The sequence below is a fragment of the Scomber japonicus genome, chromosome 19 (assembly GCF_027409825.1).
Source record: "Scomber japonicus isolate fScoJap1 chromosome 19, fScoJap1.pri, whole genome shotgun sequence".
Taxonomy (NCBI): Eukaryota; Metazoa; Chordata; class Actinopteri; order Scombriformes; family Scombridae; genus Scomber; species Scomber japonicus.
This window is the reverse complement of record NC_070596.1, coordinates 13858900-13980795: the sequence shown is the minus strand read 5'-3', so window position 1 is coordinate 13980795 and position 121896 is coordinate 13858900. Positions and strand designations below refer to the sequence as shown.

The 121896-nt window shown below is 39.5% G+C and overlaps 3 protein-coding genes across 3 annotated transcripts in view; 2 read left to right on the top strand and 1 right to left on the bottom strand.

The window, feature by feature from the left end:
* Positions 1-387: 387 nt before the first annotated feature.
* strbp (spermatid perinuclear RNA binding protein) lies at positions 388-47096 on the bottom strand. The gene is made up of 18 exons (XM_053340211.1): positions 47026-47096; positions 30178-30354; positions 21048-21310; positions 20168-20336; positions 18193-18475; positions 15353-15465; positions 14431-14526; positions 14157-14268; positions 13337-13434; positions 12041-12146; positions 11171-11254; positions 10296-10504; positions 9057-9209; positions 8669-8803; positions 7969-8109; positions 7363-7492; positions 6615-6668; positions 388-613 (listed from the first exon to the last, which is right to left on the bottom strand). Exons 2-18 carry the CDS (start codon positions 30178-30180, stop codon positions 519-521), a joined length of 2244 nt encoding a protein of 747 aa, XP_053196186.1. The 5' UTR covers positions 30181-30354; positions 47026-47096; the 3' UTR covers positions 388-518.
* A 41551-nt stretch (positions 47097-88647) lies between these two features.
* LOC128379822 (ankyrin repeat and SOCS box protein 17-like) lies at positions 88648-90286 on the top strand. Its single transcript, XM_053339465.1, has 3 exons — positions 88648-89015; positions 89203-89380; positions 90032-90286. The coding sequence occupies exons 1-3, from the start codon at positions 88648-88650 to the stop codon at positions 90284-90286; spliced, it is 801 nt and encodes a 266-aa protein (XP_053195440.1).
* A 17417-nt stretch (positions 90287-107703) lies between these two features.
* Positions 107704-121896, top strand: part of LOC128379821 (papilin-like) — a 14970-nt gene continuing 777 nt past the window's right edge. The window contains exons 1-3 of the mRNA XM_053339464.1: positions 107704-107827; positions 118790-119059; positions 119178-119625. Of these exons, the coding sequence (XP_053195439.1) occupies positions 107704-107827; positions 118790-119059; positions 119178-119625 (842 nt within the window). The remainder of the gene's footprint in view (positions 107828-118789; positions 119060-119177; positions 119626-121896) is intronic.

The following is a 121896-nucleotide window of genomic DNA, read 5'->3' as shown; positions in this document are numbered from 1 at the left end:
ATACATATATGTGTATATAGTCATGTTATAGCCACACGTACACACATATAATGAATATACAATCAAAATGAGCTATTGCAATGCTGTGTTGGGTTAAAACTCCATCGGACATTCACATCTTCTCAAGTAAGTAAGCTTGGAGAGAGGAGTTCAGGTGTATTGCTATAAGAAAGACCAAAGTTCAGCACAGCCACGCACAGTCGCAGTCGTACGTTTCTCGTATAATCCGAGTATTGCTTGGTGTAAAGTTGCTCTACTCTGATGTGATAATCTAGACGGAGAGTAGAGAACACACAGAGAGGAGCTTCAAGCCTCTCTGTCAGTAAATCAGACGGTTTCTGCCGCTTTGTTGGGTGGAAGGTTTTTTTTCCAGCAAAGCAGTTTTGAATCTGTGAGTCCGTCAGCTGGGATAGAAAGGCAGCCTGCTTACACAGACAGAAAAAACAGGTGGGCAAGTGAGCAGCCAGGTGTCCTGCGTATACAGGCGGGTGAGAGCATATCTGACAAATCTGCTGCCTCTAGAAGTCAGAGAAGAGATCCTGGGGACCCAGATGGATGATAAAAGGAGCGATGGTCCGCGGCTGGTAGAAGGGATTGTCAATGAAAAGACCTCCTGCAGGGAGATGAAGAACAGAGACAGAGAAAGCAGGAGTAATTACAATATGAGTAGGGCGAGACATCCATAAACACAATATGAGGCTGCTGAACATAAAGCTCTCTTCATAAAGGTTTTATATGTAAGAATCAGAAACTTCTCATTAGTGACACCAGTGGTCGTTAAGTGAGCAGCAGTCAGCATCACAATATTTTTTTCCTCGATTACATTTCTCATAATAACATAAAAGATCTCTAACATTGTGTTTTGCATCGTGCTTCAACAAAATATCTCTGTCCCCGTCAGTCAGTACACATATTCGCTCACACACAAACACACACACAGAGGCACCACCCAACCCGAACAAAATATGCATTAATCAACAATCCGAACCCGACCTGCAAACCGCCAACTTTATTTACCAACTTTATTTACTAAACACCTGTAGACTCAGAGCAGCGAGCAGTGACTGGGGTGCAGTGAGCTGTGGCCAGGGAGCAACACACTGTGGTGATAGCTGGCATGATTAGGCAGCTAGCCACCAGCCAACCTTGTGGGTAATAGAGCTGGAGAGCTAATATCTGCAGGATGTTTCAATAAGTTAGCATCGTTTTTGTTGTGGTAGCTGCCGGTAATTTGTTGGCGTTGGCAAGAGAAAGCGAGGCACTCAGGAGCGCGTAAAAAATGTTACATCTGTCGGACTATCACGAAAAAAACAGCCCGAGTCCAAATCAGTCCAGAGGCTGAAAAAGGCAACCAAGAAAGTTGGGGAAGATCTAATTTTTTAACATTACAACCTGTTAACTCACTGGCGATAAATAATTATTAATATATGTAAATTGATTCACAATTCTTACATATAGCCCCTTTAATGTCGTTGACAACATTATAGGTTTGACTCAGATTTAATGTCTACATTAAATCTGTCTTACAGCAGCATTTCAGACAAGACAAAGAAAAAATCCTCTACAGTGAAAAAAGATCATTACCTGTGGGGCATTAATAACATCTAAATCAAAAATTGCCTGTATGGGATTAAATTCAAGGAGTAGTTCAGCATTTTAAGAATTAAACGTATTTGCTTTCTTGCTAAGAGTTAGATGAGATAATTATGAAGCTGAAACTATGAAACAATTAGCCATCATAAAGCAAGTCTAGCTCTGTCTAAAAGTACAGATTAAATAAACTCGATTCTAACTGTTGCTAGGCAGATTTTATGACCATCAGACAGATCCAGGCTAGCTGTTTGCAGTCTGGTTGCTAGGCTAACTAGCTGCTTGCTGTAGTTTCATAAAGCACAGATTGAATAAGCATATTTCCCCAAATGTTCAGCTATTCCTTTAATATTTCACAGATACTGCAGTCATGAACACACAGTAGGAACTGATATCAAAACCTGATTATAATTGTATCACAGATTTGTGCAGTGGTGGTTTTAGGATGCTAGTAACAAAGAAAAGTAAAGACTGAAAATGAGATCAGATAATAGTTAAAGTAAATATTGCTTCTGGTACTTCGGCACTGTGTGTACTTAAAATTAATTCAACATTCAACAAAAACATGAAATAAAATTAAAACACAAATGCAGAGCGGAGAATGAATTTCCAGTTATTTGAAATTGAAGTAAAGCTGGTGAATGGAGACAAATAATAGCTTTTATGGATTAAAAATGTAACTCAATGGAGCTCAACCAACCATTGGACAAGATATTGGGTCCTCTCATCCAATGGCTGCGCCTCATAGCTGTAACCATGGAGACGTCATCAGGGGGGGTTATCTCTCGCTGGTTGGATGACCAAGACGTGGTGCAGGGTCATTTTAACTCTGTTGTGACATTGAGTTTCACTAATGTGGATCCTCTATTACTCTGACTATTTCTGATTAACATGTAGTATAAATAACATGTTTTGTCTTTATTATTTTTGGGCCATTTTATACTGATTAAATTCAGCTTGAACAATGTACTGAGCTCCAGAATTACTGCTGCCAAAAGTCTGCAGTTGGTTTATATGACGACAAATACAAGCTCACCGTTTGTACTGTACTGTAGGTGACAGCTGTGTGATAGCAGTGGGAAACCTGCCAAACATTAATCCACGTAAAGTAATGAGATCGTGCTGCTGAATGCAAGATGCAGGATCTAACAGAAGCTTTCTGAATTCATTCTTTGTCTTCTAGCCTTTCTCTCTGAATATCTATAAGCTAGGGGTCAATAGGATGTAAGAGGAAGTGCTGAGGTACGTGGAAATATTGAAATTCAATAGGTGTACGTGAAAGTTGGCATATAAAAGCTTAACGTCCATAATGTAAGATTGTCATGTGTAGGTTAAAAGAACAGCAGCAACTAGTCCTACAGTTTTGACTAGAAGCTGAACAAAAAGGTACAACTACATCAAATCTACACCAGCTGAAAGCCTTTAAATCAGATATATACACCAGGCAGTGTCCAGCTTTTATAGGAGATAAAACCTTTTTATTTTTCAACATTATTTACTTTTTACAGAGAATGTGTGTGTTGTGTGTATCATATTTCAAAGGCTGTCCACTTCCTAGCACAGAATAAACACAATAACAAAAGTCTGATATATATATGAATATAATTTAGACTCAAAGAATGAGGTAAAATTCACAGTACAAATCCTTCAAGTTTTTGTTGATCTATTAAGAACTTCAACCTGCAGTATGTCTTTCAAATTCATAACAGTTTTTGGACACAGTAAGAAAACAATAAACAAACCAAAAAAAAAGAAAAATAAAAGAAGAAAAAACAAAACAAAAATAAAGCTTTAACAAATCTTCAGATCAAGTCCATAATCCTCTCCCCATCATTGATATGGTAGAAAAAAACAACAAAAACAAAAACAAAACAGAGTTTCCCTTCTAAAAAAAGGCTAGGTGCGTTTGGTTTGTATGTCTTCTGTGCTAAAAGAAGTAGTGGGGGACGGGGTAGGCGGGCACTTTCATGACAGGCAACAGAACCATTCTCTTGGGCAAACCTAGAGGGGAGACATGAGAAGAGCACAGCTCTGCATGAGTCCAGGGCAACAAATAACCAAGTGTTTCTACTGCTCACTACACTAAACACTACTCTACATGTACATGTCCAGCAAAAAAAACAAAAACACCCTCGCACTGAACAACAGGACTCCCAGAAGGGGGAGTGTAAGTGCGTGAGAACAGGCAGGAATGTGTTTACATGAGGCGTCAGCCTTTATCTGTGGTTAGAAGAAGTCAGAGTTAAAAAAGAATAAAACTAATGGAAAAATGTAAAGATTAATTTAGTTTATTTACAACGTTGGTCTTAATTGATCCTATTTTTAAAAATTAGTTAAGAAAATATTTTACCCATTAAAGTCAGTGTATAGATGGGAGCGTGGTGAGATTGCTACAAAAATAGAGCAAGCAGTCAGACAATCAGACAAGTTGGATATAAGCCAACAGCCAGACTATGAGCCACTGTTTTAGAGACAAAACATAAAGTAAACATCTTAAAAATCAGTAATAATCCCACAGTAACACAGCATGGATGCACAACTACTGCAGGTAGAGTAGGTCAAAGTTGTAACTTTCAAATAAATCTGGCTAATCTGGGATTTTGTCAAAATCCTGCCTGATTGTCAGACTGCTTCTGTGTTTTATGCCCTTTCTGATTTATTGTGAGTGATGACGCCACATTTCCAAATCTCCACTATCAACCTGGTGAGTAAAATGTGATAGGAATAAGTTGTTGTTTGCATAGACCTTTATAAAAATGTTCTGTGTGTGTTCCACAAATTGTTTTAATATTCAAGTAACGTCGGGAGTTAAAATGTGTTTTCAGGCAGGAAATCCCAAAGCAGCAATGGGAGTCAGGGCACAGAAAAAGCAGGAAATAAGATGAAAGCTTTGTATCAAAAAGAAAAAGGAGTAGTTAACAATGTTTTCATGTACCCTTTTTTTTTTTGCTCTCTGGCTTAAATTTAAAATCCTATGCTGCTGATGATCTGTCTAGTGAAATTCAAAGTGGGTTTAATATTTACAATAGGGGCAGCTGAGCCTTAGGATCGGGTCGTCCACTAATCACTGACACCTTCTGTCCACATGTCAAAGAGTCCTTGGGGAAGACACTGAGCCCCAAATTGGTCTGGATGGCCTTGCATGATACAGTAGCATGTTTGTGTGTATATGAGGTGCTTTGGATATCAGTGGTATAAATAAATCCAGTCCATTAACCATTTGGTGTATCTAATATCTAGTAACTCTCTTTCTGCTTTTTGCCACACAGATTTTCCACAGTGTCCTGCGTCACATGTTGGGACCATTTGTTAAACACACACTGTGCCGACACACACTGGGAGCATGAAACATCTAAGTTCAGAAAAAGTTTCTGAGCATCATTCCAGTTTTCACTTCACATCTTTTCCTTTTCAACAAACATGAAATGAGTTTGACTTCCTGCCCACTTGTGGGTTACAGCTCAGGTTATAGCTCAGGGTCAGCTCATTTCGCAATGATCACCCACCAGGATACGTGGCATGTACTGATGAGTAATAGGGCACAGATGCACACAGTGTGCAACGATTTATACTGCATCACCACCACAGAAGCATCCAGATATTTGTCTCTTTATTTACCGAGTCTTTTTATTTGCCAGTCAGAATCAACATACTGAAAGCCTTTTTTTAGTTTCTTTTGGATGCCACTGCCACTGAAATAAACAGTGACATTGTTTTCTAGGTAGATGTAATCAGCAGCTACCTGGATATTCAAATCTTTTTTTTTCACCAAGCATGGAAGTCACAAAAACATTTGAAAAGAGGGGTGCAGTGTGCTGGCCAGAGACTGAAACTAAACCCACCAGTTCCAGCTCCACCGTAAACAGAGAAACTAAGGCGCACTTCATATTGGGGGCTGCTGGGATCTCAGGGGGGTACTAAATGTCTACCTGGGACCCTGGACCAGTTTCTCCCAGCACATAAGACCCATTCAAAACTCAAGCTGTAAGATGGACAGAGAGGCCTCCCAAAGCTACATGTGCACACACACTACACAAGGCTCAGTCTGTTCAGGTAAATACAACTGTGTGTGTGTGACAGAGGGATGTATGGAGTGAATTCTGCACTAATACTTGTGTTTTGTTGTTAAAGGTCAAGCACTAGTATAGATTTTAGCTTTTAATTCCTGTGCGTGCGACAGATCCCAGTGTCCACTATCAGCAGTGAAGACATGGAAACCCTTTAGCAGCATAAACATGACAGGAGCAGCGCTGCAGTGCAAACCTGCCCTCCTACCCCGTCTTAAATAACAGCGGGTGAATTGAGGAATTCACACTATGCGTTCTGCTAATCTGACCAGAAATGATGATGACAGCAGCACAGGCAGAGTGTCTGGGTTAAAGTAAGGCCAAGGAAAGCTGGTTCAGTTAGGTACAGGACAGCTATTCTGTGGAGTAGTTTTATACTTGTTTCTTTCATTCAGGATATGCAGAGGCAAAGTACTGCATGCACAGGTATGCTTGTTTCTTTGTGATTAGTTTTTGAGAGTTTTGGGATCAGAGCTCAAGATGGGCAACAGTGCTTTCCTGACAGAGGAGTGATCCAACCATAAGAGAGAGGGGAGTTAGTGGCAACAACAAGATTAAGAAACAAGTGGTGAGCGGACACTTAGCCAAAGCACAGACAGATTTGTTCGAAGCACAACACAAAGAGCCAACAGTTAAAGCTTTGTTTAATTACGACTGAAAGTCAGAGCCAAACCCTAAAACTTGGATTAGAATGGAGTTAAGTTCTGATGAAAATTTGAGAAAAGGGAACAAATAAAAGCCAAAGGATGTGAGAAAGAAGTATGATCAATTTGCTCTACAACACAAGATTTTAGGACAGTTTTGACTTTATTATTAGTTATAGTTTAGTTATGGTTTGTTAAGTTCGAGGGACTGTACGGTTAGAAAAAGGGAGAAGGTGGAAGAAGGGAGGGAGGAAGGTTTTTGGACAGGAGAAAGAGGGTGAAATGATGAAGACTGGACGGGGAAAGCACGTACCGTATGCAGGAGCAGCTGCTGCAGCAGGGCTGTAGCCATACGGCGTCCCGAAGCCTGTTGGGGAAGAAGTTAAAGTGTCTAATTGAAATGTGCACTTGTTTAATTCCAAGCATCCCCTTTTCAACATTTGAACAAGTTCTTATGAATTTGTGGCCATCTTGCATTCTAGCAGACAGCTGTGGGTTCAGAGTAAGTGAAAGCTAAACTAATCAACATGAACCTGAATACAGAAACACTTCAGCTAAACATTCAGAAAATTCTTCTCCTAAAAAATCAAAATGAAAGGCAAAAAATGTCCTAGATAGTCAATGTATCCAGGCTGCATGATTGTACCCTATACTGTAGGGTATTTCTGAAAGTCTGTGATATTTCCAATACAACTGGAGGGAAATAATGGATGCTAAAGTAGAACACAGAGAAACCAGCCTAAAGCTGAAGAAAATGTCGGTGCTGTGCCGCCAACAGTAAAAGAAAATGCCAACCCTGCACAAACCACTGTGTCAAATGTGAAAATGAAATACCGTATAGAATAAAAATGAATTGGAAGGATTAGCAGGGAAAGGAGACGGTGAGCAAGAATTCTTTAAAATTACATCTGTGTTTATTTGCCCATATGTAAAGCAAACGTATATTTTCGTAGGCTGATAAAATTGCCTGTAAAAAAGACCAAAAACCTCCAAAGTTGACCACCGTCCCATCCATATATGGAGAACAAAAACAACAATATACACAACTATCATCTTACTACCTGGCGTAACGTATCCTGGTGCGGCAGCGCTGACGAAGGCTCCTCTCGCAAGGGCTGCTCTTCCTCTTCCTCTGGCTACCTGAGCTGCTACTGCTGAGGCTGCTGCTGCTGCGGCCAAAGCTCCTTTAGTCTAAACATAGAGAGAACTTATTATATCAAAGTGAGTTTCAGACATTCATTATGCAAAGACACATACGGTATATAAAGACATGTGTGCCTGCATAATGCATAACACACACATGCTTTTTGGGCCTCTATGTTGTTAGCACACAGGCTCATTGAACAAACAGGTGGGAGAGTGGTGATCTGATAACTGTCAAGCATTGATCTGATTAGACACTTGTTAAACACAGTGCCATTGATTAGTGACTGGCTACATGGTGAACAAAGTGGACAAATTGTCCCCCTGCTCTACAGAGGTGATACTGATCAGAAAAGAGGTTTAAATGTAATAATTTTGAAATGGCTGTCAAAGATAGCAGTTACAGAACACAGGGCTTTGATTATTTGTTGCCAACATTGTCTCTGAATAATGCATGTGACCCAGACAGAAGCAGGGCCCTCTCTCTGTCTGGTATGTGCTGTACTCTATGCGTGTCTCCTTACCTGGGGCAATATCTTCTTTTTCTTGTTTGCAGCTGCGTTGGGACCAGAGAAGAGTTTTTCCAGAGCCGCTAGAGCAGCACTGGCCTTTGCTACCTTTTTGTTCGGGCCTGCACCACGAAACTTCTGCCCATCGACCTCCACCTGACATGCACACACACAAAATTTGAAATATTAATCAAAATCCTGATAAGAGTTCGACTTAAAAACAGCACTCAGAATTGTGCATCCAATGAAATGTTTGGGAGCCATGCTATAATTTCTGTCTAATTATTATTGTCCTCCTTTCTATTAGTGTGTCACTCTTAATGTTACAGTTCTGTCAAAACCAACAAATTAGACAATAATGTTGCCCAAAACCTGTGTGTTCATCAGCCGTCAGTAACTCAGCCAGTGGGTCTAGCTGAACAGGACAGCTTGTTTAGCGATGCCCTGCTGTCAAGCAGGCCTGCTAATCAATCAGCAGAGTGACGGAGCAGCCAGGCATGTCGGAAAACAGCACACCCCACAGAGAACAGACTTGCTCCAGGAACCAAGTTGACTGATTGACTCCACCAGTGATCAGCCAGTTTCTGAGTGTGTAGTTTAGCTTCTGTGTAAGTCACCCCCTTTTCTTATGAAATTTGAGCATTTTTATATGTACATATGTTTGTGTTCTATAATCTTTTACCAGCATCAGTCTGTGTGTATATAAAGCTCTCACCTCCATAACAAAGCGTTTGTCGTGGCTGCCTCCACTTTCAGAGATGAGCTCGTATTTGAGGCCTCGTCTCTTCTCGTTCAGCTCCATGACGGGGTTCTTCCCACTTGCCGTCAGTATGGGACCCTGAGTTCGTACCTGCGGAGCAAAAAGGTAAAAAGTAATATAATTTGAAAGCATTGCTTTATGAGAAAGCATACACACACAGCAAACCTGAGAGAGGGAGCATGATATGTAATAAATGTCACAGGCGTGGGATTACCTGTCATGTCCTTAAAACACCGGGACATCCATTTTAATTACTTACAATCAAATGTTCCCAGATTCAGACTGAAAAAATTATTTGAACTGAATATATGCAGTTTTTTAATCAGCACATCTCAATACCAACCTCCAGTGTGTTGGAGCTGTCCGAAGAGTGTGTTGGATTATTGCTAGTGTGCGTGGACGTCTCACTCTTCCCCTCGCCATCCGACTTCTCATCTGAACTCATGGGGTCAAGGTCTGAGTCGAAACCTGTCGGGTAGCCCATTGCCTGGAGCACCTGAAGATGGAGGATGATAAAGTAACGAGAAGTTGGGAAGATGCAGCAAATAACAAACAAAAAAACACTAAAGCCAAAAATCTGGATTTTCAAGAAAGAATCATTAATGGTTTTAACAGTCACAGTTTCCAGCCCTTATAATGTCTAAATCCATAGTGTGTAACCAGGTATCTAAATATCGGAATTAAAATGTGGTCAGTCAACTAGATAACGAAACTGCAAACTAAATAGCATGTGTGATATCTCTGTTTTGAGCAGACTTTATTCAGAACTAGAGTAGGGCAATACGACTGAAAAGCAGCACATAGACAGGAAATTGAACCACAGCGGTAAAAGTGCCAGTCTGAGCCTTGACTGTGACAACACTCTGACACAAATTACTACATATTAAAACAAAATAACTTCCAGAACGAGCAATACTGCATGACAATGTCAGTACATGCAGTGTAATCTCCTACAAAATGGTTACAATAAAGTCATTATAATAAACTGGCTGTACAGAATCACAAAAGTCACTAAGTCTTCGTAGGCACACAGAGCAGCAAAATGACTCAGAACAATACGCTGGCAGAAGCGGAAAAGGAGAATGACACATTTTTGACCCAAATAGATGATTGTGTTACAGCTGCTGAACCAGCCGCTGTTTGAGTGTGAGAGAGAGTACAGAAGATAGAGCAAAAGCCAGGGAGAGGAAGAGAGAGATCAAAAGGTGAGTGCATGAGAGAAAGAAAGTGAGTGAGGACGAGAATGAAAAAAGGGGGAGAGATGGGGAGAAAAAGCCTTTTATGGGAATGGAGCAGATAGCGGATTATCCCAGCTCCGTGCTCTGGAGAGCCTCTTTGTTCACAACCACTTTGGGATTACATGGATTTTGCCCACCTCACAAACACGCACACACATTGCATGGACTAACACTCTAATGGGCATACACAGAAAAATACACATTAATAGACACAGACAGTTGGAGCTTGAGGTAACCAAAAATGTCTCTGTTATGCCAGAATCAAACGCTGATGTCAGATGAACTAATTTGTTGCACATACTGTCTCATAAAGTCCACTCTCTTTCCTTCACTTGGTTTCTTACCTTGACGGCGACATGGAGCTTGGCAGTCTTCTTGGAGGATCCAGATGCTTCGTAAATGGTTCCATCTAAGTCCACAGACATGGTGAAGACCGGAGCGTGAACTGGGCCCGACTGGGACAGCAGGCGGTACTGCAGCCCCGGCCGGATCTGGTTCAACCGCATCAGGGCATTCATTGGCTGGTTGGAGTCTATGGCTTTACTGTCCAGGACTAATGAAAAAAAGAAAATGGAGACGGTATGGTTACAGCAGAAAGTAGAGCAGATTGGGGTCGATTTAATAAAAGGTTTGTAGGGCGTGTAACAAGTATCCAGCTAAAATTGGACAGACTGGGCCAATTCAGAAATGCTGTATGTAATAAATCATATTTTCTAAAGGTTTTCAGCACACAGGCTGGTTATTTTTATGATAAATACAGGTGCCGCTCTATTTTCTCATCACTTTCAATCACTTTCCCCCCGTTTGCCAAGAAAATGTCTCTCTGCCTCCATTAGTCGTGGTTCATCTTCTCCTTGTATGAAGAAAGAGCTGGGGATGGTTGGGTGGCCTACTAAAACGTTCGCAATCAATACTATTGATCTGCATTCAAGGGATGGAGGGAGGGTGGAATGGAGAGAAGCAGGCAGGGAAAGAGACAGAAAAAATAGAGACAAGGGGAAGAGAAGAGGGCTCCTCTGCAGACAACCCAATATAACTACTTCATTTGTAAGAGCGGTGCCACTTGGTTTAGTGGTTTGACGAAAAATATAAACTCAAGGCAACATTGGAAAGAAACTTTTTCCAACACTAAATGAAGGGAAAAAGCAAAAGCTAAAACATAAAGAACAATCAGGATATGATACTCTGCCATTGTTCTTCATTTCCTTCCTTCTTGTACCTTTTCTCAGATTCCTCTTCATCTTCTTGATGAGGTCCTTGTCATCCATTGCTCCATCCTCATATGGCCTCTTCAGACCTAAGCCTGGAGAGAGTTCTGAATTAATCACTAACTCACATGTTTATAGAGACACATACAAAGGCACTTGTGTGACAGGAAGAAAGGGACGCAAAGTTGCAGAAAACAAATGACGAGTGAGAACAAGCATAAAGAAGGATAAAGTCAGAGACAAAGTAAACAAGGGAGACAGGCAGACCGGCAAACAATGAGGAAGATATACAGTATAATCTCCTTCCCTACATGCACCTTAATCTGTAAATGCTCTGGCAATTTTCCATGTCAGTGTCATGAGCCCAAGTCGATTTTCCATGAAAGTCACTTTGGAGTTTTGCCAATTGAAGGTCTTATGAGATTTCTGTGAGTGTTTCTCTAAGTGGGAATGAAAGAAACAGCACGCACAAGGCACTGTATCAAGGCCACCCTGTCTGCGGTGTAACACTTGAGATAGGGTCACAAATAAATCCAAGAGGAAAAAACAAATATCAGGCAACATATCTCATCTATATTTTTGTGATCTGGTGTGTAATAAAACCACCTCATATATCCAGAAAGGTCACATCGTGTGTGAAGCTTCAACATAGAATTTTTTTAGTGGCAAGTCTGACTTATGTCAAGGAGCCCAAACCCTAACCCAGATAACTGAAGCCAGGAATGTTGCAGCTTCCATGTGAGGAAAGGAGCAGGCTAACAAATGTTCAGATAGACAGATACATGTACACATTCGTAGACAGACAGAGGTGTGGGGAGTGTATTGGACAGAGGACACACTGAGTGAGAGTGAGCAGACAGGCAGGTAGACAGATACACTACCTTCTTTATCAGACCAAGGATATTTCTGCGACGGTTTATTTGAGGGAAGAGGTTCCATCTCCAACACCTTGTAGATCTGTCCAAACGCCATGAGTCTGAGAGCATGCTGTTGTCGCACACAGGGAAATAAATAAATTTGAGAGAAGAAAATGAAATAGAAAATGTTATAATGCAATATGTCACTCTCAAACTAATAAGCAGGAAATACTGCATTCTGTCATTTATAGTGAATTCTCTGTGGTTTGCTATCCATATCCAAGATTGAAGATTTGCAGACAAGCAGTCATATATTCAGTTTTTTCATCCTTTGTGAATTAAAATTTTAAATTCTGTTGTAGAGTTGTTATTAAATTTAAAGTGAAGCTGCTGTGCCAGTGCAGGCCGAGGATGAGCTTGTAAATTCCAATTGAGAAACAGAGAGAAACGAAGTTCAGCAACAATATTTGAGCTGATGTATCTCTTATACATACGAGAGATCTCCTTACAACATAGGTGTGCACAACTTGATTTAGGGTTCATCTGATCATATTCACAAATGTTAGGAGGCCTTATCCAAACATAAGCCAACTTATGCATATATGAATAAACACTAATGACTATCCACATATCAATAATATCAGCAGACATTACGATGAGCATCTCTGTGTTACTTTATTATTCTCGATCTACTGTACACACCCTCAATCTACACAAACAATGAGATAGATAACCCGAATGGCACAGAGTGGGTCTGCTAATATAAATCCATTAGAGAGGTAGAGTGTCTCAGATATTCATGAGGCTCGGTGTAGCTCATTGACAGAACAGCTTCCTCTCTCCTATCTGCTCTTGTATCTGCTCCAATACAATTATCCCCATTGACATTCCAGCCTCGTTCAGGCTGCCTTCAAAGGAAATGGACGGCAGCATTCACTAAGCCGTGTGGCTCAGAGGCTGTCCTGCTCAGTCGAGTGTGTGCGCGAAGAAGGACATGACAGCGCACACACACACAGGCCGCATGCACACAAATACTGTCCTCAGGGTGTCAGAGATGGATATATGGCTTGCGATGGCAATAGTTTCAATCATTAAAATGCAGCACCACAATGCTCTTCCTGGATACGCACATGCATGCTTACACAAGTGTGTCTGTGTGTGTGCGCGTGCATGTAAGTTGTGTGGTTGGGGTGGAGATGGGGTCTTTCTGTCTGGTAACAGGCATGTTGTTTACTGATTCCCACACACTGACAGCTCAGGGCGAGTACAGCTGGGTGATAACAACAGTGTCTTGAAACTGCAGTGTGTGTGTGTGTGTACCTGTGCGCCGTAGGTAATGGCCTCAGCCTGCTGGTCGGTCATGTTGGCTAGTGTGTTTGTTGGCTCTTTCTCACATGGGTCGTGTAAACCTGGACCACCTGGGGGAAGCGACAGAAGATGACACACACACACACACAAAGTCATTTGTTGTCACTGCACTGACACGATCGCTCAGCAACATTTAATTAGGCTTCACGACCATGACATGAGTGGCAATGAAAATTAAATGACACAATCATGACAATTAAAATGGACAACAGCAGCAACAGGACTGCATAATGAGAAAAATCTAACTGCTCAACCTGGCTGTGAGAGATTCAAACTAGTAACCAACAAGCTGAAATTGTGCATCATCTGAGTTAAATTTGAATACTTGGCAGGAAGGTGGTACAAGTGTTCCCTGTAAATTAAACTGGAACTTTTTTTTTTTTTTTTAAATTGGATTTTGGAATGCAACATGATTTGAAAAAAAAATGAATAAAATGAACTGAGGTTTTCCAATAATATAATTTTTCCCCAAGGACAATCAACATTTTGAAAGGACATCCTTCAGCTGCTCCTAATTAAGATGCTCTTGTTATGATGACCTGCCTCAGGCAGCTGAGCTCTGCTTGGTCACTAATAATGTCTCAAGCTCTCTTAAAGAAAGAGATCAAGCAGAGCCTCAATGTATTTGCTCATCTACCCTAATTGAGAATGTTCACCCCCTCCATTCACCAGCAACTGAGGTAAGAGTTTGCACGAATACACACATTCTCCTCTGTTGATACTCAAATATTTCCAGCTGTAAAATTCATGCAACCATCAATGGCTTTCATACCTGGTAGCAGTATGCCTGAGGCTAAACACTCCATGACTCGACGCAGGGCTTCTCCTGCCCCAAGAGGTCTGTTACAGGTGGCGATGGCCTTCTCACAGATAAGCTCTAAGGGCTGTAAGAGTACACACACACACATGCAGCACAGGTCAACATGTGAAAATTAAACAGAGACATCAAACTTCTGCAAGACGGAACTGATACAAGCAAATAATTATGTCATAGGGTTAACTCAACTCTCAACGGTAGGTAAATACAGTGAAAGGGAAAGACTCACCCATCCCTTAAGAGGCTCCCAGATGGGATGTCTATTGCACATGTCTCTAAGTATCCTGAGAATGATCACGCAGGACTTGAGCCCATTCACTCGAGCCTGGGAGAGAAAGAGGGACAGAGAAAGGAAAGAGGAAAAGATGGAAGGAGGCAAGACGGAAGATTAAACAAAGAGGGAAGAAGGGAAAAAATTGAGCGCAGGAGCAGTGGTATTTGTGCCAACATGTACAGATAACAGCCTACAGTTATAATGAGGTGATTGTAAGTATCTGTCTAAAACTCTGCCTGTTTAATACACTAAAAATGTAGAATTTCTGAAAGTATTTTTCTTGATTTTTTCTTTGAGTTTTGTCTCTGTCTTCAGAAAATACATACATCCTGAGCTTGCACATTTTTTTTGTCAGTAAGGTAAGTGAGTCGGGAGATAGATGGGGAAGGGTATGGGACGGGAATCAAAGGGAAGCATTGACATACTGTACAGAGCAGGCAGGTTAACATAATAGCCAAAAAGAAAAACAAGTATCAACCATTGCTTTTGTAGCCTTACGATACTTCTTACATTCATCTGTTTTTTTTTTGTTTTTTTTTAGTTCAACATCATTCTGTATAAGGAAAAGGCTAACTTTTTGTAGAATTAACCCTCATTTGATGAGGGAAGATGAAAGCATAAAAACTTAAGTTCATCAGCAGTATTGAATTTCATTATCAGAGAATTGTTTAATAATTCCAATGTACAAATTCGTAAATTTACATCAATAAAAGTGACTATTTTTCCACAAGTTCATCTGTTCTTAATTAGTCTAAAATGAGTGGCCATAATAAGCACCACAGTATTATTATTCTGACAGTGAGTGTATTCCCTCTGGGTGAATCGTCAGGCTACAATAAGCATCGGGCAGGAAGACAGGAAGTGAGTGGGTGCCGACCTGGAACCACTTGGCGTGTCGCAGCGCTGCCAGGGCCAACAGACATCTGTGTCTATCCAGCACCTCCCCCTCCTCCTCCTCAGCCTCCACTCTCTGCGCAGCAGCACCCAACACTGCCACAAAACAATAACAACCCAATATAGAGAACGTAAAACACACACACGTCATGTCTGAGTGTGTGTGTTTAAATCTTGCGTGTGTGAATGTGCGCAGACGCATCTGAATTTCCATGCGAATGCACACATACACACACATATGCATGAATATTTGGTACATACAAGGTGCTTTTCATGCCATAAAGTTGTTCCTCTCCTTGTAGAAAGTGCTCACTCTCTACAATCCACAGATCTGTGATGAATGTTCATAAAATCCTCCTTACTCAATTAAAATGGTGTGTCATTTTCAACACTGTGATCAGTCGGACATGTGTTAACTGCATCACATGTTGACATCCTTAGCACAGAGTAATACAAGATGCACTGACCCTCCTACACATGGATGTGTTGAAATTACACACACTATTAAACAATGATTTAGTAGTTTACATCCATCCAGTCACTGACAAATCAGTGAAAGGGAGAGCAACCAGGGTCAGAAAGAAAGAGACAACTTTGTGGGATGGAGAGCCCCCCACAGACATACACCATACAAATACCTAAGGAGTGTTTGATTTACTGTGTGTGGGCATTATTGAGACATATCCACTCATTTCTTTGTCCCCAGCCAGGTAAATCAATCTCTCCTTCATGTATTTGAGGAGGAATTTATTTATTTTGATCCAGTCTGCACCAGGCAGGAGTCAAAATAGGTGTTTGTTTTTCCTTCTTGATTACTTAAGGTGCACTTGATTTCACAAGCTCATACAGAAATGGTGCTGAGAAAGCAATTCAACAACCTGTCTGGGCAAACACAGAATCAAGCGCTCCTAAAGTAGAACTGGAAAGAAATAAAATCTACAATAGTTTGACCCAGTCTGAGACAAACACAACACAGGAGGGATCAAGGCAGGGTTTAGTTAGAGCATTGTGGTTGGTAAAAGAGGAGCATTCCTATGCTTTTAAGTGTAAGCATTTGATTCATGCTGCCCAACACACCAGGCTGGTTGAGTTACTCCATTCTCGAGAAAGAGCATCAGGTCTAAATAATGATATGCAAGGCAAGCTGAATCAAACGCAGCTATATATGAATGAGTGCGGTTACATGGGGTTTCCAAAGAGGGTTTATTATGTGCGGAACCAACTGGAAGTGAAATAAAACAAACTAAAGAGCCCCTTTGCGTGTCTATGAAAACACATCTAAGTACATCATTTCCTCATCACTCTCCCGTAAAGAGAAAACCTTCCCTCAAGAGGCATTTAGTTGAAATGTCAAATGTGTCTAAAGTGTATCTTCATAGCAGCAGCACGACAACATCTATCTCACATGATCTCTGAACTCATCTGGCCATTATATTAGCGTAGCTCTTCCTCTGTCTAAGTGTGCTTTTGTGTGACGTATAATGCAGTATCTCAAGGTTTGTCAGAGGGGTCCCAGTTGCGTGTGGGACCACTCTGCTGATAGTGGATCGTCTTTCTCCTCTCGCTTGTCCTCCCACTGTCTCTTATGCTCTGCTGGCTGCTCTCTCACTCAGCAGTCTTCTTTTATCATTATCTCCGTCTGTGTTACAGACGCCGTCTTCTCCCTCAGTCTCATTTTTAAAAATTCCCTTTGCTATCGTGTCTCCTCTAATTTATTGTCACAGCACCCTTCCTCCCTCTGTGACCACACGAAGAAGCCAGCCATATCTGAGCTTAAAGAGCACCCATTCATGCAATGTACTGTATGTGATACATGTACAAATTTTATAAAATATTTGAAATGTATAACATCCTAATGCACATAGTGACTGATTAAAGTGGCAGATGAAATTACCAAGCACCATTTTAAATCAATATATCAACTGCCCGATCAAACCAAGAGGTTGTATTGATCCATGTAATAGCACTAAAATAGCCAGAGCTTACTGAAACACACATGAGAATCCGAAAGCAATAATTGACTTGCATGTCTTTAGATTTATGAACATGTCAGAGATATGAACTCTCTAATATGTTGAGAATGAAGTTCTGACCAGGCAATAGCAGCCATAGTTTTAATGCACAGATGGTACTTGTGCCTGTGTGTGTGTGTGTGTGTTAATGTTTAAGGTTATTAAAGTCTGCCTTTTTACGATGTGATCCTATTAGACACGCTGGCTCTCATCCCTCAACCTCCCTTGGTGACTGATGAAATCTGAGCAATTAGGCACCCAGTGTGACAGGTATCTTTAGCTGTCAGGTACAAAATATGACTGTGTGTACATGTCTCCTCTTTGTGGTTGGGTGAACGTGTGTGCATGCCTGCATGGTCTTCTTGGTGTGTGTGAGAGAGAAAATACGAGCGGCCCTGTCTGTCTTGCTGCGGCACTTGGCATGATGTACGGCTGACCTCCGTGCTATCTCTCATCTCTCTCTGAGACCTGAGTGTCTAGTTGGACAGGAGCCACAGGATGGATGGGCAGCTTGCTACTACTCGGTTATTGATTTCGCTGGCGTGCTGGCCTTGCTTCCCTGTCCCACCTCCCACAACCAATTATAACCAGTTCCTGTTATCCATGAAGACTGGGGGGTGGGATGGGGAGGGAAGGTTGCTATTACACTAGATGTTTTGACTGTGTTGACTGTTAAAAAACTGATAAAAAATTCACAAAATCCATCAATCATAAATGTGTGATATGGGTTACAAACATTAGCTGAGTATCTGTGTTGAGAAAGAGGAAAAAACTGCAACTTGTTTGTTTTCCTATATGTCTGTGTTCCTACCTTGCCCATTCTTCTTCTCCTGTTCCTCCTCGTCTTCCTCCACTTCCTCCTCCTGCTCCTCCACTTCCTCCTCCTTGTCCTCCTCTCCTTCCTCCCCATCGACCACCTCTTCCTCCTCCTCCTCCTCTTCCTCCTCCTCCTCCTCTTCTTCTTCCTCATCTTCCCTCATGGCCGGTGAGGTGAGGGTAATCTTCAGTGTGAGTTGGGGCTCTGTTGTAGTTCGTACCAAGATGGCCGCCTCGGGCAAGGAGCTTGTGACCTCATATTTCTCTTCCGTCAGCTTCTGTCATGTGTCAAGCAGATATAACTAGATGGTCAGAGGTTAAGGTCACAACATGACTTGGTATAAATGAAAAAGCAGAGTAAAATATAGTTCAGCTTGCTGCTTATTCCAGATGCTGTATAACATCACCAGGTTGACAAGAGAAATATGAAGCGAGTAATGTGCATGAAAAACACAGAATAGCCCTGCAGATACCTCAGTTTCAGGAGTGTTTTGGTCCACAGTACGTTACTGAAATCCTCAATTAGAATAAAACTTTGAAATGTGAAAAGTATCTCTACCTTGCTTGTCCACTCTTCTTAATATCTTAAAACAAGCAACAGTAATTAGGTACAATAACCAAACCTAACAAAGAAAACATCTGTCATATCATCAAATAAACAAAATGCATTACATAAACAATTTATGAGGAGCTGTGAGATGCGTGCAATGAAGAGAGGGGGGAAAAAATCATTTGATGTGAAAGATGAAAGCTGGTACAAACTCTAATCCCCCATGTGAATTTTAGACACATTGTAATGATCTTGTGTGATTGTTTTTATGCGTCTACCTCTAATGTTTCTCGGTGTCGCACATCCATTTGTGAAATTGTCTATCTGTGTGTATCCACTACTTCATTCAGCGCCCGTTCTGAAGGAATCTATTACTGCTGACCTCTGTGGTCAGGACTAAGAGGCGCTGATGATGATAATTAATTCATGTCACTATACACAGCAACTACAACTGCTCCTAGACACACATAAAAATGTATGTGATAATAACCCTCACATAACAGAAATGACATTGACACAAATGAACACACATCAATGCATATATTGACCCACAAGCAAAACAGGTACACACGCACACACACAAATGGATGACTATAAATATTTAATTAACAGAGGAAGTGAACTAAAACATAGAAAGCATTTGATGTATTTCAAGGGTATGTACTGTACAGTATATGCATGGTTGTTTCTCTTGTACCTATATTAGCATATGCTGCTTGTGCTTTATAAGAAAGTGGATTGTGTTTGTGTATGTGTGTGCACAAAAAAGATGGTCTTCTCAAGTTTCATTACTTATATTAGGGCTTGGACTTGATTTTGGGTTAAAGTTAGGTTTAGGTTGAGATTGGGGTAAAGTGTGTAGCTATTACAGTTAGGGGTAGAGTAAGCATGCAGGAAATTAATCCAAGTCAGTGCGATGTCCTCCTAAGTACCAAAAACAAGTGAGTGTGTGTGTGTGTGGGTTTCCGACACGGCTTAAGTGAGCAGTGAGTCGCTGAGGGCCCATCTACATTCCATTTGGCTCTGAAGAGAAAATCAGAATCTCTAGTCACTGGGCCGAGACATGAGATTACCTCTCTGCCCCCACACACAAACACACACACACATGCGCGTATATACACAGCAATGAGAGTTGGCAAACTCAGGAAGAAACAGTCGTAAAATGTGGGAGCTTATCCAAAATGCTTACTTTCTGACATTGGAGAGGATTGTGATATAAAAAGGGTACTTTCTTGGATTAAATTTAGCAAACATCATGTAACTGAAGATTTAATGCGAGGCTAAAATGCAAATGCGAGTTAATGTCATTGCCATGATTGTTGTTGCTGAATATGTACAGTATGAGAAAAAAACACAGGACAGAGACCAAGAAGCAGCTTTATATATGTTTGTGTGTGGTCTCTGTGTGTGTGTCTCTAACCTCAATCTGTGTGGGTAAATTGTGACAGACAGTGTCCAGCAGTGTCTGTGTGGGTTTGTCTCTGCACATCAGCACCAGCTCCAGGTCCATGTCGCCTTTGATCAGGAGGCCTTTGGCCACCAAGCCGATTCTCATCACTCCACACAGCACTCCACCACTGCTGGGCTCCCTATTTATAAAGAAAAATACATTTCTATCATGTTTTCTGTGGACATTCTGTGAACGTTTCAATTTACAACAAAAAGTGTTACTACATTGCTTTCTTCAATATAAGTTTGTATACATTGGGAATTAATTAAATATTGTGGAAAGTCAAAAGTCTAATAAATAACTCTGCAAGCAAAAGTTGATTTCAAGTTGATTTTGTCAAATGTGTCCAATCAAAAATAGTTTCCTACTTCTTTTGGCAAACACAATAGCAGAACATAAAATAAACAATAATTCATTATTCATCAATATTTTATGTAGTCTTTGGCAAGTAGCTGTGAGATTTAACTGAATAAAGTCCAAGATGCCACTTAGCATTGCAAAATAAGATCCGACAGGGCAATTAAAAGTCCTAATGAGAAGTAGTGAACCCTTAATAAAAGGATTTATGAAGATCGTCAACCATGGAAACTGTGCCCAGAGGTTGTCAAGCGGTTAAGTCATTTCCTCTGGAGCTATACATGCGTCTGAGGCCCAGGAATGACTCCTTACTGGCTAAAGCTTCTCAAATGAGAATATTAGTTACTTTCCCTTGCTTTATATGATTGTAACAGGATGTTGTGTTTTATAGACTAAATAATAAATCCAATTATTGAAATGACAAACTATTGGGAGATTAATTAATGTAAACACACATTTATTGTTTATGCAGTACGTGTCACGCCCATCCCACCTGTAGCTGTCACTGCATTCCTCCGTTTCATCGCTGGGCTCATCTCCGGGATCATCCTCCTCTGTGCTATCTGCTGGTTTGCTGTCGACCTGGGTGTGGACATCGCCACTGCTTTTATCCAGCCAATCAGAAACGTGTTTGAGTGCGCCCTCGACATTGGACACCAGCGTCTGAACGGCCTCCAGGTCGTGAGAAGAGGGGTAGATGGTGGAGTGTTTCGCCATGACGTGGCGGTCATCGTTACTAAAGGAGCGGAAGGACCTCTGAAAGGTAAAAGAGTATGAGAAATAAACAAGTTATAAATAATATTTTTTTCAGCTTTAAACTAACTGGAAACACTCATGGGGATGCACTCATACACAAACACGCTCACCTACTCTATTCCTACAGGAACGGCACCAGTGGAGAGAGGCATTCAACAACAGATTGATGTTTAATCCATCAAATTGAGCACTGGTCTCCCTGTTGGGGGACTAACTTCTCCCTAACACACACGCAAAATTTTATCATGAAACACCCACATTCGCTTGCAACACTATGTATCTCTTTTACAGGAGAGGAATCAATTCTTTACTCTGTGACAGCTCCCATTTAACAGCTCTGACCCTGTCACACAGCAGCCAGGAATTCATCTGACCATCATCCTCATATTCTCTCCACCTGTCTAAATTCAATCAGACATTCTAGCCTTGGGAATTCATATCAGCTCTTCGGTCTCCCTCATTTTTCCCCCCCTTCTTTCTCTTTGGCATGTATCAGGAGGAAAACCATGAGAGGAGGCGATCAGGTGGGAGACATCAAACATAGGTAGCACAGAGGAGAGAAAACAACAGAATAACTGAAAAGGAAGGCTATAGAAGAGCGCAGCAAAGTTGGGCTGTGGGAATAGTACAGAATCTTCAAAAAGGGAAAAAAGGATGAAACATTGTTGTTGGAGGGGAGGTTGAATTCAAAGATGAATTCTTCCATTCATTAAGAAATGAAGGAGAGGAGCAGCTGTAGCTTAGGCTTTTGTGATTCCCACCCTGCAATTAATACCACCCAGATGGGTCCCTGTATTTATGTGCACTTATATGACAAAGCCTTGTAAATTGCACGTCAACTGCCTGCATCTTTTCATGTGTCACAGCATTTCAGTGGGTGGTTGTTTATGTGGCTAAATGTTAAACCTTTTGTAATGGAAAACCAAAGTAATTATTTAAACATTTGATCATTAGGTATTAACTAATCTCATTTAAATGTAACACTAAGACAGCAGGGAACTTACTCTGAATGGCAATGTAGGGAACAGATGATGATGTAACCCTTTGAAAGTATAATTACATTTAGAATGCATTACAATTTATTATCATAGCATTTGCTGCAATACACATAACGTAAATTCTCTGGAGCAACTATATAATTAATAACAGAAATACCCTACAACAGATAATGAATAAATTACAATGGCTTTCATAACACGTGGGTTCATATTAATTTCTCTGTGCTTTTAATGGCTTGCAGCAAGACCGCTTCTATGGTGCTTCTAATTTTCTTTCACCTCATTTTCCTTCACTATTGGACTTAACTTTTGAGTTATTCTTTAAGACGCTGCTGCCTTTATTGCTGTAGTTCAGTTATGGACTTTTTTATTCCTTTCCTCACTTTCTCTCTTTGTCACGTTTTCTTCTTTGCTGTCTTTCTTTCTTCCTTTCCCCCCCCCCAGAAATATAATGAGAGACAATTAAGATTACAAGTTGCACTGTTGTTTACTGTATATTGTCACTTGGCGACCTGATTCTGAAGGAAAAGGGTTCATTTTTAATCATTAGAGGTTATCACGCTACACTGGGGAGCCTGAGGTGCATAACCCAGTTCAACATGAGGAGGCTGCTCTCAACAAGCTGCAAAGTAGACCTGCTTATCTCACGGACACACATTTCCTTTTATTCACTACACACACACATCTACTCAAAGAGAAACACACCCCCCCACTCTACACACACACACACACACACAAACACACACACACACACACAGCAAAGATGACCTTTTCGGAGTGCTATGGATAGTGTAGCTTGAGCGCTACTATCAATCCACTCAAATTCCAAGGACCACCTGCGTATACACACATGCGCCCACACACACACACACACACACACACACACACACAAACACACACAAACACACACACACACACACACACACACACACACACACACACACACACACACACACACACACACACTTCATCCCATTTCTAATTGAACTGGTGACATTCTCTTTCACCAGAGTGAAAGAGATAAAGCCATTAACAGAACGGAGGACAAGCACTGCACAATAACTGCAGCCTCACAGCCTGTTAGCTCAAACATTTGGCAGGGGTACATGCTGCATTCCCACTGGAACCAAAAACTGCAACTCTCCAACACAAAGCAAACTGCAGAGGCACAAAGTGAAATTAGGTACCTTGAAAGAGTATTAAAACTTCTATGAAATCTAGTTTCTTCTTTCTTCTCCGTGACATGCATGGCTTCATTTGACATTTTCAGGCAATAAATACTTTGGTGTGCCTTGAAATGCTGTTTTCAATAGATCTTCTTTAGTGTAATGAGGCATCTGCCAAAAATATTAAGCCTCCTCGTTTTTTAGCCTGAGGTGACAGCTGCAGCATTCACCAGGACTGAAAAAAAATCAGTCAATACAGCTTGTGTTGTACTTTTAATGCAAAGCTCAAATGTAAAAATTGATTGAGTGACAGAAAATGAATCAACAACAATTTTGATGGATTGATAAAGAACTAAAGTATGAGCATTTCCTGCTTTTCTTTGTCTTATATAAGTGGACTGTTAGTCAAACAAAATGAAAGCAATTTGATCATGTGTTTTTCACAAATGTATGACTGTTTAGAAAAAAAAGGTCAGATAAATAAAAAAAATTAATAGTAAATCAACATTAGGAAAAATCCCAGTATTATCACCAAACTGAGCATAAGAGAAAATGTTATATTTTGTCTTAATAATCCCCTGCAGTTACATTTTAAGCCATAAAAAAATGTTTGCTCTGAATAATGATATGGTTATTACCCACAAACAAACAAAAAAGTCAATTCAGTTTGATCATCTCTTGACAAAAAATGTCTCCTACTTCACGATGAAGTCCAAGTTCAAGTTTCGTCTTCACACTAAACAGGAAATGGCTTCAGAACTAGTTGTGATATCACAACCACAACAGCCTGGTGTCAAACTCTGTACAGTGACACTTCAACATTCATTTGAAGAAACAAGAAAAACTGTAGTAGAGGGGGACTTGAATATATCATATGTGTATTTGTGTATCATTGTATCAAGCAGTGTTTAACACACCAACAGTCGCAACTTTTATGAGCCGTTGCTAATGGGAGCTACTGCAGCTATAAACCACACTGAGAGGAGACTGTCTGTATCACACGTGTGTGTCGGTATTACTCGACCATGGGGGAGTTGCTGCCTGGTCACTCTGATCTCCATGTAAATCAGACCAGTTAAGGAGGACTCACTGACAGGAATCGACTCCCGAGGCTAGCGTGTGACCAGATAATGTTGCAGACATTTAGACAAGACCCAGGATAGGAGAATAGAAAAAGGCTGAAAATAAAATTAATGGTTACCGTAAAAAAAAAATCAAACCCCTCTTGAAATGAAATGAAAACAATCAATACTTCTTGCTGCAAATTAATTAAGGAGAAAACATAAAAATATTCTTCAGTGGGATTCCCTACTCAGTCCAGGTTCACAGGTTGGTTAAAGTAGTCTTTAAAAACAGCTCAATAAATTACTGACAATGAAAAATACATCACTATGTGTGTATTAGTGCTACCCATTTGATGCTGTAAGTGCTCCGTGTTGAAGCACCTTAAGTCACTCTCGTACCCTCTTCACATCCTGATTACTGTTATCTTCTAGCAAAATAATGGCACAGTGGTCTGGCACACCATCAATGAAAAACTCCCACACACACACACACTCAATCTGTTGGAGACTAATGTGGTCATCCTTGAGTTCACCCTGACGGACACACAACCCGCAGGTCGTTCACACAATATGTTCTCACTGTCCAAGGGGGCATTTGTGAGTGTAACTGATGGTTAAGTCATAAAGGATCTCTATTAAGATGTCTGCAACAACCCCCGGTGTCACCAACACAGTACAATACTGTTTCAAAAATCTGACCTAAAGTTGATGCTTAGAAGTGTTATGGCTGTTATGACCAAAGTTATGGCTCTGAATTTAATAAAGAACACAAAGATCTAGTTTTTAAATACCCCAGCATCGACACTGCTAAGTTTGCCAAGGCAGGAAACGCGATCGATCAGAGAAGTTGTAAACAAGCCAACAGTTTAGTCAGATCACCTAAAGCAATTTATTCAGTGGTGAATGTTAAAGTAAGCACAAATGTCATTAATAATCTCCCAAATAAATCTGGCTAACCTGAGGGTTTGTTTAAAACCTCTATGATCGTCTGATGTTTTTAAGCCTGTCAGGCTACTTTACAGCTGGGTGCCAAGATAGCATCAATTAACTTGGTGAGTGTAATACTCATTCATTGAACACTAAAATAACAACAGAATTATCCTTTAATATGTGGGCAAAAATAGACATAATTGCTTTAAAGCAAGATAAATAAAACATTTTTAACATCAACCTCCTACTAGGCTGTTTTATCTCTACTTTTTCCTTCCTAAGTTCATTCCAGGTCAGATGGTAAACTTAGCATAAATTTAACAGGAGACATACAAAATCTAATAAGAGGGGGAAAAAAGCATTCTTGTCTGACATTCTTCAAACCTAGAAAGGAATCAGAAAAAAACGCAGCAGCACACATACAACGAACATGCGCTCTGCATATGTATGTGAATATACCTTCATATGCCTTTGTTGCATAGTGCTTTTAGACCACACACTACCCAATTACACTCCATTTCACGCTCCAGTGAGGCCAACTGGCTGGCAGGTCTATGTTACATAACCACATTAAACAGCTTTTACAACTCGCTGTGTACTAAACTACTGTGCACATGCACACCAGCAAAAGAAAACGCTGCACATGTACGCATGCAAAAATCCTACAAATATGTTAATACAAGCTCTAAACATGAAAATGCTCAATGACATGTGCACGTAAAACCCAATACAATCAATTACACACACAATCTTGCACAAACACACACATCCATTACTTCCATCACTTCCACCCATCACACCCCATTCTGTCCTTAATGCCCTGCAGGAAAACCATTTCAGTTCAAGGTGCTGTGGTTTAGACACGCAGCCTGTCAGTAGCGGCTACTTCACTTTAGAAGCAGCAGAATCAAATGTCTTTCCTCTCTGTTGCCGCCTGTCTCTTTCAGGCTCTTCCTGTCTCATCCTGTCTCTCTGTAACCATCTACTATAAATTACACGACCCGATGCCAAGGACAAGCCTCACTGGAACAATATAAGCTGTGATTGGAGAGACACTTGATATGTGTATCTTTGTTAAAATCTCTCTATTACCTTTTATTTTTAGAGCAGCATTTAAGACCATTGTACTGTGTGTGTGTGTGCCTGCATGTGTAGGCAGTGTGACGAGGTGTTTGTGTGCTCTTATTCTTAATAAGTCATGTGCCCAAAGTGCATGCTGACAGAACACACTCCTGGATATTGGCAAGAAAGAACAAGAGATGAGATGGAGGAGTGGGAAAAGCCTTTGAAAGTAAGCAAACAAGCGTGACGAAAGCTGAGAGATCGACAGCTGAGGAGATGCAGGGAGGTAAAGACAAACTGAATTTTTATATTTTCAGCCAGCTACAGTAAAAACAGAGACCTGTTTACACTGAGGGTGACAACACAAGCCAATATAACCTCATAGTAAAATCCAGAAAAACAAATCGCTACCCATGCATACCGCAGACAAACTCTTTCTCTCAGCGGTGTTTGAAAAAAACGTCACATCTCTTTAGACCAACATAAAACCGAGAGGAGTTGAAGGAGAAAAGAACGTTTCAAAAACATCAAAAATTGGTTGGGAGTGAAGGGATGAGCAACGCTGAAAAAAAAACAAAAAATAACCCAGTGTCTTCTCTGTAACATCCAGCAGCCTCAGGGAGATTGCATTAAAAATTCATCCTGTGATTTATCTGCGCTCTGCTTGGCAGGCTGGCCTGCCATACTCCACCATCCAGTTTTATTGTGCTCTCTCGCTCTCACTGTCTTTCAAATTACCACATGTGCACAGTCACACACACATGGACAGGATAGCAGGGTCCACATACATTAAATATGTGAGCTAAATCGCTTTCATGACAGAGATCTGGCAGCAAAACAACACAGGACTTCTTAACTGTCCTGATAAAGACGGGATAAAAATGTGATACATGGAAAACTAAAAGAATATAATACCAGGCAATAGAAAACAGCTCATCAATATCACTATCTACTACCCTTCTGTGTTATTTCATTAAACATCTGCTGTAATCAATTAAGCTTAAAAGATGGCCTCCCAAAAAACATTACCCAGCGTACTTTGCACTAAAGATTGAGATTTCATTTATCTGCTTCCTGTGCTTCCAGTAATGTGTCAGCGTAGTTTAAAAGGTTTATGGTGTGCCTATAAAATATTACGATTGGACTGCTAAAAGCAGATGAGCTGACTTCGCACTGTCACTGTGCATACTATTACAGTATTGAACAGGGCATGTGTACATGAGGGAAATACCAGAATACACTCAAATAAACATATAATGGTGTATATGGAAGAAAATGAAAATGTTCTAATAAAAGTGTTTTACTGTTTCAACAAAATGCTTTCTTTTACAGGTTTTTTAATTTTATACAAATTTCCAAGGACATTTCTGTATAATTTCCAGGTATTTAAAAGCTAGCTTGCTGGAAATTTTGCAAAACATTTGGTACAAATTATGAGAAAAAAGTGTTAAACTGTCCACTTAGTTTATTTGTTATTGAATTATTGATCATTTAAATTCAATACTTAATTTTCAGTGTTTTGCTCTCTGTGTCACATATCAACATATCTGTAAAGTGCTACTGATATAGTTTTTCATTAAGAAACAATACAATATGCTAATATAACATTTGTCATACAAAACTACAAACTGGAAACTGAGAATTCTTTTGTCAGTCAAAAAGTATTTAACAATGTAATTTACGTTAATTAATAAAATAATTAATTAATTAATAATTTCATTTATTTTACAAATGTACAACTATGCGTCAATCTGAATATATTGAATAGCCAACTAAACACTTTCCCTCCCTAATTTTCTAATTCCTAAACATTATTTGTTAAATATCTGCAAATTACACAAATTAGTATCAAATTAAAAGGACCTGTAATGAAAAGCTTTAGTTTTTTAAGGCAATTAATTAAGTCTTTTAATAACTGTAGAATAAAGACAGTGTAAAGATGAGTGTTTCACATTCAGTCTAAGAAGTAGAGCTGAAACCACAAAAAATGCTAAAAGTTTCCGCTTAGCAAGTCCCGCAAAGCCTCCTCCAGAAATTGAGGAGTGAACTAATGATGACATGCACAAGGACCAAGCTATACAACACACTAGACAGATACAATATAATCAACCAAGAGTGCGTGTATGTGTGTGCGTGAAAAAAGAGGGAATGAGGATGTAGACAAATACTGCGGTGCATGTGTATTCATTAAATTCAGAAAGCTCAGAGAAAAGTCGATAAAGAAGCTGTTTGGTGTATTGTGCGGTTTACGTGGTGACACCCTCACCAAGGTCACCCACAGGATTTGCTGCATCACCATAACTCAAGACTAATCACAGCACTGTGTTTGCAACCTATAGACACACACACACACAAACACAAACACACAAACACACACACACGCATGCACTAGTCTCATTACCCTTGGTTATTTATGAGCTCAAACCATGTGCCCTCTTCTGCAATGTCCAACCTCAGCACCTTCAGCAACATCTCTTTCTCTTTCAATTCATCTCAAACATTGAATTTCCTCTTCCCATCCCCCCTTTTCTTTCTCCTCTCCTCTCCTTCACCCATCCCCTACCAACCACTCTTATCCCATTCCCCTCCTTTTTTTACTCATTTTTCCTCTTTCATCCTCTTGTTCTAGTTTTTAATAATTCATCTTCTGCACTGCTCCCCCCTTGGGGAAAAGCTCCCACTGTCACAGGCCAAGACCATTAATCAATCCCTCGTTTCTTTTCCTCACTCTCTCTCTCTCTCTCTCTCTTCCTCTCTCTGCTCTCAACCTCTCTTCTCTCCTTCATTTCTCCGCTCTAAACTTCTCTTTTTGCTTTCCGTATCCTTTCTGCTTTTCGTCTCTCATGTTTCTGTCCATCATTTATGTTTTTACGGTCTTATCTGCCCCCACTTCTCAGTCTCTCCTTCCACTGCTCTCTTTGATCTTTTCAGCCGTCCTCTCCTCCTCCTAAACACAGTAGTTCTTTTCACCCCATCATCTTCCAACCGTGACACGCCTCTTGCGCTGTTACGTAAGGAGCGAACCTCATTTCTACACTCATTTAGCATTAGTGATTATTCAACAGTGACCACTGAAAATTAATCACCTGTCCTTATTTAACATCAACAAATAAATACAGGATGGATATAACTAGTCAGTCCATTACTAGTTCTCCAACTATGGGTAGAAAACCTCATGAGCAACCAGTAGTAATCACACTAATTTTCCATTTTTTCCTTTATCACTCTCTTACTTACACCATCACCCTCAATGTTATAGTCTTCCTTTGTTACCTATCAATTGTTCATCATATTCTTAAGCTCCTCTGTCTCCTTCATTCTTCTGTCTTTTCCTTCTCTTTTTTTCCAATGACCATGTATATTGCTTATACAGTAGCACTCATCACCCTCTCTACTCCCCAAAACACAAAGGCATACACTCCTGCATGCAACAGATATTTGTCGCTCATATCTTGCACAAGCACTCTGTTGCTATGTCTAGAAATAGTTATCAGATTGAACTCTTACACCCTCCAGTCTGGATACTGTTTCCTTTGCTCTGATGTGGATAATCCACTGGCATTCACCTGCACAACTAAACACAAGCACACGCACACACACACAGAACAGAACCCACAGTGCAGAGTGTATATATGAGTGTATCTTACCATGCCTGCAGGAGGAGTGGTTGCACTTTTCCTTCCTTCTGACACCCGCCTCTTGATTCGCTGGGCGTGTGGTGTGGTGCAGAAGCAAGGTTACCGGTCAGGATGTTGCTGTCACACCTTTTCTGCTCCTCATGTGCTTCTGTCACTCTGGCCACCGCTCTACGAGAGGTTGTATTTCTAAGAGATGGAGAAACGCAGGGAGTCACAAATAAGAAGAGATTAGTGTCTCATCAATAATGGAGAGAGGTGTCATGGGAAAAAACGAAATTGTTGCTTCTTCTTTACCAAATAAAAAACACAAAAGTGAAGAAATGTACAATTAAAAAAAATACACTCAACCTTTATCTGTTTAACCTTGTAGAAGTCAATTCAATCCATTCCTTCATTTGCCCTTGTAACACTCAACTTTGACACACACACAATTTTTCTCAGCAGGGGTGCAGTACCCGTCCTTGAGCAAAAGATCTAACAGAATGGCTTATCAACCCATGTGGAGATAGACATGTGGGGACACACACATACAGACACACAAACACAGACACACACACAGACACACACACACACACAGGCCTTCATTCATTTTTCATGAGCTGGCAGGGATCTGAGCGAGGGGGATGTAATACAAACATGTACTTGTTTTCATACACTGGGTTACACACCCAAGCCTAACACACCTTCCTCTGCTCTCTCTCTCTCACACAAACACACACACACACACACACACATGGATGCAAACTAGTTGGCAGACTACATGTGAACTGCATTTCATTTGTTTAAAGGAGAACGCTGTCATAGTAAGCCTCAAAGTGAATCCATATCTGTAGAATCTCGAATGTGCAGTGACATTTCCAATCCCCCTCTGCAGAGAAAATAATGATGAAATTGTGTGGAAAATAAATACTATGGGATTTTTGTGTTACTCTAAAACACAGTGTTTTTCTGTAAAGCACTTCCAATTCACCCCATGATGATCACTCGAGAGGGGGACAGACAGGAAACAAATGACAATGTTTAGTGACAAGTGAGCAAAGGACCACTGGGCTACAAAGTGCTCCCTCCAACACAATGTGAGACCTTATCATTTCCTGTCTTTTATTCCTTTCAGTGGAAAAAAAAACCGGAGATAACAGTGATTAAATGTTTTTTGAATACTTAAAAAAAGATGTAGAGGCTCTATAAAAACAGAACATAACCCTATGAAACCCTAATCACCTAATAAACCATATATCTTATGATGATTTTACAAAAAAAAAGTTTTAGTCCATTGTGACTTTTATCTTTGGCTCTCAGGACTCTGCGATGTAAATCAAACACATGGTGTTGCTATGAAAACATAGGCTAGTTTTATCAGTGCGGAGTATGTTGAGGTGAACAGATACACAACGTTCCTATTCACAACATGAAATGTCAACAGTATCCCCACTGACAGTACACAGACACATCTGGTCACACTCAAACCAGAGCAAAGACATTTATAGAGCTGTGTATATCTGTGTGTGTGTGTGTGTGTGTGTGTGTGTGTGTGTGTGTGTGTGTGTATGTGTGTGTGTGTGTGTGTGTGTATGTGTGTGTGTGTGTGTGTGTGTGTATGTGTGTGTGTATGTGTATGTACAAGTATGTCTGTTAGTTCCATTGACAAGGACAAAAATATATTATTTCACAAGCCTTTTTCCATGATGAACGAAACATAATGACAAAAATAAAACACAAAACTGATTGACTTTCTATTACAGTTGGAAAAAAAAAATCAAGACAAAATGTGATCTACGTAAAACTGAAATATAATGATGACAAGAATGGGCCATGGTAAGAAAAATATACTGATATTTCATTTTTTTGTTTTTGTGTATTAAAAAATGACTTCAGCAAGATAGAACATATCAAATGTTTTTAATGACTAGATTTGACTAAAATTATGAGTAAATCTGACTTTTGATGCCAGTCTAATGACTGGATTTCACTGTAATTTGCAAACCAAATACTGACATTAATCGGGCACAATCCAGGTGAGTACACATTAATCTATTGAAGTCCACCACAGACACCAGATTTTATCTCTGTGATGTTACTTATTGCCTTCCCACACAGAACTATCACTGGTAAATGTCTATTTTATGTACTCTATAATGTGCAGACTATCTCCTTGTCTTGACATTATATCCATGGCTCTATCTGGATGCTGTCAGAGGACAAAGAAGATAAACACACATGTGATTGTTAGTCTTTCCAGGAGTAGACCTGCTGGTGGATTAAACTGTGATGATGCTCCAGCCTCTCAGTTAAAGCTTACTGGGATCCGGGGGAGAACGAGAATAAGAGACGGAGAGCGGAGAGAAGGAGAGAAGTAGCGAGCAGTTGGAGAGAAGAGAGAAAAATGGAGAGAATTGGAAATGAACATGAACGAGAGCAAGTAGGACAAGGGGAGCGGGGCGAAAGAGGCAAAGGGTGAAGTTATAAGAAGAATACAAAGTGGTGCGAGGGGGCAGAGGGGAATCGGATAAACAACAACGCCAGATATTGAGCTGGCCCCTCAGGCAAACAAACTCCACCAGAGGCTGCTCCTCATTTTCTCTCAAGCTCTCCCTCTCTAAGCCCCTAGCCGCTGGCCTGCAACACTGACAATTACCTCCTCTACACACCTGGCAGCGACAGCGTCTGTGTCGGTGCACTTGTGTTTTGCCAGTTACATTATAGCCAACACTCCTTGCGGGAAGGGAAGGGGGGCGGGGGGGGTAAGCTCTCTTCCAACATGGCTTGGCCACTTAGGATTGTATGCACATGATTAGAGTGCATGCGCGTAGACACAAACACCCTGCCAAGAAGGATAATACCAACGTGCCAGCCTCCATTCGATTCTCATTATCAGAGCAATTCAGTGACAAACAACAACACCCATTCTCCCCCTTTGTTTCTCTCACATGCCACTCTCCTTTTCATCTTTAATCTAAATCAAATGTAGAAAAATACAGTCATATATTATGGTTTCAAAATATAAAAAGACAAAAACAGAGGGAGCGTGCTGTTTGAGTCAAAGTTTAAATGAAGCCCTGAATCTTCAAAACAACAATATGTGGCCTACAGTGAACCCACCTTCACTGTCTCCACTGAGACTGAGGGTGTTTGAGGGGACTTTGTTTTCACATGCGTTGCTGTGTGTTGACTGTTCATACTGTATCTGTCTGTTTATTCATAAATCCTCCAGAGGCTTTCTCTTCTGTGGGCTCATCCTGACCAATTATTACATTTCTCTCTGCATCCACGCTCATCCATCGCCTTTTCGTATACCTCCCACCACTATCCAGAATCCATTTTCCTTCTTCTGTCTAATTCACACCATCCTGGTGAGTCATTAATATGTGATTGTGTGTTTTTCTCCAGAGAAAGAGAGAAGAAAATAGGGGAAAAGCTGGCAGAGCCCTTCCTCATTAACGCTGGTGGTGGCTCATGGACATTAGCATGTGCACACACACATGCACAGATTTTGCACATGGCACACACACAGGCATGCGCAGAGGCCCCGTCTTCTTCACCTCAATTTGGTGTCGTAGTTATTGAATATATTTCTGCAAGAAGTTTATGCATAAGAGAAAACACACACACACCTGTGCTGTGTCCTCACAGCGCCAAGAGTTGGTGATTACATCCTGTTTTCCCTACAGAGATGAAAGGAATCAGGCAGAGGATAATAAACGAGGGATGGGAACTGATTGAAAGATGAAGGAGAGATACCAGCGTTGGAGAATTTGCTGAGATGGCTCTGAGCAGCAATTTACACCTTTCTCATCTGATAACCATCAAATAAGATGAGCAGTGCAAGAGACAGAGCGAAGGGAGACAGAGGATTGACAAAAGCCAGAGAAAAAGAGAGAGTGCTAATTAGTGTTGGCGGAGCTGCTTTTCACAATGTATTCCCTTTTAGAATTTAGATTATCTGCTTAATACTGAAATCAGATTATCAGACTTTTTGGATAATTCTGCTTTTGAACTCCACAAAATGCTGTTGACTCAATAATGTCAAATCACAGCGGCGCAGTTAGAGGTGAAATATTTCATCTATCAAGTGCCAGCAGGATTCCAAAATTCAAGATGGGCTGTCATTATTTAAGCACTGAAAGGACCTCTAGTTAGCAGGTTACATGCCAGAATCTCTGGAGGAGAAACCCCAACTTTACAGCCACAACCAAAATTTACTGGCATTTTATAAAATTATAAATTATAAAACAAAAAAATGAGTATCGTTTTTTATTCTAGGGAGTTTAAGAGAACTGGAAAACTAATGATCTGTTATAAAATGTTTTTGTAATGGAGAAAGCTTTGGGCCCTGTTTCAGGAAAAAGCCTTTTGACACTGTTTTGGAATACTGTCTCCAGACACAATACTGATTTACTTTATACAAGCTCTCATCAATCTGTTTATTTTATATCTACTCTAAATAGCTATGGCTGTAATAGGCTTAAAAGACGTGTAATTTACTTACACATTTGTGTATTACTGTAGTTCCAGCTCTTGCTCTGCTGTCATCCTCCTTTTTCCTCTGAACCGACAACTGTAGAGGCATTTCTGTGTGCTCGAGTGGAGAAATGAATCTAATCTTTTGCAAAGAAGCGAGCAGGTGTATATATGGGTGATATTTCTGGTGGTTAAACCTGGTGTGTTATTCTGAGGTTAGAGCAGGACTGTTGATTTTTCTCTCACCTGGCTATTCCTAGTAAAATTATTTTTGGCCTTATGAATGCTTAGCTTACCAACGCTATTTCTGACCCATCATGTTCAAACATTCATTATATACCTGAAAGGCTATTTCAGTGTGTAGGCAGACTGTATGTTATATCAATATGGACTTGTGTGACTATTTGTGTGTGTGTGCGTGTGTGTGTGTGTGTGTCAGTGTCTGTGGCTCCAGGGTTATTGGTGCCATAATGTTTGCATCTGGGAAAACATCTGCAAAAGTGTGCAGTAATGAGTTGGACAAACATGCACACACAGACAATGAAACTCTTAGGAACCAGGTGGCGCACGATAAACAGAATGGATGCAGAATCACGCTCTCATTCACTTCTCTATAACCACCTCTGTAGTGAAGACCCATGCATTGTGTAAACAGATGTTAGCTGACTGTGATGTCTGTTTACTCTGCTGTTTCTTTACCGGAAGAGGAAGCAAGAGAGACACAAACTGACGGGGAGACGAGTAGTCTGAAAGATACAGTGATGGGAATAGACAGTGTTACAGGAAGAGAGAGGCAGCAGCTGGGGACAGATATAGAGGGAGAAAGATGGAAATGTTAATTTTTTTTTGACCGATTTACTGCAGAGGAAATAGCAGAGAGAAGCTCAACTGTTCAAAGGGGACATTAAAAGAAGAGCAGCAACTGTTCCTCTTGATAATATAAAAATGCATGTCTGAATTTTGATAAAAATCAAGATTTGCTGCAAATTCTCATATATTTCTCCCCCATGTCCCTGTTTCTCTGGCAAACTTCCCTCTTTGCTATTCATGTCCCGTCTCCCCTCCAAACTAACATCATCTCATTTCCTCATCTGTCTTCCATTTCCACGTCTCTCTCTCTTTCCTTTGATCCTTTTTTTTCTTGCAGCCAAGAGAACAATTGTAATACCCCCGTGTCCAGTATAATAGACTGATTAGACAGTAAACACGGCTAACTAAAACAGAAGTAGGAATAATGTGTGTCTGATATGAGCTGAATGAAGTTCAGTTGAGGGTCTTCTTAATTGCCACAAGAGTCACTGTGTGAAGAGAATCGCTCACAGTTTTGCTGACAATAATTATGACCTTTGACCTTTACAAAATATAAAAAAATGTCACATGGAGATTAGCAAAGGCACCCACCAACTGTAGGGCTTTTTCTGATGATTTATATGTTATACTTCTTTATGTTGTGAAGGCTTTTCCTTTCCATAAGAACTTATTTCCTCTCCTGAGATAAACAAACATTTCTTTCTCAGATAAGAACCTACATGTCTTTCTAGATAAGAAAGAGATTAACATGCTGTTGTGTTTTGCTCACATACCTTTTCTAAAATTAAGGAAACGAAGACTGATGCAGACAAGAGAAAAGTTAAAGATATAATAAGATGATAAAAGTAACAAGGGTGTGAAAATAGCCAGACCATCAGGATTGGATGAATTGGATGCTTAAGTCTACCAAAACTCTTGAGTTAGGAAGACATGAGAGACAAACAGAGGAAGAGAGTCACTTCTAAGGGAAAATGTTGGGTATATGCACTGCCCTCATTGTTTCAAGGCCCCCGAGGCAAAGGGTAGACATCCTGACCCTCCTGTTCCTGTGCCATTTGGTATCCATGTGGAGACCATTTATCCAGATCTGAAAAAAGGTTGAATGGCACCCCTGTGGAGGCTGCAGTCAGCATGGCCTGCAGCAGAATGAAGAACCTGTATTTCAATTCGAAGAGTGGAGAGACATGCTGGAGAGAGCCACTTGCTGACTGAGTGTATTGTTGTTTTTTTTTCTGTAGCTCACTGTGAAGTTACTGACCCAAATGACAGAGGAGACCATGTATTCTGATCGCCTCCCGATTTGTGGAAATTACGCTTATGGGAGGAATATCTAGATAGTAGCAGTGACAGGGGCTCTATCTGACACACCTCCTTAATATTAGAGGGGCTAGATCTCAAATTGATACTTCTGGCCACAAGTGCGAAGTGCACAGTATGTACTGTATCCATAAACCCTTTAGGTCTATAAAAATACATCAATACCTGTGAGCAAAAAACAACTTTTTGAGTAGCATCAGGAAATACAAGACTTTAAAAACCAGATTAGCCGTTTTGTAAACATGGAACTACATCAATTGTGGAACCTGTTGTGCCACTTAGATGAGATATGAGGAACCAATCCTTAGTTTATGAAACTACCAGCAGTTTCCATGAACAAACCAACAACATGTCAGTATAGGTTTAAAGAATAGGAAGGTCAGATGATATCAGGCTAGTGAGATGCCCCTTTGGCAGTTAGAGAAGAAAAAGCAAGTTCATAACTGTCTTACAGATTTTGGGACTGGATTTTAATAACAGGTTTCTTTTGTACAAATAACAAAAGCAACCTGTTATTCAAGTACAAGAAACAGCAGCTGCACAATAGTAAACCCACACATCAGTGTTCATGCATTTTCACATGATCAGGAGGAAGTGGCATGTGTAGATATTATCTGCATTATGTCTCATTAGTGCAGTAGGCTCAACACATCCTGAGGAGACATCGGAACAAAGGACACGAGGGAAATGATGTCAGGTATTGTATGTGTGTCACAGTGGGGATAGTAGGTATGTTGTTGACGGTCTCATTTCCTTTCCTTCTTAGATGCATCATTTTCTCAAAGCTAAAAGAGGTGTATGTGCACACTGTATATAATTTACACCCATCTCTAGATATTTTTGTCTCCCTCTAATTTTCTCCATGACAGATTTATGTATTTTGTTTTCTATTCCTCTACAACACTGCTAATATTGAGCTCTTGGCATAGAGAATAATGAACAGGTGTGACAACAGGCAGGACAATTGCGAATCATAAGCCTGAAAATACTGTGAGGAATTGGCCCATTAAAACTTTACGGATTAATTTAAAACTATGGCTCTCTATTCCAGTCCTTGGAACAAGAAGTCCTGCTGGTTTTGGTTCCAGCCATTTAATCAGGAACTGTTTTACACCTGGGAGTCGAGGTGAATGCAATTCAGAGCCTAATAGGATAGAAAACCAAAAATACTATTCAACTCTAATGAAATATTTATGTGACTGTGGTTCTTCTACTTCCAGTATAGTTAACTTTTAATATATTCTGCTCAGATGCAGTTGAAGTGAAAGTTTCTAAATATATAATATTAAATCAATATCCACTATTGTTTGTACATTTTGCTTAGGATGACTTTGTGCAAAATATTTCCATAACTATTTTTTTTGTGTATGGAAATATTACACCAGCTGTAATGTTGACATGTAGTATTACCTTACAGTTGACATAACATTCAATAGTAGTAATTTTAAGCACTTAGTGATACATTTAATTTACTAACTGAGGATGTTTTAGGGCCACAAAACATACAAGAATCTAAAGACAAATGTCAAATATAGAAATAGATAGATAGATAATCATAATTAGTAAGTCAACAAAAATATCTCAATATCACAATGGACACATTTGACTCCACTGCACTGCACAAAAGCAATTATTTCATCCACATTAACACACTGATTTCCCAACTGAAATCACCTTATACACCTGGGCTGTTCCAAATTTATCTTCGCTCCTTTACTTCTCTTATGTTTTGCTGGTATTATATTAAATCCTTGTTCAGGCTGTCTACTCTCTTCTCATATCACATTTGATTTTGTTTGTCACATTCAATTTTGTTTGTCGTCCTCATTAGTTTATCATTTAGCCCTTGAGGTTTTTATTGTATGTATAGAATCTTAAAAGAAATATTTTAGTAATTACACACACACACCTTTCTGGTGACCAAATTAGATTTGTGCTATTTTCTCTGGTCTGCTCTCTTTCAGTCCTCAGTTTATCGTCCACATCACCAAATTATTGGGGACCATGATATAAATATAATTGGTGATCCCCAGACATTTTGTGTTAACTCCACCATCATTCAAAATCTCAATATTGCCTGTTGCCCTACTTTTCTTCTTTTAAGAATATCCATACCCTTGGGTGGATGAACTATTACATTTTAATGACCATTTTAATCTGCTTTACACCTAACCATGAAAATTGACAATATGAAGGAGTTTTTTCTACATTCATATTTTCTTTTAAAATAAAGAAAGACGGCTGGTGTGATGACTAAACCCTACAGGTCCACTCATGCTGCAATAATAGAGATCTACAGTCAAAGGCTATTACCTTTAATTACATAATTTCTTCTTTTCAGAACCTGCAATAAAGAAGTGTGCCAGTAACACCCACAATAAGAAAAAGTACCAAACACACCTTTTATATATACACTGTGTACTACACGGACTGATGTCTTGGAAACAAGATTGGAAAAATTAAGATAAATGACCCTGCTTTGTTTTATTGATTACAATTGGTATTCTGATTTATATTATCAGCATGACAAGGTAAGGTCAAGTTCTGCTAACCCAGTTCATTTTTCTATATATTCACTCCTAACTTTGAGGAATGATACTCTGGTAACCTGTGTATGTGTTTAACTAGCACACTGTAGTCCTGTCTTGACTGGGTCCTGGTGTGGGCTAGTGGAGGTCAGAGGACAGAGTACTGATGAGATGGCAGAAAGCAGAGAAATCGCTGATGTTGCTTCTGTGAGGGAAATAGATACCATTGACAAGAGAGTGTAACTCCCCTCGGTCGATTATTAAAATGGAGAAAGCTGTATGTGTGTGCAGTTCTTGCTGACAGAGGATCAGGCTAGAGAGACTTGGGGTCACAGACTAACAAGGATAGATGAATGTATTTGTGACTGAGTGCATGTGTGCATCTATCTATCTATCTATCTATCTATCTATCTATCTATCTATCTATCTATCTATCTATCTATCATTCCAGTTATAATTAGCACAATTAGCATTAATCATCTCAGGTAGAGTACATCTCCATGGGCTACCTTACTTTTACTGTAACTGAAAACTTAACTGCTACACACACACACACACACACACACACACACACACACACACACACAGTTGAGTACTGTCCTGCGTCAGTGTGGAGGAATAAATAGACTATCACTATGCCAGAACTGAAGCATGCTGCTGTGTGTGCTTGTGTGTGTATGTGTGTGTGTACGTGTTTGTGTGTGTGTGTGTGCACTGGTAGGCTCCTGCTGTGCTGATTTCAGCAGGAACAGATGGTCCTGCCAGGGCTCTGCCGAGGCTCCACAGTCCGGAGTCTGTGAGAAGACTTGTGAATGTGTGTACAGTATATATGTGTGTGTGTGTGTGTGTGTGTGTGTGTGTGTGCACTCCTGCTGATTTCCTCCTTTGTCATTCCATAAAATAACCAACCGCACACTTCCTTGTATCTATTTTACATAGTACATAGACACTAATTGTCGTGGTGTAGTGATATCCTAGTGGTCTTTGGCCTTCTTGTCTGTTCATTTGACACTTAGTAGTTTAATCCTGCTTGAAAGGCTCTTCACTGCTAAGCTCATGTTTGCCAACACACAAAGCTGTAACACTTCCACCTTGTTGTGTGTGTGTGTCCGGTGTGTAGTTGCTTATGAACACATTCACATAAATGTCAGCTGCCAAAATCAAAGTTTAAAAAACGTATGGTACATTGCTGCTTCCTATTGAAACTATAAATTCAAATGAAATAAATGGATTAAATTATAACAAATAAATAACAATGACTGTTACCAACACAAAGCAAAGCATGGTTATATGAGAGTATTTCTCATATTGCTTAAAATTCTAGGAGCTGCAGAGATGAACTTGCTGTGGGGATAAATAGATCTGTGTTGAGTAGAGAAGGTAGATAAGATTGGAAGATGGATTTTATGTACAGCATCCTTCCCCTTTAACCTAAATCTGAATTGAGGTGTATTGATGGTCAGTATGTGAAGGTTTTCCACTAGGACATTGGAAAAAACAATCTTGATATGCTGAAAAGCTGTTATTGAGCAGTAAGCTGTCCTTGGTTGGTTATTAGCAAGGTGATATTATCTGCTATTGGTGATATATCTCCATGACTTGAAATACCAATCAATATTTTATATTCCTAGATGTGTCACAACATTTTATCATGCATTTAAGAGCAGCTGTCTGTCCATGTTCAAAATTCACCTGTTTCAAAGATGGGGGGTGATGTCACTGTCCAAAAAGAAAGATTGAAATAGGACCCTAAATTTATTTGGAGAAAAAAAATGAGGTCAGAAGTTGGTGCTTATGCAGCATATACAGTATGTAGTGGGAGTTGTGAGAGCATGAGCACAGCTAGGGTTGTCCAGATGTGGACTAATTCCCTAATGGGTTTTACTCCACAACACACAAAAGCTAGGCTAGAAAGCGCACACATGTGCTGTTTGGTATCCCGGTGATGCTGCTCATTCTCTCTCTATATCTCTGTCCATTTTCATTAATAACAGTAGTGGTGTAGCTGCTGGTGGCAGATGAGCAGATTAGTGTGATGTGTTACAAAGCCAGATCACAGCAATGGATAGAGTATTTTTAAGAAATTAATTTTACTCGATGGACTCAATGTTATGATCTTACATTTCGGGCATTTGTAGACATTGAACGGCTTCAGCGACTTTCTGTCTCTTCGTGTTTGCCGGTGTTTTTCTAATATTCACTCTCTTTACTCTTTAGCTGTTGCCCGTCTGCCTCTCTCTTCTCTGTTCAAACGGCAAAGAAAATCTCTTGAATGCAGATAGCTTCCTCTTTAAGCTGAAATGACTAAATTCATGGAGTTTGCCAACTATTGATTTCAGGGAAAATATGCTGGAAGAGCTTTCCTCTACTGTAACTACATTGTTTCAAATGAAGCACGTAGGTAATGAATTACCACACTGTCATGGTTGTGGTTGTGTATTCATTCTGTTGGATAGCATTCATAAAAATGTGTGCTACATCAGTCGGCTCAGTTTCTCTCCCGAACCCACTACTTCTTCATCTGCAGGAGCTGATCAGAGACTCCATTCATTCCAGGTCAATTTGGGCAGTGTGCTCGATATGGCCGTTTCATTACACACTTCCTTCCTGTCTGTCTCTGCGACTCTGGGGAGAAGACGGAGGGACCGAGACGGAGAAAGGAAGGAACAGGAGGAGAGAGAGTGGGAGAGAGAGAGAGACAGAGAGAGAGGGAGGAGGGGGCGGGATTGACGTTTTTTTTTCTTGTGTGGTAGAGTGGGGGAGAGGGAGGAAAAGCAGAAGGGAGGTTAGAAACAAGGGAGTAGAAGAACAGAATAATTTGCAGTATGTGAGGAGGAGAGGGACAGAGGTGTAATATTATATGTGTGTGTGTGTGTGTGAGTGTGAGAGTATGGAGGATGTGAGATAAGAGAGAAAATAGGATGACAAGGAATGAGATAGTAAAACGGGTTGAATGACAGGCTGTGACTGATTTAGAGAGGAATAATGGAGCCATAAGGTAGGATGTGAAAGGCTAAAAAGGAGGGAGAGTGAGGGAGGAAAAGATTAAAGGGGAATTACAGTGATTTTAGACTTACTCTCCTGTTTGCCATCATACAAATTAGGAAGGCCTAATTACAAGATGTAGTAAAACAATAAAGACCACGAGGTCAGATTAAAAGTGAGGTTAGACAGATGACACCCTTTTATGATTGAGGTCTGATAGGTCATTGTGTCTATCAGTACAAGGCTCCCTTCTTCAATTTCACAACTCCCTCTGTAATCACATTATGCTTTCTTTTTCAAATAGTCTGTCTCTATCAGCCTCTTTTGTATTTTGGCGGTTTAATGTCCAGTGGTCCATTTGCCACAGTCACCGTCATTAACAAGCTAGAAAGCAAGCAAAGAACAAACCACGTAAAATAAGAACGAAAGAAAGAAAACTGTACAGTAGAAGGACAAAAGCAAAACAAAATATTCCTTAACTGTCTGTAGGTGTGATTCTTCTCAGCAAAATACTGTTTCGGTTCTTCTGTCACTTTTGACTGAGGAACCAAAACGATGTTGTGGCACAAAAACACTACTCTGCTTTTAGATTTTGACATGCTAGTGTCATGCTTGTGTGTGTGTATGTGTGTGTGTGTGTGCAGTATGTTTATGTTTGTGCTGGTGTGCAAAGGAAGCATTAGATTGCAACAAAGCATGAGACAAAGGAGGAAAAGGACAGTCAGAAATCAGCCTCAACTTTTCCCCATGGGATTGGTCGCCATGACTACTGAAGCATTTTCAGCTGAATGTAGGACAAACATAAGGAAGAGTGTATGTGAGAGAGAGAGAGAGAGAGAGAGAGAGAGAGAGAGAGAGAGAGAGAGAGAGAGAGAGAGAGAGAGAGAGAGAGAGAGAGAGACAGGGATAACATGGCACCATTGATACTGTCATGAAGAGCACAAGTGTTTTAATGTAGACAAATGGATATAGATGTAATGTAGATAATACAATTAAAAGATTGAAGGTCAATGATTGTATTGCACCATCATATCAGTGTACTATATCATCTCACCCTTATTGTCATCTAAGATAAACATCCAGGATGCAATTAGAAAAACACATCTGCCAAAAATGGCACAGTGGCAAACCAGAAGACACTTGATCTTCAATAGAAAACATGCCAGGCGGCAGGAAAAGGCAGCGACCCAGTACGTACTCTATGAACTCCAATGGAAAACAGAGACCAATGAGAACAAACAACATCAAGAGACTATAACATCTCATCTTACAACCAGACAATCAGACTCCATCTATATTTCAAAAGCCATGGAAAACTGCAACAATAGGGTGTCATGATCCAAGATTAGTGGAGGTCACCTTTAATGAGGAACACTGGTATCTCGTTTCCATGTTGACAGGCTAACCACAATATCACCTCAGGGTAATTTGTCAGAATTCGGTAACAAACCTTGAGAGGAAGTAATTTAATTTGTGTATAAAATCCGGTTTTCTTTATCTAAACAAGAGAACGGAAGTGAATTTAACTGAAACCCTGAATTATTGCTTTTCTTTCTAGTTGACACATCTTTTATGTTAGCTCAGCATGTCATTATGGGATTTGAATGCCAAGCAGCCGCAAGCATCAATAAAGGAAAACATGTAACTAATAACTACAATAACTCGATTTTACTTATTCTTAACCAACTGAGTTAGAGACTGTTGTTATTGTGTTTGTATCAGCAGCTTGGTGATGATTTGCTATATGTTTTTTAAAGTTGTGTTTGCTCAACACAGGAAACAACTCTCAATTTTTCTCTGTTTGACTTGGTTTGTCAATATTTGCATAAAGGACCTCCAATGTTACTGGTGATGAATTATTTATGGAAACTAAAGGAAAGAGACTTGTAAGGGTTGGTTCTGCTTGACAGTGTTGTCATGGACCTGCCGTGTGTGTGTGTGTGTGTGTGTGTGTGTGTGTGTGTGTGTGTGTGTGTGTGTGTGTGTTAAGGGGGTTGAGTGAGTGTCAGTGTGAGAGAGAGAGAGAGAGAGAGAGAGAGAGAGAGAGAGAGAGAGAGAGAGAGCGAGAGAGAGAGTGATGCGCTCTGCTGAGCTCACCGGCAAAGTCACTGCTTTCTCAAGGACACTGCGGCTAAGGGGCAAGAAAGAAAGAAGGAATGACACACAGGAAGAAGAGGCAAGAATAGAGCAGAGAGCTATGAAGACATTAAGTGATAGAAGGGCACAGGAGATAAAGAAATAAGCACAAAACAAGCAGACAAAATGAGAGTGGAGGAGGCAGCAGATGAAAAAAGTGAAAAAGAGCGGTACTGTACGAGCATGGGAACACAATGAATCATCTCCACAGCTAATGTGTGTGTATGTGTGTTTGAATGTGTGCACATGTCACTTTCTGTGGTTCTGTGTGAAAGCGAAAATGTTTCTTGCTGGAAAAACATAAAAGCTATGCAGTATGAGTAACTGTAAAACACTGGTGAACTATTTCCCTGAACCTGTTAAACACAAAACAGTGCAAATACAGATGAGTGTCATTGTTAATTAAGTTGATTGATTTATTTCAATTAATAACTTTAATTGTGAAAAATGCATCACAATTTATCAGAGCTCAAGATGATGTCTTCAAATTGCTTATTTTGTCCAGAAAACCCAGTTTATGGTGATATAGCAGCAATCCTCACATTTTAGAAGTTGGAGTGTGTGGTATTTTGTCTTGATAAATTATTTGAATGATTAACAGCTTTTCACATGTGTCATCAATTAGTGGCCACACATTCAAATTGATTTTCTCTGGATTTAATTTCAATCATAAATTGTAACAGCATTTATACAAACCAAAATTCACTGACTCGACACCAACAAACCACCAAGACAACATACTGCAGGGGGACTCACTGGGCTCACTGTGGAGCCGAGCAGTGAAGCAGCTCTTTCTGCCTGGTTCTGCCTCACCAGTGATCCACTAAAACCTCTACAGCAATCAATTATTTACACATAAACACACGCACGCAGACCCCAAAACACTCCCACTGAGATGATAGTGGGAAGACCGCCGGGTGAACTGCATAAAAGCCACTTTGCATACATAAGTAAGCAGTTTACCAACCACTAAGACCACGGCCGATGACCAGTTGTAATCACCAAAATGTGAAGCAACCTCAGAGCACAGTTTTAAAACTGAGGACCAGACCATGAGGTGAAGAAATACTAAATGGTTAAAGAATATGATTTTGTGAGCAGATATGTAGACAGAGACAGACACACAGACATAGGAGAGGTATGGAGATACACAAGTAGGCTGAATAGAGAGAATGTAAACAGACATTTGAACGGTTACCAAGAAGGAGGCATAGATGGGCAGACTGAAAAAAGAGAGCAACATGGATAGGAGGGCTGCAAATGGTAATTACTTCCACTATTAATTCACGTGTGATAATTGTTTGAAAAATGCATCATTTAGTCTATAAACTGCTGTTTAGGCAACAGTCCACAAATCATTCAATTTACATTATGAAAAGAGGTTGGCAGTAAAGCCTTATCAAAGTTGTTGTCCAGTCATTTTTTGTAGATCAACTAATTAGTCAAATCAGTTTATAATGTCAGCCTTAATGAAGAAGTAAATGTACAAATACATTGGTGAATATACGGAACAGTAGACAGGGAGCAGGAGGAAGGACTTTAGGTATACACACATTAGGTATATATATATATATATATATACATATACATATATATAGGCTAGGTGGGCATATACATGCATGAGCTGGTAGATAGACCACAATATCCTGTCAACAAGTGAAACTCGATGGTATGTTGTTTACATTTATGAAAGGCAATCTGCATTGCATTCTTGTTTCTGAGTAGGTAAAGACAAGCTTCCAGTACTTGCAACAACCCGTGTGTGTGAAAACAGCTCTTGACATTTGACTTCTCTCCCATCTGTCACACTCCAAATAGTTTACCATGAAAAGTTACCCCTGCTTGATGACTTTCTTGGGAAAACCTAGCAATAATATGGAAGAGTTCCTAACACTGCACAGTGAAAAAACCTTTGACTTCGATAAACATCCTCAAAGTGATAATCGTGACTCCTTTCACATGTAACAGAAACCATAACATGCACACTGCCAAACACGCTAGCTGTGTTTCTATCAGCAAACTTTTGAAATGTTGCAAAAAAGAAAACACAAATTAGGTGTATTTCCATCATCTGGTTTGCAACAAATAAACTAGGCTACACAAAGAAGCTGGCAGTATAGGCTACGTTACACAGGGCTGTAATAAACAGAGTAGAAGAACTAGAAATAACACCAGTCACCTTGGCCATCAATAAGAAAAAAAAGGAAAGAGCCATGATTGTGCATGTAATGGGAACATCCAGGAAGACACAGACAGCAGAAACAGCTGATCAGTCGTAAGCTGAATGTTCACTATGTCAGAGGTTATTCAACACAGGTGTTTAGTGCATAAACGTTCTATGTGAAACTAAAAGAAACTCTTTTGAATGTTGCAGTTTCCATCAATCATTTCTGTTGCAATACTTCAAAATGCGCGTTAATATATGTTGGGTGGCAGGGGTGTGAACTAACCTCGGTGCTACAGGGTTTCTCTCGTTTTTCTGGCTGATTGGGCTGCTCTGTAAACAATAAACCACCAAGTCTGCAGCAGCACTTCATGTGCAGAGCGAGACAGTGCACGCGATACACTCCACAGAGATATGTAGATAGAGATAAAAATGGCTTCCACTATTCATTTCACTCACCTCCCTCTGTCCTCCTATCTGAGTATCTGCCCGCTACTTTTTCAGTGTCTTTCAGCCAGTCTGCTGGCCTGTAGTCAGCGCAGTTCAGGGCAGGCAGGGTCCAACACCTGAGAAGACACAAGTTCAAAGGTCGGTCAACATCGGTAGGAAAGTGCTTAAGGATCACATTCGGCTTAAGTCACAAGCTGACTAGCTGACATCAAACAGAGAGAAAAAGAACAAGGCGCAAAAACTGTGTATACAGTTATCATGCATTTCCACATGCACAAAATACAGAAATAAATATGCATGTACACGCTGCACTAAGATGTATAAGGAAACTGTTTTTAGGGAAACAGAGAGAGAGAGAGAGAGAGAGAGAGAGAGAGAGAGAGAGAGAGAGAGAGAGAGAGAGAGAGAGAGAGAGAGAGAGAGAGAGACATTGGAAGACTAAACCTCCATTGGGTACTCTGGCAAGTAAATCTTTAATCTCTGTGCGATAAGAGTAATTATTTTGCTTTGAAGTATGAATGTCTGAATTATGACACAGCAGACCAACACTGTTATATTACTTCCTCCTCTCCTTCCTGTAAACATCACTAGAAGGACATTGGAAAAGTAGTGAGGGGAAATGGGGAAACTAGGGCTAGAAAAAAAGAAAGGAAACAAAGGAAAGAAATACAAAAAGACAACATCAAGACATAAAAAAACTATTTTTTAAAAACACTGACTAGAAAATTGAAACCCTGCCTTTCCCTTCTCCATTTGCATATATGGGTCGCTACATAAATATGTGCATCCAACAGCATCTCTGTTTCCATACTTGCTTTGCATGCAAACATAATACAAGGAACAGGATGAACCATGTTACACTGCATCACATCATTTAAATCAAAGTTCTGTCATTTATTCCTCTGAGACAAGTCTGACTTTGAGAATATGAGAAGCTGCCTATTAGCTTTTTCAATCTACATTTACCACTTTAAAAAGCTTATAACACAATTGGGAACATGGCACTAAAAACCTTTAAGAGCTACTGGCTGCCTGGTGACACACAATTTGTCCTTTTAACATTAGTGTGAATAGGTTGTGGCTTTTATAGCTAAGCCACTGTCTTCTTTCAGTTATTAGCTTGAACACCTTAAAGCACCATCAATTGATGAACCAGCTAGAGTCATTAGTTAAGCTTACTGGATTTAATTTGTACTATTGTAAATCAATACGAACAAGCCTGATTACTTGACTATTGGGAAATATTACATTATCTGCTTTGTTTCTAATTTATAAGTGAAGTTAGGAGATGTGACTCGGTGAAACAGCAGCAGTCCTGCCAGAGCTTATACTGCACGATGTGTTACAACGCATAAAATACAACCCTCTGTAATCACATGTTCCTCGTGGTGAAGAGAGGATTGTCTGTGAAAATCCAGACAAACCAGTCACAACAAAGAGATGGCGTTGCTCCCTCCCACAAATATGAGACACAGTTACACAGCCAAGAAAATCAAAGCAGAACAAATGTACAGAATTCACTGTTTGTTTGCAGAAAAGGTCACACCTAGGATAATGGAGCATAACTGAGGTGGGTGTTGGTTATGATAATGGGTGTTAAGTCATGGTCCTGACAAGACAAACAGGTTCTCAGTCACATCATGAAAGTAAATCTATTCAGGACTCTTGACATACAGATACTCACACAAATAGAAACATCACACCTACAAGCACACTGCGGTCTGTGCAAACATGCACAATAAGTCGCAAAATGTTCCTGTAGAGTACGTAACCTCACACACACCTCACAGTCTTCTTGTAGGGTGAGCAGTGTAAAACATGGCACCTTTATCACCTTATCAAGATAAAATAAACGTTATTCCTTAAAATAAACCCTTTCACTTTGTATTCATGCTAATATATTTAAGTAAAATATTATTCTGTGTGTTTTAATTCAAGAAAACTCTTTCAGTTCAAATCTTTCATACAGAAGGTTGATTAAGGTTGACCATTAAAACATGTGAATGTTAATTACAGTTTCATACTACAAATATGACAACCTGTGTGGCATATTGAATAGGTAATTGAAATATGAATCAGATAAAAGAAAAAACAACAATTTATAATGACATGAATTTAGAGACATGCATATTAAGTAAAGAGAATCTATTTATCTGGTGATTTTTCACAGAAGATCTGGCAGATGTTCAGCAGAGGTAAATTATGATGTGTAGATAGGCTTGTAAAGCAATTTTTCACACTTGTAATGGGCGTGGTGTATCAGTTTAAGATGGAGAAAACATCAAGTCGCAGATTTGTGTTTTTTCCCCTGCTGTTGCAGAACTCTGACTCTGTTAGATGACAGTCTCCAGTGACTGACACACGCTCTTGGTAGCGTGCTGAAACCAAAGAAAATAAACCCTCGGTCGACGGCATTATTCAATTTGCCGATCCTTCACATCTCATTTGGAAACCATTACTGATAGTGAGAAATAAGAAACTAAGAGTCAAACTGTGAAGCAACGGTGCAATGAGGCATAAACAAAGACATCATTTTATGCTACAATAGAAGTCATCAAAACCTGACTCAGAGCATGAAAGACAACCTGTAAGAAATTGAGCTTGTTAGTCACAGACTGCCAACGCCAGTGATTGTCATTTTTCAATCAGAGAGGCTAAGAGACACGTTACAAAAAAAAACAAAAAAACACACACATCTGTGAACACACATTTGCACATGCCACATGGAAATCTGCATGAAAACACATTCACCAGTCAGTCTGCTTTCTTGTCTATCCATCTGTACACCTCCCATAGGCAGGGTTGAGCTCCCTGGTCCATATGCTGCATGAGACCCCCCCCTCCCCCTCCCCCTCCTCCTCCCCGAGCCCACGTTATGATGAAAACAGGGCAGAGCACTTTCTGTCTTTCTCCATGAATGACACTAACCAGTCTCTAGCTCTGACTCTACCCCGACTATTATTCATTTCCACACAAATTAACAGCAACAGTCTCACCCAGTGCCTTTGAGGACAGTGCAGCCCTTAAATTTGTGGGGTACATTTTTACGACCTTTACAGTTTCAGATTTTTACGTGTGGGTTTTCATGACTGCAGGTGCCTTTACTAAGCCTGAGAACAGTGTGCAGCACAGTAATATCAATACTTTCCCAGGTAACGAGTAGTTTTAGGTAATTATATTACAATTACTAATCCAAGTAACGCTGCATTATCATGATGACGTGTAAGCGCAGTCACCGCTGGCTACTAGACAAAAGGCTAAATGAGGCTCTCTACCGCAAAAAAATACATCATTTAATTTATTGAAGCATTTGATGTGGTGACAGAGCAATGTGAAAAAAAACACTGGTGCTGACAGGGAGGCCTCTAATATCCAGTCTGGATAAAAGCAACAGACACTGGACTGTGAGGGAGCTTTTTGACAGCGGAGTGTCCCACAAAAGCTCCTGCAGACGACCCTGCATCTGTGTCCACAACGTCAGCCAGCCATGATGAAATTGACTCTTTTTTGCATTTCAGACAGAGCCCAAGGACAGATACTCAGCAGAAACAGACTCTTTGAGGCAGGCTGAGTCTCTGAACCAGTTCTCAAATGCCAAAAAACAACTACATGAAGTACAACACTGATCCCATCTACTAAACCTGTAGAGTGGCTTTTTAGTTTAGTAGGTTTGGTGCTCATCCCTAGAAGGAGCACACTAAGTCTGATAAGAGGTCTGAGAAGCTTCTGCTGATGAGATACAATGATTGTTTCACTTCTGAACATGAGGAGCTTGCGTCAGGGAAGAGATAACAGAACAAGAAGCTGGACACCACATCAGCCTACATGTCGTGTTATGCAACATTTCCTGTTTTGCTAAACAAAAATTAAATACTCCTTGCTGCTCTTATGACACATAATGCAGAAAAAAAAACATAAAAGTCAGTCTTTTTTTAATATAATGTATCCCATCAGGTTTGAGAGGGTGCAGTGTTTAGTTATGTAGTCTGGCAGGTTATTGACTCATCCTGTGGTTACAGTAATTATCCTTCCAATAAAGTTGATCCAGATCTAAAAGGAGTGGCCTAAACAGGCAGTACGTCGCTTTTTTGGAAGGCGGGGAGCGCTAAAGTAATATAGTTATGACTTTTGATACCAAGTAAAGTAATATTAGCTAGCTGACATCAAAGAGAGAGAGAGAGAGAGAGACATTGGAAGACTAAACCTCTATTGGGTACTCTGGCAAGTAAATCTTTAATCTCTGTGCGATAAGAGTAAAGGCGGGGAGCGCTAAAGTAATATAGTTATGACTTTTGATACCAAGTAAAGTAATATTACTACTTTTTAAAGGAGTAATTAAAAAAACAAATTATAACACTTCCTGAGTAACATGGCCAACACTGCCGGAGAGTTCCTGATCAAAGGGGATGTTTCATCAGTTTGAGCCTTCACAAAGTAATGTGATGTAGTCATTTGGGACCTTCCTAAGTGCTCATTTGTGTTACCTTAGAATGAGCCCTTTATATCTACATAAGGAACAGATCCTCTTCCCCAGAGCCCACCATATTGCACCACCATATTCCTACAGTAGCCCAGAATGGACAAACCAAACACTGGCTCTAGAGAGGACCTTTGATGTTTTTCATAAGTTTTGCAGGCACACAGATTCTGCTACACGTTTGGAGGGGAAGTATATATGGAGCAGAATAGTAAAGTTTTAAGTCGAGGGATTTAAGAAAGACCAAGTGAGAGTTTACATTGACAACAAGTCCCAAAAGTTATGACCCTTAACATCAATGCCACTACCGGCTCCACAATGGGAGATACTAAATAAATCCAATTACACTCGACTTTACTTCCAACATCCAATTTATGTCCAAGTAGCACAGTAGTAGTAGTAGTACAGTTTAAAGCCATTTAAATAACTAAAGTTGCCCCTATCTTTTTTATTAAGTATCTCACTAGTCTGTTTCCCCTGCTGTCCCTAACACTGTGCCATTATCTAGTTTTATCTTCTATACAGGGATACATGGCACTGACGTTACATTTTGATGCAGTTATACCACATTAAAAAAGGTTCAGCATGTTTCTGGCCAAACTCAAAACTGCTGTCATACTTTAGCTCTGCTGCTAACATTTGGTTTTGTGTTTTAAAAAGCCTAAATGGAGCTGCAGTCATTGAGATTTTCTTCAGCTTTTATCCAAAATGAGACATGTTATGAGAAACGCATTAGTTGATCCCGCTGTGAAACACCAGAGTGCTTTCATAAAAAAATGATTAAATGAAGAACTATTCCAGTTAATTCTAAATTTGTTTCACTATTCAATTTGTGAAATAAAATTAAAATGACAATCCCTTTTTAATATTCATACACTTTAATAGTAATTATGATGTGACAGAGTATCCCTAACCTCATTCTTAATTTAAAAAAATCACATGTAATCCTAATCCAGATAATCTCCATTATAAATCACTTTCATTACAGTGATGCTCCTGCATACACGCATTCAATTTGTATGCGTTGTAAAGCATATATGATAATTTTTGGAATTAATTCATTTCTTGGGCTTTTGAGGCCGGTGGGGTGTGCAGAAGTGTGTGTAGGTGCAGTGAGTCTGGTGCATTTTCTACTGCAAGGTGCTGCTAACCAGACAAGTAAAAAAAAGTCTAATTTATAAAACATACACAGATGTACAACAACAAACATTTGCCTAAGAGGAACAAAGCCCTCTCTAACACACACACACACACACACATATTCATGCATGGCACACACAACAACACCAGTGGAGGCAGCCCTGGAATTGGTTCTTTGTTTCTCTGTTTCCTCGGTGTAAGAGATGAGATGGGTTATAGATCTCCAGCAACTCCACCTTGCATTTGGGATTCCAATCAGGGAATAACTGGAGGGTGAAGGGAGACACGGGTTGTAGCTAGGTGGAGTGAGTGAGGATACGAGGATAAGAAGGAGATATAGGGATTAGGAGTAGCTGAAGAGGTGATGTGGAGACAAAAAGACCTGTTTTGTACAGAAAACGTAGCAATAAAATCCATTTGCATACGTTACAGTCAGAACCACCACAGGATACAGTCAGGAACCTGGATGATATAAGGATGCTGAATCAAGCCTAACGCGCAGTGAAAAACATAGAGTGAGAGGTTGGAAGAAGACACATAATAAGCAAGTGAGAAAAGAAGAGGAGACCGAGTGGGAGGTGGCAGGGAGTTTCCAGGTTCAGCCTATTGTTCTTCATTCTTGTGGATCAGGAAGCTTTGCTCTGCCTCCTTTCACTCAACAATAAGCTTATGCAGATTAATGTATTAAAGAGCAGTTTATTGCTGACTGTATTTCTTTATTCGTTATTCCCTCATATACATTCAAATGAATCACACACCCTGAGTGAGAATAAACCACTTATTTTATTCTACTACACATAAAAGTTAATGGGCTTTAAATGATTAAGCTATACTGCAGGTGTGTTGTAAGAGGCATTGCATTAAGATACCACTGTTAACACACACACACACACACACACAAGGACACTGTCAGCTCTTTATCTCAGCTTTGGAATAAAAACCCCAAATTCTCTAAAGGCCCCGAGTCCAATTAGAAAAGGAACACCTTTTATTGAAAAAGGAAGACAATGTAATGTTTTGTCAGCATTGTATCTTTCCACTTTTCGATCAAAGGGTTCCTCTCCTCTCTGTTCTGCAGGGTTGCAAGCAGGTTAAAGAATAGTGGCATCTGTATTTGAGCATGGTGCAGAAACATTTTGGTTTGCTAAAATTTGTCTGACAGTACATGGTCGGCCATCTCAATTTTCTCAAAGTTATTCAATTTATTCAAGCAAAGCTGCTGAGTGTGACGCTGAACTGGGACTCTAAAAGCAACTGAATACAGAACACGCACGCACGCACGCACACGCGCACACACACACACACACAGCAAGACCCAGTCATTGGTTGTGAACGGGCATATAAAGACACCACTGTTTCCAACATCACTTAAGACCCCCTCTACAACTACAGCAATTGGTGCTAGTTTGCACACACACTTGTGTGTCTAGGCGTGGGTCCCTTGAATCAGCGCTCTTAAATGAGCCGACAGTGAAGCTGAACGGGATGTTAAATGTTGAACACTGACCCGTTCTGCAGCTGAACACATTCACACATACACGTACACACAGGACCCTACAGACAGTGCACTGTGGCTTTGACACTAATGTGGTGTAACTACGACATCCTGTATGGACACGCCAATAAAAGTTGACACCACAGAAAGAACATGTGAAACACCTCCAAAATAGATTTTGATAAGGTCAATTAAATTTTCATTTTCATTTTGTGTTATGATGTATGAAGGATCAAAAATGACATAACAATAAATAAATAAATACACATATAAATATATAAATGCATAAATAAATTATTTTTTATGTAAAATTAGCCTTTTTCATGACTAAAAAATATGTATTTATTTATGCATTTACATATTTATATGTGTATTTATTTATTTATTGTTATGTCATTTTTTTGTCCTTCATAATGATGTTACAGCACAAGCTAATTTTATCATCGTTTGACTTTTGTACTGTAAAGTTGGGAAAATTATATGAAATGTGTAACAATATGACAGCTTGTTTTGAATCAGCAGAAGTGACACTAATGAAATTCTCTTGCAGGTCATTCATGTGATAAAACTGCTGGTGATCCACTTTTCAAGTACAGTGTATCATTCAGTTATCAAAGCATACATCATTTATTATTGCCTCAATGTATAACTTTATATATACAAAAATGCAACAGTACTGCAGAATTGCTAGCTAGCTATAATATCCGGACTAATTGTGAAGCAGTTGCAGTCAGTGTGTTTAGATTTGCTACAAAATTATAACTTTTACAATTACAATTTAAAATTAAATTTGTACAATTTTCTTCTGCTTCTTTTTCTTGCTTTATCAGTTTGAGCCTTTGCATAGACAATACATAATTCATTATATCAGACTCAAACAAAAGCACAAAAACAGAGGTTCCTATCTAATGCATGAATAAAGGACACAGGTATCTACTATCTTAACAACAGCAACACAAGATCTATTAATAGGCCTCAATAAAGGCTAAATATGAACATATGCTGCCTTTTAGTGAGACAGTGGGCTATTATATGGTCTAGTTGATGTCACAGCTCCTCTGACTGCTCTGTTTCTCCCCTGTGAAGCGTTTGATTTAATTCAATTAGCGATGCAAGTGTATGCAAACCAATGCAATTCACAGTGTTTTTCCAGGTTTATAGACCATGTTGCAATGAGGAAATGCTGTGCTCACCCAAATCACATCACATCAACCTGACAGCTGACAGAGCACTCACACGGAAGATGAAAAAGATGGACAGAAAGGAAAAGGGACTGAGAAAGAGATGTCTTGACTCTGTGTTCCTCTCACCCACACTCATATCAACACACTCAAGCACAAACGCTAAATGAGATAGAGTGACTAAGTCTCGCCCTAGGCTTCATACAGTAGCTCTTAACAAATCCAAGCCTAGCCCAATCATTTTCCTTCTCTCGAGGTTGCCATAGCTACAGCCTGCCTCCTTGCCTGTACTTTGGGAAGGGTGAGACTTTACCACTGTGTGTGTGTGTGTGTGTGTGTGTGTATTTGTGGTAACCCCGGCAGATGGGGTCTAAACACTTCCTATCTGTCAACCTTACATTCTCACTCCTCTTGGACGTCTGAGATGGGAGGATGTGAGATAGCGGAGAGGTGAGCTGTGCTGAGAGAAGAAGGACTGCGAGAAAATTACTATAGCGCTGGATGATGAGATTGCTCGTGACCCCAACACGTGTCATCCTGTTCACTTCCAACACCACGATAAAAGAGCGACAACCTGGCTTCTATTGTAGGGGCAAATGTGGTCTCTCCTTTTACTACACACACACATATTTGAACACTTCCTTTAGTATTAGCAGCTATAGAACACTTACTGTAGGTGGTAAAGTCATAATTCAAGCATAGTAGACCTACAACTGGCATTTAAACAGTAACAGAAAATTTTACTCGTAAGTTAGCTACAGCTCCTCAAACATTAAGATTTGTTGCTTCTCTCTTTTTTTTATACAATTGTAAATGTAGAAGATTTAGTTACAGAAAAGACTTTAGAATGGCTCTGTGATAAATAAATACATAAAAATACCCGTTATGGACTAAATTAATCATTAATCTATTATAAAATAATAATTAGCAGCAGCCTTACTCCTAGCAGCATCTCATAAGATCTCAATTGTGTGTGTGTGTGTGTGTGTGTGTGTGTGTGTGTGTGTGTGTGTGTGTGTGTGTGTGTGTGTGTGTGTGTGTGAGTGTGTGAGAGAGGACCCAAATATTGCCCTCGCCTTCTCCTATTTCTGTAAACAGGACAGAAAAGTAAGGGCTGACAGAAGTGGAACTGTGTGTGTGTGTGTGTGTGTTCCCACATGCTCAAGGTGCATGCACTACACCAGATGTCACCTTGCAAGTAGATTACATGAGTGTGTGTGTGTGTGTCTGTGTGTGTGTGTGTGTGTCTGGCTGTGTGTGTGGCTGCTATCAGGTAGATAACAACAGTGATATAAACACTTGGGGATCAACATATCACTAAAACTCCCACCATCTGCCTGCCAGCAGACAAATATAAACACAGTCTTCTCTTACTCGGCTATTTCTTTATCACCGTGCTGCATCGCTCCACTTTTCTCTCCGTTCTTGCTCTTATGCGGTCCTGCCATCCATCATCATTAGGAGGCGAATAGATGACCTGTCTACACCTGCAACCACTTTCTGTCCCTTAAATCTCTGGTGGAGAGAACACGAAGAGAAAAGGAGGAGGAGAGAGGAGGAAAGGATAGGAGACGGGGCATATTTAAGAGAAGTTAAAATGATATACTAGGACAAAGATATGAATGAAGACATGAGGTCAAGGTCAATTTATTTGACGTTAAATACCTAAATCGTACAGTACATGTTCTATCTCCCCTCTCTGAATTAGGAGGTACAATAATCGATAGAGCGGTACACACTGTGATACACCAGGTGTAACATCTCGGCATGTCTATTCTGATACTGAACTACAGGTATTCATTATAGGCAATTCTCCTCTCTTTTCAGGCAATTTCAACTGTTTAACCAGATCTGATGAGGCTGTATTATCGTGATCATAACCAACAAAAATAAATGCCTGTGTGTATTTCGCTCAATCGTCTGCAATCTTGCTCCACTTCCAACAATAATATTGAACCACCCAGCCGGTGTGATATACCAAACAAAGCAGGGAGCTGATGAATCTTTACAAGGAGAGCAGGATGAAGCATGAAAAGAAAAAAAAACAGAGGTGGTGGGGGCGGGGGGGGGGGGGGGGAGAACAGGCTGGCGAGAGAGGAAAGGATGGGAACAGCTAAGATGGAAGAGGAGAAGAGCGGAAGGAAGGGAGAAAGGAAGGGGGGAAACCTACAGATGAGGGGAGGACGAGCAGAGGACAAAGTATTGTCTCCTGTTAATATGTAAAAATAACTCTGCTGCTGCCTGGTGGAGGAGCTAACTGGGTCAGAGAATTCCCACAGAGAGAGAGAGAGAGAGAGAGAAAGAGAGAGAGGAAATGGTATCACATTGATTCAGTCTGTGGTATCAGTGTGAAGCAGAAGTCAGTCTCCCTCTCCTCCTTATACTGTTCGGGCTGGGAGGCATCTCTGTGCATATCCACTCCCTTCATCTATCTATCTAACCATCTATCTCTCTGTCTGCCTCTCCAGCCTCCCCCATACACATCTTTTCATCACCCCTTTTTCCTCCATCTCTGGTTCCTTTGTTTACACCCCCCTCCCTTCCTTCGCCCGCTAATAAACATAGCCTTGACTTAATCGCGTACAGTGTGCTTGCTAGCCTCTCTCTCTCACTCTGCTCCTCTCTTGCAATTAACCCCGGACTCCGTCTCCTTTTCTCCTTTGTCGTCTTTCTTTCTTCTCACTGTAAACACACATTTCTGACACGCAACCCACAAAATGGGTAATACTACACGGGTAGTTAATCTAATAACATTGCAATATTTAATTAAAGGTCTAGTGCATGGAATTTAGTGGCATCTAGCAGAACGGACTGAAGCTATTACACCGCCTGTATTATTAGCAGTGGTATTTTTGTTTTTTCTTTACTGCTTAAATCCTCTGGAGGGTTGCAGAGTGGGGGGCTGGAGCCAATCAAAGCTGAAATAGGCCGAGAGGTGGGGTACACCCTGGGCAGGTCGCCAGTCAATCACAGAGCTAATATATATAGCAATTTAGAGTGACCAGTTAACCTAACCTGCATGTTTTTGGTCTGTGGGAGGAAGCCGGAGTACCCGCAGAGAACTGCCACAGGCATGGGGGGGAACATGTGAACCCCACAGAGAAGGGTCTCAGCCGGGCAGTGGATTAAAACCCAGAAGCCTCTTGCTGTGAGGCTAACCACTGCATTTACTGGACCTCCAAAAAACACATTTTAATATGTTGTTTAAAAGCTGTTAGATTTAGCTGATTCACAACTATTTATTTCATATATTTGTTTCCTTTTGGATTACTTTTTCCTGATGTTTTATTTCTATTCATCCTCTCTTTCCATTTTAAGCCTCTGCTCTGCTGCTGCCTCTCTGTGGAGCAGCTGGAAACAGTTTAGTCAAATGTGAGCGTAAATACCATCTTTAAACTTTTTCCTAAAACTTTTCTTCCTCTCTTCTTAACCCGCTTGTATCGGCTCAGCTACTGTACTGCTTTCTCTCTGATGTTCACCCAGCCACTCCGGGTTAAAGACTTGAGGATTAAGGATTATTTGTTTACATAACCAGACAAAACCAACTATTTGAAACGCTTTTTGTTTTTGAATATTTAATCTATTTATATGGAATTTCAAAGAAAATGTAAAGCTTTCTCATAGTTTATCGCTCTCTGCTTTTTAATCTATCAAATGTAAACCCATGTTTCAAATATCTCATGGTCTGCTTTGTGTCTGAGGTTTAACTGTAGTCCCAGCCAACACAGCAGCTATAAGACTAACCCATAAACCATACAATGTGCACTCGTCAGCAATTCTAAGCAGTAATTAAAATCTTTATTGATGAAGTTTGCTGTAAGCGTACTAAATATTTTGCAAGCTATTTGTCATGCTACTGTCTGTTCTGCACTAACTGTATATGTTAGACAGAGCCATACATTATACAAGAAGACAAATTAATGTAGGAGCGATTTCCTACCTGTATATTCTCTCTTGAATTCAAATAGAGCATTAAAAAAATACAAGCAATAATATGAAACTCTTTTGTAAAAGGTCAATCTGCTGCAGAGTAATTAAGCTAACCTTTACCTCTTTGTTTCTTTTATGTCATGCTTCTGCTAATTTATGATGCTTGTTGTAGATTAGCTGATCCACCTGAATCCATAAATGTACTAAGGATGTTTTATTGTACCCAAGCTCCAACATAGAGTTACATTTACTTAAAATGAGTCCAGGGCTTAAAATGATTAAGAACTCATGGCCTAAATGGATTAACCTGCAGGGCTGGTCCGAAATGGGCAGAGCTGCTTCTTGGCTGGTTGACGAGGGGCAACAGAAATAGCCTGAGCTGACTACGGCATATGTAATGCACTGCAGCAGTCCACCCGGGGTTCCATGTTTTCACACTCAAACCACTAGCTGTACTTGTGTTTGTGCGGCTACATGTGTTTGTGCAATGGCGTGCACGTGTCATGGTAGCGAGGCTGGCACAGAGCGTTTATATGTTTGTATGAAAGAGTAGAGGAGAGGAGAAATACTTAATGGGTCCAATACTGTAACTCTCACATAAAGTCCTGCACACCCATGATTTAACTAACAGAAGTGATTTCACTTATTTTGCATAATTAATTCATGATGATGATTAGAGCTCCTCTCAGGAGTGATCAGACTGTGTGAATGACAGCTTCCTTACGCTCATGTTAGCTTTGTTACACCTGACAGGGTGGGACAAATTACAAAAATTGAAACTGGTGACCTCACATAATGGTCAACATTGCTCTGCCCACTTTCAGCCTGAGCAGAGCTCTAATCAGCCTGGATAAGTGAAAACACCTGTGAGGGTGGGCAGGGCCTTTAATGGTGGAGGGCTACACTGCAATCTTTTTGACTAAGGATGCAATGAGTACATTTAGTCTGTCCTCATCTGCATAAAAATAATATTGTCCTTGTTATTTGGGCGCCTTCAGTTGGAGAGACACTACAGAGCTGTTACAGTAGATATTTGACAGCAGATAGCCACTGAAGTTAACTGCTACTTTCTTTGAGCCATTCTGGACTTCAATATCTTCTTATTCAAAGAAGAAAAAGTAACAGTAGTTAATCAATAGTCATTTAAAGCATTCGAGTACAATAATATATATAGCCTACAAAAATACAAAATATATTATTTCCTTTAAACTACTGGAATTTTTATAAAATCTGCCCTTTATGTCTCTTTCTTACAATTTTACAATTATCTGCACTGCTACATTTCAACTGTATGAGTGCATTTGTGATATTTCTGTCAACTCTGCAGCAACCACAGCTGCAGAACCCACAACTGCTGCACGTGTTTCCTTGTGTATTTCTTTCCTTTCATTTCATTTCAACACCTGTGTGACTACCAGTCAGTTTAAAGAAACATCAGTCTAGCAAAGTGATTTGCAAAATATTTGTTGACAAACTGTAAAACAATGCTATACTGTGTTCTCAAACTTCAAAGTTTGAAGTCCACTAGCATTAAAACAATAAAGCCATTTAATAAGTTACTAAATCTAATAAATCTAAAATCTTCCTTATTCACTGAGACTTTGCTAGTCAGGACAAAAATGTATTAGAGAATTGAACAGACCTCTATGAAACCACCTTTATTCACAAACATATTGTATCATGCTTATCGTGTGTGTGTGTGTGTGTGTGTGTGTGTGTGTGTGTGTGTGTCTGTGTGTGTTGCATTATATGATCCATACCTACACACACACACAAACACACACACACACACACGGCCTACTAAAGAGTCACAGATAACGGTACAGTAAACTGTACAGATAAAGTCTGAAGTCTGAACTACACACAGGAAGTAAATGCAATGAAGTCCTTGATGTTAACAGCACTCTTCATTCAGCAGCACTGAGATAACCGCAAAGTTTGCCCCACCACTACATTATAGAGCAGGTGGTTTGGTTAACCCTATGAGATAACTAACTTCCTGTTTAGTTTGATTTACAGTGACGGTGAAGTTTTTATGTCAGCTGCAGAGAGCTAACCTGCAGTAAAGTTACTGAACAAACTAGAAACAAACAGCACGCACACACTGATGCATCTATGTGTATTGTGTCTGCTTTAACTTCATAATAAATGCACACAACACAAACAAACAGTTATTTAACTGCTGCCAGCTGTGCAACTGCAGTCTGTAGGAGGTAATCAGTGGACATCACGCTGTGTCATGAAAGAGCTGCACTTCTCCGCACGCTTGCACGCCAACAAACCATTCAATCATCAATGTAATGATCGGCACGCAAAGTATTTCACACGACATGAACATGGCTATCCTGACATAAAGCTGCTAGTAAAGTCGGAAGCACACAGAAGACGCTCCCTCGAAGGCTTCAGTAGATTTGGCAGGCTGTCACTGATTTTCTGCCAATTGAGACCACTGAACTGCAAATATCACTGCAAAACACACAGCAAAGTTGGCTGGAGGTAGTGCCGCTCATTAAACGGTGCACCTTAACCCTTCTGTGTATGCTCAGAACTATTTCGCTAATAAGCAAAAACCTATTAATAGACAGACCAGCAGGTTTCCTTCCTGGGTAAATATTGCAGCTAGAAGTAGGTTGGATGCATATAAATTAATCACTAGAGTGAAGTCACAGGTTAATACTCCAGTGTCTTGATTTTTGAGCAGCATCAACAATAATACTCTACTGTAAAAGACCCCGCCCCCTACAGAGGATGCTCTGTTCAACCCCTTCAACAGAGTGCTGCTTTCTCTTCCCCTCCCTCTCTAATGACTGCAGGGTGCTGGACTGTACATTTATCTGATAAAATTCTTCACTCTGATTCACTAACACTGAGTAAGACTGTCGTCTGTGTCTCCACATCAAGAACCTGATCCTGAAAAAGAGCTCCAGGAAACACATTGAGTCCTCACTCGGAGAGGCAGGCTGGATGTGGTATTAGTCTCTTAATTCAATTTGACTGAGCTCATCTCTTTTTCATGCATCTTTAATTTAATTTGGGAAATAACTCGCCTCTCAAGTTTTTGCTGGTTGTTTGGTTACAGAGTTAGCGGTACAGTCCAGCACAGTTAGCGGTAGCACAGCATGCCTCGCTCTTTGGCATCCTGAAGTAGACAGGTCTCAAAGGAGATGTTTCAGTCTGATGGGTGCACAGCTCTGCCAGTGAGGAGAAACTGTTCAGACAACCCATTTCAACACTTGATATTCTGCTTTTTCCACTTGACATCTATAACCTTCACTGCTTCTCTCTACATCCCCTCGTCATCATTAAGCAACCAATAGCGGACAGCGGTGCATTCCAGCGGAAATAAAATGGATTCCCAACTAACCAGCTTCTATATCTATATATATCAACCCCTCTGATCAAAATGCATCTTTTTACACTTTGTAGTTGTTGCAGTAGGGGAGCTGTAGCAATGATGCTGGTGCAAAAATCCCAAAACAGCAAACGTTCACATTCACAAATCCCCACTGATGCTGTCAGATTAAACTTTCTGTACTAAAAGCCTCATAGATAACAGCATGATGTGGTGGATGTTACACACATATTATCAACATAATAAAACAGTAGACCTTCAATCTACAAAATCAATATCAAGAGTGACCACTTAACGCAGTGCAGACCAACCTGCCTCACTGAACATACTGACAGCTCACAAACTGTAGTGATAAACAGTCTCTAATCACCAGATATATTATTGATAGACTATCGGATACAATATAGTCAGCTATTTCTGTCATTACTGCTGCAAAGATCTGGGCAGCAGGTGCGACCATCTTAGCCATTTATGTTTTTAATAATGCAAGGTGTGAAGTGGAAATGTGTCATGTTGTATGTCCTAAGCTGTCTTTATCATACGTTGTTTTTTCTTTTTTTCTTTTTTGGAAATGCCTGTGATAATGCTGCAAACCAATTTCTCCACGGGGACAAATAAAGTACTACTACTAAAGATACAGAGAAAAAACTGTACAAAACTTGTGGATAATGATGGTGGATTAACTCATAATACATGTCAGCAACATGATAAACCATTCCTATACAGGACATTCAGGTAAGGTGTCGGGATTAGGTAGCACCAACAGAAAAAAACATGCAGTGGAGCAGTGGCACAACAGACCACGTAGAAGCAGTCCTAAATAGGATGGAAATATATGAAGCCAAAAAAATCATGACTTTTACTAAGAGCACAACAGATTGATTTAGAGATCAACCAGTTACTGTACCAGCTAATGAAACTGTAACTGTTATAAAGCTCAAATGATCCAATATTTGAGGTAGAGATACAGTAGATGTCTTGATATTAAGCAGCTGGTACAGAAGTGAGGACAATTATTACTTACTTATCATTATGAAACTAAGAATTTCAGCACCATGGAGAGCAAACATCCCCCGCAAAATATGAGTGGTTAGGAAAGTTCTCAAAGTAAATCAGAAAGACAAAAAGGTGTATCAAAAAACCCTCATTTTATATAGACTCACTGACAGCTACTACAGTCACAGGTGTTGGTCTCAGCACTCATTAAATGCACATTTTGATCAAATGTTTTGAGTTGCATCATATATTACAACTCACCGTATGTGATTACATCATTCTTAACAAAAAGGCTGTCGTCTCTCAAGATATGAGGACCACAGGGAGAGATCATTTTCTCTGCTTTGGAAGAAGCTGACTGAACCACACAGTCTCGATATTAATGTTCACACACAAAATTCATTTATAGACAACTCTAAGGTAATTTACTAGTTTTTGAGCTCTTTCAATGATTTCCTTTCACTTTAAATTACTTTATAAAAACTTTTTGTTGTAAACTCAGTACTAACTTTTAATGAGTGATTTTTTTTCTTTGATTAAAGGGCATGCTTTCCACATCCCATAAATTACATCCCACAGTGGCCTGATTATGGTTTACACAACAAAGTTTAGTAGAGCACAGTGAAAGCTTCACAGCCTTCTTTACAAAGTGTACTTTTTTAGTTAATATTTGCTAATTATTAAGGTACAGACACACACACAATATAGGACATGACTGAAAGTTGATCTAGAAAAAAGAGGGAAAACACTTAATAACACAAACAAAAATAGACCGTTATGGCAATACAAGAAGACTATAAATATACACTCAATTACAACATAAACACTTTCTGAAATACGTTTAATGAGTTGATGACAAATAGAAATGTAAAATCATCTGAAGGAGGTTTTTTTTTAACCCCAGTTCTTGAATTAAAAAATAGATTTACATGTAATAGGAAGTTTGTACTGATTTCACATTTCATCCAGTCTACTGTGGAGCAGCACTGGTTTTTGGTACATGACATATGTTGATCGTCCTCACTAACAAACAGATGAAATAAACAATTATAGGATACATGAACTGGAGAAATATTTTAATAAACATCAAACGGAGGATATTCACTCTTTGATTCAGTTTGGCATCCTCTGCCTGTGTGTGTTTAATACCACAACACGCGACATGAGTACGAGCTGTATGCCATAAAGAAGCAAAAATGAAAAATCTTTTCGTTTTGTTTTTGGCAGTAAGCAATTTGTAGGACAAACAGGCAGTGAGATGACTTATTGATTCAAGCAAAACATACAGTTCCACACAAGAAAACATTTTTTGCACATATCTCTTGCTCTACAGTCTCTGCTTTTCTTTTCACAGACACACACAAACACACATCCACAGAGGCAGCTGACAGAGTGAGTGGTGGCTCTGCTTATGCAAGACAGCCTGACAATGATGTGTGTGCTAGGGTGACACCACGATGTGGCTCCAAAAGGTCTCGGGAGAAATATGGTGAAGCTTCACTGCAGGCCCTGTCTGTCTGCTCACAGGCATATATGTGTCTGTGTGTGTGTGTGTGTGTGTGTGTGTGTGTGTGTGTGTGTGTGTTTTTTTTTTCTTTTTGCATCCTGTGCTTTTTATCCCATCCTCCCAGCAAGCACAACAAGCACGGGTGGCTACAGCTCAGCAGCTTCAAGGCATATGACACAAATATGTGTGATTGTGTCTTTGATATGTGTGTCCATGAAGCTGCACACACACACACGCACACACACGCATACACGTCCTACTTGTATTTTATCAGTTAACTGGATAGATGGATAGACAGATCAGATAGATAGATAGACAGATAAACAGATAGATAGATAGATAGATAGATAGATAGATAGATAGATAGATAGATAGATAGATAGATATTTGAGAAGCTTGGTTTGGTGTTTTTAAAAATCATTTTAATCACTGTTAATAATTTTACAGTGTGTCTAATCAACAGTAACTCATCTCAGCACTAAAATCAATTACAGGTTTCAGTTTTAAGCCTCGAAGAAAGAAGCCATGTAGAGGTAGCTGTGTCCTGATGTGTTGTATTCTGCTGCTTTGCAATATTCTGTATGATTTTGTCAACAATTTGCTGCTCTATAGAGACGCGTATGTTGTTTCAGTAGCGATCCTCTTCCTCCGCTAGTGTGAATGTTACCTCGGACTGGTGGGTGTGCAGCAGAGAGAGAGAGAGAGAAAGTGAGAGTGAGTGTGAGAGAGAGAAAGGGAGAGCAGAGTCCCATGAATCCTACTTTATTAGATAAATGTCCTAATCAGATAAAGAAATCTTGCACACACCCCACGCACACACACATGCAGAGACCCACATAGCATCTCACTGATAATCTCCATTACCAATTACGGGGTGATACGCCACAGCTTAACATGAAAGCAGCAATTAATCTGCTAATACCGGTCAATGGGTCATTGTAGTAGAGAGAGAAAAATTGCTGTCGGGCGAACATGTGTGCGCGCACGTACACACACACACACACACACACACACACACACACACACACACACACACAAAGCAAAAATATCATACATTTAATTGTTTTTAAGTGAGGTATAATTTTGCCTAATTTCTCCAGAGATGCAATTTAATTGTAGTTCAATTGTGTGTGTGTGTGTGTGTGAGATGAGAGTGTGTGAATGCGAGTGTCTGTATGCGTGTGTGTTTTTAAACTCTGGTGCAGAACTCAAAATTGGTCCCAAGACTTTATCTTATGGGTTGGTATCAAATCAGCACACATACTTGCTTCAGGCCTAATGGAGATGGATTTGCCTGCAGTTATTTTTGACGAGGTTTAAGGACTCCTCTGCTAGAGTGTAACATACTACTGCTGCTGGAGAGGCTGAGTGAGGGACCACACATGCTTTATTTTTATTCACTACTTCACACGTATAGAGACAAATGTATTAGCTGTGTGTCAGTCAAAAGAAGAATTTCTTATTTTAATACTTAAATAATCTTCAGCTCTGCCTCTCTTTCTGCTTTTCTTTTTGTGACGTTAAGGAGAGCGAGAAAGACAGAGCTAATATTGTGCCAGGTTGGCTACTCAATACCTACATGATGAAAACAAACCTTCTTTGGACCATAGTAACGAATAAATCCATGAAACGTTTCGCCCTGCTAGTTGTTGATTAAGGCAGAGCTGGATAGTGTTTTTGAAGCCGCTGACAACTAACAGATATTAGAGACCTTCAAGAGTTGGCAGTGTTTGTCCTTGGTATCAAAACAACTCTTCATCTGCTCTATCTAATGTGCTGTATTAATAAGGGAGACGAATAGACAGACTTAGCATTCACACATGAAGCTCATAATCACAGCATATCACATCATGGTGCACCAAGAGCCCGTCACTCTGTATACAGTAAACTATAAACTATTTACTGTGCTTCCACCTATTCCTGCTTAGAGCTGAGTGCCTTGCTCTGTGGCACACCGACAGTAGTTAGGTTCAACCATATTTGTTGAACTATACTGGTCTTCACACTGGCAACCTTCCAGTAACAGTCCCAACATGGTCTGCTTGGTTTAAATGAGTAGCACGATCTTCCAGGAAGTCAGAAAGAGGGCAAGCTATGGTTTCCCTGATCTAAGCTCTTTTTAACACAGTAAGCAGAGCTGGGACATGAGAGGAGGGGACAGGGGAGTGCTGTGTGTGTAAAACCAAGAGAGAGAGAGACAGAGACAGAGAGAGAGAGCGAGAGAGAGCGAGAGAGAGAGAGAGAGAGAGAGAGAGAGAGAGAGAGAGAGAGAGAGAGAGAGAGAGAGAGAGAGAGAGAGAGAGAGAGAGAGAGAGCGTGGCTGAGGTCTATGTAAATGGGTTGTCAACATGTGTACACTGTATGTGTTATATTGCTGTCAGTGTGTTTGTGTGTGTGTGTGCGTGAGAAAGAAACAAAGAGAGAGAGCGTGTGTGAAAGGCACTCTGAGAGGTGACATTCGGTGAGCCACAGCAGTAGAGTGATAGAGCAGATGGGCCTCCTATATCTAAGTGTCACACAACACAGCCACCCACATGTTAGGTGCCTGTACTGTACATGTATAGTACAGGCACTGTATTACATGTATTATACGTATTATACATGTACAGTACATTTGGGACATTAGATATTTATATTCTTATCTAGGCTGCAACAAACAATTATATTTGTGATAGATTTATCTGTCAGTTCGTTGTTTGGTCCATAAAATAATGAAAAACGTCAATCACTGTTCCCCAAAGCTTCAGGTGAACTTTTTTTGGTATGACCAAAAGTCTCCAACCAAAAGATAATTAGTTAAGGGTCATAGACGACTACACAAACCAGAAAATTGTACTTTTGAGAAGCTGGAATTGGAGAAATTTAACTTTTTTTCAAATAACTCAACGATTAATTATCAAAATGGATTAATTTACTAGCTTTAGTTTGAACTAATCGATTAATTGACTAATCATTGCAGCTCTCTTCTTGGCGATTAGGCAGCACTGTCAGAGAAGTGTCTGATCGGTCCCAGATTTATTGACTAGCATGACAACAATCCCAACCATACAGCAAAGTCATAAAGAACTATCTTAAGCAACCAGAAGAACAAGGAGTCCTGCAGCAGCTGGTTGGGCTTCCACAGAGACCTCCTCTCAACAAGCCTGTCTGGGGTTACACGAGGAGACAGAAACAGTGAAAACGTTAAACTTCTCCGAGGTGCAGGAACAATTTACCTGCCAATTACCTTGAAAAACTATTTTCACTTACTCTATATTCAGCGATCTTTCCCTCTTTTAGTAACTCATCAATAATGTTAAAGAATGAACATGTTAAAATCATAATCAACAAACAAACCCACCTCCCAATGTAATAAAAAGGTACTTTGTTAACACTTCTTGCCCACACGTCCATCACTACAATCTCGTACTGGTAAACGTATCATCACATCAACAAGCAAGTGAAATGGAATATGCAGAGTGGAGGTCTAAAAGCTTCGCTCTATAAATACACCTGGGGACACTGACTGTGCTCTAAAACTGCAAGGCTCATATTTGATCAAAATACTGACAAAAATGATGATCAGATCTACTTTAAGTTTACTTAAAAATACACTTTATGTTTAAACTTATGAGGTGTTTCATGTGTATGCTCTTGGATATCTTTATGTCACATTCATCAGGTCATTTATAGTTTGTTTTTTTTAGCACTGATGAAAAGATAGAGTCTGTAGAGTCAGTCACTCTGAAGAAAGGTTGTTGATATTTGGACTTAACACCCAATCAAATACATCCCTCTCTTCGTACTCCTTCAGATGCTCAACCCCCCAAATTCATAGCACAACACTCAACACAACACTCCTGTCACTTCTGTTCCTCTCACATATTAGCATGTACATATCCACCTCTCTGTGGATTCCACACTCCGTCCACAGCCGCAGCCATCTGCAGAGCTGAGAGGACAGTGGCCGGACAAACCGCCTTCACCAGCAGAAACTTACTGAACAGAAATAGTTTGCTTGTCAGCTCCACGGGAAGAAATCATCTGTGTTTGTATTTATTGATTCAGTGATACTGTTATTAAGTTGAGAGCACACCTACAGCGAGATATTTGTGTGATTTAAACAGCTGCATGTTCAGATTACGCTTCACTAGACGCAACAGAAACAGACCCTGAGTGTAAAAAAAGCGAGGGAGGGGGGGGGCTGTCTCAGATTGATGAAGTAAATGGAGGCGTATCTGTTCTGTGAGACCAGGTCACGACCTCTCTCTTCCCCCACCATTCACCTGGTGCTGAGGATGGGACATCCTCATGTCTTCATGTCTTCACACAGACAGCTGGTCCAATGACTTCCCCCTGACCTGTGCATGGGCACGAACGCCCCCTATAGCTGATTGGCTGGAGTCTTGTTATGTGTGTTGTTTAAATGCCTATTTACAGAGCCAGAGCCATTGTTTGGACACCAGAACTGAGAGTGAGCAGAATGTTAGGAGATATTTTCTGAATTTGATTTTTTTTAAAGTGTGCTGGATTAGAATCACTGATTTTTACCTTCAATGCTTTTTTTGTTTTGTTCAGTCAGTTTGTGCACAGTAAAAAATCAAATACAATCTTTGAGGTTCAATTAGATTTGTATAGCAGAGATTCTGTGTAAACCCACATTAAGTGGTTTACAATGCCATCTGGATCCTTTTTCCCCTTGTAATAAAAAATGTCAATATTTGATTTTTAATTCTGTGTACAGAGCAAAGACGATAAACAAACTAGTGCATGTGATTTGTTCTTCACTGCCTAGTTGAGAGAAATACTCTACTCAATTTATGAAAAAAAAAACATTAAACTTGTATTAACCCTGCTTCTACAGTAATTTCACCTTTTATAAACAAAATTCATTCAGATTCTACCATGAAAATTATTTAAAGATTACATAAAGAAACTCATTTTCATTAAATAAATGGTACCTAAAAATTTCAAAGTCTTCACGGGAAATGAATTCATCATATACAGTACATTAAGCAACAATACTGTGTTTGAATAAACTGGCGATGCAAACAAAACAAACCATTCCTCAGGAAGTCACACTTTTATTTCTGTAGGTTCGCTAATGCGTCTTATGTTGAAGGCTGCCTTTGTTTCATTGTAAGCCAAGCACACAAAGCCAATGTTCAACTTAACTGTGACTTGGGAAGCTAAACCCTGAATAGTTCATTTCAGGTTAGTGGCGGGGGCTGTGGTGCAGGAAACCTTACATGGCCATCTCTCACACTCTGTCTCACTGTCTCTCTCATTGTCTCTCTCTCTCTCTCTCATCTCTTGTCTGTGTCTCTCTAAGTTATTCCTGGATTCAACACCGAGGTGAAGGGAAACAGGAGTGGCTGCTGGCATTTTTTTTCTCTGCTAAGAATCACTCTTCCTCTTGTTACACACAAACACACACACACACACACACACACACACACACACACACACACACACGGAATATTCTTGTGTTGATTGCTTTGTTCCTAAACCAGTTGGAAAGATGTTTCCTCTACCATGTTTGTTTGACGAAAGCCATCCTCGTCCCTGCAGAAGGAATGCAGGCGCCGTGCGGGTTTGCATGTGTGTGTGTATTTGCATGTGTGCATGGCGACACAGCTGATGATGAGATATGGTCAGCTGGATGGATCTGAGTCAGCAGGGTGCAGATGGGCCTGTCATTATTGTCATGTTGATGAATATTAAAAACAGTAGCGCACTCTTGCTCTCTGCTCTTTGTGTAGTCTCTCCTGCACCACAGCACCACTGGGACGCTCCCCAATTCCCTGTTGTGCTTACTGGAGCCTTGGCAGCCAGCTGCCATATCGGCCAATTAGGAAAGCTTTTACTAAAGCTCCAGCCAATTGGATTAGTGCTACATTTCCTTGCCAGATGAGACTCTAAATGTGCTGCTGTATGCTAGAGAACTGGTAGACAGACTCCTGTTTCACTGATAGGCACGGGCAATCAAATACAAACTGTAAGGCAATGGCAGTAGAGAGACGCCCCGTGTGTGCGTCTATGTGTGTGTGTCCTCTGCTACTGTGAGTGTGTTACTGAGACTCTAAACTGTTTAAACCAAGAACATAACATAAAGCAAACCAGAACCCAAGCAGCCGAGGGACCGTGACACTGCTCCCAAGAGTACACACAAACATACTTAGATACTTAGATGGGTTTGCAGAAAAAAGAGCTATATATAACTATAAAGAGGCAACAGCAGAAAGAGATGGGAAAGAGGACAAACTTAAGTGTGAAAAAAATGCAGACATATTATTCTTTAGAATATAATTGTTGCTCTGTCTGAGGTTTCTTCCCTATTTTTGTCATGTTTTCAGGATTTTTTTTGGGGGGGGGGGTTTCCCTTATCCACTCTTTATCAAGATCTAAGGGTCCAAGGTGCTGTACAAATGATAAAGCTCTGTGAGGCCAATTGGTGATTAGTGACTTTGTGCTATAAACATGAGTTAACAGGAAAAGTAATTCAATGTTTGTTTTACTATATACTGTAGAGTATGTGTACAGTAAATGCTGTATATATGTGTTGAGTATATCAGAATAATTTACCAGATGAAACCATGATTTTCTGTTTTATGTTAGTCTTATATCACTCGATTGTGTCTGCGTGTGAATTACGTCCATGTTTGGTTCTTATGTGTTGCAAGTTCTCTGTGTCTTTAATCTAGATATCGTTGCTCAAGTAACTTCCATTAGAAGAAATTAAATCCAATAAATCAATGATCCATAAATCAGTCAGTAACCTGTTAAACACCAGGAAAATCACCACACAGCAAATGCAAGATTTAAAAAAAAGGTATTAAGTCTTAGGTTACAGGTTTATGTGAGTTTCAAGAAATGTCGTCATTTTTAAGACACGTGACTGATTAAATGCATTGAGATTCACTTCAGCCTCTCACTAGTGAATCTGATGGATCACCAACTACAGTGTAACACCGGTACTCAGAAAAAATGTCAGTGAAAGAAACATACGAGGCAGCAAAAAGAAAAGAAATGAGGGGCTTTCTACTTTAATGAAAAAGATCCTGGGCGAAAAACAGCTACTGTGGCATATGTTGTACAATTTGCTAACAGGCTAACTGGCTAAGTGGCTAGCTGGTTGGCATCCTCACTGTGTTAGTTATGAGCATGTCTTCTGTGTTCTTTGACAGTAACAGCAGCCTCTGTAGGAGACACACAGCTCTCTGTTATAGTGTTAATTAAAAAGTCTTATTACAACAACACAGTTTAGTTAAAACCAACGAAACTCTCGCTGCTGATCGCCAGGAATGTTTTTTATGACATTATTCAGGTTTAGCCCTCAACTGTGTGGCTCCTGCCGGCTTTGTCGACATCTACTGTTTGTTTAACTACGATTAACACAGGCTGACCCTTTCTCTCACTGTTTGTACATTTCTGCAGATCTCTCAGCATTTATTAAATTGTCAATGTTGACGTCAATGTTAATTGTGTTTAATATCAAGGTCATCTACTGAAATGTGATCATAAAGTGTTTTCTCTTCCCCTGATGTGCTCTATACAGCTGGATTTACAGAAAATATAGAGAAAAATAAATGTATACACCACTGGTTTACTGATACAACATGTGCCTGATTTTATCATTTGCATATTTGTGTAATTTATCAACATTAAATATTCATAATAAAAGGTAAACATCCAAATCTTTAAGGGAACCGTTGTATGTAATATGTATACAATGAATAAATAACCAAAATTATTACCACATAGTGGAATGTTTGATTTAACAAAGTCAATAGAAATAAGTCTGGATTTTACTTTGTGGTCCTTTTCATTCTCAAAAAAAAAAGGATGTAAGAGAGTTTACCAAAAGAAATAACAAAACACAGATGAGCCAAATGTCAATAAAAAGGAATGAAGAGACAAATCAAAAGCAAAATACCAGGAGAAAACAATGCTCAAAGGCAGAAATGCTGAACGAGACAAAGACAGATTGCACATCCTGAGCGCACAATACTAGCCCGCTCTCTCCCTCCTCCTCCTCCCTCTTCATGCGTCTTATTTTTTCGATACTGATAGAGAGTTCACTGCCAAGTCAGTGCTTACGAGAGAGCGTCTGTGGAAGTGCTCACAGCAGCCTGGAGCACTCACACTTGAGTATACAGGTACATACACACACACTCTCTCAATCTGCTTTAGTCATGGTACTCTGCTGACTTTGCTGGATGTTTGTCCGTCACACTCCCCCTCCAAAAAAATGAGACATGAATACACACATGTAAAGATGCAAAAATGCTAAATTAAACACACACACCCGCAACAGCATAACTCTTTATCTGCCTTTCTGCTACATGTTCACAAAGGGCACTGTATGCAGCACAAGAGGAACATTATATGACTGAACTAAAGAAGTCTGTTTCCAGTCTATAAATCAACTCTCTCTTTGCATGTGAAGCAAAGGGCGTTACAACAAAGACACCCCACATGTCTACTTGAGCGGGGCAGGTGTGGCTGGGTGTATTAGCAGGGACAGCTCCTGCACATGAAACTGGGTGGTGGTGGCGGGTGGAGCAAACAAAAATAACCCGAAGGCAACAGGCCATTAGTCAAGCCCGGAGACCACCAGGCACAAAGAACTGATAAACTACTTAAACTAGCACAGCCCACAGCTGGACCACAGAGCAAACAGCTGAGTCCATCAAATCTGAGGTGAAACCATAGACTGTATGGGTGAAACACACACAAATAATAATGAAAAGGTGCAATATTACTGTTTTTGCAGCGAGAAGTTTGGAAAGCACTGCATGATAGTTAGATTTGAGGACCTTTGTACACTTGATTTGATCTTTCCAGTTGTTGCAAGACCAAGAAATAACAAGGTGTTAATTTACTATTCCTGTACAGGTTTAAGTATGCCAACAAGCTGGTTCAGCAAGAATAGAGGGCAGATCAGCATTTTTTCTCTCTCTCTTTCTCTCTCTATCATTTCAATCACACGCTCATACACACAAAACAAAAGCAACTTGTAAGAGGAAATAACAAGAGTGCTTTCAATAACTTGGTTTAGGTTCCCTTAAACAGTGCCCCCGAGAACATTCAAAAAGAGGAAATAAAAAACAATGATACAATAAAAATTGGCAGCTCACAGTATAAGCAAACCATTAGGACACCTTAACTAGCACATGCGACACTGAGCTGGAGATATGATTAAGGCTAGAAAGACCTCAATGGTTTTACAATGCCATGATATCGCAGCACAGTGCGGAAGTGGGTTATTAGACACCTGCTACAAAAGATGAGCTATACAGTCAAAAACACCACTTCTGCTTTGGCCATCTTACTCAACATCTTATCTTCTGCGTTAACACCATTACACCTTTACGAAAGCACAAGGGGAAACCCCTGTAAAACAACATGAGGAAAGTTAACGTTTCTTACATGTTAAGTTCCTCTTTTTAGTTCATACGACGGAAACAAGCGAAAGCAAGGTCGGGTAAACAAATAACGAAACAATTACCCCTAAAAAAAAGAAGAAAAGAAAGAGGAAATAATATAGTTTAACCTCCATACCTCTATACCGAAGCAAGACCAAGCGAAAGAAAAATAAAAACACTCGCTGCTGAAACACGCGTGTAAAGCCGAAACAAAAAAAAAACTAGAAAGAAAAGAGAAACACAGCTAGCTATAAAAGGAAATATCAACCGACTTACGGTGTTATGAGTTAGCTGTTCAGGGTCCGTCACTGCCAGCAAAACATTAGAAATCCAAACGGGGCAAAAGTCAGAAATTGAAAGAGCCGATCTGAGCTGTCAGCGTCCAGCCGCAGCGAGGAGAAGTCACACACTGCTGCTGCCTTGACAACCGGGCCAGCGAGCGCGAGCCCGGAGCCGCCTGCTGGTTTCTCGCACGAGACGAGCAAGCGAGAGAGAGCGAGAGAGCGAGGGAGAGAGAGAGCGAGAGATCCCTGGAGATGAATGGTGCCGAGTGTGCGCATGCGTGAGCCGAGGTTGATTCATTCCGGTGGAGTAAAGGCTGTAAAAAAAACCTGCACAAACAGTAAGGGCAAGAAGCGCTGTATTTATGTATCTATTTAACCGATTATTACATTTCTGAGAAGGTGTTTTTTGGGGATGAATAGAAAAGTATCAGTGGCGTAAACAACCGTAGATATGTTTGTCAATTAGCTAAACTTGTCTATAAACTATGTTTTCCGATTAATTGATTTACCAAATAAACATAGTTCAGATGAGATACCATTCCCAAGTCTCTGTTTTTTTTAAACAATCCAAGCCTGGAAGATAGGCTGTATAAACTAACTAAGCTTCTCGGGATCCTAAAATAGCAAAAAGCAACAAACCCTTACAATTTGGAATCGGAAACATTTTGGAAATGTTTTGCTTGACGAATAACCTAATGATTAATCGTTCATGAAAAGTGTGAAATGTATGAAATGTATTTATTTGGATAAACCCCTTGACATGCATCATCTTGTTTTCGAGGGGGTCCAGACATATAAACAGACATTGATTCAACATACAAACATAGACTAGACAACACAAAAGACAATACAACAATATTAAGAATAAAAATAAAAATATAGAAACCAAAAAACAAACAGAAAGAAAATTTTAAAAAAAGGCTATTCTGTGGATATAAACTAAATAAAATACATGCCTTGTTTTTGTTTTTAGGGCAACATAGGAAATTTATAATTGACTACCATGTTGGAAATGTACTTAATATAGCCTACGTAATATCTTCAAAACAATCAAATTCAGGCCAGTCAAATAAAAACACACACTAGACGCAGATATGTATAACTAGTTATTTCGACTAAAAAAAAATACTTTTTTTCTCAAATGATAAGAAACACAACGCCTAAGTGTAGTTTGAACTGCACAAAGTGGGGAAAATAATGCGAAATCCACACAAAAATGAGGAGAAATCACAATAAGAAAGAGCCAGAGAAGTAGGCTGTAGCTTTGCCATCATTCGCTTTCTCCATCCAAGAGCAGCATACCATCTTACAGACAGTCTTATAAATAATTCAGCAATATAAGCTTGCCTCCGCTTGCACCAGCGCACCCCCACCCCTATCCCACCCCCCGCGTGCACGGCGTCAATCTATGCAGGCGTTACCAATTAAAACAAATCTCGAAGCGAAATTAAGTTCAATCAATATTCTACTTTTGCAAACGGCCGTGACCGGTCAGCCAGATCAGTCAGGGATTACAAGGCTTCTGTCAACTATCAATAGCCTCACGTGCCTGCTAGAGACGGAGGGAAGGGAGGGGGTGAGGAGGGGGGGGGGGGGGTGAAGACAGTGCAGTGCAAGCAGCAGATGATGCCGTTTGTCCTGTTGGCGAACCGGAGAAGAGCACAGAGGATCACCCGCAACCGATGATAGCAACATTTAATCCAAGACATCCTGTCCCAGAGCCCCGCATCCTGTCCTGACAGAGCTGCAGTGAGAGGGGACGAAACCAGTAAAAGTGTATAGCCAGGAGGGAAAAAGCAATTTACCTGCACACCGATCCCGTCTCAAGCCTGCCGTTATTACTTCCCTTTTCAATGTGGCTTTTTTCAGCGCTGCCACTCACTCCGAGCTGCTCGCCTCTGAACGGGAATTTAGACAACGGGATTTGTTCACGTGGTCACGCTCGGTGATCCTAATTGGCGGAGTGGCCCGAGCCTCTGCTGGCTCGCACCTGTATACGGTGAACAGTACTATACAGCGGTGTGTGTGTGTGTGTGTGTGTGTGTGTGTGTGTGTGTGCAGTGAGATAGACAGGTGCAGGGAGGAGAGGAGGACACAAGAAAACAGATTGGCGCAGACTATTTTCTTTTTTTATGGGACTGTCTCTTTTTGTCCTCCTCTTTCTTTCTTACTGTGTGTGTGTGTGTGTGTATGTGTGTGTGTGTGTGTGTTTGTGCCTGCACTAAAAATAGCCTATCATCATTTATGGCAATTGGGGGACTTTCGAAATGTTTGCAAACCGAAAAGGTAAATGAATAGGTTTATAACAATCTAATAAATGCGGATTTATGACACATAATAGTCTAGTGGTAAAATATGACATGGATATAGTTTATATTATGAGCTAATCAGATCAGAGCATCATTGAACTATTTGACTAAAGCTCTATGTCAAAAGTGTGTCAGGCTATTGGCAGTTTCCTTCTGTGCAGCATATTTAACAGCTCAATAAGATAATGCTGTAAATATATATTACAGTAAGTACAGAAATTGAAGGGAACTGTTTCTCAGGTTCCTGTTAATGTGTATTACTACAGTACCATTCATTGTTGGTACCCCTAGCTAGATCCTTGCTTATGTAAATGCAGAGCTTGAATGCTGGAGGCAAAGGACTAAAAGATGTTAGTGTGTTTATTTTGGTAAATTTGGACTACCCTGAGTGAAATAAATTTTGACTAGCGTATAATATGGATAAAGAAAACAAGGTGTTATGACCTACTTTTTTACAACCTAAATCTGGCTGGTGGAATGTCATAGCTTCAGATAAGTTGACAGATTTCTCTAAATATTTTTGTATAGCATATTTTTGTGTAGCTCTCAGTTAAAATTACATACTTGATTAATGCATTTTTGAAATGATTTTGTGCCTCAACAAACTCTTATTTTTAAACATAACTCCAAGGTCTGAATAACTTACTGACATTCTAAATAAAGAATCAAACTTCCTGGATGAATTAAGCTTAACCAGCTATCTAACAATTTTAGCATATTCAAGATAAACATTTAGAAATCATGCACATGTAGCTGTGTGGATAGTTTAGGCTTGAGTATGAGGATATGTAGATGAAGACACAATCTATACCATTTTAACATGTGCCAGTAGCATAACAAATTCATATTTACAAACCCATAAGCATAACCTTAACACCAGAATCTTACACTAATTACACAATACTAACACAGCCAACCAACAATCCTGCTCTGTAGTCACATACTGCACCTTTTCATGCTCACAGAGGCCACTTGTAATCATTAATGTTGGAAGCCTTATTAACTTTACTGCTAATTTCACGTATTTATGTGAAGATCTCATTAGTTTGTGTGACACATAGAGAATTGACTCATCTGGAAGTTCCTTTTAACAGTAGAACGTTCATTCACACACACACACACACACACACACACACACACACACACACACACACACACACACACACACACACACACACACACACACATACCACATAACAATAATAGGTGAAGCACAGGGTCAGCAGCAGAGCGGTGCCCCAGGAAGACAACCTGTTTCCTTTTCCTTTAAGCCATAATGCTGTTATCACGTATTCCCATATATAAGATAATGGAGGTGAGACCAGCGGTTCTCCACTATCAAGTTCAGCACATTATGATGAGATTTAGAGCAGCCTTGTGCACTCTAAATATTACCAATCAAGGCTTGTAAACAAGACAGCAGCAGAATCCCATAGTGTAGCCCATTCCCACTTTAACACATGCACACAAGGATACTGTACATACAGTTATTCATCTACCAAGGCCACAGCATAGTAGCAGTCAATGGTGGGGGAGTATTTTTAGATTTCATGTGGGTTGCAGATGCTGCTCTACTGAACCAGGTCACAGAAAACATAACAGTGTTTTCAGAGTAACATTCAAGGCCCTTTTTTCAGGTTCCCCATCAATGTTTGCCTTCCCATATTTTATGTCTATTTTTAAAGAAGATTTGAGGGCATAAATCATCTCCTCTCCTCTCCTCTCCTCTCCTCTCCTCTCCTCTCCTCTCCTCTCCTCTCCTCAACTGGCCTCCAGGCTGTTGGCAGTGATATGGCTTTATGTTTTCCCCCCACTCAATTTTGGCCTGAATTAAAAGCATATTGGGTTTTTTTAGGGCAACATAGGGCATTTATAATTGACTACCGTATGAGAAATCTGACACAGTTGCAGCTCCAAGTGTTGGAAATGTGCACTCTACTTGAAAGCTTGTGTATATTTTATAACTTCAAGACAATCAAATTCAGGTCACTCAAATAAAAACACACACACTTGATACAGGTTGGTATAACTAGTTGTCCAGTTTCATTATAAGCTTGGATGTTTCTCATATTTCCAGACTGGAGGGGCTCCCTAGGTTTTTGGAGACAGGGGGTGGAGAGTTATTATCTAGGAGAACAAAAGCTGAAAAGCAGAGAACAGAGCAACTTTCCCCTCCTCCTGTTTCCTTCCATCCCTTCCTTCATCCGCCCCCGCCATCTCTCCACCCCCCTTCCACACACCGACACAAACGCCTGCCATCTGACACCTCTCTGAGGATTTTTTTTTTTTAGAGTTGTCTTCTAAAACACACACTCACACACACACATGCACATATGCACATTGTTCTGTGGTTGTGAAGAAGAGCTCCTATGTTCTCAGTCCAAGACAGAGAAATGGGCCAAATAGCATAGAGAGAAACAGACGGAAGCACAGACAGACAGACACCCTCTCGGCGCATTATGTGCACTTCAAGAAAGAGGAAGACCAAGAAGGATTGAGAGGGACTTTCTGTCAGTGGACCATAATGTACTGTAAGTCGCAGCGTGTATGTATCAACTGTTGGTCGTTTGGTGGGATGCCACCTGGCTGTTTGACCACAAGCAGGACACGGGGAGTGGTGTGTGTGTATGTGTGTGTGGAGTCTTGCTGGGCCGGACAGAACTTCGACGTGCAGCAGATGGTGTTGCCAGCGTGGCATGGGCATAAAAGCAAGGTGGACTCACACACATGGACGCACACAAGTACACACAGGCTGTCCTGCAAGCAAGGTTGCCAGGAAAAAATTCAACATACACTAATCTGAATGTCATATTCCACCAGCCTTTGTACTTATTTTTATCCCTCTAGTTTTGCTCCTTTTTTTCTTTGCTTATTAGCACTGATGGTTATGCAGCCCACAGTTCTAATTTATTTCTAATTAAAAAGTTTCCTCAGTACAGTATATTGTGGAGGAGATGACATGTCACTGTCAGCAAAGGAATAAATAATCAACAAAGGAATAATCAATCTGTAGTATCTATAAATAAACAGCATTCAAGACAGCACAATGGTGTCAAACAGGTGACATGCTGTCTTTGTTTTAAATACCCAACAGAGAGCGAGTAAAACTTCTTAAAAAAGGTATTTTCACACTATTAGGCCCGATATACATAAACTCACTCATACTAACACATATGCACGCCTACACATTCATAAACACAAACATAAAGATGCACATCAAGGCGCACACACACACACTTTCAGCGGGCTGAGGCTGAGCAGCTGTCTAGGGAGTGGACGACATCTCTATTGTTGGAGTGTGATGGATGAGACGGGAGCTTTAAATGCTGCACTGTCGCGGACTATAGACTGGGGGGAAAATTTCCACCACCGACCATGTACCTTCATTACTGCAGTTGATGGAAAAATATGTTTTGGAGCCGCTTTTTGAACAAGGACATCCTCCCTTGATGTTCTGTTCCATCTCACGAAAGGTGAGGACAACAGCCGTCAAATTAGGATCACACGGAATAAGCAGATGATGACATGACACCTCTACAATACTGGCACTGTACGAAGGTGATGGATTTGCTTTGAGAGCACGTATTTATGTGCTATGGAAGAGTTGCATCATTTCTTGGCTTTCAATCAGTAGCTCTCTGTCAGTTCTCTCTCTCTCTCACGCACACACACACACACACATACACACACACACAATCACAAACACACACAATGTGGTGGGTAAATAATCCTGTCGTGTGAACATCTGTTGTCAGTGACAGGTGATGGTAAGGTGAGACCACATTGTTACCCCCACCCAAAAACCTCACACAAATAACCAATACACACACACACTCACACACACACATAAAGCCAGCAATGCTGTGTGCTGCTCAACCCTTTGGCTGTCATACTCGGTCTCAGTCTTTCTGCACGAGTGGTGACAGCATGACATACACTCCCATCAAAAGGCTTGACACTCTCTTTTGTTGACCATAATACTCTAGGATCTTCAAACTAACACGCTGTGAAAAATGCAACAGCAGGCTTTCCAGCTATTAATCCAAACAAAGAAGCCTCTTTTCTTAGACTGCAACTCAATGAGATAAAACACAAGTATTATTTATAAATCAAGATTAGATGGCTGGGGGTTCATGCCAGCGTTGATAGCAAGTGTCTCGAACAGCATGTTGACAGCCTCCAAGCTTCAACACTGTTCCATAGCTGACACTGACCTCTGACCTCCACAAGCATGGGTGCAAGAGAAAACCAAATTACCCTTTGGGGACCAATAAAAGATCATATATCATGTAGGCATCCAGAACCAATAGAGCCTGATATTCTGAGTTGCCATTTCATTTAGAAATGTGAATTAATGAACAAATCAGAGCAGTGGGTGCTGATGCAGAGGTCAGGCTACAAAAAAAAGGCTTATATAATTTCATTCATATAAGTGGTAGTCAAGTTGCAGCCAGACAAGACGTGCCTTGGCTGGGTGAGGTTAGTTGTTCCAAAATACAGGCGTGGTCAGGCCTTCTCAGTAAGAACATCGTTGTTGTTGTAGCACAAGCTGCTAAAAAACATCAGGTTAGCCTCTTCTGTCTTTTCTTTTTAATCCCTCCCCTAAACCTTGACCTCTATATTGACTACTGTTATCCTTTATTGACATTTTAATATTTTATTAAAATATTATTTAGTACACCTTTGTTTAGATTTCATTTTTGTTTCATCATCATCTATCATATGCATCATTATAAAATCACTGACACATTTTAAGGGCTTTCAAAAGAGCAAAAAGTTGGAACAGACACATGTGGAGACATACCTGTCCATTAACAGGGGCATGGGACACTCAGTAAGAAATAGAAACACATGGATGCTGAGTGAATAGACTTTGACTAAAACAGACTGTCAGCTGGATGATGCAAAGCAGTGAAACCAGCAACCCATGTTTTAGTCACTGTTGCATCTGACAGGCTGGTGAAAGCAGCCTGAAGGTGCCTTACTTTGGCTGTGAAAAGTACTGTTCATACAGCATCCCATCAAATGTACAGTATGATGACTCTACACTTCATACAAGACAGAAAGCCAGAGAGGCCGAGATACACAGCAGCAAGTTTAAAAGAAGAAAGCTGAACGCATACAGCCTGGCTCTGGCTGCAGCATTGATCTCGACCTTGATGGATATTGGTTACTTTAGATTAACAAGGCTAAAAGCAGTCTGTTCAACCTCTACTCCACATGCTCAATCATCCCCTGTCAACCACCCGCCTGTTCCGTCCTTCCACATCCTACATAACATCTTGATACTTTCATCTTCCCTCATCTTTACATCCTTCCATTCAAATCCTTTCTCTCTCTCTCTTGAGATACACTCCAAACCCTTGTCACTATGCTTTTGCTACTGTATAACACTTCAAAAGCAGAAAATAAGGAGTAAGCCACTCGGAAAGAGAGAGAGAGTGCCTTACATCTAAACTGTATATATTTTTTGTTTATGAATACAGAATCAATAGTCTTTTATGAACTAAAATTATTCTTGTATCATACTGACTATGTTGCAAACAGAAATCTTGCATCTGTTTTGTCTGTGCTTGCATGTGTGTGTGTGGGTAAGGGTCAGGGTTAGGGAAGTAGTGGTGATGGTTAGGGTAAGTTTCCAGGGATGACCTAGGACATTCTGTTTGTGTAGTTTGTCATACTGTAGGCTACTTTTTGGGAATCATTTCAGACTTTCAGGACCAGCTAATGGAGGTGGACATGTTCACTTGTGGACAAAAACAGTGTACCCAGTTGAGAAAAAAACTGATTTTAAGGTTAGGGATAGGCAAATAGTGGTTATGGTGAAGGTAAGAATTAGTCTCCAGAAAATGAATGTAAGTCTATGTAATGTCCGCAAAAGTGACTATGATCTGTGTGTGTGTGTGTGTGTGTGTGTGTGTGTGTGTGTGTGTGTGTGTGTGTGTGTGTGTGTGTTTGTGTGTGTGTGTGTGTGTGTGTTGTGTTAGAGACACCGAGTGTGCCTAAATCCTCCCATCTGTTGGGCAATAACAGACCTTGCATTAGATCAGGATGAATGGAGGAAAATCACAAACAAACAATATTCCAGCTCACTGAGTTCTAAACTGTGGCTGCAAAGTCAGAACATGAGTCAAATATTTTGTCTTTTTCCATCACACCAGTCTGGCAAAGTTTGAAATGTCAGTTAAGCACTGATCTACCCTTCTTCTTGAATTTAGTGCAGATGTCGCACACCAGGCTAATTAAGTGTAAGACTCATACTTTTACACAAAAGTCACACTTCAAAACTGTGACCAACAGATTAATTCATCCTGAAAATGTATAGTTTTGACTTAATGTTTATTATAATAAACACGTTATGTAGAGTCCCTAACCCTAACCCTTTTTTGGAAAGCGTATGGATATGATTTAAAGCAATTGTCTTTTGATAAAGCAAAATGAAAAATGTCAGGTGAAAAAGTGGAAAAATATGGAACTATGGAACATTGCATTTCCCAAAAGGGTTATTAGGGCCCGAGCGCTGACCAGCGCGAAGCCCTATTGTATTGTTATATTTGAAATGTTTTATTGCAAAAATGTCACACCTGATTTCATCACAATACATGTTTTGGTGTATGTTTTTTCTCCTCCTTCACGGTCTAGAGACAACATCAAAGGACACAAAATCTTTATGTTTTTGACATTTTCTTCTTATTAACTGCACTTTGAACTGTGCATCATACTTCTCCAAAAAAGGTCCAATTTTGTGCAAACAAATGTTACAGCCAATACTTACAAAAAAGGCTTTCTTGGGTTATACTGTCTGCATTCAGACTTGGATTGTATCATAAATAATGACCATTAACCCTAACATTATTATCCTCAGCAGAATATGTACATCAGTATCCGTTTACAAAGCGTAGCTGAATTCATCAGCTAAATGGACAGCTTATGTTTGCACTATATATAGGAAAAACCTACTCAAATGCTGCACTTCATAAGCCTAATAAGTCAGATTGTATTGGTATATCCGCCATGTTGGAAAGCAGATATTAACTCAACAGAAATGATGAATGTTGACTATGAATTCACACCATATGTGATGCCAACTGTATCAGCTGATTGCTTTGCAGAACATGCAGACATTGGAAGCACATTTATTAGGCATACTGTAGTATGCAGTTTTAGATTGTCAAAAGCCATGTTAAGGGACAATGTGAAGCAGCACTATGTAGAGTGCTATGGCGCTGTGCTTCCAAATGAAAATGTTCCAGTATTTGCTTCCAATCTGGGATGAAATCACCATAGAATCACAATTTGGTACACATTGCCCCTACAATGGCACTGAACCACCAGTAACAAAAATCCCAATATCACTTCATATTTTACCACATAATAAAAAATTAACACTTCACTGTCATACATTACCATATTCAAGTGTATGAAGGTAACTGCATTTACACAGACACCCAGTTTAAGTGGAAAGTGAAGTCATTATCATTTCATTATTATTTCTCCATTCTGTACACTAAACTGATGTTCTGGACTCTAGCTGAGCATAATGTTAATTGTGTACATGCACATTTTCAGTGTCTGATAATTTGGTATTGGTGTGTATTTTAAAGTAGGGTATTATAGTAAGAGCAATGTAAATCCCTTGGACTTAGATCCAAAGGAGTTATGTGTGACTGACATGACTCTGTTTTTAATACCCGCTCTTACCCCCCTCCCACCTCTTCTTTTTCCTTTTTTTTCTAAGTAATGTTATCTCTCTGTCTGTCTCTAACTCAAAAACATTTGCATACATCTCTGCTCTCCCACTTCCCTAATGATGGTTCAGACTCTGGATCCTGGGTACTATGATGAAAATGAGCACAGGATATTTACATCTTTGGGGCTAATCCACTTTTAATGTGTCTCAGGCCGTTAATCGGCTTGTTTTATTTATGAGACTGGCATGTTGGGTTTATAGGTGTTAATTACAGTTCAGTTTTAGAGAGGCAGCTGTCTCCTTTGAGAACACGCAGCACCGAGAGATGTGTTTGTGCATGTGGCCACATATCTGTTGGTGGCCCTGAGGAAATAGAAATTTACATATGCAATGTTCAACTACAATCATGATCCAAAGTATTTATATTTTTTCACTCACTTAAATGTTTTATTCATGCAAGAGTGTGTGTACACAGACACACACACAAAGAAACAAATACAACTGATCATTTCTTACTTTTTGTCATTATCCTCTCACTGATAAAACAATTTTATTTCCTTTGCGAAATGTGGTTTATTAAATCTCTCTCTCTATGGACTGTTCATCAGTTTAGACTTTTCATTTAACAAAAAAAAAACAATGAACAAAAAGCTTCAGGACCATTTACATTGTTAGATGTAGAAGCAGCATATTAAGGAAAAGTTAAAAGAAAAGAATGGAGAGCAAAGACATTTTTGTCAGTTTTTATGGACAAAGGGAAAGCCTTCATAACTAAAGAATCTCCACATTTGGTTTGCAGAGGCTTTTCCTCCAAGTTGGACGGTGGTACTTTGCTAAAATCCATGTCCATGTCTTTTCTTCACATCTCACTGCTAATACTGTATTTGGCTGTCTTCTGTTTTGGTCAGCTCACTTTCTGTTTACTTTTGATTACTGTTGCCGTGACCCTGCTTTGTGCAAGTTCCATGGTGTGAACAGAAGAAAACTCCAGGTAGTTTTCAAATAAATGGCATTTTGAGTCCTAGTCTCAACAGTGTTGATTTTGGGAGCTCAATTCACTTGTAAGTACATTGCAGACATACACAAACACAGTGTAGTGTACCTTCTTATTTATTGAACTGGAGCAAAAATGCTCAACAATCATACCAGGAAGAAGCAGAAATGGCAATTTACATATTTTGTCATTACACTCATGCTAAAAAAACAACTCAAACCTGTTTTAATACTGATCTTAAAGTACTTTTTAGGAACCAGCCAAATGATGTTATTTCTTTGAATTTTCTGCACCTTTCCATCCTTGTTAGTTTTATCAATAGGTCTAAATTTAGTCTTTTATTTGAGCAGCAATCAGTTTAACATTAGCATCTCAGTGTGTGTCTGTGTTGTATTGAAAAAAGGTACAAACTGTTTGAAAAGATGAAAGATTTAATTTACAAAAGGAACATCAGTGTTTCAAATATCTCTCTAAGATGGTTTAATACAGTGTGTCTATTAGTCTGAGAAACTGTAGAGACTTTGAGGAGAGAAGAAAATGAAGACAGTTCACCCAAAAAAAAGTCTCACTTATGTGTAAGCAAGTGATATATGTGTGTGAGTGTGTGTATGTGTGTGTATGTGTGGGTTTAGGTATCTGCCTCTGATCTGCAGGCTCAGACAACATTCACACCTGCTGAAGGTTTTTCCAAGACACTCAGAAATCTGTCACCTCCACATTCTTTCTCTCTCTCTCTCTCTCTCTCTCTCTCTCTCTCTCTCTCTCTCTCTCTCTCTCTCTCTCTCTCTCTCTCTCTCTCTCTCTCTCTCTCTCTCTCTCTCTCTCTCTCTCTCTCTCTCTCTCTCTCTCTCTCTCTCTCTCTCTCTCTCTCTCTCTCTCTCTCTCTCTCTCTCTCTCTCTCTCTCTCTCTCTCTCTCTCTCTCGCTGTCAGATTTTCAATGATCTTTTCCCACCCTTCCTCTCATCAGCTTTTTGCCTCTAACTTTTCACATTAATTTATTTCTTACTTCTGCATTGCGTTTTAGGGCACATATTCTTTTCCCACAGAGATGTATGCTCCTTCTCTTTTTATAACCCTCTTGCACTTTGTGATCTCTCTCCTCCAACCTTCTATTCTCATTATTCCTTCCACTCTCAGACTCACACTCATCTCTCGTGACTACATCTCATCTTCTCCTCATTTCATTCCTCTCAGTAAAAATTCAGAATAATAGGTGCGGTGTGGTCATGAAATTCAGCATGGTACCAAAGACAGTATAACAGAATAAAGTCTGTGTAAAAGAAATAACAATACCTAAAGACACTAGAGGCAAATATGTGCATTTTCTTCCTCTGGTCATCTAATCCAAATGTCATATAATTAGTTTGTTTACTGAAATCAAATAACTATGAAATAAAACTTGAACTGATCAAATAATAAGATGAAGAAAAAATATGAGTAAGAGTATTTAGACACAAAGGTGCTTTGAACTTGCTCAGATGATTCCAGCGACTTATGCAAATGCTTTCTTGAATTGTTGCAAAGATTATCATGCTTATACTGATGAGCAGTTTCCTCATTAGGAAAAACAACATATCTGTCACAGCTTGTGGGCAAGATTAAGAATGGTTATAAAATTTTCCTCCAGCTACATCGATAAAAATGGATCAAATAAAAATTGAAGTACAAACTGGCATGGAAGAGATTGATGCAACTGTATGGATTGTTTAAACTTGCAATAACAGCAGAAGTTGTGAACACTAACATCATCAAATTTAAATTGATATGCTGCACTTGTCAGCAAAGAGTTGTACATTCAGCAGTTATGGAGCAACATTATCATCCATTTAAAATTGTGTTTCTGTCCACCTGATGAATATAAGTCCAAAATTCACTCAGCTTTAGCTCTGTTTTGGTCTCTATCAACTCCTGAGAGAAATATCTGGCTGTTAGCTGCAAAATGTTCCACATTGTTCTCCAGATAGTTGCCAACTGTTCACTGTTTGATGCTGAGAACTTGGTGTACAGTTGGTTTCTTTTCATGAAAACAGCTGCCCGTTGAACACGACACCGTGAGAGCAGTTAGAATGAACCAAAACAGTCAAGTTGCAGCCAGAAAGCTAAACAATGAGCTGGAACTTGCAATAAAGCTCCGTAAAGCTGGGTGATAATTCTCTATGAACAACACTTCTGACATTACACATTGTGTCACTTACAATACTTGTTTTAAAAAATGTTGCTTAATGCTGCTAGAAACAACATATATTATATATATATGTATATATATATATATATATATATATATATATATATATATATATATATATATATATATATATATATATATATATATATATATATATATATATATATATATATATATTTATATTGGCACATGTTTTTTTTGAGTTAACTGCTCTTGTAGCACTGGACCAACACTCAACACCCTGATTTCTATTAGCCCTAAAGGTAATCTTTAAAGGACCAGTATGTAGGATTTAGTGGCATCTAGTGACGACATTACAGATTGCAACCAACTGATTAGACCTCCCCTCACCATTCCCTTCTAAGTATGGAGGAGAACCTACGGTAGCTGTGAAACTTGGTTTTGTCCGTTCTGTAAAAACATGAAGGTACAAATTGGCAGACTCCATGGAGGGGACCCATTCCCTATGTAGATTATGGAAACACAGCACGTTTGTTCTTTAACTATGACAATCTTATCGTAAACTTGAACTAGAAGTTTTGGTGCATAAACTTAACTATTGGGGTAGCAGATGAGAAAATTCTAATAGAAATCATTATAGGTTGTTTTGTAAAACATTTTTTAAAATCTGTGCCTGTTTTCTCATTGAGCTGCCAAAGCTTGAAGACGAAGTGACCTCAACAATGGGGAACACAACATCTCAAGGTTCTACGCCACAGAGACAGACGCCCAGAGTGGACTTATCACCAGCTGGCTGGGAAATATCATCAGAGGCAGAGTCACATGAGCTATACAGAGCAGTCTGCAGAATGTCAGAGGCTCGAGACCCACAATGTTTTCATCAGGCCATGCTTGACGCCTTGAGTGCTGCCCAGTCTGCCCGAGCTGGGTTGGACTCACAGCAGTACAGGAGATTTATCAACACTTGGACCAACTGGGCTCTCTTCTATGTCTGCCACCGTGTGAGCAACTCAGGCAATGCAGGTGAACTGATGAAGAAGATATCCATGTATGTTCAACATGAGACGGATGAGATGGCATGTGCATGGAGGTACTCCATTCCTTAATCAATCATTGAATCTTGTCCGAACAACATACAGGAAAATTGAAATGAAATGTGAGGCAAACCTGCTAGATCTACCAGCTTTCTCTGAGCTTTCGATTGCATTTCACAGTCAGTCACAAGTCCAGATAATGTTGGTTTGTTGGCTTCTTGATTCATGTATTTGCTCCTTTAGGTACTTTACACTGAGTGACACCATTTCAGGGTTGAGCACTGTGTTAAGTGTTGTGGCCAAGAACTGCCACATTGATGCACTGAGGATCCTCCTCCAACACGGGATGCTGGAGAAAGAAAGAAGACCAAACGTCATCATCAATGTCATCTTGTTTTCCCCCTTGCCCCTGGTGGAGGAGGTATACATCAAGGACACATTGATAAGGAAGCGCATTGACTGCATGGTGCTTTGTTTCAGGGTGCTCACCCGTGTTTCTATTACACACCTGCAGGTTTGTTGAATATTTAGTACATTATCTTTAATCCTTCAGACTGGGTTACCCTCAGACCCCTGACCCATGACTCTCTCGCCGTTTTCTTTTCTTTTTTTTTAAATGACCAATGTATTGGGGTCCTATTGGAGATGGAGCTATTTATTAAGTTCATGTTTGCCACAGGTCTACTTTAAAGTAGCCTATCACACTTTGTTGAGGGGTAGGGCCACACTGTCAGCCATTTTTGAAAGATACACACACAGATGCAGCAGGACACCGATTTCCTTGTGCTCTGTCATCGACTCGAAATACTGCTCCTCCCAGGGGTGCACTGGGAAAGGGTTAACCTTAACCCTTTTCAGATACTTAACTAATAATGTTTAGAAGTTCATATAAAGAAGTTAAGATTTTGTTGTTTCTTACAATAGTTTATTCTTGGGTTCCCCAGGGACCCCGGTCAATAGTCCTTTTATGTTAAATATGTCGGTAGGATGCGGGTTAAAGAGAAATCCCATCCTAAAATACATACAACCTAAGAACAACTACTAGATGTTTCCTCTTTGTGGGTTTCTACAGAATGGCTGCATACAGTTTGGATTCCATGTCAAACTTCTGTCCTTTAAGGTGCAAGTCAGATCAGGACGGATGCCTCTGACTGAAGACTGGAATGACCACATCCCCCATGGCCGCTGTGCAGTCCCCTGCGAGTTGAGTCACTTGTGCAGGGTTGCTATAAGAAGGCGCCTTTTGGGCCGTGCACTGTTGCCTAAAGGCATTTTTGAGCTGCCTTTGCCTGAAAGCCTCAAGAAGTACCTCAACCTGGAGGCATGAACAGAAAACACCTCAAACCCACTACCATCATGTAGACCTGATGATCTATTAAATGCCTGAAATCTCCAAAGCAGCTGTGAAAAGGTTGGTTTCTTTGTGTTGTGTGGATTAAGGTGAGAACATAAAGCAATACAGACTATAATTCTTAGATCATATTTTTTATTCATGAAAGCATGACAGATTTCCAAAATGGCTTCAGACACCTTGATTTTCTTCACTGCATCATACCCAAATTTAATCAAAACATCAATTAAAATGGCTTTTTACTGCATACATGGGGTATTTGCAGGATATTAAAAGCAGAACAGAATTACACCACCATGATTAACACCCATCAACAGCATCGACATCGACAAACAGATCTTATTATTAGCAGTCATTTATCCACACATTTACAGATACTAAAGTAGACACATATAGTACACATACAAACATAACAGGTGAACAGTTATTGTCAACAATGCTATGGCACTATAGTGTTGACAGTTGGTGCTCAGCCGTAGGAAAAAAAACAAAAACAAAAAAAACTATCTCAGCAATGAGGTCGAGATTTTTTGGAATGTCTGTCATGCTAACTAGCATAGTTTGTAGAGTACATATGTCAGTGCTCAGATATTTATGGGGGTGACAAGTGCTCAGGCAAAACAAAAGACACTAAGCACACAGAAATAGTTTAGGAGACTGGGGGGGCTTTATTACTGCAAGTGGGATCATTTATGCACTTAATTAGATCCAGTCATTTTAAAACAAATCACATGTGAGCAGAAGAGCAAAGGCCTGCTTTTGTTCTGCATGGGGAATGGGATTCATGCTGTAGTTGCGGGCATTTCTTTTTGTAGAATACAATGATGTTGGTTTTGAGTCGATACGTGATAGGATAAATTATGAAAGTGGGCCACATGATGATGGTAACAATGCAGTGAAAGTATTTATAGGATTTTTGGGAAAGCAATAGGAACCCAACCACCTGTTCCTCTAACTATTTATTGAGATGGACCACCCATGCATGTCTGTGAGTGAGTGAGTGTGTGTGTGTGTGTGTGTTTGTGAGAGAGAGAGAGAGAGAGAGAGAGAGAGAGAGAGAGAGAGAGAGAGAGAGAGAGAGAGAGAGAGAGAGAGAGAGAGGAAAAATCAGAGAACAGAAGATCACAACAGCAAGACTGTGTGTTCTATAACCATGAGAGTAAAAGAATGTATGGCATAATAACCAAATATAAATTTTGATTTTGATACATTTTGATAATCTCCACTATAGTATAAACCACTGTCGGAAGGCCCAGGAGTAAAAATAGAAATAATGTAAGTGATATATAGGGTTAAAAACATAAGGGATGTAACACTACTGTAATTGTTTTTCGTAACTCCTGCTGAGAGCCGCAACTAAATCCATGCTCATTATCCGTAAGTAATCAATGATCATGTTTATTGATCTTCAGCCCCAAGGAATGGGAGGCCACTAGGGATGGTCCACATAATTGACTATAATCAATGCACTCACACTAATTGGGTTGGGAGCCAATGGAAGTGGGATTTCCTCAGAAAGAGTGGTCGGGGGTGAGGTCAGCCATCTGTGAAAAAAAAAGAAAAAGAAAAAAAGGCTGATCTAAGAAGGCAACAGAAGCTATTTTACATGTGATCTACCCTTGAACGTCTGCTGACCCAATGAGGAAATGAAGCTGATTCAACACAACACTGTGTAAAGGACACAGTAAGATAAATCCATCAAATATGGTATGCAGTGTTGGTATGGAATCATCCACTCAATACTGAGTGCTGCATGGGCAAAATCCTGAGGCAACTCATGTTGGCTGTTTCCATTGTTGTAAATGTAGTACAGTACATGAAGTCAACCAATCAATTAAAGTCTGTCTATATATATATAATGTAGCACTTTCGTTGAACATTGCAGTGCTCTGTACTACAAAAAAAAATCTGGCAATAAAACATACTAGAATTATATAATAAGTGATAAAGTCAAGGCAAAAAAGCAGGTGTAATACATTTTCAAAATGTTTCAATTAAAACAGTTTGAGGATTAATGTAGATTAAAGCATTTGCTGCCAGGGGTGTCTAAGGAGTACAATAAACACAACAACATCACTAGACTTGGAGCATGTGATCAATCCAAAATTGATTGACATTATTGTAAACCACAGACAAACAGGACAGAAACAAAGATTGATTCCAAACAAGAAACAAGAAAATGCTTATTTTTTCTCTGTTCAAATAATCTCATTACGATCTACCAAATTTTACCAAGGCAATTTCAAAATGGTCTTTTATCTCTAAACTGAAAAACTTTTATAACTCACATTTTCATCCATGTACCATATCTCTCAAATTGTGTCCAACATTAGTATTTTAATGGGTGCAGCTTCTCCGGCAGTTACGGTAAAAGTGGAAACTCACAGATTGCTGTGCATAGCAAATCTTCTCTCTTGACCCTAATCAGCCAATGAAATCCGTACACTTGGACATGCGGAGCGACTGTCAGTGTGATACACAAATAGCTATTTCACATGGCATGCTCCAAGCTTTCTGTAATGCACTTTGTTTTAAAATGCCATCTGTATTTGATACAAAAAAATGTATTTATCTTATTCTTTTTTTATTCTTAATGTATTTATTTGAATCTCACAAGTTCAGATTAAATACTAATAAATGTTATTGCATTATTATAAAATACTTAATTGAATACCCCTGTTATAGAGTAACAAAAAGGTACAGTATGTAAAGGATTGCTGATACAGGTGAATCTCTTCCTTTACTGGTGGACCAGAGTGCAGCTCGTGATATAACAGACCTTTTCCATCGTAGAAAAAGTACATATTTGCCACATTTTTAAAATATTGTTGGTCTCTTTGCTTACAGGCTAAGATTACAATGGGTTATTTTGGGCACCGTGAAGTGAAGCACTGATGGGGCGTGAAGCGAGATACTAACTAGACAGCCAGCAACTTGTCTCTGTCTACTCATTATCCTTTGATGGTGGTTTGGTGTGTGTGTGTGTGTGTGTGTGTGTGTGTGTGTGTGTGTGTGTGTGTGTGTGTGTGTGTGTGTGTGTGTGTGTGTGTGTGTGTGTGTGTGTGTGTGTGTGTGTATGTGTTTGTGTATGTATCCTGTGAAAATCATGTTTTAGTAATGGTTATAGACCCTCATACAGATATAATTTTTTTCATGCATAAGAATCTAATATTTGTTACATTTAATCACTGTTTACAATAAAAATCTAATGTTTCAGCCTATTTACCAACAAATACCACAGTAATACAGTAAGGCCAATGCTCATCATGGGATTGCTGCTGTCGAAGATAAGTGCATGCAGTTTTGAAATCTAAGCTCATCATGAGAGAGCAGAAAAACAACAGGGAACTTTGAATTGTAAAAAAAAAAAAAAGAAAATCAAAGAATAATTCAACTGTTCTGTTCTGTAGCCCAAAACACAATATGTATTTCCCCCTCATATTTCTGTCTTATTCATTCTATTGTGTGCGGCCAGCCAATCTATCACTCAATACTCACAGGCATTTGTCTTGCAAGACTCTTGTGTCGCAGAGTAATAAACAACAATTGATACAAAGGAGCTGGTTAAAAGGAAGAGGGAGCTAAATTACTCATTATTAGACTGCAGGGTGTTTTGTTTGGGGCACAACACATGATAATATAGAATGAGAATGAGTAAAAAAAAATATGAGAGAAACAAGGTACAGAGAGACATAAGGGAGTGTAAGTAGTAATAATGATACAAGAAAAATCCCCCTCCCCTCCTTTCTTTACAATGTGTCAAAGTTGTGTGAAATACAGTCTTGTTGACACATAGACACAACAGACACCAACCAAAGCTGTTGCAAGACTTTGCCATTGGATGCAGTGTGACTGGCTGTCAAACAACCAGTCTTGCTTTGATTTGCATCATGACTGGCTGTGAAATCAGAGGTCCTTCCCACAGCATCTGCATGTATCTCTTGTAGCAAAAAAACATACCTGTATTGATCAACAGCTAAAATATATGAAAATTAAATCAAACTCGACTGTATGTGTAAGTCAGTTGGGTCAATTTTACTTAAAATGTTCAATATTGTGTGTTTCACCAGCCTGATTCCACACCTCTGAATCATGTCTAATTTTCCTGGCGATTAAAATAGTATATATCAAACCCAGATTTGCCTCCTGCAACATACCAAGCTACTCCACTGATCTGCAAATTTGATTTGATCTGCTTTCTGTCACACTGATCTAATGTGTATGAAAAGACTTGATGTATGTATGTAATGTTGTTTATATCCACCACCAGTTAGAGTCTTTTAGCCTTACCCTTAAGGGGTTTTACTTTTTTATCTCTCTATGTGCTGGCTGGTACGCTGTTGCATTCATCATTTTTCTTAGAGTAAAATAAGAGCTTGAAGTGTAACTGAATGTGAAGTGAAAAATCACAGCTAGGAAAAAGAAATGCCGGTGAGAAGAAGAGAGGCCGTGAGGGACATATAAGAAGAAATAGCATACATGTGGAAATGAGATTGTGTGTTGTGGGAGCAGCAATATGGCCTCGGGTTAACAAAGGGAGCAGTGGAGAAAAAAGAGGCAGGTGGGGATGGGAGGGGATGACCGAGGAAGCTGGAGTCAAGGAGAAGTGAAGGATCAGCAGGCACTTCTGTGAAACCAAACACCTGAGGCCCTCACTACTTCTGTCGCGCTCCTGTGAGCTGATAGCAGAGAGGCAAGATGATGGCAGGATTTATTTTAGTGAAGTCCAGATTGAAAGAGTCAACGATGGAAGTGTGTGTGCATGTGTTGATGTGTGTGTGCGTGTGTGTGTGTGTACGTGTGCTAGTGAAACATGAAATATGCATTTTGCCACTCAGACAGAATCTAAAGAAAATCTTAAGTGTAAATCCATGTTCTCTTCATGATTTTTAAGTCTATGAGACACAATCAGACACATTTATTGAAATTACTGAAAAATAGTTATTCACACCTTTTAATCTGTTTGCTTACGGTCAGATTTCTTCATTCAGTACACAGAAGCAATAAAAATGCTTAAAAATGGTGGAAAAAAGAAGTATGGAAATAGGTCAGAATTCTGCAGACTCAGTGATGTAGTGTTGTAGCTCAAAAAAAAGAATAGAGAGAAAATCATAAAACCTAGAGATGCTATTTATTCATGATGCAGTAAGGTTTAATTGACAATCAATGCAACATCTTTGTCAGAATGCTACACTATACAGATTGCATATAGGATTTTTGCAAATGAACACACTTTTCAGAGAGACATCATATGAACAGTGAGATCAAGTAATGCCTCAAATCACTTGTCAGGGGTGCACGCACAGTTTAGCAGGCAGGCAGCTGGGACATCATTAGAGCAAGCAGCCTGCGACGAATGCTGCAGATGCTCACTGCTTATGTCAGGGTGGAACTGACATGAGAGTTGAAAAAGCTGGGAAAGGTTTAAGACAAGCCCTTTTTTACCTGTAAAATAAGGATGGGAGGTTGAGACAAGGGCAGCACCGTGTACAAAGGTTATTTATTTATAAATCTCTTTTTCACTCTCTGTCTGTCTCAGCCTGTCTCTGCTGAAGAGGCTTTTTGTTTAACCTTTGTTTCACCAGAATCTAAGCCCTTCCACGCTTTGTGTTTTTCCTGAAGTCACACCACAGGGGCAGCCGAGAGGCCCAGGTGGGCCTGTGGTCAGCAGGAGTGGTCTTCTGTTAACTCAAGTGCAGCTCTGTTGTGACCTTAGAGGACACATGACCCATGAAGCTAAATGTTCCCCTAACCCTTCTTCAGCCCCTGCCCCTTATACAGAGTTTTTGCAAACCACAAGTATTGGATAACACAGAGTCATTTCTCACACATTTTCTTTTTATATCTTACTTTGTATTATAATATCCAGTATGAATGAACATACACACACACACACACACACACACACACACACACACACACACACTGATTTGTTAATGGCTTAATGCTCAGCTCTTATCTTATCACAGTTTTCTGTTTCCATCCCTTGGCACAGTGTACATTTATTAGGATCACCTTTCAAAAGAACTGTTCCTGATGTGTGCCAGCCTCATGGACAGCTGCTTACTTTATTCACTAATCCCCTTGATACTAAAGCTCTTTTTAACATTTGCTGAAGCGATGCATTGTGAAGACATAAAGAGAAAGGGCATGTCACGGAGGAGAGGCAGTTGTTGTTGCTGGCAGTATTTTCATGGCGAGGAGGAGCGTCAATGGAAAGATTCATCAGCCTGATTGAATATCCCTGAAGGCCATGACATGGACGGCTTAAACTTAAACTCCACTCAGATTGGAAAAATCCTTACTTTACTGTTTGAAGTAGAAAGACATGAACTCAAAAATCTTACATACATTTCTAATTCTTTTAAGTGCTACAAATGGTGATGTTTATCTTTGTTCAAGTGCATTACCAGTGTAAGAACCAATGGGTTTATATAGTCTCTCTTTAATGCTGTTTGTCTGTAGGTGTTGGTTATCTGGCTTTGAGTTATTGTCTGAGTTATTGCTCATTTAATTTAATTGTTGAAAGTTTAAAGAAAAACTTTTTCCCTACTAGAAGATAAAGCCAAAGGAATTGTGAATTCACACTCTGGTAGTACAGTGTGATTTCACAGTTGGAGAAAAGATTAATTAGCAGGATGAGATATGATCTTCTATAGTGCTTCTTATTGCACTCACGTGTGGGCTCATCCACACTGTACTCTGATGAGAAACCACTTCAAATTAAGCCAGATATTAATATGATCAACTTCAGGTGGATCTTAAAGGAGATTGGGGAGTTTAGTTTGTTTCATGAACGCTAATTGGTTACATTATGCATCCTCAGCATGTTTGCAGCGCTTGGTGTGATTAGCCAGATGTTTATGGGCATGAGCTTCTCACATCATTGTTACACTGACTGGATTTTGAACTGTGGGCCCAAAATGACCACAGATGGAGAAAAACTCACTCTTCCGGTGAAAAAGCATGGATGGTTTGAACTCTGTAAAATTTGCACACCTTTGGATTTGAATTTTGAAACCATTGAAGCATTTAGGATTAACACATAGGTACATCCAGCATTGTGACAGAGAGGTCAGGGTCACAACTTGACTGGAGCCAGTTCTTGAAAGGGTTCCTCACTCCTCTGTGTTGCCCCTTGCTATTCCCCTGCTCACAAATAGTTCTTTCCTTTTTCCCCCTCCCACCATCATTCTAATTTGGAGTTTTATCTTCTGGAGCATTGGTGTTTGCAACACTGCTTGATAGCGATGGAACGCACAAAGTCCCTCCTCTTGTCCAATGAATGTGATACTTTCATTCTTTGTGAGACTAAATTAAATCATGCATTCATAGTATATTATTATTATTATTATGTTATTATATTTTGTATTATGTACAAGATGTAGGATTATCACCAGTCTACAATAATGGTAAATGGACCACACTTAAATCATTTTTGCCTCTCATCCGCCCATTCTCTCACACACACTCACCATGCCATGCCATACAAGGTGTTAGCCTGCCCATCGGGAGCAACTTGGCATAAACATGAGGTCAACAAAACAGTAACCTAGACCATGATCTTTTGCTAGCCAAATTGCATTTGTGCCAAAACCTAGCCAAATGTTAACCATAGTGGTGTAAGATCAATTCGAAACGTTTTTATTTTTGAAAATACAATGTCATCCTGTTGATACTGGCATCAGATCAGAAAACAATTATGTTAAAAGAGAGAGAGTAGAAAAGGAAATGCTAAATTGCGAAAGGGAGCGAAAGGAATTTGTCAATGGATGCTTCTGTGGACAAACAACAAAAGAAAGACAATTTACTGTCTACTGTAAGCAAAAAGTGAATGATAAATGACACATATGAGTATTGACTGTGAAGACATTGGGTTAAAATGTACCTCTTGTGTCACTTAAAAGAAACATATGTAATGGTCTTCTCTTTGTAGGTTTGGTTGTCATGGGATGTCATTATGATGAACACATCTGTGATGGGTAGGTCAACTGTTCGTGTTTGACTCAAAACAGACACAGTAGAAGTGCCAGTCATTAGACTGTCGAGTGGACAGTTTATGCCAAGACAGGACTGTACAGGTAAAATTGATGGCTGCAATCTATTGTTATATCTGACTTACTATAATGATAAGGTGTGGAGTGGGCTGATCTATCTGAGTCTGCTCTTTGAACTTTCATCCTGTTGGTTGTTGGTGATGTTACCAGGTAGTGTCTTTCCCATCCACAACAGATTGATTCTACAGCTGGTGCTCTTCAGCCCTCTTTTCCTAATTGTGCGTTTCCTAATTGGTCAGCAGCCTCCATGCTCATAATACTTTGACAAGTTCTTTAAATGCTATTCTTGTTCAACAAAAGTTACACATGTAATATTTAAATCATGCTTTGTGATCTTGATTATATATTCTGAATAGGTCTCTCCCAGAGTCTGCTCACTGGCTCATGACTCAGGGCTGAGAGGAGGAGGAAGCAGAGACAGAGCTCTGGAGGGCAGCCAGGGTGGAAGCCTGGAGGAAGATCCCAGAAGATCTGCTAGGCAAAGTGCACAACAGCAAAAACACTTGGGCTTACACCAAAATCAATTAAAAATCTCAATAACAAACCGAGTGCTTCATTTTAAAGTTGGTTCTTATTTGTTTAGCTAGAGATGGAGGCTCAGTGCCAAAAAGAAACCATGTTGGACATCTTCTGGATACGGAAACTCTCTTAATGGCATGTAACTGGTGTGTCCCTAGATAATTACTTTACATTTTTACAGGAATACATGAATAATCCATGACATGCTGTGTAATGTTTTAGTAAGTCAAGACAATACAGTTTTTTTAGGGAGCAGCTTAAAGTATATAGCTGACAGTCATATTTTTGAACTCTGGAGCTGAAAATCTTGTTTTTGTTCTTTTATTGGTTTCTTCTTTTTCTTATTCTTTGTTTTTTCCAAAAGTGGGTTATCTTCTAACTGCAATACAGTGACATATGTTGTCAGTATTATCAGACTTCAGTGTTGAGTGTAGTTGCAGTTGCAACACATTTAATAACTTCCAACCACAGCCATCACTGATGCTGAAATTGGTCGGAGTGAGAAGAGCTTGTCACTTTCGACCAGCTGGAGCAGTGACACACTGCTTTTCAGACAGGAGTTAAGTTACTCCTTCTTACTGTATCTCCTCCAGCCCTCATACCACAAGTCTCATATATTATGGACTGAGCCTGAATGTTGGCAGCTTTGGCCTGAACCTCACACAGTTCGTCTTTGGGATTGTTGAAATTCCTGCACAGCTGAGCAGTTTGGCTCACTTTGTAAGGAGAATAGCCCAAGCAGGCTTCTTGCTCTTTGAGGTTGCTGCTTGCTTTGTGGTCCTTGCATTCCAAACTTGAATATGGTTTTGATATCTGAGAACATCTGCTATAGAAGTGTCAGACATATCATAAATTATTTACCCATCAGATCATCCTGTGATGATAACAGTTATTGCTGTAGTGGGGGAAATAATCTGCAACTGATCACCACAGACTATGTTTATACTGCACCATTTCAAGATAATGTTTCTTTTTGAACCCATGATGGATGATGATTTCAAAATCTAGTAATATATACTAAATTATTGTTAAGTCCATAGTCCATTTTTGCAGGCAAATAGTTTAGGTCTTAGCTACACATGTGTTCGCATAGCAGGCATCCTTGTTCCACTGATCCAGCTCCTGGAAGTCCACCATTACACCATGCCCATGCTGTTATATGGCATCTTCTCCACTGCTGCTGAGGTTTTGAGTTTGCTACTTCCTGAGACTACCAAACTTCAAGACCACGCTGAGCTTGAGTGAGCTGGTCATTTTATGATATGATTCTAGGGCAGAGGACAGTGTATTAAGTGTAATTAATTCTACATAACTTTGGTGCTGGGAAGGTAGTATACACTGAGTCCATTAGAGCTTTTTCACCGGAAACAGCTGTCCGTCGTGTCTGGAAACTACACTTACTAGGGTGGTGAAAGTAATTAGTAGCTAAAATAGTGAAGTGCTGGCTCTAAACTAAAAACTAGGAGCTAAAAAAAGATGCTTAAATGCTTTTCAGAGATGAGAGGAACTACAGAAGGGAGAATTCTCTGTAGGTTTCTCTTTAGAAGCATCAGCTTTCACATATAGGAAGCCGTGTTGTCTCTTGTTAATATAAAAATCTTGATTACAGCCCCTTAATGTTGATTACCCCCCTTATGTTGGCCATGCTATTGAACACTTCTGTTGCTTAGCAAGTCATCAACACTACTTAGTTTTGTATTACACAATACTTGGAAGCATATGAAATATTATACTCAGACGTTGAGCTCATTTCAGTTTTTGCAGTGTGTCATTTTGGGATGTGAGTTCTAGCTCACTTGGCCAATTATTTCTCAGCATTAGCACGGCTACACTGAGTAAATCAACACATAATTAAATTTCTCTGCAAAAACAGCAAGTTTTCAGGAGAGTATTTAAATCCTGCTTCCTCTCGAGGCTCTTGGTTGGTTGAGGTTTAACATCTTGAAAAAAACTGTGCCAGTAATTGCATATATTCACATAATTCTATCATATCAAAGCGCTAAACCCCAAAACAATTGAGATACAAGGTCTAATCACAGAGACAGGACAATAGAACAGAGAAAATTGTCTATTGAAGAGCCAATTACAAGACTATTTATTGGTGCTTCAGAGAAAGAGGATTCATTTACTGTAGTTTGCTTTGTAAAAACACCACTTGAGCTGTCAATGGATTCACACATGAGTAGACATAAAAATAGTCTTAATGAGGAGCTGGAAAGCTGCTCAACTCACCCTGCAAATCAAATACGTATGCAAATGTGGACAGTAGAATACTTAACAAACAAACAGAACGGATATCTGCATGTCTTGGAGAATGTCTTGCCCCCACTTGTGTTCTGCGCTTCAGTGCACAGGTGTGTGTTTGTGGATTTTTGTGTACGAATCCCAAGTCTTACAATCACTTCTGATGAAACTTGATATATTGCAAAGAATTAGCCATCTGTAGCAGGATGATACACAAGCTTCAGATAGAGATAAACTGCATTACACAGGGAAGATTTGCAAATATTCGCTTAATAAGAGGGAGAGAATGATTGATATTATAGCTTTTTTCCAACACTACTTCACCATCTAATACAAATGCTTTCAACTGCCTACACCCCACCAGCCCCACCCCCCTACCACTAAACACGCATTCACTTGTGCAGACAGAGTGATGCATCATATGTAATGTGATTACAGCAATCTGATTTAAAAAGAAACAGCTGAGTTGAAACAGCTGAAAAATAATTGATGTTCCAGTTGTTGCAAAAGAGAACACAAACAGGAAAAAAGAAAACAATATTCAGTTTTTCATATTTCACAGAATAATGAGGCTGTGACGTTGCAGCAAACAGGGACTCTGTCAATATGCTTGCTGCCATCTAAACTGCTGCCTCTTATTAGATTCCATCCATAAATAATTGATGACTTTGCACCTCCCCCACCTCTCTCAATCTTTCTCTTCCTGTCTCGCCCTCTCAATCAGCTGTGAAGAAGGACACTCAAGGTTGAACAACGTGATTGTGTCTGGGTGTGTGTGCGTGTGTGTGCGTGTGTGTGTGTGTGTGTGTGTGTGTGTGTATGTGTGTGTGCGTGCGTGTGTGTGTGTGTGTGTGTGTGTGTGTGTGTGTGTGTGTGTGTTATTAAACCATGAAACAGACAGCAGAGGTCAAAGGACAGGGAACTAGTTTGACTCCAGAAGGCAACGACTGATGGAGAGAGAGAAAGAGAAAAACAAAGGAGTAATAGTGAGAGAGGCCTATAGAGAGCTTTAATACAGAACAAAGTGTGCAGTAAAGCACAATTAAGTGAACTGTATCACTGTAACAAAATGACAATACCATGGGGTAGCTTTAGATTCGAATAGATAAAACATTCATGATCTTCTTGCAAAAATTGGGTCACAGTGCAGGATACAATGTAGTCAGACAAAAAGAGTATATTCAAGACAACAAAATAAATAAATCCGAGAAAATAATGAAAAGGAATTGTATGTTCGATTTTGAAGGTTAGCCGGTTAGTAGACTTTATATTCAGTGAGTGTCTCCATACAGAGCAGATTCTCTGAACAGATATGACACATCATCCAATATGCAGATTAATACATTAATACAGAATTATGCAAATGTGCATTGTTAGATTTTGACATATTTCATGAATTTCAGAATAGAGAGAACACTTAATTTATCCCTCCCAGTGATGTTGACAAGTTGAACTGATGGCATAATAACAGTGTATGAGACATCATGAAACAGTTGAAAGCGTTTTGTTTATTTAAAAAATAAAGGGTGTGCAAAACACAGGCTAGAACTCTAATAGCTTAAGTATTAGCTGATTAAGCTTCATAACTATGCTATTAGTCTTCTTCCCCAGCTGAAAGGCAATGTAACAGTAGCAGCTGATAAAAAAGATTGTTAATTTAACCCTCATCCTACCAACGTATGTAACAAACTGTACAGTGACTATACTGACTGGGTTCCCTGGGACCCCCAAGAATAAACCACTGAAGAAACAACCATCATAGCAAAATGTTAACTTATTTCTTCTCAAAATATTATAAGTGATGTAAATAACTTCATCGGACAACAGAAAAACAGACAGATTATGAATATTTGAATTTGCATAATGTATGAAATGAAAATATATACTTATCTTCAATGCAAAGTGCAGTTTTTATCCCATGTAGAATCTTTCCACAAAGCTTCAAAGTGACTGACAGAGTGCCCCTACTTGTAGTGTGTGATACTTTACATGCATACCATACCCCTGGCAAACATGAACTCAATCAAAAAGCACTGATTAATACGTGAGTAGAAAACAATGATATTAAGTCATTAGGAACAAAAATTAGAATGACTTTTAAGATTAAAGTTAAACATATTGTAAAAATTGAAGATGGAATATTCATTGTTATCCTTAGAAACAGCAGTTGGGAAAACTATCTCACCACAAGGTCCATTAGTGGCTGTTCTGGAGCTTTCAGTCATTTTGTTCCTCAGCAGATGGAGTTGCTGAGTTGTCATGAAATTGTAGATGTTCAAATTCCCATTTACTGAGCAATTTACAGTGACAACTTCACGTCTATATTTTATGTTCCCATTAGGATCCCACTCAAAAATAGACTCATAGATATTCAGAGTGATATTATTTTGAGAACAGAACAGTGATGTGTGCAGACAATAACCCAGCAGAGTGAGATAAATTAAGGAATATTATCAAGCTGTGTTTTAATTTGGCAGGCATTACAGTCACAGTGATCCCTGAGACCATCTGCTTTCTTCCTGTCTTTGTTTCTCCTTTTCCCTATTCATCCCTCTTTCATTGTGTTTTTAGTCTCTCTCGCTCTCTCTCTCTCTCTGGCACAAACACTCAAAATCTATTTTTTCACCCATTCTACATCTCTTTATTTTTCTTTGTTGCATTCGTTCATTTATTCTCTACTTTGCAGCTCAGTATGACAGACCATGTTGACTGGGTCAAGGTCTGTGCCGGCTGTGTGAGTGCTGAGAGAATAAGAAACAATCATTATTTGGATAGCACACTCTGTGTCTGAGGGAAAGGAAGTGGGAGAGAGAAAGGAAAAGAAGAAATCACAACACAATGAGCTTTTCTCATATTTTGCATCCAAGGTAATTTGATTTGTGCTTAATTATGCCCATCTGGGATCTGTGGGCTTGCTATAGTGCAGTATGTCATAAATATTTCCTTGTACAGCAATGAGAGAGCTATTAGATGCGGTGGACAAGAAATAATTAAATATTTAAAAAGGGATTACTTCTCTCGGATGTTTATTCTTTTAGCCTTGGCAAGTGCTGCTGATCAGCTCATATGGTACATCATGGCGTGAATACTGTTGGGGTCTTTGCAGCTGAGCCCAATTACACTAAAATGTATCTACATATTGCTTGTAATTAAGTGTCTATCCACCCTTTTGTCTTTACTGTCCCCTCCTTTTGCATATATCTGCAGAAGTATGTATGCATGTGTGTCTGCCAGTTAATCTGCTATAGTCCTCTGAGAGCTGAAAGCTGTGTGTGTGATTCTGTCTGGACTCTTTAAGTGGGAGTGTTTCTGGTACTAAAAATAGGAATTCATTAAAACAGAAATTTGGTGATGGTACCAAAAGATGGTATGTCTGTCTTAATAGTGTCAATTCATGTGTAACCAGAATGAACAGGATTTCTAAGTATAATTGCATGAATGCCCTTACATGTAAACTGTACAGAGCCACAGCACTGTAGTACTAAGAAGATGTAGATTTGAGGGCAGGTTGTGGAGGAATCGGCCCCCTTTCTTATCATCCCTGCCCCAGTTTCTAATATATGTTGAAACTATGGTTCTTGTTTAGTGGTTAAAAGTAGAATCCATGATTTGAATGCACATGTAAGAGTAATCCCTCCATCAAACTTCAAAACCCAGAACTTGGACCTACTATCATTCCCACTCAGCATTCAATGCCTTTTAATGTTGTTAACGTTTTGTATCATTCATTTTGGGAAAAAAGCTGAATAAAACATTCTGACATTTTATGTAATCTTCTAATGAAAGCATATTTATTTGTGGTCTCTATTGACACAACAGTTTTGTATTAAACATCCCATATTCCCACGAAGGGAGCCGTTGAACTTCCAGGAAAACAGCGGTGATGTCATCCTGCACTAGTGAGTGTCACTAATTAAGTCCATGTAATAAAATCATGGGACATTTTTGACAATCCTGCCTTTTTGTCCTTTCCATCCATACTAATGGCCTTCACTGAACTGACTCTTTACTGGCCTGTTTCAACTGGAAGATTAGAAAAGTAATGATACCATTTCCTGGTACCTGGAAGTTTAGCATTTTTTTAAAACTTCATAGTCCTTGTTTCCTTCATACTTTTCCCTCTGGTCTGCTGTCCATGGTGCTGATCCTGTCAGATCCTGTTCTTGGGTGAGAATATGTGTGTTTTGTGCAGTCTGGTCAGTCTCTGTTTGTTTCTCTGTGTTTGGGTAAAACCACTTTACACAATTTGCCTGTTTTGCCTCTGCTGAAGTGGGAGATTTAAGCTACAATGACGAAAACAGCATGCTTGTGCCCCTTGTTGCCCTGAATGTGTTCCAGATTATTCTTTTCTACTTCAGTGTTTTGATTCAATTTGATAATCTTCCCTCATTCAATATATGAGTGCATCATCAGACAGGGGGAAGGAATGGGACCTGCCTCTGGTTTTACTCAGCTAGACAACCATCTGTTTTAAAAGTTTCCCTCTGGGAGACTAACTCACTAATAGCAAAGATCCCTTTGAAGCTCAATAGTGTCTGTCTGAGAATTATCATCATATTCCACCAGCCCTCCTGAGATTCACTCCTCACAGCAAATCAATCTTCCCAGTTTAACCATACAGTGGCTGAAACTCTCTGGACATCCTTAACACCGTGGTTGCTTCTTACCATGCAATGTATTATTATAAGTACAGAAAAACATAGTGTGCTACTCTATGCACTCAAATGTTTGAGCAATGTTGATATTAATGCCCAATAGTGCTTATAATGTGTCAGATGAATCTTTAATTCCTTAAAACTAAACTTTATCACATGTAACTTCATAAGTAATACATGCAATGTCTTATATCCAAATCAAGCACACAAATATGCAATCTTTTCTACTGCAATCTTGGTTAATTGCAGTCCTCTAGTGGTTGAAAATAGACAGTACATGATGAAAAAAACATGGGCAGAAGAGTACAAACAGTAAAGGAATGATACAAACTGCACTTGTGTGGTAATTGTTGATAGTTTGAAACCCTTTCCTGTAATTATGAGCTTGTGTTGAGTATGTTTCATGATCATTTTTCCTCAAAAGATAACTCTCTACACATCCCAAGTTTGAAAGAAAGTAATAGTGTAATACTTTTAGAGTGAGTATGTGAGTTGACAGGGAAATGAAATAGAAGTATTCTGTCATCGTTCAGCAACTCTCACTGAAATGCTTTTAAGTACTTAATCCCTGACTGCTCCGGTGAATTTCCTGAGGGGCCAAAAGTAGAAGCGAGACGACCCTGGGCAGAATCAGTGCATGTATGTAACACTGTGTGACCTGTCTCTCCCTGCTGCTACAGTAAATACAGCAGGAAAAAAAAGAATATGTACATCCATACTGTATATGAGCAAAGGGGATGCACAGATAATATACTAATTCTCTCATTCTCATTTCATCTTTAGAAATACCCAATATCAATAAAGCTTAATCTTTAACCATGTATCGTGTATATTAAATAATAAATTATGGGCAAGTCAAAATATCAGAACTGCACTGCATCAAATCAACTGCAGTTTCCATTGAGGTGTTTACAGTACAGGATGTTCACTTCTCGTGATTCAACACTTTCACAGCAGAGAGGAGTGTTACTATGAAAGCTTCACTGGGTGCAGATGAGTCACCATCAGCTGGTTGGACTGCTAGACTCATTTAAGATTTGGACACAGGCACACACACGCACACACACACGCACACGCACATATTAATCACCTTTGACATCCCTCCCAAGCCACAACAGGGTTGACACAGACATTGATAGCAGCAACCAGGCTGCAGTTTGGTAATTAAATGAGTTTGTGTGCCTGTCTTTGTGGTCGTACTCTACCCTTTACCTTTATACTCTAATTATTGAAATCATAATTAAATGACAAGTTCACTTATCTCAGTTAATCTGATTTTACAACAAATAAATACAAAAGTAACATCATGCGTGTGTCCATTGCATTCATAGGACTATGTAAATTAGTGATGCACATGTAATCAGCTATTATTTGTTGTTACATCTTGACATCTTACACAACAGGAGGGCAGATGTCCTTCTCTAACACACTCTTTTGTTCTTTTGTTATTGAAGTGTTGAGAACTTATCTACTATATCGTCACCGTGGGAGGTACTTCATTGAAGTTGTTTCTTTCTTCTATCCTCCTCTTCTTCTTCCTTCATCTTTCTTATCTTTAATAAACCTTTTTCTCACTAAAATAGACAACATTGTGGCCATCCCCAACCCTCACTGTTCTGATTTAATGCGTTGAAGAGGTTTTAATTATAAAGATAAGAAGGAGAAAGTATGGATATCTTTTTAGAAAAATTATCACAATATTTTGAAATTAAATGTGTCCATCATTTGTTTATAACTTATCAGTTTGCTTAGTCAGGTAAAACAGGAACAGATAGTGGCCAGTAAATTGTTTATCATTTAATCATTGTCCTCATAAAGCCACTATATTTTATATCTTTTAATCTGCAACTGTCCTGCTCAGAGTCAAGGCCATGTGAGGGAACTACTGCCAATTAAACATTTATTATGTGGCGCCCAAATGCCTCTTTTTGATGGTGTTGAAGTGAAATACTTCCACAGCCCAGTGTTCATGGCTGGTTCAGAGTACTGGCTCTCCTCCTCCAGGTCTACCGGGAGACACGAGCTGCCAGAAATCCAAGCTGGCACAGCTCCTGTAAATTGGGCGACTTTCAGGTCTTCTTGTATTTTTCCAAATAATTCATTGCTCAGCGAACATCTGAGAGAGCTCCAGTGTCCAAGTCTTTACAAAAACATGCCAATCATTCAATGATCCTCACTCACTGACTGTTAATCTTCCTCCGAATGACACGCAAACCACAAAAACTCATGGTTCATTGTCCCTATGTGTTCTTCACAACATGCTTGAGCTACAATATTGCTGACACACTGACCTTGTACATGAGTCATTACAACCACTGATATATCCCAATGACTTTTATTTAGAGTAGTGGATAAATCATGTCAGTATCCACACTTATACATCTAATTTGAATATTTGCCTGTGTATCATGCATTAGAGTTATTTGCTCTGACTGGTCTTTGCTGGTCAAACAGAGCAGCTGAATTCTCTCTAATGTGAAATGCAACTGTCTTTGGCGCCCCCTACAGTCTGAACCACATGATGAAGGAACTGTTTCATGAGGTTTTTAGTTTTTTGGAGTACAGTATACAGTAGCATCTCACTGGCTCCAATATTCCTGCAATATATATATATATATATAATAATAATACTTTTGACTGAATCAGTGACATTTCTGGTGCAGCTGCAGTTGCTGCATCCAAAAAAGTAAAACATTGTCCAAAACAAAGCATTTGAGTACAAATCTGGACAGACTGTTATCTATGCAACAAAGCAACTGGAGGATTAGACAAAAAAAAACATGTTCCATTGTATTTGAAAATGAATGTTAAATTTAATCTGCACAGATTATATGTACAGATTATATGTGCAATATACTATAGCTGCATGGCGTACAAAGCAAATATGCGTAAAAAAACAAAATATGTGCAGTCATCTCACTTGCATATATCTTGGTAGAACTAGGAGGATGAGACACAAATCTATATTTCATTAAGTATTTAAAATGAAATCAAACATATTTTGTTAATTTTTATAGCACTAGTTTGTGGATCTGTAAACCCCTTTCGAAAATAGACTTGAATTTGTTTCTATATGCTTGAACCAGAACATTGGTTATTGTGGAGCCTTTATGAGATTGTGTTCAAAAGTCTAAATGGAGAGAAATTGATGGGCAAAATGATGATTTTCTTGTCGTCATAACGTTGGGCCCACAGAATGAGGTATCAAGTCAAGGTCGTCACAAGTACAGCAAAGGATGTGAGTGTATACCAGTATGAATGTGTGTGTATTCGTGTGCTGCCTTAATTCCACCTTGATGACAAACAAGGCTTCAATAATTCAGCTCTCTGCATCCCTTGTGACAAATGGCGGCCATGTCAATAGAAAGTGCCAAAACCTGATGGTAACATAATCTGAAACACTGCAGTCATGACCTTTTCCTCCCCCACCTTCAGCTCAATTATGCTTACTGTGTTTTTTTTTTTTTTTTGCAGCATTTTATGTTTTATTGACGGATATACAATAATAAATGACTGGTAGCATAGCCAGACAAGGAAAGAACATACCATGTTGACATAAAGGAGGAGGAGAGAGGAGGTGATGTGAGATTAAAATAAAGATGAACTGTTGGGGAGATTTAAGTTGAGTAGAGGGAATATGGAAAAATAATACAAGTCACCTTTTGCTGTGTCGTACTCATGACTTTCAAGCCTTCTGGGACTACCACAACAACAACTCATTGTTCACTGACAGAGCAGCTGTGACTTTCATTCTCTGACCAAAACATTTTTCTTCTACTGTTGTGTTTTGGTTCTTCACAGTTTTCAGATTCTTATTTAACATGTGACAAGTGTAGTGGAAAAGTATATAAAGTAGTTACAATTAGTCAACCTGCACTTTTATACATATGGTAGAACTTTGTACATTGTTGTAATGCTACTTTAACTTAAAAGGATAGGTTCATGATTTTTCAAGACTGTCTTAAAATAATAGTGGGGTCTCCATATGGACATTGAAACAGGATTTACTTGCTGTAATCATTCCTCCTGTTCATACTGACCATTAGAAGATCTGCTCCAAATTAGGGCTGGGGTGACGCGTCGACGTAATCGATTACGTCAACGCAAAAAATACGTCGACGCGTCGTTTGAAAACAAAAAAACGAGTAGCAGGAAGAGGCAGCAGCAACGCAAGTGAATCAGTTGACTCTGATCAATGTAAAAACGAACTCGTAATTCTGTACCTGCCACATCAACGCCATCTGAAAGGCTTTTTTTCAGTTGCTGGAAACATTGTCACCAAAAAAAGGGTAAGCCTGACTGCTGAGCGTGTTGAAATCAAATGCTAACATTCCTCCACTCCAATGCATGACTTCATCATGTCTTGGATTAAACACACACACACACACACACACACACACACACACACACTACACACCGTATTCTAGAGTGAAAAGGCAGTGTATGTTCCTGTGAATGAAGAGCAGTTTATCCTCTTAATGCACGCTGTTCCTCTTACGGGACGGGACAGATGTTAGGAGGTAGCGACACGTTCGTCTGAATGTTTTAAACACCAACCCTTAAACATATATATTCATGCCGTGCATTGTTAGAAAGCTTAGATTGTCCTGATTCATTCAAGACCACACACAAATTGTATGGTTGCTCACAGCCGTAATAGTATTAGCGATTAGCTCGGCTAGCCACTCAGCTAAAGTAAGCTAACAGCTATAATGCTACATACCTTCAAAGTCTTCCCTTTATCCACAACGATCATCTTATGACTCAGGGCTTTCTGTACAGCTCGCCAAATATCCATTCTGCTGAAATATGAAATCCGTTTCCATAAAACCGGAATATTTTCCTCAATATGTCCATGTATTTAGTCCAACACGTAACTTAATAACACAAATAACAAACCATATACGGTCCGTTTACGTCATTTCCTGACCTGCACGTCCATCTCAGAGTACACGTGACTAGATGTTTACGACCGTGAGCCTCTCCTGCTTCTGACGACACCACTCACAAGCCAATCAGTGCTGAGGGTTAAGCAGTACAGGCCTCCAAAGCCAATGAGGACATGTGACCGACGACAACGACAACGTGGCTTTGATTGACATCTGTTCAAGCCTATGGAAATATTCGGTGAAATGAAGTTGATAACCTTTTAGCTAATAGTCTGAAGTTTCCATCGGTGTATGACGTATGACGCTAAGCTATCAGTTTGGCTGGGTTCAGGCCAAACTATGTGGAATCAGTGCTGTGCTGCTTACAACCACAACTTGGGCATGTCGTTTAGGCTAAAAACATAAAAAAATAGGGGCGTGTATTAAGAGGTTATATTTTGTTGGTTTAAAAAGAACACTGCTGCTGTTTATATTTCATTTATTTTATGTTGATGACATTTTCTTGATTCTTGTACAACAGTTTTATTTATTGAAAGTATTTTATTTCATTTTATTTTTTTGTTAAATGCCACCTCTGGTGTCAGATTGCACTATTGTTTTCATTACTGGAATTTTATTTTGGAATTTGGTAATTTTTGGTTAAAACAATAAAAATATGTTGGAATGAAGAAATGTGTGTTTTTTCAGTGAGATACATAAATTAGCATATGTAAATTGCTATATAAGGCAAATAATGGGAAAATAATCGATAATCGAATCGAATTTGAATCGAATTGAAAAAATGAATCGATGCATCGAAAAAATAATCGCTAGATTAATCGATTACAAAAATAATCGTTTTGCCCAGCCCTACTCCAAATGTGTTTTCCAATGTAAGATAGGGGGTAAAATCTACAAGCCTTGTTTTGAAAAAAAAAAGTGTAAATGAAAAGTTTATCTTAGGATCATTTTCACCCATCTGAGTTACAGTCTTTTTAGTTTAACAAAAAAACCTCTTTGTGTCTTGCTGTTCAGTATCACTGGAGGGATCACCAGAAAAATAAAGAATTTTGCCCTTTAAAAGCTTTAAAAGATATCAACTTGATTTGACTAATTTGGATGGCTGAAGACTCATATTTTTGCATGGAAGAGAACTTTGGATCTCCTCCCCAATTACTTACACTAAAAGTGCAGTATGAGGGGATCTCTTAATGGCCAGTATAACAGGAGCAATGATTACAACAAGAAGAACTTATGTCCATGTTCATTTGGGCACCTGGCTGTTTTTTTGAGGACAGACTTGAACATTTGTGAACCTGTCCTTTAACTAAAACAAATCTTCCTCTACAACTGAAAATGACCACAGCTTCAGAATGTACACAGTAAATCAAAATGAAAGCATTTGTCATCGATCATCCATAAAACAGATTAGAGCTGACAACAGGGTCATGCTAATAAAGATATTAGATAGTAATCCAGTTGTTCTAGCAGTAATGTCAGGATAGATGAGTTTGTAAATGTAGCATGACATGCCTCCTGTATTGCACAGTAATATACAGCAACCACGGGATACATTGAAGATACCTAGAAAGAAATAATAGAATAACTGCACAGAATAATTCATTCAAAGTGTCTTTTTGATGCTACACTGGAGTGGCCTTTTGCAAATTAGTTTTAAATTACAATAGGTTCGACTCCACAACGTAATGCAAGAGATAATCAAAAAGTTTTCCACTATAAAAAGAATTATCCCTATGAACACAATATTCATATTCAAACTTTATTTCAGACTCACAAGAGAGTCCATAGCACACAAAATGAAAAAAGTCTACTACCACTTCACCAAAAGTATATACTGACTACTAAGTTCCATTTTGTCTCCTGAAGTATTTCTGACAATATAACTGTATTATAAAAAACATAAATGGTGGATAAAATTATTAGCATTCGACAATGCCATACTTATAAATACCCAAAAAGCAAGATCAACATGTATTATTATAATCTATTAAGATATATACAGTATAAGTGCTGCTACAATTTTCCCAGTCTTTCTGCAGAACACAACTGTACATATGTGGAAACAGAAATAATTACAGTAATATTTTTGTGCTATAATTACTGTTAAGATGTGTGATGAATACACTCTACAAAGCCACACTTCAAAATTGTTGCTCTAACATTTTATTCAAAGTCTTATTCAATATATTTTTGAAAAAGTTAAGCTAACCCAAAATTTCAGTTTGCTAATAATTATTGCAATCTACTGAAAGTTTTTAGTTGAAAACTTCAGATATTGATTTGAGCATTTGCTGAGGTAACTACGACACAGGTAGTGCAGCAGTAGATGTTTGTTAACTGGACTTGGGAGTAGTGATGTCATGTCACATATTTACAATCATAAATATTTTAAAAATCACAGGTAAACAGAAACAAAAAATGACCTGTTTTCTCATATTCTGACATCGTCATCAAGGCAATAGCACAATAAAGATTAAAAATAAATAAATAAATCATGTCTGTGTTGGGGAAAAGTAGTTTAACACTAACCAACAGACTTACAGTGGTGGAAAAAAGTTTTTGGACACCCCATGCATTTGTGAAATATTGCATTAAGAATCACTCTTAATTCTTCAAGTGCAATTTCTTTTAGTACAGTCACAGCCAAAATACTAAACAAATCAAAAGGTCTGTTTCAAAGCGTAAACTGAAGAATTTAGGAGAATTAAAAGCAGTAATTCAAGAAGAATAGAACAAGATTACCCCTCAAAAGTGTGAAAGGCTCATGGGGAACATGCCAGCCAGGATTAGAGCTCTACTGCGTGCTAATGGCAGGGCTACTAAATATTAATTTGATGATGTGATGGTGTATTTATTTTTTGTTCAGTTTTGAACACATTATCTGTTATTTGTTGATTTTGATACCAACAATGTTGAGAACTGACATATTGAAACTGTCAAGAATTTAGTTTTGTTAGTTTTTCTTGTAAACAATATCATTTGTATTTGTTTGTGTCTGTCTAATGCAGCCACACCTTTTGAAACACAAAAAAGATATTTCCACAAACATTTCATGATAATATTTGAGATTGTGTAAACTTTTAAGGGTGTCCGAAAACTTTTTTCCACCACTGTATCAAAGAGAAGGCTGCAGGTGGCGCCAAATCATGAACACACAAAACAGAATACACTTCTTAACCCAACAGATCCCCACTGACTCACTACAGCTGAAAAAAAAGCTGAGATATATTAAATAAAAACTCTCCTGGATGTACTTATCTTACCTGTCAAAATAAAACACACTCTGACTAAAGTAAACCTACTGCCCAGATCCTGCAACCTCTAAATTAGTACCTCAGATGAATTAACATTATTTTACACAAACTGACAGGGCGTGAACACAGTTGGAGGTCCTTTTCTTTCTTTTTTTTTACAGTGATGACTGATCAAACTAGTCTTGATATGTATATTTCAGTTACTTAATTACACATGTACAAAGGCAAATTAAAATAAAGTGAAACTAAATCAAAGCTTGGAGGGACAGCAGTCTGAACTATTTTTAAATAAGGTTTCAGTTCTGTGTGTCTCTCTCACAGGTCAGTGTGTATCATACAGTGAGGCCTTGGGTCAAAGTGACTGGTATTTGTCATCACATGAGGGGGGCAGAGAAGGCTTGCTTTTCATCAAGATGAAATTAAAGCAGCACACACACGCAGGCATGCACGCACACGCACGCACACACACATACACACACACACACACACACACACACACACACACACACACACACACACACACACACACAGGGTATTCACTCTGGTAAATTACTTTTGTAGAAAACCTGGTGGTTGGGACCCAAAGTCCAAAATGAAAGCTGAACAATATGGGAGTGTACTCAGTTGTGTGTGTGTGTGTGTGTGTGTGTGTGTGTGTGTGTGTGTGTGTGTGTGTGTGTGTGTGTGTGTGTGTTTGTGTGTGTACACGAAGGGGCATGGTATCACCTTGGCCCTTATTCCTTAAGGAGACCAGGTCCCCAAAGGACACAAGGTTTACCCTGAGGGACTAGCTGTCCAATTATCCACAGAAAACTATGGTATCACAAGACCTCAGTTTTTAACATATAAGAATGCTTGCATGCAATATGTATGGGACCAAAGGATCCATTAGGCTGGTAATTAGCCATCAATTCAAAGTCTTCATGAGTCATTATGAAAGGTCAATATTCCTAATGACTCTAAATTGGAAATGTGTAGGGTCAATTTACCAGCAATTTTCGAGAGCAAACATGCATGTATCCACAGTTTCCTGTAGTGTTGTTGGGTTTGGGGAACTTTGGTGCCATCCAGAGGATCTTAAGGGAAGCGTATAAAGCGTAGTTTCAGGAGCAGGACCACACTACAATTTAAGTTGTGATCAAGTGATATATGGATAAAATCGACTGACTCATATAAACAAACTATGACCCATACCCATTTACTTCACTGTTCCACTGAATTCTTTGGTTTGCAGCCCAGCCTGAGAGGGAGAGTCAGAGAGAGAGGAAAGGCAGAGCGTAAAAAGTACAAAAATACATGATAGGATCCTAGGACCACGAAACTAGGATCCCAGGACCACAAAGCTAGGATCCCAGGACCACAAAGCTGTCCCAGATGCATGAAAATACATGATAGGATCCCAGGACCAGAGCTGAACAGTGTTTTACCTCTGCAGTAGAGTATGGCAGACCATCTGGGTCAAAGGTGATATTGGTCTCACTTTGAGGGAAAGCTATACCAGCACTTCCTCCCCGTATCATTGTTGCACCATTCTTAAGATCCGCTCAGCCTTAATGGTTTTTGGGGGTCTTCTCTGCAGTTTCCCCAAAACACAGTCAGCAACGAAAGAACTAAGCTCATCAGTCATTTTTCTTATTCAATCATTTTATCATGTTGTGGGTGTGGTCCTTACTAGTGAAACAGAAGATAAGGGATTTCTGTATGAATTGACCTCAATGTCTTTCTGTGATACTGCAGTGAGTTATGATTGCTAGAAAATGTGAAAACAGTCCACTCTACAAGGGTAGTCTAAAAGAGCCACTATATTTGTCCTTGGATTAAGCAGTTAGTACTTTTAACTTTGTTGATGCAATTAAGCTGAAAAATATGATGACAATATAAAACAATGAAGTGTGAGAGTCTGAAATATTGTCTTATGGAAACTGTAATATTGAGGAAAATTAACATAAATGCTGATAAATATGTAAATATAATAATAAAACCTCTTCTTTCTGCTGCTGATATTGCCTCTAATAAAAGGACTGTTTGGATGTTTCAGACATAGTTTTCATTTTGCTGGGTGGCATGTAAAACTACTATGCTTACAGTTCATCTTCATTTTTTCAAAACTAGACCTATACTGGTGTGCTACAGAGCTGACAGGAAGACCAAAAGCGCTCTTATAGAAGCCACACGCCCAAAATCAACAGGAAGCGAAAACCTAAGAGATACAGTTCACACTAAAAGCTAAACTAGTGGACTGTTCTGCTTTTCTTTTAGCAGCTGTATCAGCTTCTTAAACAGTGTAGCCTGATCTGACAATCAGCAAAAACCACATTTGAGCTTCCTGTATTCTGCTTTGCATAAAAATTAACTTGCATCACAAAAATAAAATATGTATAAAACCAAATAAACTAAAATGATAAAAACACATTTTGTATTTATGGAGTTTTTCCCCCTCTATAATAATTTAAATAGTAGAAAATAATAAATAACATTCCCAAACACTCTCCTTTTTGAGGGCTGTGTGTTTTATAAGAAGTGTGGGATTTTATAAAACAGCAGTTCCTCATACCTTATACAACAAAATGTAATATGTCTGTCTCTCCCAAACCGACTGATATGACATTTACAGAAAAAAATCCTCTACCTCAATGTAAGTTGTTTGGTTGAGTTTAGCAAACTAAAACAACTTAGTTAAGATAAAGAAAAGGTTGTGATCATGACTAATGTAAACCGTTATTGACTCTTGTTAGAAGACAGGATGAGAATCCCAGTCTTTTCCATTTTAACTTGTTCACACAAAGATAAAGTCAGGAAAACCTCTACAGCTGTCATTTTGCATTTTGCTATCTCCTTACTTGATTAATCAGATTACAGTAATAAATAATAAGTAATCAGATTACATAAGTAATCAGATTACTTATGCAATTAGTAATCAGGTTACTGTACATAAATAATCAGACTACATCCACAGTAATCAGGTTACATCCAGTAAGTAATCGATTTACATAAGTAATCAGTGTTAATAATCATATATGCAATAAAATCTCAAATACTGTACATGCTAAATACTTAGCCATAAACCACCAATCCTTGTTGCAAGGACTCCGTCAAAAGCTGGGTGGCATTTTTTTCAGGAAATGCAAATATTCCTGTTTTGACTGAATTGGTGTGCTTATTAGCTTCTTCCTTAAAAAGGTAATGCATTTCCTTTTTATGATCACACATTGCCAACCTACTGTAACCTTGATGATCTAATTTTGTGCACAGCAGCACAAAGATTAAAAAGTGCTGCCTTAAATGAAACATTAACTATGTATATGAGCCATATTGATAAGATTAAAGTATTGTTAGTTTGAAGTAGATAATCAAATATCAAAGGTGGTAGTTATATTACTAGTGGATGACTTCATAACAAACTTTTTATGTCAGTAGAATAAAAGTCACCAATCAACACTTTACACCCATACTTGTTTTAACAGTTATCAACACATTTTCATCATAGCCAGGGACACCCTCACATGTTTCATATATTCATATTTTTTTTATCGTACCCTGTCAACCTTTGTCATCTCTTCTCATCTTTCCATTTCCTCTTACCATTCGCCCTTTTCAGTTTTACACAGGAAGCGACAAGTGCTGCCCTGCCCCTGCTTCTTATCTTTCATTTTGTCTCTCACACATTTAAATTGCGTGCAGTATCTCACCCACAGTAAGTGACTGTGGTTGATACTGAGGTTTCACCTTCTCAGTGAAAAGCTATCCACCCTTCATGGTTCTCATGATTTTACAGTTTCATTGCAAATTCTCCTTGATGATCCATCTGTAACAAGCCTGCAGCTGATCGTGTACACTGCAGCCACAACATGAGCATACGGAGACTAAGTGAGTATTATGTGTGTGTGAGGCTTGTGTATAGCATCTGCACTTTGGTCATATGTTTACACTTTTAGTCTGCTGGGGATTGGGCAGTAAGGTTAACCAGTGCTGACTTTCACAAACTGCCTTGTCAGTTTTACAACATTTTAGTGATAGTCAACTTGCACAATTATTAAACTAGAGGCAATGTTAGAGACCTGTTTAATTCTATGTTTGACTCTGTTTATGTACAGTATAGTTCAAAATGATATAGTACATGATTTCAGTTATACAGATATTGTACAGTTTATAAAAGTCGGTAGCAAGATGCAAAAGAAAAAAAAGTGTTTCACTTCACAGCCACAAATGAAAATAATGATTCATCTTATGTGTAGAGCAACACAAGGGCAGAAAAAGAAACTGGAAAAGGTTTCTGATAAAAGCAGAATTTGCAAGACTGAAAACCAAAACAACCAGCTGCAAGAGGCTAAAAAAGTGTTGCAGAGTTGACAGGAACAGAGCTGATGGTTTTGTGATAAGTCCTCAATGGCTCATTATCCCTGCCCTTTTACACTTTTATCTGATTGGCGGCACCTTGAAGTTGCTTGATGCCCTGTTGATCAGAGTCTTCATACTGTAAATGTTGCCAATCTACCTCCAATTTTGTCATCCCATTTTTTCATGCTGTATTTTCTCTCCCCTTTTTCACTTTTTAGAGATTTTATTTCAAATATTCAGAGCTTAAGGATGGGCAAACAGCAAAACGACAAACAAAAAAGACCTAGCCTAACTCTTAGTGTAACAAAACCGAAAGAAAATAGAATTAAATAAGATTGTTACTCTTTGGTTTGATATTTCAAATTATCAAATCGACATAGAAGATTTTACACCGCCTGTAGGAGCTGGAAGAAGATGGCCTTAAGACTTTAAACTGCTGTCATAGTCGAGCGATATGGACCGACATCATATATTACTATCCTTCATAATGACCGTTTTGTTCTCTAAATGTTCTCCTCTCCAGGTTTCAAATGGCTTGGCAGCCTCACCAACCTTTCTTTTCGCCGCTCCACTGACAAATCAGACTCCAAGTCCTCCAAGTCAGGAGCAGGAGCTGAGCATGAAGATGGTTCTGAAGCCACAGCAGCCATGGCTCCAATTGTTGAGACATCAATGGATGACATGGATGCCATGCGCCCTCGGACTGCCAGCTATGTTCGCTCTAGTGAGAATTATAGTCACATGGGCACCTTGCCACGGCTACTGAGTATGAAGAGGGACAAGAGTACCAAAGGTAAAGCAGGAGAGGTTAAGAGTTAAGGGATGATTCCTTCAGGCTTGCAATTACTTTTTATTGCCTCCCTCTGCCTTCCTTCTGTTTTTTTTATTTCTCATGTCCCTCCCTTCTCTAGGAGGCTCCAGCAGCAGCAAGAAGAGTAAAGACAAGAGGAGCATCAGCAGAAGTCAAAGCCAGCGACCTGCTGGGGACAAAGACTGCGGGCCCCAAAGGCTCACAGCTGTTTTATCCAAGGTGGCTGAAGATAAGGCTACAGTGGAAGCGGATGCTGGGCTCAAACAAGACTCCCTAAGTGAACCCAAGAGCCAGCATGAACCTGCAAGTGATATCACAAGCACTGAAAACACCTCCTCTGGGCCCACATCTGACTGTGAACATGTGTCGCCATCTGGTGGCTCAAGCACTGACAAGCAGGACATCACCCAGGCAGGTGCAGATTTGACTACAGACTCAGGACCTGAACCCCTGAAAGAAGAGTCATCCCCTCCACTCGACCAGGGGAACGAGCAGACCCGGCAGAAAGGAGAAAACAACGAAAACCAAAACTCTGACAGCATTTCCAGGTGGGTTTTTTCTATCTTCTTTCTAAACATAATTCAATTGCTCTGTCAAGACAAAGAGTTTTACTGGCTTTTTTCGTAAATTCACTGATTGGGGAGGAGGGGAGAGTACCATCAAGTTAATTGTGGACAACAAAATTTTACATTTTGGCACATCATGGGATTCACAGTATGCTATTCTCACTAATGAAAGTTTAATTGAAACCATGCGGAGTACATAAAGAAAAACATCTAAGGTTGTGCAAATCTATAACATAATAGTGTACTAGTTGAGGCAATGTGTATCAAATTGCTCATTCCCTCACCACAGCAAATTGGATTTTGGTTGAACAATGAGTGTGTGATGTAGTTTGACTCTGAAGTTGAACACCCAATCTTCCTCTGTGCAAAGCCTGGGTTGCCAATATCCCAGGTTGAGGTTTGTGGATGTATTGAAAATTAGTGCATTGTGTATGCACCACTACACTGTGTCAGGCCTTCAAAACTGTAGGCTGCACATTACTCTGAGAGTGGTTGAGTGGGGCTTAATGGGGGCCCAACAGCTCGGTTTTGCCCTGAGCAACCATATCAGGAGAATCCGTCCCTGCTCAGCACCTTAGGCAGGGGGCGCGCATCCGCGTTTGAAGCACAACCCAAGAAGTTGGACAGTTTTCAGTTTGTGCTGACTTTGTTGTGTACGGGACCTGTCTTAGGCCATGGGTGTGAAGTGAGACGATAACAGGATTCATTACTTCACTCTCAAAAGGCAGCAGGTAACATTGATTCCTTGTATTGATCGGGTTGCTAGTTTGATGTCCTCGCTCATTTTGCATTGATTCAGTCTGACATATATGAGACCCGCAGATATACGATTTTTGCTCATCTTATGCGTTTCAGAATGTCTTAGCTGATTCATTAGCAAAGTCAGAAGTTTGTTGAGAGTTTGAAGCTGAAATTTAATGTAAATCCCGAAAGACCCCCTCCTCCCCCCCCACACCCGTGCAGATTGCATTTTCTCGCTGCTTTCCCATGACATGCCAGGCTGTCTCTGTCTCCCATATTCCATGCATGACAGCAGAGTGCGTGTATCGTGTTACACTAGGATTTATTGTGTGCGCGCGCGTGTGTGTAGGTTGTCTTGCTGGCATGCATGGACGCGCATGTGTGAGCGTGCAGCATCAGCCCATTAGTTCAGCACAGGGGCCGTGGGAAATATACAGTAGTTCTATAGTGTACTGCAGGTCCTCTATGGGCACATCAAAGAGCTCTCTATGTCTGATCAGTCCTAAATCAAAAGTCATCTCTGTCTGACTGCTCATTCCCTTCTTTCAAGACATATACTGTCTAAGGTGCAGCTCGTTACTTCTTTGCCTGGGTTTGTCTGCTCTTTTGGAAAGACAGTGTTTCTGCTTTTGGTGGCTGTATAAGATTTGGCTCTTTATGGCAGAAAGGGTTTTTGTTCTTTTCCCTCTTTGTCCGTCATGGAGCAAAGCATGTCAGTTCCTTTTTGGGGCACTAATTTGAAAAGAGCAGGAAGAGATAGGCTTCCTAAGTTGATTCATATCCTCTTTACACCCTTGAGCATGCTCATCCTGGAAGAAGACGGGATGTTTGTACAGAGTACAATATGGAAGGAAAATGAGTAAAATATCAAATACATGAGGTAAAATATTAAAAATATATCCCTTGTAATAGTGGTTAGGTTAGGTTAAAGAGTTCCAGTAAAAGTGTAAATGTTTTTTCTTATTGTCAACCGTAACAAATGGACTAGTGCCTCAAGCCATGTGTCCCTGTTTTTCAAGCTTGGAACATTAATCATACATGAAATGAAAACAAAAAATGCTCCACATGTGATTATGGAGAGCTATATGTATTTCTATTTTCACCATGAACACTATTAAAAGCAATTCAGTGTCATAATTGCTTGTGATCACACTTACAATCCAAATCTGACTTACAAGGACAGTTTAAACAGTTTTCTGTTAGTCCAGAGCTTAAACAATACATCTCAGTAAGTGTTTGAACCACTGCTGGTATGCTTGACATTGAATGAAGCTCTAATGTGGTGCTCAATGGCCTTCTTCCTATCTAGAGTTGATGTGGTATTTGTTTTCAAAGCCTCCCCCATGTATGATTGGTATGTTTTTGTATTTACAGCTCAGTCACATTCTTTCGTTTTTATCCTTTTTCTCTGGATAATTTCTGATGTTATCAGCGCAAATAATGGAGGCAAATATTTTACACTTTGTACAATCATTTTTTCAACTGAGAGCCAGCGCAGAAACAGCTTGGGAG

Bases quoted from the DNA above. Each gene is read 5' to 3' on its own strand.
- LOC128379822 (XM_053339465.1), top strand. From the start codon at position 88,648: ATGGGGAACACAACATCTCAAGGTTCTACGCCACAGAGACAGACGCCC. The intron at 89,016-89,202 runs GTACTCCATTCC...TTGCTCCTTTAG, and splicing joins GAGATGGCATGTGCATGGAG to GTACTTTACACTGAGTGACA. The intron at 89,381-90,031 runs GTATACATCAAG...GGGTTTCTACAG, and splicing joins CCTTGCCCCTGGTGGAGGAG to AATGGCTGCATACAGTTTGG.
- strbp (XM_053340211.1), bottom strand. The intron at 14,527-15,352 runs GTCGGCACCCAC...TTTCTCTCCCAG, and splicing joins GACACGCCAAGTGGTTCCAG to GCTCGAGTGAATGGGCTCAA. The intron at 6,669-7,362 runs GTAGTAAGATGA...CTTCCCCAACAG, and splicing joins ACCAGGATACGTTACGCCAG to GCTTCGGGACGCCGTATGGC.